Consider the following 124306-nt stretch of genomic DNA (forward strand, 5'->3'; position numbering starts at 1 on the left):
AACCCTGGCACTTGGGGACTTCCTGACTCACCACAAGGACAAGTTCTAGTGCAGTTCCTGGACTGCCATCCATGCTCTTCCTCTCTCAGATATACTTCCAGCTCTCCTCCCTCCTTGAGGGTTTGGGGAAGCATAGGAAAGGAGAGCCCCGTCATCCCAATAGATGAAGAGAGGAACTGAGGGGAGCTGTGTTAGAAAGGAGAAATTGATTTTTTAATAATAGCCTTATACTTTGCTTCTTCTTATCACTATGCCTTCTCATTAAGGCAGTTGGTAGCTCTGTTTACTTTCAATTTGCAAATTTATGGCACTGAATAAGATGAAAATTTCAGAAATAAGAAGGGAGCCTCAGGGGGACCCACATCCACACCACCAGCTGTGAGAATCAAGTGCCCCATACTATACTCCTTGGCAATGAGGGGGCAATCAACTCACTTTTTTTCATCCCAACTAAGGCTCAGACCTCCAAAGGTTCCAAAGGCTTCCCTGGCCCTGTGAATTGCAGGCACTGCTTCTCCTGAGAGAACAAGGTCATCATCCACAGGATTACAGGGGGAGATGCCCTCATACTAAGACAACTTGGACACTGTCCACAGTGAGTAAAAAGCTTCCTGTTGGCATTCCTCATGCTGAGAAGGGGCATTTGCCATGGTTTCTCTGAGATGGTATTTCTTAAATATCATGTCTGTGGTGATTTTTCTTAAATCACTTATTTTCTGCAATTTTCCCATATGTTTTATTCTTTGTCATGGGATTTTTTAGCAAAGCATGTGCAAATTTCTGATCAAGGCATATTGATCAAGGCATCTTTTCCTCATTCTGGATTGTTTCTAGTGAGAAATTTTGACAGATTCAGAGAGAGCAGGACTTTCCAGTTGGTAAGTTGGGTCAGTCTGGTCCTGGATATGCCATATTAAATCCCAGGGAGACAGAAAACATTGATGCCCCAATTACATGCTTTTATTCATTTTTAAGGGGTGATTTTTCTGTAACATTTTGATGAAAATTCAAAGAATAAGGTGTAATTTAAAATGAAATATTTTTTTTTAAATTAATTTTTTTTTATTGACTTTGTAATAATGTTACATTAAAAATATATATGTGAGGTCCCATTCATCCCCACCCCCCCCCCACCCCCCCTCTCCCCCCCCAACAACACTCGTTTCCATCATCATGACACATCCATTGGATTTGGTAAGTACATCTTTGGGCACCTCTGCACCTCATAGACAATGGTCCACATCATGGCCCCCACTCTCCTCCATTCCATCCAGTGGGCCCTATGAGGATTTACAATGTCCGGTGATTACCTCTGAGGCACCATCCAGGGCAGCTCCATGTCCCAAAGACGCCTCCATCTCTCATCTCCTCCTGCCCTTCCCCATACCCATCGTCCACCATGTCCACTTTTCCCAATTCCATGCCACCTCTTCTATGTGGACATTGGATTGGTTGTGTCCATTGCACCTCTATGTCAAGAGGAGGCTCAGATTCCACATGGATGCTGGATGCAGTCCTCCCATTTTCAGTTGTAATCACTCTAGGCTCCACGGTGTGGTGATTGTCCTTCTTCAACTCCATCTTAGCTGAGTGTGGTAAGTCCAATAAATCAGATTGTAGGTGCTGGAGTCTGTTGAGGCTCAGGACCTGGCTATCACATTGTCGGTCCAGAGATTCAAATCCCCTAAATATATCTTAAACCCCAACGTTAACTGCACCTCCGGCACATTAGCATGAAAGACTTATGAAGGGAGATCCCATCTGAGTCCAGATTCATCACACATACACACCATTTCCAAAGAGGGGCCATCTGCCCTGATAGTTAACCCCATCGGCCATGACCATAACTCTCATGGGTCTCTTTAGCCTTCAAAGGAACCATTATCTGGGGGTTGTATCTGCTTTATCTGTCTCTCTGACTCTGCTCAGTTGTGCATGAGGGCAATCCTTCTGCCAGCCTCCAGACTCTTTTTTAGAAACTCGTAGCCATATAAACTCATTTCTCCTTTCCATTTCCCCCTTACTTTAGGTCAAACAGCATTTTAAAGTCATGGTATTTTATGTAGACATGGATATTCTGCTGATCCGCATTGAACCTTCTGTATAAGGTCCTTTTCCAGTTGCATCATCAGTTGGTATTTGATAGTGGTCCCTCGTTGCCAGGGAGGCTCATCCCCGGGTGTCATGTCCCACGCTGGAGGGAAGGCATTGCATTTACATGCTGAGTTTGGCTTCGAGACTGGCCACATTTGAGTAACATGAAGGCTGACAGGAGGAAATTCCCAGGCACAATGTTGCTCTAGGCCTTGTTCTTATTTTAGGTTTATCAGCTCACAAGCATAGTCATTAGCATCAGTAAAATGAAATATTTTAATTATGAAATTTTATATAGGGAAGTGGATGTGGCTCAAGCGATAAGAGCTTCTGCCTACCATATGGGAGGACCTGGGTTCAATCTCTGGAAAAAGAAGAAAAGAAAGCATGTCTGTATGGTAAGCCAGTGGCCACACAAGCACTCACATGGTGAATCAGTGTCCCGCACAAGTGAGTCATACAGCAAGATGATGATGCATCAACAAGAGAGACAAAGAGAAGTGGATATGGCTCAACAGATACAGCTTCCACCTACCATATGGGAGTTCTAGGGTTTGATACCCAGGGCTTCCTGGCTCATGTGGTGAGCTGGCCCACATGGAGTGCTGCCATATGCAAGGAGTGTCACCCCACACAGGGGTGTCTCCCATGCAAGGAGTGGCCCCCCTGCACAATAAGTACAGCCCCATGCAGGAATGCAGACCACCCAGGAGTGGTGCCACCCACACAGAGCTGATGCAGCAAGATAATGCAACAAAAAAGAGACACAGAGAAGAGACAATATGAGACACACTGAACTAGGGAGCTGAGGTGGAGCAAGAGAGTGATTGCCTCTCTCCTACTCTGGAAGGTCCCAGGATGGTTTTCCAGAGCCACCTAATGAGAGTACAACAGACACAGAAGAACACACAGTGAATGGACACAGGGAGCAGACAGCAGGGGGGAGGGGGAGAAATAAGAAAAAAAAATAAAGTGGTTTAAAAACAATAAAGAGAGACAAGGTGAAGTGCAGCAGAAACCAGGAACTGAGTACCATTGACAGGGAGCCTCTCTCCCCATCAGAGATCTCCAGGATTGAATCCCAGAGGAGAGAAAATAAGAAGAGAAGACAACACAGATAGCAAAAACAGTAGGGCAGGAGGAGGGGAAGGGGGAAGATAAATAAATCTTTTAAAAATTTTATATATGGAAGCAGATTTGACTCAACTGATAGAGTGTCCACCTACCATATGGGAGGTCCAGGGTTCAAACCCGTGTGGTGAGCTGGCCCATGTGCAATGCTGATGCGCACAAGGAGTGCCATGCCACACGGGTGTCCCCCGCATAGGGGAGCCCCATGCATAAGAAGTGCGCCCTGCAAGGAGAGCCGCCCCATGTGATAAAAGCACAGTCTGCCCAGGAGTGGCACCGCATGCATGGAGAGCTGATGCAGCAAGATGATGCAACAAAAAGAGACACAGATTCCCAGTGCTGCTAACAAAAAATGCAAGCAGACACAGAAGAATACACAGCGAATGGACACAGAGAACAGATGAGGGGGGAGGAGAGAAAAGTAAATAAAGTATATAAAGTATATAAAATAAATGCTGTATTTATTTTAATTTCTTGAATTTAGTAAAAATGAACTTTTCAAAAATATTTTAAATTTTACTATTTTGCTCATCTGGTTTAGAATTATCATTATTGCAATCTTCACAATTTCTCATGAACAATAATGGTGTTAAATAATTTTCATTAATCTTTGCTTCCTAAAATGTCTTCTCCAGTCTCCCCTCCTTTACTATATTTCAGCAATGTTTCATAGTTCTTACATTACAAATCTTGCAACTCCTTGGATCAAATTCTTCCTAAGGACTTTGTTCTTTTGGAAAAGAAATTGTTTGTAATTTCCTTTTCATATTGTTAGTTGTTATGGTATAAAGATACAACAGACTATTATGCAACTTTGCTGACATTGTTTATTAGTGCTAACAGTATTTTTGTGGATTCTAGAGGACTTTTTATATATAAATTGTGTTATCTGCAAATAGATATTGTTTTCTTTTTTTCCTTTCCAATTTGGATGCCTTTTCATCTTTTTTTTTCTTTCCATAATTGCTCTGGCTAGGGCATCCAGATCAATGATGAAGAGTGCTGATGAAAACTGGAATCTTTGTTTTGCTCCTGATCCTATCAGAAAGGTTTTCAGTCTTAAAATTTATGATGCTAGCTATGTATTCCCAGTTTGTTTGTTTTTTTTTAAATTGTAGGCTCAAGAGCGGGCACTTCTGGTATCGTGAAGTTATTGAAGATGGATCCAAATGCTTTTTCTAGATAAAATTCCAGAGCTGAGTCCCTGCCATTACAGTAAAATGGTATAATGATTATCTTCACATATTAATGAGAAATATTTCCAGCAGCTCCAAATCAGCAAAGCTTCCCAGGGAAGAATTCCTCAGGGGTTCTGTTCTTCCACCACCACAGGGCTGCCTGTAGACGAGTACTGGAAATAGAGAATCTCAAGATCCTCCTCTCCCTAAATTCTGTGGTGCAGTCCAGACCCAAACCATGTTGTAGATGGCTCTGTGTTGGTCGTGACAGTGAAATATCGGGTACTGACTAGAAAGCACAGGCTATCAGGCATGGCAGCTTCCCAATAAAGCTTTGAATTCATATTACTTTCATCATTATTCCAGTTTTTATGGAAATAAAATTTTATTTGTCTATATGGCCATCCAGCTGCTCAGTTACCATTTGTTGAAAAGATTATGTTCCCTTGACAATATTTGCATGTGTCTACATGTGGACTCTCTCTATTCATTTCCACTTTTCTTTGTACCAGGTTTATGTTCTGTTAACTAATGAGGCTTTCAAATAAAGACTGGAATCAGGCAGTGAGGGCTTTCCAATTTTCTTTTTCTAAAGCCATTTGCATGCTATTCTAGGAATAAAAGCAGTTGTCAATATCTATCAAATATCTTGCTGGAATTTTGATTGAGATCTTAAAAATATTGAGTCTATCTGTATGAATAAGGAATATTTCTCCATTTATTTAACTAATTTTTTCTACATTTTCCATAGTTTATGAGATAAAGATATTTATATACTTTTAGGTTTGACCAAAGGAATTTACTACATTTTTTACTATTATAAATTCATTTTTTGTGTTTTTTTAAAGATTTATTTATTTTTCTTTATCACACCTTCCCCAGATGGTTCTCTCATCTGTCTGCTCATTGTTTGCTCACCTTCTCCAGTGGCACCAGGAACTGAACCTAGGACCTCCCACATGAGAGGTGAGTGCCCAATGGCCTGAGTCACATTTGCTGCCCATGGGCTGTGAGATCTGCTGGTCTGTGACAAATGCTTGCTGCAGCAGGGGTGGCATCTGGCTTAATGCTGCAGGAGGTGGCATCTGATTGCCTTCTTTCTGGAGGCAATGAGACCCAAACTCAGGACCTCCCATGTGGTAGGCAGGTGCCCAACTGGTTGAGCCACATCAGCTTCCCATTTTTTGGATTTTGATATATGATCTAATCTAAGATGGAAGATTTACCATTTAAAGTATTTACTGGCAGATATATTTGTTTTAGTTCCATACTTTCCTTATGTTGAAAGTATTTTCTTTTATTCCATAGCTGGTCTTTGTATTTTTTATATTACAATGGAAGACACAAGAAGGCAAGAATATTTGTTTGTTTAACTGTCCATTTATCTCTGTAACTCTTGGAATTGTGCCTACCTTATTATGGTGCTGGGATTTGTGAGGACACACTTAATATAATGTCTTTTCCCCAGTGCATTTCTGACTTAAATGTAGACTAAGGAGAGTTGAAAGGATATCTGACATATTTTTTTGACAGAAAATCTGGAGCACATAGTTTTGTTGTATGGAAATAAAGTAGTCCCTTATATTGTACCCCAGCACCAAGAATATGTAACCTTAAAATGCATTATATAGCCTTTTCTGACTAGCATCTTTTTCTTAGTAATATGAATTTTATTTCATCCATATCTTCATGTGTCAGGATAGTGCTTTCCTTTTTTATTGCTGAGTAGTAGTATCCCAGGGCATAGTTGTACCACAGTTTGATTATTCATTCACCTAGTGTAGGACATCTTGGTTTCTTCTAGCTTCTAGTTATTTCAATTAAAAGTTGCTATAAATATGTGGGTTTTTTATGTGGACATTAATTATCAAATGTGGGTACATACCTAGGTATGTGACTGAAAAGTCATATACTGAGATATCTTTAACTTTGTAAGATATGCAAAAATGTCTTCCAAAGCAGCTCTACCATTATGCATGCCCTCTAGCAATGAATGAGAGTTTCTGTTGTTACACATCAAGGCTAGCAATTGGTATTTTCTTTGCTTTGGATAGTTAGCCACTCCATTGGGGATGTAGTGTCTTTCAGGTTTTAAGTTGCTTTTCTATAATGACAAACAATGTTGAGTATCTTTATGTGTGCTTATTTGCCAATGGTATACCTAACAGAGTGAGGTGTCTGGTCAGCCATTTTTCAATTTTTAATTGTATGGTTTGTTTTCTTTTTATTGTGTTGTAGGTCTTTTGTATATTTTGGTACAACTCCTTTTTAGATATATGTGTTTTATAAAACTTTCTACCAGTTCAGGGTTGAGGTCTTTTCTCTTTTCACTCTGTTATGAGTATCTTTCACAAAGTAGTATTTTCATTTTAAAAATAAAGTCCCGTTACCGTATTTTTTTTCATTGCTTTTATTTAAAGGTTGCATATAAACACTCATCAGCAGACCTAACATCATGAAGATTTTCCTTTTGATGGATTCTAAAATTTTTTCATTTTGCATCTTACACACAAATCTTAAGAACTATTTTGGGTGAATTTCCGTAGAGAATGCAAAATTTATGGCTTCATTTTTCTAGATGGCATCCAGTTGTTACTATTTGTTGAAAGGATTATGTTCACTTGGCTATATTTTCATGGCTCTACATATGGACTCCATTCATTTCCTCTTTACTTTTTGCCAGGTTTATACCCTACTAATTAAGGGTAGCTTTCTAAAAAAGATTGAACTCAGGCAATGTGAGCTTTAAATTTTCTTTTTTAAAGCAATTTTTATGCTATTCCAGGAATAAAAAGTTTATCAATATCTGCTAAATATCTTGCTGGAATTTTGATTGAGATCTTAAAAAATATTGAGTCTACCTAATATGAACAAGGAATATTTCTCCATTTATATAACATTTTCCATAGTTTATGAGATAAAGATGTTAATATATTTTCAGGTTTGACCAAAGGAATTTACTGCATTTGTTTACTATTATAAATACATTTTTTTTGTTTTACACTTAATTTTTTTTCATTGTTGGGAAGGTGAAATCAGTTGATTTTTTATATTTAACTTATTCTTTGCTTCTTATTATCTCTATGCATTCTCATCAAGGAAGTTGATACCTCCATTTTCTTTGAACTTGCAAATTTAAGCCACTGGAGAATATGGAAATTTAATTTCAAAGATTCTGTGGGAGGTCTGAAGGGGGTGCATATCCACAGCTGAAGAGTGAGCACACTTCCTGTGCTGTGCCGTGGCAGCCAAGAGAGGACACTCAAACCAGTTTTTTGACCCAAGTGAACCTCAGAACAAGTGTCAAAGCCTCCCTGTTTGGCCCCAAGACTATGGCACTCTGCCTTCTGTGAAGACAAGATCTTTCTTGTACAGGACAGATGTGGGAGGCTCCAGTGGCTCTGGGAGAATTTGGGCCTTATCCATAGTGAGTAATATGTTTCCTGTTTCACACTTCTGATGATGATGAGATTTTGCCATGGGTTTTCATGACAGTTTTTTCTCATAACATTTTCTGTGTTTTTCCCATGGGGTTTATTCTTTCCCTTCTCACTGAATATTTTGGCAAGACTTAGACAAGTTCAAATCCTTGATGTCTTTGATGGCTAGAAGTCATGGCATGCTGTAGTATCTTTTATGAATTCAAGATTTTTTTTTGGTGAGAGACACCAGTAGATTCAGGGAGAGTGAGAAAACATATATGATATGAACATGCAAAATGTTGGTACCTTCTAGTTGGGTAAGTTGTAAACAGGTGCCAGTCCTGGATGAACCATATTGAATCCCATGGAGAAAGGGAATATGGGTGTCCCTGTTTACATGCTTTATTTAGCTTTTAATGGGCAATAATTTCTGGAATATTAAAGTATTGAAAACTAGTGAAAACTATTTAAAATTGAAACCTAGGTGTAACTTAAAATAAAAAATATTTTAAGTTAAAAATCATATATAACAAATCCAGAGTTTTTAACATATTTCTTGAATTTAGTGGAAATGAACTTTTCAAAAATATTTTCTAATTTTACTATGTTGTTCATCTCATTTAAAATTGGCATAATTGCAATGTTACAAATTTCTCATGAACCAGTAAGGGTGTAAAATAAGTTTTCATTAAGTTAATTTGCTAAAATGTCTTCCCCAGGCCCCCATCCTTTAATATATTTCAGAAGTGGTTTGTAGTTTTCAGATTACAAATCTTGTATCTCCTTGGATAAAATTCTTGCTAAATATTTTGCTCTTTTTGGTGCTCCTATAAAATAAATTGATTTATTAATTTTCAGTTTGTTACTGTGGTATAGAAATCCAACAGACTTTTGTGCAGCTTTCTGCCATTGTTTATTAGCTGTAACAATATTTTTGTGAATTTTAAAGGAATTGTTCCATCTAAATCATGTCATCTGTAAATATAGTTTTCCTTCTTCCTTTCAATTTGGGTGAATTTTCCTCCTTTTGCTTGCCTATTTTCTCAGGCTAGGATGACCTAGACGGTGATGGATAGCAATGGCAAAAACAGTATATTTGATTTGCTCCTCTTCCTATCAGGGAAAGCTTTCAGTCTTTCACCACTGAGTCTTAGTTTTGCTGACTTGTTTGTTTCTTTGTATTTCATTATGAAAGGTATCATATTTTGTCAAATAGTTTTTCTGCAGCAATTGGCATGATTACAATATATTTTTTCTTTGTTGAATTAATGTTGTGTGTTACTCTGCTTCTTAAATACATTTTATTTTTTAAAAATATTTTATTAGAGAAATTGTTGTTTACCAGAAAAATTATGCATTATCTATAGAGTTCCATATAGCCCTATTTCAGGAAGTTTTCACTATTAACTCATGCATTAATGTGGAATTTTGTTATAACTTATGAAACAGTATTATTAGAATTAAACTCTTTTTTATTTTTATTTTTATTTTTTGTCTTTATTTTTTTAATGTTACATTCAAAAAATATGAGGTCCCCATATACCTCCCACCTCCCTCACCCCACTCCTCCCCTCATAACAACAACCTCCTCCATCATCATGAGGCATTCATTGCATTTGGTGAATACCTCTCTGAGCACCACTGCACCTCATGGTCAGTGGTCCACATCATAGCCCACACTCTCCCACAGTCCACCCAGTGGGCCATGGGATGACATAAAATGTCCAGTAACTGCCCCTGCAGCACCACCCAGGACAACTCCAAGTCCCGAAAACACCCCCACATCACATCTCTTCCTCCCACTCCCTACCCCTAGCAGTCACCATGGCCACTTTCTCCACACCAATGCCACATTTTCTTCGATTACTAATCACAATAGTTCATGAATAGAATATCAGTAAGTCCACTCTAATCCATACTCTATTCCTCCATCCTGTGGACCTTAGAATGGTTGTGTCCACTCCACATCTATATCAAGAGGGGGCTTAGATTCCACATAGATGATGGATGCAATTCTCCTGCTTTCAGTTGTAGGCACTCTTGGCTCCCTGGTGTGGTGGTTGACCTTCTTCACCTCCATGTTAGCTGAGTGGGGTAAGTCCAATAAACCAGAGTGTAGGAGTTGCAAGTCTGTTGAGGCTCAGGGCCTGGCTATCACATGGTCAGTCCAGAGATTCAGGTCCCCTGGGTATACATGAAACCCCAGCAACAACTACAGTTAGAATTAAACTCCTAACTGCAGTCTATAGTTTACATGGCTCACTGTTTGTATTGTACAGTTCTATGATGTGTGAAATTTTTATTCTGGTAACATATATACAACCTAATATTTTTGTTAATTATATCTACAATATTATCACTGCCATTCGCTACCAAATTTTTCCACCACCCCATAGAGAAACTCTACCAATTAAGCCATAACTACCCATTCCTGACACCCACTTTAGCCCCTTCTAAATTGTATTCTAGTTTTTCGACAATAGGCTTTAATTTAGAGTTCTTTTAGGTTTACAGAAAAATTTACAGTAAGTACACTTACTTCCAATATCCCCTTCTATTCAGCATGTGCATACAATGTTCTTTTTATTAACATCTTGCATTACATTGGTGAATTTTTTATAATTGATTAATTTTTATCAACTAAAGTCTGTTTACATTATATTTTACTTTCTGTGTTGCATTGTTCAATGGGCTTTGACAAATGCTCAATATCATGTATCCATTATAGTATCATGCAGAATAGTTTCACAATAACGTTTACCCCAGGTGGATATGCCTAGTAAATGCCTTTATTTTCAACAACCACCATCTAGAAGGCCCCACCAACCTTGGGTGTGTTCTTAACTGACTGAAACAAAGATGAACCCCAAAACCAGACCAGTCATGTAGGGAGTCACAAGGCAGACTATAGTGCATAAACACAATATTTTGCAAACATGGCCAAACTTCCTCCTCTGGCCGTAGCACACCACATCAGCAACATGAGCTGCTGATCCCAAAGCCTCCTCCAATGTAGGGAATAGGGCACTTTAAGACAGCAAGACAAAGTGCGGTTCCATTTTCTTAATGGTAATTTGTGACTTTTTTTCCATTAACCACTTCCCTGTTGTTTTTCACATGGTCCCAGACTTTCGAAAAACTTGATTTGGGTGGTTTTCGCAAGTCACTCAGACCTAAAAGCAGAGGACTAAAGCCTTAATGACTCAGTATAGTTGATCACAATTTCTGTCTAATTATCTATTAATCTATACTGATAGAGGCACAATCCATAAAAAGCCAGCAAGGGTTATATGATATATTCTGTGTTAAGTATATTACATATGTGTATTTGTTTATGTATACATGTATATATGTGTGTGGGTGTATATATATACAAATACCAAGCTGAGACATCCACAGATATATAGTACAGGAGAAAGAAATTCATAGATTTAGCCCAAGCAAGTTTTCAAACAAATAAATAAATGATCTAAGAAATAAATATATCAACAGCAGCAACATTAAAAACCATCACACATTAAAAAATCAGAATCCAGAGATGCTAAAATATGTTATCTAAAGTGATCAGTTTTCAGAAATAGATAAGCGTCACATACGTAAGGGAAAAGGAACTGCCTAGACACCTGCTTTCTATCAAGATCTGATGTAACCCCTTCCCATGGGGAATCAAGTCTTGGGGGGTCCTGTAACCCTACCCAGCACAGTCTGAGCAGGGTGCAGACCCTCTCCCCTTCAGGAGCAGGTGGAACCCTAGGCTTGCATGTGACTGCCTGGGTCACCTGGGCTTTCTGGTTTGGTCAAGTAGAGATTCCCTGCCAAAGACAAGTGAGATGAACCCTTGCTGCAAATGTGGGCCTCTTCTGGGTGACCATACTGGACATTTGGCCAATGGTACCCTGAATATGCAATAATATATCCATCCTCTTCCAAATTGGCATGCATTAAACATATTAAATGTTTCCACATGCTGTCTTTGTCTCAGAATGCTTCCAGACCTACAGGAGAAATTCCTTGAATACAAGTACCTCCTTCCAGGCCCTGGACTAGCTTTGGGCCCTGGCACTTCTGTCTTTGAGAGAAGAGCATAGCCATATCTGTGGTTCATTCAACAAACAGTTCCCATAATGGCTGTGCCACAGAAGCAAGGGCCTAGGGCTTTCATATCCAAGGTCTGTGTTCAGCACCTTGGCTGCCCTGATAAGGCCTCTTAGGCAGAGTTGAGTCATTCTGTGTCTGGCTGACACTTGGAGCCATCAGGAAGAAGGGTGATGACTCACCATTGCCCTGAAAATGATCTTGCTTTTATGCAGGGTGTGATGTTCAAACCTTTAACAAGGTGCAGGCTGGGGGCTGGTATGTCATCCTGGAAGTGCAGTGCTGTGCCAGGTGTTAACACATTAGTTCTCAATTATGGGGAAGCTTGGGGAGGGCAAATGGGGAGCTCATGGCAGGGCTTGTCACCACTACCAGACTGGAAGTGTGCCAGTGTTTCCATGGGTGAGGCTATAGATCATTACTCTTGGTGGCATCTACTCTCCCCGTGTCCTAGCTTTCAACCTTCCCCAGGAAAACATTCTATTCCCTGGATATAACCAAAGCACAAGGCTTTGGGCAAGAAAATCTGCTAGCCCAAGTGCTATAAGCTCTAAGCTACTCTTTTAGTATAAACAGTAATGATATGACTGAATCTGTAAACTATTGATCATTGGCGATATTGGAAAAGAGAATTACACAGCTACAGATATCCCCTTGATCAGAGAGAGTATTGGGGGAGGGGGGTCCTTCCCTAGCAAGGAATAAAGACTCTTATCTTAGCAAACTCAAGTGCACTGGTCATTCAATTCACCAGGCCAAAGCCAGAGAGCAGTGGTCTTCAGAGAGGCTGGTGGCCTTCTAGTGAATTTGTAGGTTCAATAAAATTGAACAAGGGATGCTGGAAATACCAGTTAATAGACAGCCATAGTGCTTATGAAAGGAGGCCCAGCAGTAGCCTTTAGATATGTGCCATATGCAGGTTAGAGTGTGTAACCAATGTTTCACAACAATGCAATGTGTTGGAGGTGGACCAATGTATAGGAGAATTGTATAAAGATATGCATGTTTGTTTTGTAAGCTCACCACTTTTACTATACACTTACTGTTTATGTGTGTGCATGTATGTATGATACATTTAAGTAAAATTTTACTTTAAAAAAGCTGCAGCACAAATGTCTGCCCTGGTACAAATCAACCAGGGATAAAATTTCCCAGGATCCCAGAAGGATTAAACCTAAGAGATAGGGTTGACCACATCATCCCTTAAAGGGCAACTGAGGATGTACAGTCCTGCCTACATTTAGACCATTTGCTAGCGAACTTTAACTGGCCTTTTTCCTTTCCACATTGTAGGCTTTGATCTTTTTCCATATTCTCCCACTTAGTGCTGATGGAATTCCAGAGTTCTCCTTGAAAATTACAAATTCCTAAGCATAGGAAAAAGAAATCTCAGCACAAGAAGGTAAAAATGTCCCCTCTTCCTCAGAAGCTGTAGAAAGGAAGCCATTGTCCTGCATTTAGAAATGGTCCTTGTAAATGTGATTTTTAAGGATGATCACATTTCAGACATTGATGCTGTGCTCTGTGAACACCCCCTCAACCCTCATCTTGGAAGTTCTGATGGCTGCCTCAGCTCCCTCCCCAGTGTAATGATACTCAAATGCACACCTGCTCTGCAAAATGGGGGCTTGTGTGATTACTTCAGTAAGCCAGAGAAGGTGGGTGGACCTTTGAACTGTTCCCATGAATAGTAATTGATGATCCTCAAGAATCTTATTTCAATGAGGAATGATAGATTCTATATTTTATTTAAGTTAACACAGGAAATGAAGGAACAAAACCGAAATCCAGGCTATCATAGAAAGAGGAATTTAATGTAATATGCAGGTCAAGCACTTGCTATTTACAACAAAAATATATTGCCCCTACACAAATGGTTTCTTTTGCCTTTTTTATAGAAATTCAGTCACCCTTTCCCCCCCCCCCCCCCCAATCTTCCCTCCCCACTAATTCCTGTCTCTTCTGTTCCTAAAAGTCAGGAAGTAGTGGCCTTTGGCACTTGCGTAGGCCTAAGATTAGACATCAGTTGTCCCAAATGGGGCCCATCACTTACTGGAAGAGGGTTTCTCTCTCCTCTTTCAGGGGAAGGTTTGGGTTGGGAGAGGGAAAGGCTCCATACTCTCTAGCTCTTGAGCAACTCCAAGAGTAAGCACCAGAGCTGACTCTATAGATGCCTCTAAACTTTGAGCTGCCTCCAACCCAGGAACTGGATCTGGAGCTGGATCTGTTGACAGAGGTATTCTTGGCAGAGAAGTCAAGCTGAAGATCTGGTTGTAGGCCTGGCCCTGGAATTGGTGCTGAAATTGCAAGAGAAGAAATGTTCACTCACATGATTGACATCTCATTGCTTTTTCATAGACATGAAATATCCCACCGTCTTTGAAAAGCCGAAGTCCAAACACTGAACTCCAGGAACTCCTCCTGGACTGCACTCCACCAGATGTGTGGTTGAAGTTACTCTTTCTTTGCTCCTGTCCCAACACCAGCTTCTGAGACTCTTCGATGTGTCCTGCTTCCCACATCTCCCCTATCACTCTTCATGGGCACCCACCCCCACTCCTGCTCACCCTCTGCCTCTACCTGAATGTCCTTTACATGCTCATGCTGGGTAAGGAGATGCTGGGCAAACTGCTCCAGCTCTGATCCAGGCAAACTGAGCCATAGGTAGGCCACCAGCACATGGAGGACCATAAATTCTGGGCACTGACAGAAATATTCTGAGAATTCATATTAGATGCTCAGGATGAAGGAGATGGCACTGGGGGTAGTTAGGAGGGAAACAGAGTGAGAGGCCTGGCCTTCCACACTGCCCTCCCACAGCACCCCTGCTGGGACTGGACCCCAGTGCTGACCTTGACTTACCTCAGGCTAACCCTACCCCACACTCGACACCCCTCTCTGGCTGCCCTGGCAGTAGCAGGCCTGGTCACTGAGCAGAGTTCCAGCAAGGGTCATGACCTAAGGAGCTTTCAATCACTAGTCTGCTGAGCTCAGTACTTTTTAGGGAAGCCTGACATATTTCTCTGTCTCTCTCTTGTTGTGTTTCCCCACAGGAATGCCACTTTTATAAGGGCCAAGAGGACCTGTGTCTGCTCTGTTCATTGCACTGTGATCACAAATATCTTATAGATGTGAGATCAAGCAGAATATGTCCTCATGCCTAAACTTTCCCAGGGACCATCATTGCACCTTAACCTATAGTTCAAGATCCAGTGTACTCTGTTATTCTGAGTACCATCTGTGCGTATCTTCCTCTCACTGATAATATTCTCCTGATAGGTGGGAATCAAGCCTTACTCAACCTTAATCCAGTTGAATTCCCTTGACTGAGATTTGAGTGAATTGCTCACCTCCATTTCTGGGACAAAGATTATGGCATGGAGAGGACTGGGCGGGGCAAACATAGCTAGAAATTGGCTGTGGTAGGGATAGAGACTTCCAATGGCTAACACTGAGATCCCAGCCTTCCCTTTCCCCTGGGTGCCCCAAAGCCTTCAGAGCGCTCCTTGACACCTTTACACCTACACGGGGAAGTTCCTCTACCCTATTGGGAGAATCATCAGATGTGTGCAACCCAGGGTTCAGCTCAGCCCCTCCTGAGCCACAATCCCCCAATACACAATAATCTCCATGGTTCTGTGAAGATAACCATCCCTCTTATTGTCCCAAAGTCTACTCACTTTTCTTTTTCTAGGTACCAGGGCCAGGGATTGATCTTCAGGCCTCATATGTGGGAAGTAAGCACTCAATCACTGAGCCATATTGGCTCCCCTGAGTTGGTTTTTTCATTTGTTTGCTTGTTTTTTTGTTTTGTTTTGTTTTGTTTTCAAGAGGGACTGAAAGTGAACCTGGGGCCTCCCATTTGGGAAGCAGGTGCTCCACCACTTGAGCCACATCTGCTCCCTCTATTCATTCTTTTTCTTTTCCTTTATTTTTTTTTTTAATACTACATTAAAAAAATATGAGGTCCCCATATACCCGCCACCCTCTTCACCCCACTTCTCCCACATCAACAACCTCCTTCATCATCATGGGACATCCACTGAATTTGGTGAATACATTTTGGAGCACTGCTACACCACCTGGACAATGGTTTACATTGTAGTTTACACTCTCCCCCAGTCCACCCACTGGACCATGGCAGGACATACAATACCCAGCAACTGTCCCTGCAGTACCACCCAGGACAACTCCAAGTCCTGAAAATGCCCCCACATCTTATCTCTTCTTCCCTCTCTCTACCCTCAGCAGCTACCGTGGCCACTTTCTCCACATCAATGCTACAATTTCTTCCATTACTAATCACAGTAGTTCCATAGTAGAATATCAATGGTCTGCCATCCTCTTCAGTATCTGGGAGGATGCATCCATATCTAGAAGAGGCCAGGTAGCATTATATCTAATGTATTGTGTTCACTACCTGCTTATGATGGGTGTTATAACTGTCTGACTCCCCACTGGAATGGTAGCCCAGGGCACAGGAATTTGTGTCTCATTTGTTCATTAAATTATGTTAAATGCCTAGAGATGTGCATACAAATAACAGGCCCCAGTATATATTTGTTGAATGAATGTGCCCCAACCAGCATCTTCCCCAATAACAGGCACAGAGTCTCCTCTGCCAATCCCCAGGGACCCCTGTTCTATCTATCCAAAGGATGGGAACTCCAAGATAAACCTCAGGTCTTCCTTAGAAATGTGACAATAGGCCACAGAGCCAGAGAGGGATGAGTCAGAATGCTTCTGCGTAGGGAGAGGAAAACAATAAATATGAACAACCACAGCATTTTTCCCAAAGCCTGGCACCAAATGAATGCTTTCCATGGCTATCTCAGTTAATGCTCATATTAATCTTCAGAGTTTGTCCTCTCTCACCCCACCTGTCAGAGGAACCACCTGAGGATTGGGGAGGTGAAGTGATATTCCCAAGGCATACTGATAGTATGTGGCAACGTGGCAGCTGTGGAAGGGTGAGGTGTTCACTTTGTGAAGAGAAGGTTCAGGACCTTTTGGGTGGTGACCAAGGCTCTGGAGCAGTGTAGGAAGTTGGTGATTAAAGAGAAATATTGGACTTACCCGGCCACCTAACAGGGAGGTGAAGAAGGTCAGCCACCACACCAGGGAGCCAAGAGTGCCTACAACTGCAAGCAGGAAAATTGCATCCATCATACATGTGGAATCTAAGCCCCCTCTTGATATAAAGGTGTAGTGTACATAACCATCCCAGGGTCCACAGGATGGAGGAATAGAGTATGGATTAGAGTAGGCTTACTGATATTCTGCCATGGAACTATTGTGATTAGTGAAGGAAGAAATTGTAGCATTGATGTGGAGGAAGTGGCCATGGTAGCTGCTGAGGGTACGGAGAGGGAAGAAGAGATAAGATGTGGGGGCATTTTCAGGACTTGGAGTTGTCCTGAGTGGTACTGCAGGGACAGATAGATGCTGGACATTCTATGTCCTGCCATGGCCCACAGGGTGGACTGGGGGAGAGCGTAAACTACAGTGTAAACCATGGTCCATGTGCATGGTCCATGGTGCAGCAGTGCTCCAAAATGTATTCACCAAATGCAATGAATGTCCCACGATAATGAAAGCAGATTGACGTGGGAGGAGTGGGGTGAGGGAGGTGGGGGGTATATGGGGACCTCTTATATTTTTTGAATGTAACATTAAAAAAAAATAGAGAGAAAAAAAGAGAAATCCTTACATTGGAGAGCAGGCACCAGATATCCCACCAACTTCTCCAGCCTGCCTGATTTTATTTTCTTCACCATGTTAGTCCTGGCTCTGAATTCAAAGCTGACATATTTTCACACTGAGGTCAGGACAAAGGAGGGAAATGTGTTTCCATTTGTTGCTCTGGAACCAGACTGACGAAAGTTAAAAGAATGATAACACCTATGACTGACAGGATGTAGGGAAACCTTCACCTTCATAGACTGCTGTTGGAAACCTAACTGAGATGGTTGATTTTCAAAGTTACCTGACTCTAGTTAGTAAGTTTTAAGTACATACATACTTCAAGCCAGCAACCCCATTCCTGGGGGTATAAACTGATTGTGTGAAGAGCATCAGAATAATAAAAGACATACAGGATTTTTCTTGCAGCACTGTTGAAATACAACAGGAAGGAATCACATCAAGTTCTATCAGCAGTTAGAGGTAGAATCCTTGTGGTAACAGGCCTCCCTTCTCAAACATTCTGCATCCCAGTCATCTGGAGGGGTCACAATGAACTGTCCCTCAGGATAGCAAGTTACAGAGACAGGGGTTTAATATTATTCCCTCATCCTTATTTGGTAAAAACAGTCTTGCTAAGTGTGATGATTATTAATATTGGAGAAGCTGTGGAAAGATAGTCAAGCAGAGTGCTGCACAGGATACCTCAGGTTAGCTAGTAAAAGTGACAAAACCAAAAAAGAATGCTAAGAATCTCATGGTTCAGCATGAAGTGAAAACACTATAAAAGTCTCTTTTGTGTATTGCTACAAATATAGGGAAAGTGGCTGCACATGACCAAGGCAGGGGCTGGGCAGTGGGTCTGGAAAGACTCCTTGTATTTGGGTGTGGCTATTGCTATGTACCCTCTCTCACCTCTGGCCTCCACCTGCCCTTGTTGGTGGGAAGTGCACTTGTTCCTTGCCTAGCAATGTGGTGTAGGTGACTCTCTTGTCCAGCTCAGTTTTCTGGGTGGGGCTCTGCAAAGAGAGTGCCCAGCAGCCAGATCAGGAGGCATCCGGGCCCTGCCAGGCCATCACCATAGGGGGAGCTCCCACATGATGTTCATCTTACCAGATCAGAAACAAAACCCTGTCTGCACAGACTTCCAGCCCAAGAGAAGATGTCAGCTGTTAATTACTCTCTGGGCAAATGATCACCTTCCCTCCCTGCTAGCCATGATCTAGGTGTGAATATAGAAGGTCCATCAGGATCCCATCCCACCAAGAACCTGATCCTGCCCAGTACTTGACCACCTGATACCCCTCCCCACCACCATATGCTTGGAGTGGGAATTGCTGAGGTTTCCCAGACTGGATCACAATTATTCATGTGGACTTCATTCCCCTGCCCTGTGTCACCCTGTGTTACCTTTCAGTGTCTCTTGCTAAATGGCCAGGGTCTTTAGCAGTGAGGGTTTAGCCAATGCCTGCAGCATCAGAAAGAGCCCTCACTTCAAGTTTTACTGAGGTAAGAGCCCTGAAAAATAGACAAACAAGAAAACACCTTGTTCTCTTGAGCATCTCTGCTCAAGTGAGCCGAGTAGGGGGCTATTGCTACAATGTTGGTACCTGGTTATGAGGGTTCAAATTTCTGTTCAGTTATATCTCCAAGGAAGTGAGGTCACTTCCTGGAGTCTCTTTACTTGTGCCCCCACCTTGGATAAAACCTGACCTAAAGCTCAGCTATTTGGGATGCTAACTATGGTTACATCAACAGAGTTATCCTTGTAGACGCTGGGAAGTCCTGGGAAATTCAAGACCCCAGTATATAGAAGGTACAGCTAGGTTCAGACCTTATTCCTTATTCTACCAGTTCTGTAACTGGAAAAGTCATTGTGTCTTTGGCCCTCCCCATATCTCCACAGAATGAGGATCATTCCAGCCTGTACTGTGCTAGGGGTTTTAGCAGATGTATATGCAATTTTTTTCTATAAAACTTATAGGACAGTGTCACAGGTACTTAATACATGAATTAGAGATGGAAGAATTACCAGGACTGGGAGTTAGCAACCAAAAAGAAGACTGGTTCCTGTTGATGTAGCCTTGGGAAAGAAAGTTACCTTCTTGGCTTCATTTCCCAGTCCACAACACGATGGTCTTGAAATTCAATAAAAATCACGTATCATCTTCTGGTTTAAAATGCTTCAATGGCTACCCATTATATTTAAAATCAGATTAAAGCCTAATTTTAGTTTTTGTGGTGGGCAGCCTGTAAATGACTTTCAAGGATCTCTGTCTCCTGGTATACACACACTTGACTGCAATTAGTGACTCTTCTAATCAATAGAATATGGATAAAAAGATGATATTTATGAACAAACCATCTGTGACTTCTGTCCTTCTCTCTTTTAATCTTTCTCACTGTACCATGTATGTATGTTTTGCATCAGTCTCTCCTACATATAGATGCTAAGCTTGGCTGTGAGAACAAGCACCTCAGCCCACACTACCATTGCCCCTCCCAGAAGAGATCAAAGCAAACAGCAGCACTGCAGTTAGCCTGGGCTCTCCCACCCCAAGGGAAGGAATTCCTGGGGTGTGGCCAGATAAAGTGGAGGTCAAAGGCCTTGGATGGTGGGCTAGTGGAGGTATTGGGTAACCATAGGACAAGGAAAGGAGCTCCTGACTGAGAGGCACAGGCCAACCAGGAGCTGGTGCCTGGGCCAGGTCCAGAGAGGAAGGCACTGGCCTGGGAACAGGGATCAGCACAGATGGTCCAAGAAACAGCCTCTGCCGTCAGCAGTCTCTACTGATGACTTGGGATCCTAATTCTGCCAGCCTGTGTGGTAGGGCCAATTGCTCCCATGGATGAGTCTGTGTCTCTGTGTCTGTTTCGTGGGCTGTTGGTTGTGTCTCCTTCATAAGCAGAGGGGGACCACACTGGATGAAAGTGCCAGCTGGGTGCCTGAGCAGTGGGCATGAATGGTGCCCAAATGGTCATGGGGTGTGTGTGTATCTTGTCACCTAGGCACAGGAGGGCAAGGGAAGTCTCTAGGATGGGGCCCAGATGCATAGGCAATAGAAGTTCCCTTGGCTGATCCCTGTTGTGCAAGGGAAGGGAGCAAAAGCCTAGGGTGGCCAGGCCCAGCTGGCAGCCCCTGGTGTGCACCATTTGAGGGCAGGTGTGCAGGGTAGGAGCCAATGGCCCAGAAGAGGTCTGGTGAGTCAGGGGTCTTTGCTGCCAGCCTCAACTGGTGTTGTCCCAGGTCACCCTGCCAGGCCTGCATATGTACGGGGCCGAGAGATGGACAAAAGTTCTGAGATGCCGCCACCTGCCTCCCGTGCCATGGAGGGCAGGGCTCACAGTTGTGGAGATGAAGGTGTGGGCATGGGGCATGGCATGGTCAGAGCTGAAAGGGTGGGAAGTGTTAGCTGCAGGGAGAGAAGTTCTGGGCAGCTTTGTGCAGGCTAAAGAAGAGAGAGATCCTGCTGAGATATGCATAAGCACAACCCATCTGATGACTTCCCAACACATTTTGAAGTCTCTTAGCCATACAAACTCATTTGTCTTTACCATTTCCCCCTTTTATTCAAGGTCTTTTTCTAGTTGTATCACCAGCCAGAGCGTAATCCCACGTAGTGATCCCGCGACACCAGGGAGGCTCATCCCCAGGAATTATGTCCCACACTGGGTGGAAGATCATGCATTTACATGCTGAGTTTGACTTAGAGACTGGCCACATTTTAGCAACATGGAGACTCAGGCGGTAACTCTTAGGCACCCTGCAGCTCTAGGCCTATTCAAAATTTTAGGCACACAGGCTCATAAGCATAGTCATCAGTATCAAGGGCCCATCATTGGATCATCCTTCTTCACTGGTCTTTGCCCTTGCACATGGGGGATTGTCGTTGTTCCATTGGGTAATGTGACACAGCTGCCCAGGATGGAAAGCCAGCACTCCCTCAAAAGTCATGTATAACTCTAACCACTATGACAATATCCAACGAATATCTGAAATTATCTATAAACCCTGTATGCATGCCCAGGAGAACTCCCACACATCCATGCATCCCCCATCAATGACACCCCATATCAGTGCTCCTCCCCTGCCATAGTTGAAGCCCTGTGTAATACAAAACTTCTTCAAAAATGAATCCTAATATATTGACAAATTCAATTAGTAGGGAAATAAGATAGTAATGATAGGTTTAAAGATTAGAAATAGAATACATAATAATTTAGAAAAACTAAAATAAAGTAAAAAACAAATTATGGTATTAAAAATGAAAAATAACATAAAAATTTCTTTTGATGTTTTGCCTTTCGTCATGTAGAAGATGTGGCCGTGTATGTACAGTGGCAAGGCAATCTCTTCCATTCCTTTCTCAGTGTCTACATCCTTTTTAAAAAAATTTTATTATGTCTTCAAAAATGTTTTAGATCACAGTAAAGTCACATATACAATAAGGGGACTCCCATATACCCAACATCCTCCCCATTTTCCCTTGCATCCAGCAGTGATCTTTTCTTTTTTTATCCACCCCCCCCACTGTAGCTTTTTGCATGCTGTCTGCTTTCTGTGTCCATTTGCTGTGCATTCTTCTGTGTCTGTATTTATTTTTATTTATTTCCATCCCCCCCCCACCCCTTTGTGGCTTGCTTGCTGTCTGCTCTCTGTGTCTATTCACTTTGCACTCTTCTGCATTTGCTTGTCTCCCTTTTTGTTGCATCACCTTGCTAAATCAGCTCTCTGTGGCGCTTGCAGGCTGGTGGCACTCCGTGGGGCCCAGGCCTGTGGCTCTCTGTAATGTGCGGGTGAGCCTGCTGTCACAAGGAGGCCCTGAGATACAACAGGGCCTCCCATATGGTAGACAGGAGCCCAACTGATTGAGCCACAGCTGCTTCCCCAATCATTGATCATTTTACATGTAGATGTTACCTTTGCTACAACTGATGAACAGCTATTGAAACATAGCTACTAACCATGGTTCCATTATGGTTTACCTTATGGTTTATATTTTAGACAGTACACTTGTCTAAATTTTTGGCTACATTATGGTTTACATTATGTTTTACATTTTAGACTATATACTTTTATAAATTTTTGGTGAAATTTTACATGGCCTGTATTCATCATTGCACAATCCTCTGGAACACATCCATTGCCCCCCAGTTACACTGTCTTCCATCTATTCTATTCCTCATTCCCCCTCCCCTCAGGACCCACAGTGAACAATCAAGCTTCACTCCTTGAAGGACAAGATTCATAGATACTTGCATCAATGATGAGGTCTTGACACACCAGTCTCTCCACCCCTGTTGGGAGCCACCCATGCTCTCAAGAGACACCCTCCCCTCTGTTTGAGAACATCAGGCCTCCCTAGGAAGGATATACAACACATTCCCACTCATTGTATGGGTATCCACCCCCTGATAAAACACACTATGACAAGATGAGCACTCACACACTCCCTAGAATCCTATCCCAGGTGCAACCTGTGCCAGATGCCCCCATCAAACACCTTAAAACAGTAGCCCTTATTATATTTTCTGAAGAGTTTTATAAACATTATAGTTTCAACCACATACCTGACAATGTCCCATATCCACCTGCTCCCCTCCAACCCAACCCCCAGTTCCATTGACCATCTGACCCACCCTCCCAATCTTAGTGCCCCTCAAGCCTGCAAAGCCCAACCCAATAGTATCCCTATGACCCTGTCTTATCCCATCACTGTGCAACTAATTACCTCTTTGGGAAGCGGACTTGGCCCAGTGGTTAGGGTGTCTGTCTACCACATGGGAGGTCCACAGTTCAAACCCCGGGCCTCCTTGACCCATGTGGAGCTGGCCCATGCGCAGTGCTGATGCGTGCAAGGAGTGCCGTGCCACACGGGGTGTCCCCTGTGTAGGGGAGCCCCATACGCAAGGAGTGTGCCCTGTAAGGAGAGCCACCCAGTGCAAAAGAAAGTGCAATCTGCCTAAGAATGGTACCGCCCACATGGAGAGCTGACACAACAAGATGATTCAACAAAAAGAAACACAGATTTCCATGCTGCTGACAACAACAGAAGCGGACAAAGAAGACGACGCAGCAAATAGACACAGAGAACAGACAACTGGGGTGGGGGGGAGGGGAGAGAAATAAATAAATAAATAAATCTTTTTAAAAAATTACCTCTTTATCACAGAATTTGCACTTTAAGACATTGGCTCACAACATTCCTCTCCCCACTATTTCCTGTAAGCATATCTTCCAGACTTTAGCTCTCTGAGACAGCTTGATTTGTTTAATTCATATCAGAGAGGTCATGTAGTGTTTGTTCTTCAATGCCTGGTTTGCTTCACTCAACATAAGGTCCTCAAGATTCACCCATGTTATCCCATGTGTTATTACTGTATTCCTTCTTAAAGCTGAGTAGTATTCCATTGTACATATATATGACATTTAGTATATCCATTCATCTGTTGATGGGCATTTGGGTTGATTCCAACTTTTGGCAATAGTGAATAGTGCTACTATGAACACTGGTGTGCATACATCAGTTTGTGTCCTTGTTTTCAGTTCTTCTGGGTATATATCCAGCAGTGGAATTGCTGGGTCATATGGCAAATCTATAGCTAGTTTTTTGAGGAGACACCAGACTGACCTTCACAATGGTTGGATCTGTCTACATTACCACCAACAAAGGATGATGGGTCCCATTCCTCCACATCCTCTCCAATGTTTGTAGTCCTCTGTTTTTTAATAGCCACCAGTCTAATGGGTGTAAGATGGCATCTCACTGTAGTTTAGATTTGCATTTCCCTAATAGCTAATGATGTTGAGTACCTTTTATGTGCTTTTTGGCCCTTTGTATTTCTTCCTTGGAGAAGCATCTATTCAAATATCTTGCCCATTTTTCAAATGGGTTGTTTGACTTTAATTTTGAGATATAGGATTTCTTTATATATGTTGGATATTAGGTTCCTATCAGATATATAGTTACAAAATATTTCCTCCCATTGGGTAGGCTGTCTTTTCACTTTCTTGATAAACTCCTTCAAGGAGCAAATGCTTCGCTTTTGAGGAAGACCCATTTATCTATTTTTTCTTTTACTCATGTTTTGGATGTGGAGTTCATGAGATATTTCCTGTTACAATTTCCTATAGATAATTCCCTACATTATCTTCCAAGGTCTTTATGGTCTTGGCACTTATATTTGGATCTTTGAACAATCTTCAGTTGATTTTTGTATAAGGTGTGAGATGTTATTCCTCTCTCATTCTTTTGCATATGGATATCCAGTTCTCCAAGCACCATTTGTTGAAGAGGCCATTCTCTCCTAGTTGAGTGACCTTGGTGGCCTTGTGGAGTATCAGAAGACTGTATATGAAAGTAATCTATCAGAACTCTCAGTTAGCTTCCATTGGTCAATATATCTATCCTTGTGCCAATACCATACCATTTTGACCACTATAGTTTTGTAGTATGTTTTAAAGTCAGGTAGTTTGATTCCTCTGATTTCATTTTTCTTTTTTCAATATGTCTTTGGCTATTCAAGGTCTCTTTCCCTTCCAAATACATTTCATAGTTAGTTTTTCCAATTCATTAAAAAATGTTGTGCTGATTTTTATTGGGATGGCATTAAATCTATAGATCAGTTTGAGTAGGATAGATATCTTAATGGTGGACATCTTCTTATCCATGAACAGGGAATACTATTCCATTTATTTAAGACTTCTTTGAATTCCTTTAATAGTATTATGTAGTTTTCTGTGTATAAGTCTTTTACACCTTTAGTTAAATTTATTCCTAGGTATTTGATTTTTTAATTTATTATTGTAAATCATATTTTTTTCTTGATTTCCTCATCAAATCGCTCATTATTGGTGCAGAAATACTACTGAGTTTTGCACTTTGATCTTATAACCTCTGACCTTATTGAACTCATTTATAAGTTCTAGAAGCTTTGTTATAGATTTCTCAGTGCTTTCTATATATACATCATGTCCTGCAAATAGTATAATTTTGACTTCTTCCTTTCCAATTTGAATGCCTTTTTAATCTATTCCTTGCCTCAGTTCTTGAGCAAGTACTTCTAACACAATATTAAATAGAAAGGGTGAAAGTTAGCATCATTTTCTTGTTCCTGATCTTTGAATGATTTTAGGATTTCATCATTGTAAATGATGTTAGCTGCGGGTTTTTCAAATATACCTTTTCATGTTCAGAAAGTTTCCCTCTATTCCTATCGTTTGCAATTTTTTTAAACAGGAAAGTGTGCTGTAAATTGTCAAATGTTTTTTCTGCATATACAGATATGATCATGTGATTTTTTTTCTCTTTGACCTATTTATGTGACATATTACATTGATTGATTTTCTTGTGCTGAAACATCCCTGAACACCAGGGAGAAACCCTGGTCACTTGGTCACTGTGTATAATTCGTTTGATGTGTTGTTGAATATGATTAGCAAATATTCTGTTGAGGATTTTAGCATCTAGGTTCATTAGAGAGATTGGTCTGTAATATTACTTTCTTGTGGTGTCTTTGTTTGGCTTTGGTATTAGGGTAATGTTGGGATCATAGAATGATTTAGGCAATGTTCCTTCTATTTTGATTTTTTGGAAGAGTTTAGGCAAGATAGGTGTTAGTTCTTTCAGGGATATTTGTTAGAATTCACCTTTAAAGCCATCTGTCCTGGGGCTCTTCTTAGTTGGGAGGATTTAATGACTGTTTCTATCTCTTTACTTGTGATTGGTTGTTGAGATCGTCAATTTCTTCAGTCATCAATACAGGCTGCTTATGTGTTTCTAGGAATTTGTACATTTCCTCTAAATTGTCCTTCTTGTTGGCATATAGTTTTTCAAAGTATCCTCTTATGATAGACTTTATTTCTGTGAGTCAGTTGTGATACTCACTTTCTCATTTTTCGTTTTGTGTATTTGCATCTTCTCTTTTTTTGTTATTCTAACGAAGGTTTTGTTTGTGAATTTTATTAATCTTATCAAAGAACACGCTGTTTTATTTTTCTAGTGCTTTCTAATTTTCTATTTCATTTAGTTCTGCTCTAATCTTTGTTCTTTCTTTCTTTCTTTTTCCTCTGGGGTTAATTGTTTTTCTGTTTGTTTGTTTGTTGTGGTTTTTTTTGTTTGTTTGTTTTTACTAATTCCTCCAGGTGTGCAGTTAGGTCTTCTATTTTACCTCTTTCTTCTTTTTTGATGTATGAATTTATGGTTATTAATTTCCCTATCAGTACTTCTTTTGCTGCATCCCATAAGTTTTGATATGTTGTATTGTGATTTTCATTAGTTTCAAGGTAGTTACTGATTTCTTTTTAAGATTTTGTCTTTGACCCACTGTCAAAGATTTTGTCTTTGACACACTGTCAAGAGTGTGTTGCTTAACTTCCATATATTTGTTCCTAATCTGGTTCTCTGGTCCTTGCCAATTTCCAGCTTCATTCTACTGTGGTTAGAGAAATTATTTTGTATGATTTCAATCTTTCTGAATTCATTGAGACTTTCTCTGTATCTTAGCATGTGGTCTATCTTGGAGAATGAACTATGTGTGCTAGAGAAGAATGTATATGCCGCTGTATTTGGATGTAGTGTTCAGTGTGTGTATACTAGGTCGAGATCCTCTAAATTATTCAGTCTGTTTCTTTTTTCTCTCTCTCTCTTTTTAAAATGTTACATTAAAAGAATATGTGGTCCCCATATACCCCCACCCCCCCTCACCCCACTCCTCCCACATCAACAACCTCCTTCATCATCGTGGGAAATCCACTGCATTTGGTGAATACATTTTGGAGCACTGCTGCCCCGCATGGGCAATGGTTTACACTGTAGTTTACACTTTTCCCCAGTCCACCCAGTGGGCCATGGCAGGACATACAATGTCCAGCAACTGTCCCTGCAGTACCACCCAGGACAACTCCAAGTCCTGAAAATGCCCCCACATCATATCTCTTCTTCCCTCTCCCTACCCTCAGCAGCTACCGTGGCCACTTTCTCCACATCCATGCTACGTTTTCTTCCATTACTTAAGCACAACAGTTCCATAGTAGAATATCAGTAAGTGCACTCTAATCCATACTCTATTCCTCCATTTTGTGAACCCTGGGATGGTTATGTCCACTCCACCTTTATATCGAGAGGGGGCTTAGATTCCACATGGATGATGGATGCAATTCTCCTACTTGCAGTTGTAGGCACCCTTGGCTCCTTGGTGGGGTGGTTGACCTTCTTCACCTCCCTGTTAGCTGGCCAGGGTAAGTCCAATAAACCAGAGGGTAGGAGTAGCAAGTCTGCTGAGGCTCAGGGCCTGGCTGTCACATTGTTTCTCTGTTGATTGGTTCTGTCTAATGGTGTATTGAAGTCCCCCACTATAATTGTAGAGGCATCTATTCCTCTATTTACTTTTTCCAGTGTTTGCCTCACATTTTTGAGTTGCCCTGGTTAGGTGCATAAATATTCATGATTGTTCTTTCTTCTTGAAAGATTGCCTCTTACACTAATATGTAGTGTCCATATTTGTCTCTCACTATAGTTTTGTATTTAAAGTCTATTTTCTTTAATATTAATATATCTACTCCTCTCTTCTTTTGGTTATTCTTTGCTTATAAGATAGTTTTCCAGACATTCACTTTCAACCTCCTTGAATCCCTGGGTCTAAGGTGGGTTTTTTGTAGATAGCATATAGTTGGCCATATTTCCTTATCCATTTTGCAATTTTCTGTATCTTTTGACTGGTGAGTTCAATCCATTAACATTCAGTGCTTTTTCTCTTAAGGAATTACTTACATTAGCCATATTTTCTTGGAATTTGTATATGTCATATGTTGTTTTTATTTCTCTTTTTGTCTTTTTAGTTGTTCTTACACTCTCCTCCAACTCTGCCTCCTGTTTTGTTTTTTTTTTTTCTTTTAACATGCAGAACTCCCTTTCGTATTTCTCGAAGGGCAGGTTTCTTATTGGCATACTCTCCTAGTTTCTGTTTATCTGTGAATATTGTGAACGCTCCATCAATTTTGAATTCCAGCTTGGCTAGATAGAGTATTCTTGGATGGAAATTTTTTCTTTTACTACCTTGACTATGTCATACCACACTGCCTTCTTGCCTCCATGGTTTCAGATGAGAAATCAGTCCTTAATATTATTGGACTTCCCTTGTATATGATGGTTCTTTTCCTCTTGCTGCCTTCAGTATTTTCTCTTTGTCTTAAGTATTGGATAATTTCATAAGTATGTCTTGGAGTAGGCCTGTTGCGATTTATACTGTTTGGGGTGTACTTCACTTCCTGGAAATGTACATCTATCCCCCTCAATAGGTTTGTGAAGTTTTCAGCCATTATTCTCTCCAACACCCCTTCTCTGGACTTTCCCCTCTCTTCTCCTTCTGGGATGCCTCTTATGCATATATTTGTGCATTTTGCGTTGTCATTCAAATCCCTAAGTCCCTTCTGTATTTTTTCTATTTTTTTAATCTATCAATTCTACTGTTTGATTTCAGATATACTGTCTTCCACATCACTAGTTCCTTCCTCTGCCTCTACAAATCTGCTGTTATTTTCTGAGAGTGTATTTTTCATTCCTTGGATTGTGCCATTCATCACCATATCTGTTATCTTTTTGTGTATGTTTACAATTTCTTCAGTATGCTCTCCAAGTGTTTTCTTAATATCCTTAATCTCTTTCTTCACTTCATTAAGTTGGTCCATGATATTTGTTTGGAGAGCTTTAATTTGTTGCTCAATGATCTCTTCATCTTCTTGGTTTTTAGTTTGTTCACTGGACTGAGTCATGTCTTCCTGATTATTGGTATGGTTTGTAATTTTTTGTTGTTGTTTGGTCATTATTTTATCTTGATGGGTTCATTCAGTTTTTTAGCTTCTCCCTCCAGTCTCAGGTTTTATTTATTTCCTGTTCTGTGTGCATGTCAAGTGTTCTCTCTTTGACACTTTTTTCTTCTTGTTCTATTTCCTTATTATTGTCTAAGCTCCCCTGAAGGAAAAAGATTTGGTCCAGTGAAAGCAAAAGAGCTAAGAAATGAAAAAGTATAATAGTAATATTTATTGTAAAAGTTATCAGTAGAACCACAGAAGACCTAGGAGAATGAATATTAAACTCATTTAAGTAGTGGAGAGTTATAAGAATAAAAAGTGGAGTACCTACAATGAATATGGAGAAGAATACAGTATGAATTAAAAGTCCAGCATGATGAGGAGAGAGGGAAAGAGAAAAGAATGGACATAACAGAAAGAGTTAATATAAGGTAGTAAACAGAATAAGTGTTAGAAATAAAAAGCCAGAAAAATTAGGTGCTAAAGAAAGAGAGGTGAAAGGTAAGAAGGACAATAGAAGGTTGAAGACAGAAAGGTTTTGGAAGGAGAAGAGGTAGTTTTGGTAGCCAAAATCATTACACAGAGAAAAGAGTAAATTGAGGAAAATGAAACACAGCAAACAGGAAACAAGCCAACAGCACCTAATTTAAAAAATTGGTTGGGGATAAAGAGGAAGGAAAGACAAGAAAAAACAAACAAACAAAACAGTCAAACCCAAAGGCAAGGAGTCAACCAAACATTAAGAAAAACCAGACTTCCTTCTTAAGCTCCTATGGAGCTTTCAGGCTCCTAGTCTTTATCAATTACCCTGCAGCTTTCTTGCTGCAGATTTGAAGTGGGATTTAGTGAGTAAACTAAGTTAGACTATGTAATAAAAGTAATTTTTTATGAAAAATAAGAGACCCAAGGGACGGTAATACAAGGAAAATGTCTATGTTTTCCCTGTCCTAAAGTATCAACTGGATGTTTAATATCCCAGCGGGTCACTATTCTAAGAGGATCTGGGAATTGAACTAGAGACCTTGCACATTCAAAGCTCTAACTCCTCCAGTGATCTAACTTTCTTTCTGGATTGATTTGCTCTTCAAAGAATCCCTTTCCCTGGGGACAGGATCAACTCTTTGCAATTGGATAAACTGCTGATTAGGAATCTGGTCTCCCCACTTCTTTTTTCTAACTTCTTTGTCTCCCAGCGCAGCCCAAAGCCTGTGTGTGAGTTCCCTTTTGAAAATCAAATGGGACCTGGTGAATTAACTCACCACAGAAAATATTGACTCTGTCTCTTTGAGAGAGAGAGAGACCCCACACCTTGCCAGGAACCCTAACTATGCTCTTGGAAGCTTTTTAAGTACTTCCTACTGTCCCCCTCCATTAGGTGTGTTGCATAGGACTAGTTGATTGCCTGACATAACTTTATCCAAGACCAATTTTCCCTATCCCAAGGCAGTTAGGCAAATCTGCTGCCTCATCATATTCACCTCCCCTCATTCCTGGTTTCTCCTCAAGTCAGCTGGTATGCTCCTCAAAACTCAAAAAAGGGGTCCAGACAATTGAACTTACACTCATTGGAACCCTCTCCTCCCTTCACCAGAACCCTCCCACTCTCAGAATTTGTCCCCCGCTGGCTGCATGACCAGCAATGCTCCAAGAACTCTGTGGCTTCCTGACCCGAGGGAGGGGTTCAGCCATCCCACAGCTCCAGCTCCAAGCACCAGAAACTCATGGCTTCAACCAAAAGGAACCACTCTCTTTGTGACACTCTCTCCAGATCAATGTCCTGAAGCCTCTGGCTCCATGGGCTCCCAAAACAGCTCATTCAGGCAGGATCCTGTCCCCACTCAGCCATTCCCTTGCAGGAGAGATAATGTGGGTACACTTACTCTGATATCATCTTGCCCCTTCCCCTTCTCTAACTTCTTCTATTTTCTAGAAACCCATATTCAGGTATTTAACTCCATGAGACTACACAATATAGTTAGTTCATAGTAATGCAATCATACAGTATATGTCCTTTTGTGTCTTTCTTGCTTCACAAAACATAATGTCCTCCAAATTCATCTGTGTTGTCACATTCTCTTTATGACTTCATTTCTTCTTATGCTGCATAATATTCTATCATGTGTATACAACACTGTTTATCCATTCATCAGTTGGTGGACACCTGGCTTGGTTCTATCTTTGGCAATCACAAATAATGTTGCTATGAACATGTCTGTTTATGTTACTACTCTCAGTTCTTCTGGGTATATACCTAGTAGTGGTATTTCTAGGTCACATAGCATGTCTTTATTTGACTTCCTTAGGAACTGCCAAAAAGTCCTCTATACAGGCTATAAAATTCTACATTCCCACCAACAGTGAATAAATATTTCTATCCCTCCAATCTTCACCAGCACTTGTAGTTCTTTGTCATTTTGATTTTATTTGTCATTATGATTTTATTTTATTTTATTTCTCTCCCCTTCCCCCCCCCCCCACAGTTGTCTCTTCTCTGTGTCTATTTGCTGCGTGTCCTTCTTTGTCTGCTTCTGTTATCAGTGGTACAGGAATCTGTGTTTCTTTTTGTTGCGTCATCTTGTGTCAGCTCTCTATGTGTGTGGCACCATTCTTGAGCAGGCTGAACTTTCTTATGTGCTGGGCGGCTCTCCTTATGGGGCGCACTCCTTGCATGTGGGGCTCCCCTACATGGGGACACCCCTGTGTGGCAGAGCACTCCTTGCGCACATCAGCACTGCACATGGGCCAGCTCCACACGGGTCAAGGAGGCCCGGGGTTTGAACTACGGACCTCCCATGTGGTAGGGGGATGCCCTAACCACTGGGCCAAGTCCGCTTCCTGTCTGTCATTTTAATAGTGGCCATTCTAATAGGTGTGAAATGTTTTCTCATTGTAGTTTTGATTTGCTTTCTCTAATTGATGTTGACAATGAACATTTTTGTATGTTTTTTTCTCCATTTGTATTTTTCTTTTGGAAAAAGAAAATGTTTTTTGGACGAATGTTTATTCAAATCTTTTGACCATTTTTAAAATTGGGTTATTTGACTTTTTATTGTTGAGTTGTAGCATCTATCTATATATCAATCTATATATTAAACCCTTATCAGATATGTGATTTCCAAATATTTTCTCCCACTGTGTTGGTTGCCTTTTCACCCTTTTGACAAAGTCCTTTGAGGTGCTAAAGTGTTAAATTTTGAGGAGACATCATTTATCTATTTTTTCTTTTGTTGCTCATACTTGGGGTGTAAGGTCCAAGAAACCATCACCTAAAAAAAGTCCCTAAGATCTTTCCCTACATTTTCTTCTAGTAGTTCTGTGGTCCTGGCTTTTATATTTATATTTATGTATTTTTTATTGCCTCTTTTTAAAAAGATAAATAGATCACACAAAACGTTAGTTTAAAAACCATAAGAGGTTCCCATATACCCTACTTCCCACCCCACCCCCACTCCTCCTGCATCACCTTCCCCTTTCATCAGTAAGGCACATTCATTGCATTTGGTGAATACACCTAGAGCACTGACACACTGCATGGACCATAGTTTACCTTATAGTTCACACTCTCTCCCAATCCGTCCAGTGGGTTGTGGCAGGATATATAATGTCCTGCATCTGTTCCTGCAGTATCATTCAGGACAACTCCAAGTTTCAAAATGCCCAATATCACACCTCTTCCTCCCTCTCCCTGCCCTCAACAACTTCTGTGGCCACCGTCTCCACATCAATTATACAATTTCTTCCATTGCTAGAGTCACAACAGTTCTATAGTAGAATACCAGCAAGTCCAGTCCAATCCATGTTATATTCCTCCATCCTGTGGATCCTCATCATCCCAGGGTCCACAGGATGGAGAAATATAATATTGACTGCAGTGGACTTCTTGGCTTTTAAATTTAGGTTTTTTATCCATTTTAAGTTGATTTGTTTACAAGGAGTGAGATAACCATTCTATTGGTTATGGATATCCATTTCTCCCAGCAACATTTGTTGAAGAGAGTTTTGTCCTGTTAACATGGCTTTGGTAGCTTTATAAAAAATGAGTTGGCCATAGAGTTAAGGGTTTATTTTTGGAATCTCAATTCTATTCCACTGATCAGTGTGTCTGTATTTATACAAATACCATGATGTTGTGAACACTGTAGCATTGTTCTATGTTTTAAGTTTTGGGCTGTGAAATTCCTCCCACATCATTCTTCTTTTTTAAGAATGATTTTGGTTATTCAGTTGTACTTTCCCTTGGTAATTATTACCTTTTCTATTTCTGTAAAGTAGGCTCTTGGAATTTTGATTGGTATTTTATTGAATCTATACATCAGTTTGGGTAGGATTGATATCTTAATGATAGTTAGTCTTCCATTCCATGAACGCAGAATGTCTTTCCATGTTTTTAGGTAATCACTGATTTATTTTAGCATTGTTGTAGTTTTCTGCATATAGGTCCTGTACTTTGGTTAAACTAATTCCTAGGTATTTGCATCTTTTAGTTACTATTGTAAATGGAATTCCCCCTGAATTCCTCCTCAGATTTTTCAGCACTAGTGTACAGAAACATTACTGATTTGTGTGTGTTGATCTTTATCCTGCCACTTTGCTGAACTCATTAATTAGCTCAAGTAGCTTTGTTATAGACTTTTAGAATTGTCTAAATTTAGGATCGTGTTATCCATAACTAGTGAGAGTTTTACTTCTATTCCAATTTGGATGCCTTTTATTACTTTTTCTTGTCTAATTGCTCTAGCTAGAACTTCTGTAACAATGTAGAATAACAATGGTGACTGTGGGCACCCTTGTCTTGTTCCTGATCTCAGAGGGAAAGATTTCAGCCTTTCCTCAATGAGTATGATGTTGGCTGTCAGTTTTTCATATATGCCTTTTATCATATTGAGGAATTTCCCTTCTATTCTTTTCTTTCAAAGGGTTTTATCAAGAAAGGATGCTCAATTTTGTTGAATGCCTTTTCTTCATTGATCAAAATGATCATGTATTTTTTTGTCTTTTTTTTAAAGATACATAGATCACATAAAATGTTACATTAAAAAATATGAGGTTCCCATATACCCCACACCCCACACCTCCACTCCTCCCACATCAACAACCTCTTTCATCAATGTGGCACATTCATTGCATTTGGTGAATACATTTTGGAGCACTGCTGCACTGTATGGATTATAGTTTACATTGTGGGTTTGGTGGCACAAGCCTGTAGTCCCAGCTACTCAGGAGGCTGAGGCAGGAGGATCACTTGAGTCCAGGAGTTCTGGGCTACAGTTTGCTTTGCGATTGGCTATCTGCACTAAGTTTGGCATCAATATGGTGACCTCCCAGGAACGGGGGACCACCTGGTTGCTAAGAAGGGTGAACAGGCCCAGGTTAGAAATGGAGCAAGTCGAAACTGCCATGCTGATCACGTGGTTTTTATCCTTCAATTTGTTAATGTGTTGTATTATGTTAATTGATTTTATGCTGAACCAGCCTTATATACCAGGAATAAACCACACTTGTTCATGATTTATAAGTCTTTTTATAAGCTGTTGGATTCTATTTGCAAGTATTTTTTTAGAATTTTTGTATCCATGTTCGTTGGAGAGATCGGTCTTTTCTTGTACTATCTTTATCTGGCTTTGGTATTATAAAGTATGTTGGGTCATTTCCCTCCTCTTCCAGTGTTTGGAAAAGTTTAAGAGGATTGATGTCAATTCTTCTTGAAATGTTTGGTGGAATTAATCTTTGAAGCCACCTGGTCCTGGACTTTTTTTCAATGAGACTATTTTCTTTTTTTTTTAAGATATCAGGATTGGGGATTTTACCTGGGACCTCATTTGTGGGAAGCTGGCACTCAACCACTGAGCTACATCAGCTCCCCTGAATTGGTATTTTCATTTGTTTGTTGTATGTTTATTTTAGGAGGCACTGGGGATTGAACCCAGGACCTCATATGTGGGAAGCAGATGCTCAATTGCTTGAGCTACATCTACTCCACACATTGCAAAAATTTTGATGACTGATTCAATCTGTATAAATGTGATTGCTTTGTTAAGTTCTTGTATTTCTTGTAGTGTCAAAGTAGCTCCCTTGTGCATGTAGCAGTTCGATAGTTTATGAATTCTAAAAATAGATACTGGATTGTTTGGTAAACTGGCCTGTTCTGTTGGGCATATTAGATTCTATTAAATTCAGAGGACTCACTTTTATTTGCAATTACCTCTCAGTCTTGCTGAGTTGCTCCATTGCCCCAAACCAGGAATGAAATTGCTCATCAGGCACCAGGTGGTCATAGATGCAGCTTGACTGCAGGATATGGATCTGTGAAAGGACTTGATATTCCTGGGATGAGAGGGAAGGAGCAGATGGAGAGGCCTGGACTGGTCTGCTGGGCAGGACACAGGCTGCTGACAGTGTTGGGGTTGCAGGTTATCAGATTAATGCGCAAAAATCAGTAGCATTTCTGTACACCAATAATGATCAATCTGAGGAGGAAATCAAATTTCATAGTTTTTCTAGTTCATTAAAAAATTATGTGTTATTATGTGTTAATTTTACTGTGTTAATTTTTACTGGGACTACATGGACTCTGTAGACCAGTTTAGGTAGAATAGATATCTTAATGATATTTAGTCTTCTGATCCATAAGCAGGGAATATTCTTCCATTTATTTGTCTTCTTTGATTTCCCAGAACAGTGTTGTGTGGTTTCCAGTATATAAGTCTTTTACATCTTTACTTAAATTTATTCCTATATATTTGATTTTTTATTGACTATTGTAGATGGTATTTGTGAATCAATGCCTGGCTGTGCCATTTAAACTTGCTGAAGAGAAACCACACTCAGCCCTCTGCAACACCCTCCTTCTTCCCAGGGAGGCATATGTCTTTCTCCTCTCTTTTGGCTGCTTAGCTCCTGGTTTTACAGAAGCTGTTCACCTCAAGGGTAGAGGATGTGTAGCATTCCCAGCTGAGGGCTAGTCCTTCCCAGTTTTCCTTCTGACCTCTCAGTCTCTCTGTCCATAATCCCTTCTAGACAATCCACATCACACTCTTTGGGTCTGCAGATCCCAAAGTAGGTCCTTTAGACAAATTCTTCCTTTTCTTCCCTGCTTATAAGAGTGGTGCACCTTGCCTGATCTACTCTGACTAAAAAATATAACCTATATTTCTGATGAACATGAAATGTTTGAGTTTCTTGGTTACAAGTTATCATACCTTTCTTTTATTTTCTTTTTTCTCTTTTCAAAAGAGTCAAAATCCCATCTGCACAGAGTCTTTATTCTACATTAAAAAAATTTAAATTAGAGGACTTCATGGCAATAATACTTAAAATAATATCAGTAAAATGGATCTTAATTCAGAAAGCAATGATTTTTCAAAAAATATATACAATCGCATACAGAGATATAGCTAGTGATAAATTATCAAGTGCCCATTGGAATATCTGTAATGCTAGCATTAAAGTGTCTTGATATTAACTCTATAATTTAGACATTGATTTGCTAACCTCTCAGTTTTCCTGGTCTGTTTCCACTCTGTTTTACCTTTGATTTTCCTCCTTCTTATAGGAGTATTAGAACACTAGAAGAATGATAAAATAATAGTTAAGAAAACTTGAAGTTTTCAATTTCAGTAGTTGTTTGCAATTCCGATTCAAATAGCTGAATTTAAAATCTTGATAGATTTGGGACTCTTTTTATGCACTTTATGTATATCATTCTTGGTCGGTTTCCATTTTGTATGAACAATATATAATTTCTTGCACAAGTATAAACAAGTAAAATACACCAATGCTCTATTTTTTTCAAAACCCAAATCAAACCAACACTGATGGAAAATCTAGTATCAGTCATTATTGGGACTGATGCTCTCTTTCTCACAATCTTCTCTCACTGTAAGCCAGTGGGTCGTACACAGAGCAGAACATGTGTGGGGGCTCCCTGCTCTGTGGCCCACTTATGTACCACTGAGATCATCATCATTGGAAGTTTCATGTGTTTTGGGAGCAGTTCAATAGCACTGGGCAGAGCCTGGCCACCAGAACTCTTTGGAGGTCCTGTGCCCTCCCTCATTTGTTGTTAAAAATTAATATTTAACTATTGTTTCCTTTTTGTCTGGATTGATCATCTCCTCTTGTCCCTCCTCTCTACTTCAGCCCTAAACTGAGTTTGTCTCTCTCTTTTAGCTTTATCAATCCCCCTAAATTATCTTACATTTCAAAACTAAAAGCCAGAAAGAGACAGAGGTTGTCTTCAGGAAAGTTCTATTTGATAATGAAACACAAACTTCCCTGAGGAAGGAAAATGCCAAAATTCATCTCTACCCTCCCTGCATAATGGGTGAATTTTCATAGCTACAGCCACCCACAAGCTCATGAGCCAAACATGACTCAGTCAATGCCAACTATTCTTTCATTCACTGGCCAGTTAAACATTTCCATCTCAGGACTTCCACCCTCCTCTCAGGTCCTTCCATATCACCCTCTTGCTGTCTCTCCTAACTTCAGAGGCACCTGCTATATCCATTCCTATGAGGGTACTGAGTGCCAAGGGAGTTGTTTACCTGACTGGCCCCTGACTGGCTTTGGTTGTCTTTCATGGCTCTGTTTATTGCCAAAAGCAACATTGTGTCATATTCACCCTATGGGTAAATTTTTGCATCCTGGAAAAAAAAAAAACAAATTACCCGTGGAATTCTTATCTTAATTTTGTCCAGATTGTCTGATTTACTTTGGGCTACATACTAGGTGAAATTCTCCTCTAGTCCCTCACCAGGAGGTGCTACAGCTCTTTGTTTCCCATGTTTCTCTCACTTCTGAGGGCTCACCTTTACTCTGTACCCCATTTCTCAATGGCTTGCTCCACTGATATTTAGGGTTACTTGTTAGTTAAAGGTGTAAGCCTATATAACAACTCTTGCAAATTCTGGTCCAAGTGTTTGAAATTCAGTGGGCTAGGATTACAGTGACCTTCCAAATAACCCAAGTTGTAACTTGGATTGTTTGGGCATTGTCTTAGTTTCTTACAGATGCAATAACAAAATGACACACCTGGGAGGCTTGAAACTACAAAACTGACTGTCTCTGATCTGGAGGTTAGAAGTCCAAAATCCCAAGTGTCAGCAGGGCCATTCCTATCTGAAGCATATAGGGGAGACTTTCTTCCATGCCTGACTTGTCTTCTTGTGGTGGCTCATCAGCAATCCATGGAGTTCAGTACTTTAGTCATCCTATAACATTTTCTCCAATTCTGTGTCTCCTCTCTTTTCATAAGGATACCAGTCTTATTAGATGTTGGGACAACAAGGGTCAAACAGGACTATCCTGGGCAAACTGAAACAGATGACCACCTTCATGAGGACAGGCACTGCTTTTCTTCCAATTTCCTATGACTGATCTCAACTTTCCCTTAGTATCTGTTTCTGCTGATGGTTGAAAATACTTAATTATGTCATTTAAGATGTATTCACCAAATGCAATGAATGTCTCATGATGATGGAGGAGATTGTTGTTATGGGGGGAGAAGTGGGGTGAGGGAGGTGGGGGTATATGGGGACCTCATATTTTTTGAATGTAATATTAAAAAATAAATAAAGACAAAAAAAAAAAGAATGAATTAATCCATTCAGATTTTAAACTTAGTCCTGTCTTTCTTGGAAAATTGCTCAGGCTCTCAGAGACTCACACCCTTCTCTCTTCCTTCCTTTCTCCTGGAATATCTGGGTGCTGCAGGAATTTTCCTGGAGACTGCATTTGGGAGGGGATCCCCTGGTAAAAGGGCTGATAAGCAGCTAGCCTTTGGTTGCTAGGCAGCTCATCCCTCTAGGACACAAGGCAAGGAGTTTGACCTCATTGGATATGGAGAGTCTTTCATGGTTTGCTTTCAGCATTCTCAACTCCCAGAGGTACCAACTCTGCTGACTGGCCCACCCTGGCCTTTCAACAGAACTTCCGTGAGACCCACCTCTATTTAGCAACTGTCAGCCCCAGAGATTTCATTACTCAGCTTGATTTCCTCTGGAGCACTTCTTGTCAAATTCAAGTCCAGGAAAATTCAGCTTCTCTGTCTTGTTCTCCAGGCACCCCATGCAAGCTCTGGGTAGAAAGGGCAGGCAGGGTGGGTTCCCCTAGTTGTTGCATCCATGATATAGTACTATTCTCTTTTTGCCCACGTTCACTGTTTTCAGGGATTTAACTACATTAACTTTTTAAATCTTTTTTTTAAATTTTTTTTTTAAAGATTTACTTTTATTTATTTAATTCCCCTCCCTTCCCCTGGTTGTCTGTTTTCTGTGTCTTTTTGCTGCATCTTGTTTTCTTTTGTCCGCTTCTGTTGTCGTCAGCGGCACGGGAAGTGTGGGCGGCGCCATTCCTCAGCAGGCTGCTCCCTCCTTCGCGCTGGGCAGCTCTCCTTGCGCATGGGGCTCCCCTACAGGGGGGACACCCCTGTGTAGCACGGCACTCCTTGCGCGCATCAGCACTGCGCATGGGCCAGCTCCACACGGGTCAAGGAAGCCCGGGGCTTGAACCGCGGACCTCCCATGTGGTAGACGGACGCCCTAACCACTGGGCCAAAGTCCGTTTCCCAACTTTTTTTTTTTTTTTTTTTTAATTTTTTAATTTTTTATTGACTTTGTAATAATATTACATTAAAAATATATATGTGAGGTCCCATTCAACCCCACCCCCCCACCCCCCCTCTCCCCCCCCCCCCAACAACACTCGTTCCCATCATCCTGACACATCCATTGGATTTGGTAAGTACATCTTTGGGCACCTCTGCACCTCATATACATTGGTTCACATCATGGCCCATACTCTCCTCTATTCCATCATGTAGGCCCTGTGAGGATTTACAATGTCCGGTGATTACCTCTGAAGCACCATCCAGGGCAGCTCCATGTCCCGAAGACGCCTCCACCTCTCATCTCTTCCTGCCTTTCCCCATACCCTTTGTCCATTATGTCCACTTTTCCCAATCCAATGCCACCTCTTCTATGTGGACACTGGATTGGTTGTGTCCATTGCACCTTTATGTCAAGAGGAGGCTCAGATTCCACCTGGATGCTGGATGCAATCCTCCCATTTTCAGTTGTAATCACTCTAGGCTCCATGGTGTGGTGGTTGTCCTTCTTCACCTCCATCTTAGCTGAGTGTGGTAAGTCCAATAAATCAGATTGTAGGTGCTGGAGTCTGTTGAGGCTCAGGATCTGGCTATCACATTGTCAGTCCAGAGATTCAAATCCCCTAAATATATCTTAAACCCCAACATTAACTGCACCTCCAGCACATTAGCATGAAAGTCTTATGAAGGGAGATCCCATCTGAGTCCAGATTCATCACACATAAACACCATTTCCAAAGAGGGGCCATCTGCCCTGGTAGTTAACCCCATCGGCCATGACCATAACTCCCATGGGTCTCTTTAGCCCTCAAAGGAACCAATATCTGGGGGTTGTATCTGCTTTATCTGTCTCTCTGACTCTGCTCAGTTGTGCATGAGGGCAAACCTTCTGCCAGCCTCCAGACTCTTTTTTAGAAACTCGTAGCCATATAAACTCATTTCTCCTTTCCATTTCCCCCTTACTTTAGGTCAAACAGCATTTTAAAGTCATGGTATTTTATGTAGACATGGATATTCTGCTGATCCGCATTGAACCTTCCGTATAAGGTCATTTTCCAGTTGCATCATCAGTTGGTAGTTGATAGTGGTCCCTCGTTGCCAGGGAGGCTCATCCCCGGGTGTCATGTCCCACGCTGGGGGGAAGGCATTGCATTTACGTTTCCCAACTTTTTAAATCTTTACAACGGCTGTTCAGAGTTGGTATTATAACACTCCCAGGTTATGGATGAAAACAACAGGTGGAGTGAATAGGTAATTTTCTAAGGTCACCCAGAAAATAAGGGACAGAGCCAGGTTTTGAGTACAGGTTTCCTGCCACTTCCACTGCCGGAAGAAATTTCTTAAGCTTTGGGTCTGGCCTGATAAAAGGGATTTACACAAGAAGTTTCTTTTCTACATAAATGTAAAAATTCTATTGATATGAACCCAAACATTTTTGAAGAAATCTAAATCAGCCACTTTACTCTGTTACCTAGTTGTTCATTAAAAGCAGCATCAGAGGGGGGCAAGATGGTATCTGAGTGAGTACACCCTCATCATCTCTACAGCAAATAACCAGCTGAGTGGGAACAGAATCTTGCTCAAGTGAGAAGTTTTGGGAACCCACAAAGCAGGAAGTTTCTGAACATCAGTCTGGAGAGAGTATGACAAAAGGAGTGCTTGCTCAAGGTAAAACCATGGGTTTCTGGCACTTGAGCTGGAAGCTGTGGGAAAGCTAAACCCTTCCCTAGGGCTGTTAGACACAGCATTCCCTGAACATCACTGGTCACATAACAGTGTTCCAGAGCCCCTTGTTCCCCAAACATGTGATCCCCAAACCTGCATCCCCTGAACCTCATGTTCCCTGAACCCTGTGTTCCCTGTAACCTGCATTACCCAAAAACACATTTCCTGAGCCTGCGTTCCTGGAACCCAGGACTCCCCGAACCCTGGCATTCCCTGAGCCTGCTGGCCTCACACAAACTCCAAGAGGAGGGTTCTTTTGAGGGGTGCAGAGGTGCCTGAGGAGTACAGGTTCAATTGTCTGGTCCCCCCTTTTATTGAGCTTGGAGGAGCAAGCCAGGTGGCTTGGGGAGAGACTAGGAAGAAAGGCAAGGTGAATCTGCTTAGAGCCTGATTTACCTAAACACCCTGGGATAGGGAAAATTGGTCTGGGAGAAGGTGGAGTCAAGCAATTAGCTAGTCCTGTGCAATACACCTAAAGGTGAGGGACAGTAGGACATGCTTGGTAGGCTTTCAAAAGTATATTAAGGGTTCCAAGCAAGGTGTGGTTGCTCTCTCTCAAAGAGACTAAGAGTCATTATTTTCTGTGGTGAGTTGGTTCACCAGGGTCCCATTTGAATCTCAGAGGGGAGCTCTCACATTGCCTTCCTGCTGCTCTGGGAGAGAAGGAAATAAGTGAGAAAGTGGGAAGGATAGACTCCTAAGCAGTTCATTCAATTCTAAAGAGGACTCCTTGCTTGAGGTTTTATCTGGTCTTTTTTGTTTGTTTGTTTTTTTGTCTTTCCTTCCTCTTTATCCCCTCAGGGCCCCCCCTTTTTTCCCCTCTTTTTCCTTTTTACTGTTTTTTTCTATTTGGTGCTGCAGGCAGTATTTCTTGTCTGCTATGCTTCCTTATCTTCAATTTCCTCTTTTCTGTGTGTACAGATTTTGGCTACCAATGCTATCACCTTTCCTTTACACTTTTCTATCTTCCATTTTCTACTGTTTCTCTTACATTCCACCTCTCTTTGTTTAGACCCCAATTTTTCTGACTTTTTATTTCTAACACCTCCATTCTGTTTTCTATCCTTTATTCACTCATTATGTTATTGGCCTTTCTTTTCTCATTTCCTCTCTCCTGACCAAACCGGCCTCTTAATTCATACTATATTTTTCTCCATATTCAGTTTACCCTCTCATTGTAGGTACTTCACTTTTTTACTGTTATAACTCTAAAAAGCTTACATGAGCTTAATATTCATTCTCCTAGATCTTACATGGTTTTTCTGCTAACATTTACTATCAATATTGTTATACTTTTTATGTTATACCTCTTTTGCTTTCCCTGGTCCTAATATTTTCCTTCAAGGGAACTTAGACAACAACAAGGAAATAGAATAAGAAGAACAAAGTGTCAAAGAAAAGACAACACACACACACAAAAGGCACCTAAATAAACCCCAAGACTAGACAGAGAAGCTAATCAACTGAACAACCCATCAAGATAAAATGATGACCAGAAAGCCAGAAAAAATTACAACCATAGCAAAAAATCAGGAAAACATGGCCTAATCCAATGAATGAACTAAAAACCAGAAGAGGAGCAGAACATCAAACAACTAATCAAAGTTCTCAAAACAAGTATCACGGACCAATTGAATGAAGTAAAAGAAGAGATTAAGGATATTAAGAAAACACTTGGAGAGCATACAGAAGAAATTGTAAACATACAAGAAAGATAATGGATATGATGGTGGTGAACAGCACAATCCAAGAAATCAAAAATATACTCTCAGCAAATGAATTCAGATTTGAAGAGGCAAAGGAAAGAATTAGTGATATGGATGACAGTACATCTGAAATTAAAGAGATAGTAGAATTGATAGATAAAAAGATAGAAAAAATCCAGAAGGGACTTAGAGACCTGAATGATAACACAGAATGCACAAAAACACATATTATAGGCATTATAAAGAAGAGAAGGGAAAGGGGACAGAATGGGTGTTGGAGTAAATAATGGCTAACAACTTCCCAAACCTTTTGAGGGAGAAGGATGTACTTGTTCAGGAAGCACAATGCACCCCAAACAGCATAAATTGCAAGATGCCTACCCCAAGACATATACTTAGTAAATTACCCAATGCTCAAGACAAAGAGAAAATACTGAAGACAGCAAAAGAAAAGAGAACCATCACATACAAGGGAAGCTCAATAATATTAAGTGCTGATTTCTCATCAGAAACCATGGAGGCAAGATGGCAGTGGTATGACATAGTCAAGGTAGTAAAAGAAAAAATTTCCAGCCAAGAATACTCTATCCAGCAAAGCTGGCTTTCAAAAATGATGGAGAAGTCAAAATATTCACAGATACACAAAAACTAAGAGAGTTTGCCAACAAGAAACCTGCCCTTCAAGAAATACTAAAGGGAGTTCTGCAGGAGGAAAGAAAAAAACAGAGACAGAGTTGGAGGAGACTGTAAGAACAACTAAAAAGAGAAAAAACAATCATATGACATACACAAATCCAAAGAAAATATGGCTAATGTAAGTAATTCCTTGAGAGTAGTAACACTGAATGTCAATGGATTAAATGCACCTGTGAAAAGACAAAGATTGGAAAAATGGATAAGGAAATATGACCCATCTATAAGCTGTTTACAAGAAACATATCTTAGACCCAGGATTAAAGGAGTTTGAAAAGGAAAGGTTGGAAAACAATCTTACAAGCAAACAATAACCAAAAAAGGGCAGGAGTAGCTATATTAATACTAGACAAAATAGACTTTAAATGCAATACTATTGTGAAAGACAAAGATAGACACTAAGTGTGGGAAACAAAGGCATGTTGTTTCCATGGAAGCAAGTTACTTCCTTGGCCACTGAGTCAGGCTGTTCCCTATGATTATTGGTGCGGATCATAATCATGGCTGGGTAAAGCACACCTGCAGGTGGAACAAGAACATATAGGACAGAACGACCTGAGTAACAGGATTTATGAGTATAGTTACTGATTTTTATAATAATAGTTCCAGTAAAGTTTGTTGGTGTTCATCAATCACTAGTTAATATAGAATGAGGTAAGGGTCATAGGTAACTTGATTTCCTGATGAATGGCACGTGTGTTAGGGGTATATATACTAGCCCCTTGACTCAATAAAGTTGTCTGACGAGCTTGAGAAATCAATGCTCTCAGATCCCCTGAACCCAATCTTTCTTTGTCTTTCATTCCTGATACCCTCAGGTCTCTGACTCTGACAAGTAAGTATTAGTAAAAGGGGTAATCTTTCAAGAAGAAAGAACAATTATAATCATTTATGCACCTAAATAGGGTGCCTCAAAATACATGAGGCAAACACTGGACAAACTAAGTGAAGGAACAGATGCCTCTACAATTATAGTGGGGCACTTTAATATACCACTATCACAATTAGAAATAACATCTCAACAGAGAATCAATAAAGAAACAAAGATTTTGAACAATATATTAGAGGAGCTGGACCTAATAGACATATACAGAATATTGCACCCAAATACAGCAGGATATACATTCTTCTCAAAGCACTCATGGATCATTCTCCAATATAGACCACATGGTAGGCCACAGAAAAAGTCTCAATGAATTCAGAAAGATTGAAATAATATAAAATAATTTTTATGACCACCATGGATTGAGCTGGAAATCTGCAAGGGGCAGAGAACCAGATTAGGCTCAAATAAATGGAAGTTGAGCAACACACTTTTAGACAAACAGTGGGTCAAGGAGGAAATCACAAAAGAAAAGAGTAACTGCCTTGAAACAAATGAAAATGACAACATAACATACCAAAACTTATTGAAAAGCTGTACTGAGAGGGGAATTCATACATCAAAAAAGAAGGAAGAGTTAAAATTGAAGACCTACCTGCACACTTGGAGGAATTAGTAAAAAAAACAACAGCAAACTAACCCCAAAGGAAGAAGGAAGAAAGAAATAACAAAGAGCAGAACTAAATGAAATAGAAAAAAATAAAAGAAAGAACTGGTTCTTTGAGAAGATGAATAAAATTGACAAACCCTAGCTAGAATAACAAAGAAAAAAAGAGAAAAGATGCAAATACACAAAATAAGAAATGAGGAAGTAGATATCACCACTGACCACACAGAAGTAAAGACTAGCATAAGAGGATATTTTAAAAACTATATGCCAATAAGAAGGACAATTTAGAGAAAATGGACAAATTCCTAGAAACACATATGCAGCCTACATTGAGGGTAGAAGAAATTGATGATCTCAACAAATCTATCCCAAGGAAAGAGATAGAATCTGTCATTAAAACCATCCAAATAAGAAGAGCCCTGGGACAGATAGCTTCACAGGTGAATTCTACAAACATTCTGGAAAGAATAAACACCAGTCTTGCTTAAACTGTTTCAAAAAATCAAAATAGAAGGATCATTGCCTAACTCATTCTATGATGCCAACATTACCCTAATACCAAAGCCAAAGGCTCCAGAAGAAAGGAAAATTACAGCCCAATGTCGCTAATGAACTTTGATGCGAAAATCCTCAACAAAATACTTGCTAATCATATTCACCAACACATTAAACAAATTACACACCACGACCAAGTGGGGTTCATCCCTGTATGCAAGGATGGTTCAACATAAGAAAATCAGTCAATGTAATACTCCTCATAAACAGATCAAAGGGAAAACTCACATGCTCATGTCAATATATTCAGGAGAAGCATTTGACAAAATACAGCACTCTTTCTTGATAAATAACACTGCAAAAGATAAGAAAAGAAGGAAACTTTCTGAATATGATAAAGGGTATATATGAAAAACCCACAACTAACATCATTTACACTGGTGACATTCTAAAATCTTTCCCTCTAAGATCGGAACAAGACAAGGATGCTCACTATCACCCTTCTATTTAACATTGGTTAGAAGTACTTGCTCAAACACTGAGCAAGATCCAGATATAAAAGGCATCCAAATTGGAAAGGAAGAAGTCAGTTTCACTATTTGCAGATGACATGATTGTATACATATAAAGCCCTGAGAAATCTACAACAAAGCTTCTAGAAATTATAAATCAGTTCAGTAAAGTTGCAGGTTATAAGATCAATGTACAAAAATCTGTAACATTTCTGTACACCAATAATGAGCAATCTGAGGAGGAAATCAAGAAACAAATACCATTTACAATAGTAAATAAAAAAATCAAATACCTAGGAATAAATTTAACTAAAGATATAAAAGATTTATACACAGAAAACTATACAACACTTATAAAGGAAATCAAAGAAGACTTAAATAAACGGAAGAATATTCCCTGTTCAAAGATCATTAAGATGGCTATCCTACCCAAACTGATCTACAGATTTATTGCAATCCCAATATAAATCAACAGCATTTTAAAAATATCTACAAAAATGAACTATGGAATTTTTGGAAAGGAAGGAGGCCCCAAATAGCCAAAGACATATTGAAAATGAAATATGAAATTGGATTAATCAAACGACCTGACTTTAAATCATACTATAAATCTATAGTGGTCAAAATGGCATGGTATTGTCACAAGGATAGAAATACTGAACAATGGAACCAAATTGAGAGTTCTGATATAGATCCTCACATATACAGTCATCTGATATTCAACAAGGCCACCAAGCCCACTCAACTGGGAGAGAATGGCCTCTTCAACAAATGGTGCTTGGGGAACTGGATATCCATGTGAAAAGACTGAAAGAGGATTACATTCTCACACCTTATACAAAAATCAACTCAAGATGGATCAAAGATGTAAATATAAAAGCCAAGACCATAAAGACCTTGGAAAACAATGTAGGGAAGCATCTTCAGGACCTTGTAATAGGAAATGGCTTCATGAACTACACACCCAAAGCATGAGCAGCAAAAGAACAAGTAGAAAAATGGGACCTCCTCAAAATAAAGCCTTTTACACTTCAAAGGAGGTTGTCAAGAAAGTGAAAAGAGGGAAACGGACTTGGCCCAGTGGTTAGGGCGTCCATCTACCACATGGGAGGTCCGCGGTTCAAACCCGGGGCCTCCTTGACCCATGTGGAGCTGGCCCAGGTGCAGTGCTGATGCACGTAAGGAGTGCCCTGCCACGCAGGGGTGTCCCCCACGTAGGGGAGCCCCACGCGCAAGGAGTGCGCCCTGTAAGGAGAGCCGCACAGTGAGAAAAGAAAGTGCAGCCTGCCCAGGAATGGCACCACACACACGGAGAGCTGACACAACAAGATGACACAACAAGATGACGCAACAAAAAGAAACACAGATTCCAGTGCCACTGATAACAACAGAAGCAGAAAAAGAAACAAGACTCAGCAAATAGACACAGAGAACAGACAACCAAGGTCGGGGAGAGGGGAGAGAAATGAATAAATAAATAAATCTTAAAAAAAAAAAAAAGAAAATCATTCCTATTAAAAAAAAAAAAAACAGAAAGTGAAAAGACAGCCTACCCAATGGGAGAAAATATTTGGTAACCATATATCTGGTAAAGGATTAATATCCTGTATGTACAAAGAAATCCTATATCACTCTCATTTAAAAATATAATTTTTAATTTTTAAAAAAGGATACATTACATAAATATTACATAAATAATTTGGGGGATTCCCAAATTCTCCACTCCCTACCTCTCCCATGTTTCCCCACATTAACAACATCCTTAATTAGTTTGGCACATTTGTTACAATTGATGAACACATTTTGAGCATTGCCATTAAGCAAGGATTATAGTTTACATTGTAGTTTACATTCTCTCCCACACAAATATTTAAGTTATGGCAAGATATATTATAATGGCTTATATCTGTCATTGCTATGTCAATCAGGACAATTCCCAATTCCAAAAAATGCCCCTATATTACATCTGTTTTCCCCTTTCCTCTCAGTACCTCCAGCGGCCACTGTCACCATGTCAATGATATGTTTTTCCACTGCTAGAATCACAAGTCGATAGTAGAATATTGTAAATAGATATTGTAGAATATAGTAGGTCTAGTCCATCATTCTTTTCCCAATCCTAAGGATTCTGGGATGGCGATGCCTGTTCCACCTCTAACTGAGAGAGTCATTCTCACTTTTGAAGGACAGCTTTGCCAGATACAGAATTCTTTGCTGGCAGATTTTCTCTTTCAGCACCTTAAATACATCATACCACTTTCTTCTCTCCTCCATGGTTTCTGATGAGATGTCAGTACTTGATCTTATCAAGTTTCCCTTGTATGTGATGCTTTTCTTTTCTTTTGCTGCTTTCAGTATCCTTTATCTGTGATATTTATCATTCTGAATAATAGGTGTCTTGGGATAGTTCTACTCTGGCTTATTGTTTGGGGTGCATTGTCCTCCTTGGATATTGATATTTATGTCCTTCACAAGGTTTCGGAATTTCTCAGTCATTATTTCCTCAAATATTCTTTCTGCTCCTTTTCCATTCTGTTCTCCTTCTGGGACACCAATAATTTGAATGTTTGTGCATTTTGCATTGTGATTCAATTCCCTAAGACTCCATTCCATTTTTCCCACTCTTCTGTCTTTTCCAGTTCAGATGTTCTGTCTTTGAAATCACTAATTCTGTCTTCAAGCAATTCAAATCTGCTCTTACGTGCTTCTAATGTATTTTTAATCTCATCCTTCATGTCTTTCATTCACATAAGGTCTGTTACTTTTCCTTGTAGGCTTTCACATTGTTCTTTATGCTCTTCCTGTATCTTCTTAATATCCTCTCTCTTTAGTAATATTTTCTTTATTTGAAGTGGTTTAGGAGAGTTGTGTGATTATCACTGATTAATTGTATTAGATCCTGTATCTCTTTAGAATATTGGGTTTGTTCCTTTGGCTGGGTCATCTCTTCCTGTTTCCTAGTATAGCTTGTATATTTTTGCTGATGTCTAGGCATCTGAATATGTTCGTGTATTTACTCTGATGGTTAATTTTGCCTATTGTTTTTCCCCCACAGCTCTCCTTTGGTATTTGGCTCAAATTATTGTTTTAAATTGTCCTGGTTAAATTTTCAAAATTGGGCCATGGTCTCACTAATGTGGTGCAGATTTTCTCCCAGGGGTTGGATAAAGAGAGCACAAGCAGTTTTTGAGCTTGGCATTTCCAGACCAGCCAGCAGATGGCATGCACACAGCATTCCATAGAGGTCTTTCAGTCTGGGCTTTCCTGTATTCCCATGTTGAATCTCCAGATTGGAGATTCAAAGCAGGTTCTGCTGGCAGAGTTTACTGAAGGAGAAGTAACCTGGCCCTGTCTCCTTTTTCCCTTGAAACAGCTGACAAGAAGGAAGATGTCTGTTCTCCTTTCAGTCAGCTACAGTGAGACAGGAGTTTTACCCCAGCTTAAAATCTTGGTGATGAGGGAGGAGAGCCCTACCTGGCTGCTGCAGGGTTTAGTAACTCATGTTTGTCTTTCAGCTTGTCTGTCTTCCTTCACCCTCCTGGGAGTTGTCTGGTACTGTCCTGGGTCTCCTGATCCCAAAACAGTCCCCTCAGACAGTTTTTGGCTCTTTCTTCCTCGTTTCTGTGAGAGCATTCAGCTTTATGAGTCCATTGCCATCTTCCCATCCACTGAGGGTGACTTTTTAAAAAATGGGTTACTTGTCCTTTTCTTTCATGGCCCTTAGAATGCTCGTTGTTTTTGCCTTGTAGTTATAATTTTTCTTCTCTGATAAGTGAATATATTTTTTCTCTGTGGCTGCTTATTTTCCTACCTGTATTTTTTTGGTTCAATTTCCTAGAAAATACTTATTTTTCTAGTATTTTTTATGTGGGTAGCCTCCCTTTTCAGTTTTCATGTGTTTAATGCGAAACCTTCCCTTTTGTCCAAAAGCTTATATGTTCAAATAGCTATGTTTCTTGCCTCACACTTTTTCACTCAAACTGCAATTATTAAATCACTGCTGGCCTGCTTACCCCATATGTTGCAGCACATTTTATGTAAGGCATCAGGGGCAACTATTAGCTTTTAAGTATTTTGTGGCCTTAGGCTTAAACAGTGCAGCTTTTTAAAAGGAAAGGAAGTAAAACTCCCAATCAAGCCAGAAATGTCCTATTATCAGCAAGAGCAGAAAGAAAACCTTCCTGGAAGTCATCCTGTCCTTTGAAATGGTCTCCAGATAGTTGCCAATAAATATCTATTTCTTTGCCATCATTTAAAATCAAGCAAAGTAGCTTTCAGAAGATTTCACTTCATGGGATAATGCTAGACTGGAGAGATTTATATTCAGAAAATAAGCAACATTCTGTAACAGAATTCTTCTCAATAAAATTGCCTTCAAAATACTTTGCAACAAAAAATAAAGAGTGTCTGCCTGAAAAATAAATGATTTCTATTATTCCAAGGTCAGTGACAGTGCACTGTATATAGTACAGTTTCTTTTGTGCAAAAGTAAGAACATGCATACAAAGGGAATGACAGGACTAGACCCCATTCCTAGACCCCATAACAGTCACAACTTGCAAAAGCTGCAAATTTATTATTTGTAGAAGTGTGGCCAGCCATTTACCCAGAAGGAACCATATCCCATGACATAGAACAGTCCTCCATCTTGAGCCTATGTGTCTGGATACGGTTCATTTCCTCACATGAACAGACAAGGAAGCCACATGACCCCACCAACCCCTCTTGTACCTATAGAATTCACTGCCCCTAGCCACCATCTGCTAGCCATCCTATAGGCCCTCGGGTCTTACCCAAGGCCCAACCCGCTCCCACTGACTAAGCATGTTCCCACCTATAGATGTACTGTATAAATTCACAACTGTCTCTTCCAGAAGCAGGTTGAAGTTTCTCTTTAGACCCCCACCATGCTAGCAAGGGGAGCTGAAGTTTATTTTTCATATGCCTCCATTTGGAGAGCTTCCCAATAAATCTTTCCCTGCAATCACTGGTCTCCACGTCCCAATTGTCTTACCCTGCCATCTAACATTTGGGGCTGGAAACCTGGGATCTAGGAAGAGGAGACCCCCTCCATCATACCTTGCAACCTGGGAAGCAATGAGCAGTGGCAGCTTGCTCAGGCTTACTCCCAGATCCTGGTTGGTGAGCTTGTTGCCTGATCTTAGAGGAAGCAATTGGCAGCAGCAGCTTGCCCAGGCTTACTCCTCAATCCTGATCATGCAGCTCTGGGTCTTTTCCACCCTTTCCCAGAATTCCACAGAGTGAGCCCCAGAGACACTTGGGATTGCGTTCAGACCAGCAGATTGGTGAGAGACCTACCCTGGCTGCTGCTATAACTCCATCCAACACTGGACTCCAATTACCAGCTGGGTGAGTTAAGGGAATTCTCCTCTGGAGGATCCTGTTTTTCTCCCATTGTTTCATACAACTCCACAAATCCTAGCTAGGTCAGTGATCCTCTCCATTTTTGGGGACCATAACAGGTGCCTGACCTGCATCTCCAGAAGCCCCTCAGGAATCAGAGACATCTGATACTGGGTGTGGACTTCCTGCTGATAAGGTTCTTTGACTAACTTGGGGACACCTGACTTGCTCAGTTAACCATTGGGAGAGCCTGATCTCATTCCAGCTTCCAAAAATGGGAAACACTCCTTTGGCTCCTCTGAAAACTACACCACTGGGATGCCTCCTTAAGAACCTTAAAACCTTATATCCTGAAGGAGATATCAGACCCAAGAAACTTATCTACTACTCCACTACAATTTGGCCTCAATACAAATTGGAACATGAAAATCAATGGCCAGAACATGGTACCTTTGGCATACAGATCCTTAGAGATCTAGAAAACTTCATCTAACACAATGGCAAGTGGCTAGAGGTCCCATATGTTCAGGCTTTCCTATTTCTCTCAAATCACCCTTCTCTCTGTCCATCATGTTCCTCTTACCAAATCCTATTGCTTAATCAGAAACCTTCTCATAAGACACCCCCACCTAATGACTCTTCTGATTTTGATCCATCTGAACACACTCTCCCTCCTCCGTATAATCTGTCAGCATCTCCTTCCAAGCCTCGGACCTCACCCAACTCAGGTTCTCCACCTCCATCCCTCCCTCTGCTTCTACCTCCTTTTCTCCCCCTCATACTCATTCCCATGGAATGCCTCCCTCCACTCCACAAACTGAGCCACTCTCAGCCCCCCTACTTTCCCTTAGGGAAGTGGCAGGAGCTGAAGGAACCACCTGAGTACATGTTCCTTTCTTACTCTCAGATCTCGGATAGAATGATTAGGCTCCTTCTCAGAAAACCCTGCTACATACATTAAAGGATTCCAACACCTCACTTGCTCCTATGACCTCACCTGTCAGGATGTCTATGTCATAATAACTTCTACCACCCCTGAGGAAAAAAGCCACACTTGGGCTGCAGCCACTGCCTTTGCTGATTCCCTACACACACAGGACCCTCACTGATATGCCCCTGGCACTCACACAGTTCCCGCAGCCTCCCCTCCATGAGAATATCAGGCAGGCTCTAGAGATTTAGATTGCATGGCACATTTTCTAACATACATAATAGAAGGATGAAAAAGGCATCTCTCAAAGCAGCAAATTATGACAAGATCAAAGAAATTTCCCAAAAATCAGATGAAAACCCTGCCGCCTTTATGAATAGATTAACTGAATCACTCCTCAAATACACTAATTTAGACCCAGATTCTGAATCCGGATGCCTATACTTACACACCCACTTTATCACTCAGGCATACCCAGATATCAGGGGAAAAAAACCTGTAGAAATTAGAGGGCCCTCAAACCCCTCAGAAAAATCTAATTAAAGAAGCCTTCAAGGTCTTTAAGAATAGAAAGGAAGAAGTGAAATTAGAAAAACACAAAGGAGGGAAACGGACTTGGTCCAGTGGTTAGGGCGTCAGCCTACCACATGGGAGGTCCGCGGTTCAAACCCCGGGCCTCCTTGATCCGTGTGGAGCTGGCCCATGCGCAGTGCTGATGGGCGCAAGGAGTGCCGCACCATGCAGGGGTGTCCCCCATGTAGAGGAGCCCCACGCGCAAGGAGTGCACCCATAAGGAGAGCTGCCCAGCGCGAAAGAAAGTGCAGCCTGCCCAGGAATGGCACCGCCCACACTTCCCTTGCCGCTGACAACAGAAGCGGACAAAGAAACAAGACGCGGCAAATAGACACAGAGAACAGACAACCGGGGGAGGGGGGAATTAAATAAATAAATAAATCTTTAAAAAAAAAAGAAAAACACAAAGGAGATCAAGTTAAAGCTTCCCTCCTTGCTGCTGCCCTCAGAGTCAATTTCTGAAAACCCCATCATCTTCCTCCCTGTGGCCGCCACCTGAACCCTGCTTTAAATGTGGGAAGGAAGGACATTGGGTAAGTGCATGCCCCAATCCAAGACCCCTGCTGGGGCCTTGTCTGGTGTGCCTTTAGGCCACTGGAAGTCAGATTGTCCCAAAAATTCAGTTTCTGGGAAAATTCCTCCAACACACCTTACAGTCCTAGAACCTAAATCATCTTCCCTTCCTAATGTACTCAGAATAACAGCAGAAGACTGATGGGTCCCGGGTTTGGAGAGGCCCTGCATCTTCATCATTAAGTCTGAACTGAAAGTTATCATCAGGGTTGGAGGTAAGCCAATCTCCTTTTTAATTGACAGAGACCACTTAGTCATTCCTTTCAGAACATTCAGAACCTTTAACATCTTCCTCAATCTCTATTGTGGGAGTTGATGGTATTCCTTCCTCTCCATAATTACAGTTTCTCCTGTGCACAATAGAAAATCTCACATTCTCACACCAATTCCTAGTTATACGATGATGCCCCTCCCTACTCTTAGGATAAGACATTTTATCCAAACTGCACTCTTCTATCTCCTTTTCACTACCCTCCCCTTCTCCTTCTCCTTTTGTCCCCAGCCCCAGGCTTAACTCCTATTTCCCCTCCTACCAATATCCCTCCTATCTTACAACAGGAAGTAAACCCCCAAGTTTGGAACACTGACTCCCTCAATAACCTCACAACTTTCCCCTGTAAAAATCACACTAAAAGACAGCTCTTCTTACATCAATATTCTCCAATATCCTCTCTCCTTCAGTGACAAGCATGGACTTAAACCCACCATTGACAAACTTTGTATCATGGGGCTGTTATGCTCCACCAACTCTCCATTCAATACACTATCCCAGCTGTTAAAAAAACTTAAGGCAGTTATTGTCTAGTAGAAGACCTAAGAGCTATTAACCAGACCACCCAGCCTATAGTCCCCTTAGTCCTCAACCCCTATAGCCTCTTATCATATATCCCTCCCCAAACCACACATTAAACAGTAATAAACCCCAAAGATGCCTTTTTCACAATCCCCCTAGATGAAAGCTCTCCAAACATTTTTGCTTTTACATGGCTCTCATATTTTCCTTCACCTCTAAAAGCTATACTAATACCCCTAATAACCCCACTAATAATTATTTTTCTCTTTCTCATATGTAGGCCTTGCCTCTTATAGCTCCTTACCTGATTCACCCACTGAGTTATTCAAACAACCACCCAAGAATATATAAATGGAGCCTTCCTGTTATGAGAAAAACAATCAATAACCACCTCAGAATGCAAAACCCCACCAGCAGAGCTGCACAAGAAGAAAGCTCCCTATGTTCCCTGACAGCAGGAAGCATCCAGAATGTTTGATTTCCCCTTTTCCTTCACCCTTCACATATGATCCTGGCTGTCCACTCTCAGACCTACTTTTTTTATTATTATAATCAAAACCTGGGAATGAAAGGACTAGGCCCCATCCCTAGACCCCATAACAGCTACAACTTGCAGAAGCTGCAATTTTATTATTAACCTTCCCCATTGTGGAAGTGCAGCCAGCCATATATTTGGAAGGAACCATGACCCATGACATAGAAAAGCCCCCCCCATCATGAGCCTCCGTGTCCACAAGAATAGACAAAGAAGCCACATGACCCCACCAACCCATCTTGCACCTACAGAATTCACTGTCCCTAGCCCACCACCCCTTAGCCAACCCGATAGGCCCTCGGGTCTTACCCAAGGCCCAACCCACTCCCACTGACTAAGCATGTTCCCACCTATAGATGTACTGTATAAATTCACACCTGCCTCTGCCAGGAGTAGGCTGAAGTTTCTCTTCAGAACCCTGACATGCTGGTGGGGTGGGCTGAAGATTATTCATCAGACCCCCTCCATAGGGAGAGCTTCCAAATAAATCCTTACCTGCAATTGCTGGTCTCTGCGTCCCAATTGTCCCACCCAACATCTAACAGGGTCAATAGGATTAATTCAGGAAAATAGCAGCTAAAAACTGCTGTCCATTTTTTTGTCTAGAAAGTCAATGGAAAGGTGAGGAAAGATGGTATCAGAGTAAGTGCACCGTCATCATCTATCCTACAAAAAACCAGTTGATTGGGGACAAAATCCTGCCTGAGTGAGTGGTCTTGGGAACCTGCAAAGCAGGAAGCTTCTGGGCATCATTTGGGAGAGAGTGCAACAAAAAGAGTGATTGCTCAAGGTAAAACCATGGGTTTCTGGCACTTCTGACTAAATTATGGGAAGGCTAAACCCTTCCCATAGTGCTTGTAGCTGCAGCATTCCTGAACACTGCTGGTCACAAGGCAGTGTACTCTGAAACACACATTCCCCAAAACCCATGATCTCTGAACCCACAATCCCAGAACCCAGCCCTCCCCAAACCCCAGCATTCTCTGAGCCTGCTGGTCTCAGATAAATTCTGAGAGTGGGAGGGTTCTCTGGTGAAGGGTGCAGAGAGACCTTAGGAGTGTGGGTTCAGCTGTCTGGTTCCCACTTTTTGAGCTTTGAGGAGCATACCAGCTGACTTGAGGAGAAACTAGGAAGATGTGAGAGGCTAATCTGCTGAGGCAGCCCAATTTACCTAAAAGCCCTGGGATAGGGAAAATCGGTCTGGGAGAAGGTGAAGCCAGGCAATTAACTAGTCCTGTGCAACACACCTAAGGGAGTGGGACAGTAGGAAGTGCTTGGTAGGCTTCCAATAGCATATTTAGGGAAGAGACTGAGAGTCATTATTTTCTGTGGTGAGTTGATTCACCAGAGTCCCATTTGAACTTCAGAGGGAAATTCTCACCTGGGTTTCCTGCTACCCTGGGAGAGAGGGAAGTGAGGAAGGGAGAAAGGGGAAAGGACAGAACCCTAATCAGTTTATTCAATTGCAAAGAGAACTCCCTCCTTGAGGGCTTGTCTGGTTTTTATTTCTTGTTTGTTTGTTTTCTTGACTTTCTTCCTCATTATCCCACCACCCTTTTTTTCTTTTTTTTCCTATTAGGTGCTGCTGGTGGTGTTTCTTGTTTGCTGTGCTTCCTCATCCTTGATATCTTATTTTCTGTATGTACTTATTTTGACAACCAATGCTATCTCCTTTCCATTACATCTTTCTATCTTTTTTTTTTCTCCTTTACCTTTTTTTAAATTTATTTTTTATTGACTTTGTAATAATATTACATTAAAAATATATATGTGAGGTCCCATTCAACCCCACCTCCCCACCCCCCCTCTCCCCACCCCCAACAACACTTGTTCCCATCATCATGACACATCCATTGGATTTGGTAAGTACATCTTTGGGCACCTCTGCACCTCATAGACAATGGTTCACATCATGACCCATACTCTCCTCCATTCCATCCAGTGGGCCCTGTGAGGATTTACAATGTCCGGTGATTACCTCTGAAGCACCATCCAGGGCAGCTCCATGTCCCAAAGACGCCTCCACCTCTCATCTCTTCCTGCCTTTCCCCATACCCATCAGCCACCATTTCCACTTTTCCCAATCCAATGCCACCTCTTCTATGTGGACATTGGATTGGTTGTGTCCATTGCACCTCTATGTCAAGAGGAGGCTCAGATTCCACATGGATGCTGGATGCAATCCTCCCATTTTCAGTTGTAATCACTCTAGGCTCCATGGTGTGGTGGTTGTCCTTCTTCAACTCCATCTTAGCTGAGTGTGGTAAGTCCAATAGATCAGATTGTAGGTGCTGGAGTCTGTTGAGGCTCAGGACCTGGCTATCACATTGTCAGTCCAGAGATTCAAATCCCCTAAATATATCTTAAATCCCAACATTAACTGCACCTCCAGCACATTAGCATGAAAGTCTTATGAAGGGAGATCCCATCTGAGTCCAGATTCATCACACATAAACACCATTTCCAAAGAGGGGCCATCTGCCCTGGTAGTTAACCCCATCGGCCATGACCATAACTCCCATGGGTCTCTTTAGCCCTCAAAGGAACCAATATCTGGGGGTTGTATCTGCTTTATCTGTCTCTCTGACTCTGCTCAGTTGTACATGAGGGCAATCCTTCTGCCAGCCTCCAGACTCTTTTTTAGAAACTCGTAGCCATATAAACTCATTTCTCCTTTCCATTTCCCCCTTACTTTAGGTCAAACAGCATTTTAAAGTCATGTTATTTTATGTAGACATGGATATTCTGCTGATCCGCATTGAACCTTCTGTATAAGGTCATTTTCCAGTTGCATCATCAGTTGGTAGTTGATAGTGGTCCCTCGTTGCCAGGGAGGCTCACCCCCGGGTGTCATGTCCCACGCTGGGGGGAAGGCATTGCATTTACATGCTGAGTTTGGCTTCGAGACTGGCCACATTTGAGTAACATGAAGGCTGACAGGAGGAAATTCCCAGGCACAATGTTGCTCTAGGCCTTGTTCTTATTTAGGTTTATCAGCTCACAATCATAGTCATTAGCATCAGGGGCTCACTGTTGAACCCTCACTCCCTCCCGGTCCCCGCCACTGTACCTGGGAGACTCTTGCTGCTCCCCTAGGGACCACGACAGAGCACCACTGGCCAGGAACCCAGTACCCCCCCTGCTGTGGTTTTTAATTGTTGCCACTATGAGTATATCCAAACATTACCATGCACCCTGGACATATGTTCTGTACAGCTCCCTGTCAGCCATATATCACCTGTCATTGGTATCCCATACCAGTATCCCTCCATTGCCATTGTTGAAACACTCTAAGATCCAGAACTCCCCGAAATTTGAAGCCCAATATAATGTCATGGTCCCTTACTAGGGAATGGCATATAGCGATGGGTAAAGGATAGATAAAGAACTTGGATAAAGTTAGATAAAGAACTTAGATAAAGAATGTTGACTTGAAAAAATTCCACATCCTATCTTTTTCTTTTTTTTTTTTTTTCCCCCCCTAATTATTCAGCTTTTCTTCACAGGAGTCCTAGACCACAGCAATGTATATATATAATATACAGCACTCCCACACATCCACCAGAAAACCTTTTCCCTTCCACAGTGATGCTCTTACGCCCTATTCATATCATATTTACTTAAAGTACATCTTTCTATCTTCCATCCTCTTTTGTTGATCTTATATTCCACCTCTCTTTGTTTAGCCCCCAATTTTTCTGGCTTTTTTTTTTTTCTTCTAACACCTCTATTCAGTTTTCTATCTTTTATTCACTTTTTTTAAAAAGATTTATTTATTTATTTCTCTCCCCTTCCCGCCCCCCTCCCCCCACCCCGGTTGTCTGTTCTCTGTGTCTATTTGCTGCATCTTCTTTGTCTGCTTCTATTGTTGTCAGAGGCATGGGAATCTGTGTTTCTTTTTGTTGCATCATCTTGTAGTGTCAGCTCTCCATGTGTGCGGCACCATTCTTGGGCAGGCTGCACTTTCTTTTGCGCTGGGCGTCTCTCCTTATGGGGCGCACTCTTTGTGCATGGGGCTCCCCTATGCGGGGGACACCGCTGTGTGGCAGGGCACTCCCTGCACGCATCAGCACTGCACATGGGCCAGTTCCACACAGGTCAAGGAGGCCCGGGGTTTGAACTGTGGACCTCCCATGTGGCAGACGGATGCCCTAACTACTGGGCCAAGTCCACTTCCCTCTTTTATTCACTCTTTATGTTATTGTCCTTTCTTTTCTCTTTCCCTCTCTCCTGATCAAACTGGCCTTTTAATTCTTCTATATACTTCTCCTTATTCAGTTTCACATCTCATTGTAAATACCCCACTTTTTTATTCCAGTAACTCTACACACGTGTTTAATATTACATGAGTTTAATATTCATTCTCCTAGGTCATATATGGTTATTCTGCTAACATTTACTATCAATATTACTATTATACTTATTCTTTTCTTACCTCTTTTGCTTTCCCTGGTTCTAATCATTTTCCTTCAAGGGAAATTAGACAACAACAAGGAGAGAAGATAAGAAGACCAAAGTGTCAAAGAGAAGATTTAACATACACACATAAACAGCACCTAAATAAAACCTGAGATGAGATAGAGAAGCTAATCAACTGAACAAACTCATCAAGATAAAATGATGGCCAGAGAACAACAAAAAATTACAAACCATACCAATAATCAGGAAGATGTGGCCCAGTCCAGTGAACAAATTAAAAACCAGGAAGAAGAGCAGAACACCAAACAACTAATCAAAACTCTCCAAACAAATATCATGAGCCAACTTAATGAAGTAAAGGAAGAAATTATGGATATTAAGAAAACACTTGGAGAGTATACTGAAGAAATTGTAAACATATGCAAAAAGATAACAGAAATGATGGTGATGAATGGCACAATTCAGGAAATCAAAAATACACTCTAACAGGAGATTTGAAGAGGCAGAGGAAAGAATTAGTGATGTGGAAGACAGTACATCTGAAATCAAACAGATAGTAGAATTGATTGATAAAAAGATAGAAAAAATCCAGCAGGGACTTAGGTACCCAAATGACAACATAAAATGCACAAACATATGCATTATAGGTATCCCAGAAGAAGAGAAGGAAAAGGGGACAGAAGAGTTTTTGGAGGAAATAATGGCAGGAAACTTCCCAAATGTATTGAGGGAAATGGATGCATATGTCCAGGAAGGGGAAAGCAATCAAAACAGCATAAATCCCAACAGGCCTACTCCAAGACATACTTGTCAAATTATCCAAAGCTCAAGACAAAGAGAAAATACTGAATGCAGCAAGAGAAAAGAGAACCATAACATACAAGGGAAGCTCAATAAGATTAAGTGCTACCTTCTCATCTGAAACCATGAAGACAAGAAGGCAGTGGTATGACATGGTCAAGGTACAAAAGGAAACAAATTTCCAGTCAAGAATACTCTATCCAGCAAAGTTAGCATTCAAAAATGGCAGAGAGTTCAAAATATTCAAAGAAAAACAGAAACTTAGAGAGTATGTCAATAAAAAACCTGCCCTTCAAGAAATACTAAAGGGAGTTCTGCAGGAGGAAAGAAAAATACAGGGAAACAGATGTGGTTGAACTGATAGAGCATCTGCTTACCATATGGAGGGTCCAGGGTTTGATACCCAGGGCCTCCTGACCTGTGTGGTAAGCTGGCCCAAGTGCAATGCTGCCATGCACAATGAGTGCTGTGCCATGCAGGGGTGTCCCACACGCAAAGAGTGTGCCCTGCAAGAAGAGTTGCCCCACGTGAAAAAGTACAGCCTATATAGGAGTGGGGCGACACACACGGAGAGCTGACGCAGCAAGATGATGCAACACAAAAGAGACACAGTTTCCTGGTGCTGCCTGACAAATGAAAGCAGACACAGAATAACACACAGCAAATGGACACAGAGAGCAGACAACAGAGGGGAAAGGGAGAGAAATAAATAAAATAAATCTTTAAAAAAATACAGGAAGACAGAGTTGGAGGGGAGTGTAAGAACTAAAAAGACAAAAAGAGAAATAAAAACAACATATGACATACACAACTCCAAAGAAAATATGGCTAATGAAAATAATTCCTCATGAGTAATAACACTGAATGTTAATGTATTAAACTCACCAGTCAAGAGACACAGATTGGCAGAATATATAAGGAAATATGACCCATCTATATGCTGTCTTCAGGAAACCCATCTTCGACCCCGGGATTCAAAGAGGTTGAAAGTGAATGTCTGGGCGGTGGACTAGGCCCAGTGGTTAGGGCATCCGTCTACCACATGGGAGGTCCGCGGTTCAAACCCCGGGCCTCCTTGACCCATGTGGAGCTGGCCTATGCGCAGTGCTGATGTGCGCAAGGAGTGCCCTGCCACGTAGGGGTGTCCCCCGCATAGGGGAGCCCCACGCGCAAAGAGTGCGCCCCATAAGGAGAGCTGCCCAGGCGAAAGAAAGTGCAGCCTGCCCAGGAATGGCGCCGCACAGACGGAGAGCTGACACAACAAGATGACACAACTAAAAGAGACACAGATTCCCATGCCGCTGAGAACAACAGAAGCGGACAAAGAAGAACACACAGCAAATGGACATAGAGAACAGACAACTGGGGCATGGGGAGGGGAGGAGGGAAAGGGAGAGAAAAATAAATAAATCATTAAAAAAAAAAAAAAGAAAGTGAATGTCTGGAAAACAATCTTACAGGCAAACAAGAGCCAAAAAAGGGCAGGAGTAGCTAGACTAACATCAGACAAATTAGACTTTAAGTGCAAAACTATTGTGAGAGACAAAGATGGATACTACATTTTAGTAAAATGGGTAATCATTCAAGAAGATAGAATAATCATAAACATTTGTGCACCAACCACTGAGCCTCCAAATACATGAGGCAAACACTGGAAAAAACAAGTGGAGAAATAGATGCCTCTGCAATTATACTAGGGGACTTTAATACACCATTATCAACATTAGACATCTCAACAGAGAATCAATAAAGAAACAAAGTCTTTGAATAAAATATTAGAGGGTCTGGACGTAATAGATACATACAGAACATTACACCCAAATACAGCAGATATACATTCTTCTCAAGTGCACATGGATCATTCTCCAAGACAGACCACATGCTAGGCCACAGAGAAAGTCTCAATGAATTCAGAAAGATTGCAATCATACTAAATAATTTCTCTGACCACAGTGGAATGAAGCTAGAAGACTGCAAGGGTAAGAGAACCAGATTAGGCACAAAGATATGGAAGATAAGCAACACACTTTTGGACAAACTGTGGGTCAAGGAAGAAATCTCAAAAGAAATCAGTAGCTACCTGAAAGCAATGAAAGTGACAACAAAAAGATAACAAAACATATGGTACGCAGCAAAAGCTGTACTGAGAGGGAAATTCATAGCCATAAATCCATACATCAAAAAAGAAGAGCTAAAATCGAAGACATAACAGCATACTTGGAGGAATTAGTAAGAAAACAATAACCCAAATCCAAAGGAAGAAGAAAGAAAGAAATAATAAAGATCAGAGCAGAAGTAAATGAAATAGAAAATAAGAAAGCACTAGAAAAAATAAACAAAACTAAGAGCTAGTTCTTTGAGAAGATGAATAAAATTGGCAAATCCTTAGCTAGACTAACAAAGATAATAAGAGAGAAAAAGCAAATACACAAAATAAGAAATGAGAAAGGAGATATCACCACTGATCCCACAGAAATAAAGACTATCATAAGAAGATACTTTGAAAAACTATATTCCAACAAGAAGGACAATTTAGAGAAAATGGACACATTCCTGGAAACACATAAGCAGCCTACATTGATGAAAGAAAAAAATGATGATCTCAACAGACCAATCACAAGTAAATCAGTCACTAAAAACCTCCCAACTAAGATAAGCCCTGGGCCAGGTGGCATCACATGTGAATTCTACCAAATTCTACCAATGTTTGGTAGAATTCACATGTGAAAAACTAACACTAATCTTGTCAGTGTTGAAAGACTAAGACTAATCTTGTTTAAACTCTTTCAAAAAATTGAAAAATAAGGAACATTGCCTACCTCATTCTATGAGGCCAATATTACCCTAATACCAAAGCCAAACAAAGACACCACAAGAAAGGAAAATTACAGACTAATCACTCCAAAGAACCTAGAGGCTAAAATCCTCAACAAAATACTTGCTAATTATAGTCAACAGCACACCAAATGAATTACATGGCATGACCAATGGGTTTCATTCCTGGTATGCAAGCATGGTTAAATATCAAGAAAATCAATAAATGTAATATACCACATAAACAGATTTAAGGGGAAAAAAATCACATAATCACATCTATAGATGCAGAAAAAGCATTTGAAAAAATACAGCACCCTTTCCTGATAAAAACACTGCAAAACATAGGAATAGAAGGAAACTTTCTGAACATGATGAAGGGCATATATGAAAAACCCACAGCTAACATCATTTAAAATGGTGAAATCCTTAAATCTTTCCCTCTAAGATCAGGGAAAAAGACAAGGATGCCCACTATCACCCCTCCTATTTAACATTGTGTTAGAAGTACTTGCTCAAGTACTGAGGCAAGAACTAGATATAAAAGGCATCCAAATTGGAAAGGTAGAAGTAAACATTTCACTATTTGGAGACAACATGATTCTATACATAGAAACCCCTGAGAAATATACAACAAAGCTTTTAGAATTTATAAATGAGTTCAGTAAAGTCACAGGTGATAAGATTATTGTGCAAAAATCAGTAGCATTTCTGTACACCAATAATGAGCAATCCGAGAAGGAATTCAAGAAAAAATACCATTAAAATAGTAAATAAAAAACCAATTACCTAGGAATAAATTTAAAGATGTTAAAGACTTATACACAGAAAACTACACTACACTGATAAAGGAAATCAAAGAACACTTAAATAAATGGAAGAATATTCCGTGTTCATGGACAGGAAGACTAAATATCATTAAGATGTCTATCCTACCCAAATGATCTACAGATTTAATGGAATACCAATAAAAATCAAAACAGCATTTTTTAATGTACTGGAAAAACTAACTATGAAATTAATTTGGAAGGGAAAGAGGCCAAGAATAGCTAGACATATTAAAAAGAAAATGTAATCAGAAGAATCACACTACCTGAACTTATTTATTTATTTTAACCAGCACAGCTTTCAGTAACTTTAATTATTTTATAACATATGTCTTACTATCCATGGTGACCATATATCCTGAGACAGTCCTGCTTATCCTGTTTATACAATGAGTTGCATCATAATTATTATTATTTAAAATTTTTATTGTTTTTTCGAAGATACATAGGTCACAAAAATCGTTACCTTAAAAATATAAGTTCCCATATACTGCCCCCCAACTACTCCCACATCAATAGTCATCATTGTGGCACATTCATTGCATTTGGTGAATACATTTGGGGCACTCTGTACCGAAAGTTTTATAGTTTACATTGTAGCATACGCTCTTCCCCAATATATTCAGTGGGTTATGGCAGGATATATAATATCCAGGTTCAGTCCCTGCAATATAATTTAGGACTACTCCAAGTCCTGAAAATGCCCCCACATCACATCTTTTCTTCCCTCTCCCTGCCCTCAGCAACTACCGTGGCCACTGTTTCTATATAAATGATAAAATTTTGGAGGAGACAAGATGGTCACAAGAGTAAACTTGCCTTTGTGGTCTGTCCTGGGAAGAGACGGCTGGGCGTGGCGGCAGGTTCTCCAAGGCGAGGCTTTTTCGGGATTTTTGCAGGGCAGAAGTGCCGGGACATCGATCGGGTGGAAAGGTAACGGAGAGGATTGGTCTAGTAGATATAATTTGGGTTCTATTGCCCGCAGGTGAGACCTGCGCACGGGCTCCTCCCTGTTGGGGGTGGGGGGAACCGAGGTCCTGTCCTGGGGTTCCGCTTTTGGATGGCTCTGAAGGGCTAAGGAGTTCGGGAGCTCTGGGTGAGCTGTTGACAGGTTGATGTGACAGATCGCCTTTGTGGATCGATTTCGGAAGATAGACGGTGTTTTGTTATGAAGCGGGAGAAACTTTTGAGTGCGAATATAAACAATAGCGCTTCCGCCTGAAGCCCCACCCCCAAAAGCCCGGCAACCGTTCTCCAACCCAAATAGGCTGTAGGCAATAAAGAGAAGTAATTGGAAAATTGATCTAGGCTGCGGCAAGAGGGGGGGACACGTCTGGAAGCAGATTAAGGAATATTCTGCGAAGCTTGAGAATTCTGGTATTGGAATCCGTTTTCCGTGTCACTGGCCGGGCTTCGGATCTGTACTAGTAAAGTGGCTGCGGTGTAGAGGCGCCCTCTAGTGGCAGTGGTTTGGAATCACAGGACAGGAGCTGTCCAAAAGCTCAAATGAAAGATAACGTACCTATGATCCCAGCAAAGTGAATTGCAGGGTTCAGTCACAATATAGAGTTTGCGGATCTGACTTCCCCCATAGGGTTGGCACCCAGCTGTGGCGATCCCGGAGGGCTCTGTTACACTGCGGGGCTCCCAGGCTTCCTGTTGACGAGATTGGAGGCTGCCAGGTCTGAATTCCCTAAATTCTGGTGGCCCACACTACAGAGACTCACACCTCTTGAGTCCTCAATATCTCAGACTTTCCATCCCTGAATCCATCACTCACTGAGGTCCATCTGAGGTCCTTAAATGCCCTAGCCTTCAACGTTGGCGTTTTTTCTTTATCGTTTCATTTTGTTTTGTTTTTATTTTCATTTTGACTTATTCTTTACTTTTTTCAATTTCCTGATTGCTAACACCGCATTATCCCCTAGTCTTCTCTCACAGTGTATCCCCCAAAGTCTTTTTTTACTCAGTTATTTAAGGGTTTTTTTTTGTGTGTGTGTGTGGTAGGTGCTGTGTAGTGGGTGTTTTAATTCTGGTTCGTGTATATCTGTTTTTTTTAAATTTTTTTTTCTTTCCCCTACCTGTTCCCCACCCCTGGCCACACTCTTTTCCTTTCTTCCTCTCGTCCCTTCCTCCCCCCGCCTTTTTTTTTCTTTCTTTTTTTTTTCCCCCTTTTTATTCTGTTGTCTCTCTCCCTCTTGTCCCTCATATTCTACTTAGTTTATTTTAACTCAATTATACAATAGGTGCGGCAGGAAACACCTCACAATCGCTGGGTTTTCTCATCCTTCACTGCCTCATTTCTGTGTGAACTGATTTAGGCTACCTACACTATCCTCTTTCCCCTACATCTTGATATCTGCCACCATCTACTGGCTCTCCTATATTCCACCTCCCACCTCCTTTTCTTCAATCCACAAAGGGTCTAAGTCTTAATTACTAATACCTATGTTTTGTTTTCTGTCTGTTATCCACTCTTGAAACTATTACCTTTCTTTTCTCTTTCCCTCTCTCACGAAATCAATAGCTTTTTAGCTCATACCATATTCCTACCATATTCAATCATCTACCTTATAATAAGTACTCTACCTACTGCTATAACTCTACACAATTTACATGAATCTAACCTCCATCCTCCCAGATCTCATATTCTTGCTTTGTTAACATATATCACCAATACTACTTTACACTTTTCCCTTGCTTACACAATTGCCTTTCCCCAACACTAATACTTTCCTTTAAAGTGAACTTAACCAACAACAAGTAACTAGAATAAGAAGAAAAAAGTGACAAAGAGAAGATATAACACCTATGCAAAAATAACAGCTAATTAACCTCAAAGAGCAGACAAAGAAGCTAAGGAACTGATTAAATCCGTCAAAATAAAGAGATGACCAGAAAGCAACAAAAATCTACAAACCAAACCAGTAATCAGGAAAACATGGCTGAATCCAATCAACAAACCAATAATCATGAAGGGGAGCAAAACTTGGCACAAGCAATGAAAGATCTCAGAACATTAATCACCGACAAATTTGACGAAGTAATGAAAGAGGTTAACAACATGAAGACATCACTTGGAGGGGAAATTGCAGACATACGCAAAAACATAACAGATATGATGGGAATGAACACCACAGTTCAAGAAATCAAAAATACACTTGCAGCAAATATCAGCAGACCAGAAGAGACAGAGCAGTGAATTAGTGATGTGGAAGACAGTACATCAGAAATCAAACAGATAGTAGAAGGGGTCAATAAGAAGATAGAAAAAATCCAGTTAGGATTTAGGGACCTGAATGACAATGCAAAACGCTCAAACATACGTATTATAGGCATTCCAGAAGGTGAAGAGAAGGGAAAGGGGTCAGAAGGAGTGTTGCAGGAAATAATGGCTGAAAACTTCCCAAATCTACTGAAAGAGACAAATGTGCATATCCAAGAAGCACAGCGTACTCCACAAGTCATAAACCCCAACAGGCCCACCCCAAGACATATACTTGTCAAATTATCCAATGCTCAAGACAAAGAGAAAATCCTAAAAGCAGCAAGAGAAAAGAAAACCATCACATACAAGGGAAGCTCAATTAGATTAAGTGCTGATTTCTCTTCTGAAACCATGGAGGCAAGAAGGCAGTGGTATGATATAGTCAAGGTACTAAAGGAAAAAAATTTCCAACCAAGAATACTCTATCCAGCTAAACTAGCATTCAAACATGATGGAGAGTTCAAAATATTCGCAGACAAACAGAAACTGAAAGAGTATACCAACAAGAAACCTCCCCTTCAAGAAATTCTAAAGGGAGTTCTGCAGGAAGAAAGGAAAAAACAGGAAAGGCAGAGTTGGAGGAGAGTATAAGACCAACAACAACAACAAAAAAGACAAAAAAAAATATACAAACAAAATATGACAAACACAAATCCAATCAAAATATGGCTAACACAAATAATTCCTTGATAGTAATAACACTGAATGTCAACGGATTAAACTCACCTATCAAAAGATTCAGACTGGGACAATGGATAAGGAAATATGACCCATCCATATGCTGTCTACAAGAGACACATCTTAGACCCAGAGACGCATGGAGATTGAAAGTGAATGGCTGGAAAACAATCATACAAGCTAACAATAACCAAAAAAAGGCAGGAGTAGCTATATTAATATCAGACAAAATAGACTTTAAATGTGAAACAATTGTGAGAGACAAAGAAGGATACTACATTTTAGTGAAAGGGAAAATCTGTCAAGAAGATCGAACAATCATAAATATCTATGCCCCTAACAAGGGTGCCTCTAAATACGTCAGGCGAACGCTGGAAAAACTAAGTGAAAGAATAGATACATCTACAATTATAGTGGGGGATTTTAATACACCACTATCAACTCTGGACAGAACATCTCAAAAGAGAATCACCAAAGAAACAAAACATCTGAATAGTATATTAGAGGAGCTCGATCTAATAGACATATATAGATCGCTACACCCAAACACAGCAGGATATACATTTTTCTCAAGCGCACATGGATCATTCTCCAAGATAGATCATATGCTAGGCCACAAAGAAAGGCTGAACGAATTCAGAAAGATTGAAATCATACAAAACATTATCTCTGACCACAGTGGAGTCAAGCTGGAGATTTGCAAGGGACAGAAGCCCAGATTTCACACCACGATTTGGAAATTAAACAGCACACTCTTAGAAAAACAGTGGGTCAAAGAGGAAATCTCAAAAGAAATCACTGACTACCTTGAAACAAATGATAATGATAACACAACATACCAAAATTTATGGGATGCAGCAAAAGCAGTACTGAGAGGGAAGTTTATAGACATAAATTCATATATCAAAAAAGAAGAAAGAGCAAAAATTGAAGAACTAACTGCACATTTGAAGGAATTAGAAAAACAACAACAAAGTAACCCAACAGGAAGAAGGAAGGAAATAACAAAGATAAGAGCAGAACTAAATGAAATAGAAAATAAGAAAGCACTTGAACAGATAAACAAGACCAAGAGCTGGTTCTTTGAGAAGATTAACAAAATTGACAAACCTTTAGCAACACTAACAAAGAAAAAAAGAGAGAAGATGCAAATACACAAAATAAGAAATGAGAAAGGCGATATCACCACTGACCCCACAGAAATAAAGACTATCATAAGAGGATATTTTGAAAAACTATATTCCAACAAAAATGACAATCTAGAGGAAATGGACAAATTCCTAGAAACACATAAGCAGCCCATATTGACGAAAGAAGAAATTGATGATCTTAACAAACCAATCACAAGCAGAGAGATAGAATCAGTTATTAAAAATCTCCCAACTAAGAAGAGCCCAGAGCCAGATGGCTTCACAGGTGAATTCTACAAAACATTCCGGAAAGAACTGACACCAATCCTGCTGAAACTATTCCAAAACATCGAAACAGAAAGAACATTACCTAACTCCTTCTATGATGCCAACATTACCCTAGTACCAAAGCCAAACAAAGACATCACAAGAAAGGAAAATTACAGACCAATTTCTCTAATGAACCTAGACGCAAAAATACTTAACAAAATACTTGCTAATCGTATTCAACAACACATTAAACGTATTATACACCACGACCAAGTGGGATTCATCCCAGGTATGCAAGGATGGTTCAACATAAGAAAATCAATCAACGTAATACACCATATAAACAGATTGAAGGAAAAAAATCACATGATTATATCTATTGATGCAGAAAAAGCATTTGACAAAATACAGCACCCTTTCTTGATAAAAACACTCCAAAAGATTGGAATACAAGGAAATTTTTTGAACATGATAAAGAGTATATATGAAAAACCTAAAGCCAATATTGTTTACAATGGAGAAATCCTAGACTCCTTCCCTCTAAACTCAGGAACAAGACAAGGATGCCCACTGTCTCCGCTCCTATTTAACATTGTCTTAGAAGTACTTGCTCGAGCACTGAGGCAAGAACCAGAAATAAAAGGCATTCAAATTGGAAAGGAAGAAGTAAAAATTTCATTATTTGCAGATGACATGATCCTATACATAAAAAACCCTGAGGGATCTACAACGAAGATTCTAGAACTCATAAATGAGTTTAGTAAAGTCGCAGGTTATAAGATCAATGCGCAAAAATCAGTAGCATTTCTGTACACCAATAAGGAACAAGATCAGGAGGAAATCAAGAAACAAATACCATTCACAATAGTAAATAAAAAAATCAAATACTTAGGAATAAATTTAACTAAAGAGGTAAAGAACTTATATACCGAGAACTATACAAGATTGTTCAAGGAAATCAAAGAAGATCTGAATAAATGGAAGACTATTCCTTGTTCATGGATAGGAAGACTGAACATTATTAAGATGTCTATCCTACCAAAACTGATCTACACATTCAATGCAATCCCAATAAAAATCAACGCAGCCTTCTTTAAAGAACTAGAAAAACTAACTATGAAATTTATTTGGAAAGGAAAGAGACCCCGAATAGCCAAAGACATACTGAAAAAGAAAAACGAAATTGGAGGAATCACACTACCTGACTTCAAAACATACTACAAAGCTACGGTGGTGAAAACAGCATGGTATTGGCATAAGGAGAGACACATAGACCAATGGAATCGAATTGAAAGCTCTGATATAGAACCTCACATATACAGCCACATAATATTCGATAAAGCCACCAAACCCTCTCAACTGGGAGAGAGTGGCCTATTCAACAAATGGTGTCTGGAGAACTGGATAGCCATATGTAGAAGAATGAAAGAGGATTACCATCTCACACCTTATACAAAGATCAACTCAAGATGGATCAAAGACCTAAATGTAAGAGCCAAGACCATAAAAACCTTAGAAAGCAGCGTAGGGAAACATCTACAGGACCTTGTAATAGGAAAGGGATTTATGAATATCTCACCAAAAGCACGAGCAGCAAAAGAACTAATAGATAAATGGGACTTCCTCAAAATTAAAGCCTTCTGCACCTCAAAGGAGTTTGTCAAGAAAGTAAAAAGGGAGCCCACACAGTGGGAGAAAATATTTGGCAATCATATATCTGATAAGAAACTTATAACTTGCATATATAAAGAACTCCTATATCTTGAAAATAAAAAGATAAACAACCCATTTAAAAAATGGGAAAAAGACTTAAACAGACACTTCTCCGAAGAAGAAATACAAATGGCAAGAAAGCACATGAAAAAATGTTCCAAATCTCTAGCTATCAGGGAAATGCAAATCAAAACTACAATGAGATACCATCTTACACCCATAAGATTGGCCGCTATGAAAAAAACAGAAGAATACAAGTGCTGGAGAGGATGTGAAGGAAGGGGAACACTCATCCACTGCTGGTGGGAATGCAGAAGAATCCAACCATTCTGGAGGACAGTATGGCGGTTTCTCAAAAAACTAACCATAGATTTGCCATATGACCCAGCAATACCACTGCTGGGTATATACCCAGCAGAACTGAAAACAAGGACACAAACCGATATATGTACACCAATGTTCATAGCAGCATTGTTCACTATTGCCAAAAGTTGGAATCAACCCAAATGCCCATCAACAGATGTGTGGATCAATAAAATGTGGTATATACACACAATGGAATACTACTCGGCTCTAAGAACAAACACACTACAAACACATGTGATAACATGGATGAATCTTGAGAACCTTATGTTGAGTGAAGCAACCCAGACATTGAAGGACAAATACTACATGACCTCAATGATATGAAATAAACAAGCTGCCCTAGATAGCAAGAGACTGAACGATAGGCTTACAGGAAATCGGAGGGTGGAGGAAGGATGTGAGCCGATGTCTGCAGGGGTGGAATTTAAGACGAGATGGTGGTAAGTATGAACACAAAGAAGAGATAAAAGGGGGGCAAGGGGTTGCCTTTGGTTGGGGCTTTGCGGGTTTGAGGGTGGCTGGGGAGGGACGGATGGGTAACATGGCCCAAAAGTGGGGGGAGGGAGGGGTAGCATACGAACACAGGAGAGGGTCAGGTGTTGGTGGAGAGTAAAATGCCGAGAAAATCATATCAAAATATAATAAAGAGGGTTACCTGTTTAGAATGCTCGGAGGGGAGGGTCTGATGCAGGACGGGCTCCTGGGGAATGTCTAAATGCTCATTCTGCCAGAGTGGGTGTCACCATGGGGTAGAAACCCAAGTAGTGAGAGTGGGGGTAGACCCACATCCTGGGGAGGACTAATGCCACCAAATAGAGGGAACTGTATCCCTCGAGAGAAAGGGTGGCTCCCAGGGCATTGGGGCAGTTGAGCAAGTTAGGCCCTGAACACTATTCCATCTATCTCTGGAAGTGGCTCCTCAGGAAACGGAGGTTGGCTGTCACTGTGGGCACCAAGGTGGAAGGGAAAATGAACGTTAAATGTGTGGAACGAAGGTAAATGGGGGGTAAGAGAGGAGTTTCTTGAGAGTACACAAGGATGGATATAAAACATGTAATATTACACCATAACATATAGGAGATGACAGACTGACAATGTAAACCATAATGTAAAACATAGGATAACTAAGAATGTAAAGAACTGTGTATCCTAAAGTATGCACCATAATGTAAGCACAGATATCACCTTGTTAGAAAGCTAATGTCTCAGACTCTGTACAACACGTTAAGTAAATATGATGTGAATAGGGTGTAAGAGTATCGCTGTGGAAGGAAAAAGGATTTGTGGTGGATGTATGGGAGTGCTGTATATTATATATATGCATTGCTGTGGTCTAGGACTCCTGTGAAGAGAAGCTGAATAATTAGGGAGAAAAAAAAGAAAAAAAGAAAAAGATAGGATGTAGAATTTTTTCAAGTCAACATTCTTTATCTAAGTTCTTTATCTAACTTTATCCAAGTTCTTTATCTAACCTTTAAACCCATCGCTATAAGCCATTCCCTAGTAAGGGACCATGACATCATATTGGGCTTCAAATTTCGGGGAGTTCTGGATCACAGAGTGTTTCAACAATGGCAATGGAGGGATACTGGTATGGGATACCAATGACAGGTGATATATGGCTGACAGGGAGCTGTACAGAACATATGTCCAGGGTGCATGGTAATGTTTGGATATACTCATAGTGGCAACAATTAAAAACCACAGCAGGGGGGGTACTGGGTTCCTGGCCAGTGGTGCTCTGTCGTGGTCCCTAGGGGAGCAGCGACAGTCTCCCAGGTACAGCAGCGGGGACCGGGAGGGAGTGAGGGTTCAACAGTGAGCCCCTGATGCTAATGACTATGCTTGTGAGCTGATAAGCCTAAAATAAGAACAAGGCCTAGAGCAACATTGTGCCTGGGAATTTCCTCCTGTCAGCCTTCATGTTACTCAAATGTGGCCAGTCTCGAAGCCAAACTCAGCATGTAAATGCAATGCCTTCCCCCCAGCGTGGGACATGACACCCGGGGATGAGCCTCCCTGGCACCAAGGGACCACTATCAACTACCAACTGATGATGCAACTGGAAAATGACCTTATACGGAAGGTTCAATGCGGATCAGCAGAATATCCATGTCTACATAAAATAACATGACTTTAAAATGCTGTTTGACCTAAAGTAAGGGGGAAATGGAAAGGAGAAATGAGTTTATATGGCTACAAGTTTCTAAAAAAGAGTCTGGAGGCTGGCAGAAGGATTGCCCTCATGTACAACTGAGCAGAGTCAGAGAGACAGATAAAGCAGATGCAACCCCCAGATATTGGTTCCTTTGAGGGCTAAAGAGACCCATGGGAGTTATGGTCATGGCCGGTGGGGTTAACTACCAGGTCAGATGGCCCCTCTTTGGAAAGGGTGTTTATGTGTGATGAATCTGGACTCAGATGGGATCTTCCTTCATAAGACTTTCATGCTAATGTGCTGGAGGTGCAGTTAATGTTGGGGTTTAAGATATACTTAGGGGATTTGAATCTCTGGACTGACAATGTGATAGCCAGGTCCTGAGCCTCAACAGACTCCAGCACCTACAATCTGATTTATTGGACTTACCACACTCAGCTAAGATGGAGTTGAAGAAGGACAACCACCACACCATGGAGCCTAGAGTGATTACAACTGAAAGTGGGAGGATTGCATCCAGCATCCATGTGGAATCTGAGCCTCCTCGTGACATAGAGATGCAATGGACACAACCAATCCAATGTCCACATAGAAGGATTGGGAAAAGTGAACATGGTGGCTGATGGGTATGGGGAAAGGCAGGAAGAGATGAGAGGTGGAGGCGTCTTTGGGACATGGAGCTGCCCTGGATGGCGCTTCAGAGGCAATCACCGGACATTGTAAATCCTCACAGGGCCCACTGGATGGAATGGAGGAGAGTATGGGCCATGATGTGGACCATTGACTATGAGGTGCAGAGGTGCCCAAAGATGTACTTACCAAATCCAATGGATGTGTCATGATGATGGGAATGAGTGTTGCTGGGGGGGGAGAGGTGGGGTGGGGGGGTGGGGTTGAATGGGACCTCACATATATATTTTTAATGTAATATTATTACAAAGTCAATAAAAAAAAAAAAAAGCGCAAAGACAGACCAGACAATGGGAGAAAATATTTGCAGATACATACCTGATTAAATGTCTACTAATCACAGTATATTAAAAAACCTCTTACAGCTGAGTAATAAAAGACAAATTACCCCAATAAAAATGGCTGCATATTTGCAAAAAAAAAAAAAAAAAATTTCATCCATTGCTAGAATCACAATAGTTCTATAGTAGAATATGAGTAAGTCCACCCTAATCCACATTTTATTCCTCCATTCTGTGGACCCTGGGATGGTGATGTCCACTCTACCTCCAAATCAAGAGGGGCTTAGATCCCACATAGCTGATGGATGCAAATCTCCTGCTGGCAGTTCTAGGCACTCTTGATTCCCTGGTGTGGTGGTTGACCATATTCACCCTCCCTGTTAGCTGACCTGGGAAAGTCCAATGAACCAAAGAATAGGAGTTGCAACTCTGTTGAGGCTCAGGGCCCAGCTGACACATGGCCAGTCCAGAGATTCAGGTCTTCTGTGTATACACCAACCCCAGCACCAACCACAGGTTCAGTATAAAGGACAGAAGAGGCATGTGTAGAAAGGTCATATCTGAGTCCAGCTCCATCACAATCAGGAGCACAGATTCCAAAGTAGGGCCCACTGACAAGGCACTTGTAGAAGACTACAAGTGTTGAAGAGGATGTGGAGAAACGGGAACCCTCATCCACTGCTGGTGGAATACAGAAGGATCCAGCCATTCTGAGGACAGTCTGGCATTTACTCAAAAAACTAGCTATAGATTTGCCATATGACCCAGCAATTCCACTGCTGGGCATATACCCAGAAGAACTGAAAACAAGGACACCAGCCGATATATGCACACCCATGTTCATCACAGCATTATTCACTACTGCCAAAAGTTGGAACCAACCCAAATGCCCATCAACAGATAAGTGGATAAACAAAATGTGGTATATAAATACAATGGAATACTACTCAGCTGTAAGAAGGAATATAGTACTAACACATGGGATAACATGAAAGAACCTTGAAGACCTTATGTTGAGTGAAGCAAGCTGGGTATTGAAGGACAAATACTATGTGACCTCTCAGATATGACTTAAGCAAATCAAGCTGTCTCAGAAAGCTAGAGACTAGAAGATAGACTTACAGAAACAGGGGAGAGAAGAAGGTTGAGGGCCAATGCCCACATGGGTAATATCTATGATAAGGTGGAGGTAAGGAACGTGCAGTGAAGGGCTAAAATGGGGGAATAGGGATAATACTGGGTGGGGCTTTGCAGGCCTAAGAGCAGCTAGGGTTGGGAGGACTGTCAGATGATCCATGGAATTTGGGGATTTCTTGGGGGTACACCCCCCAAAACAAGGGAGATTGTCAGGTATGTGGTTAAAACTATAATGCTGAGAAAATTCTTTACAAAATAAAATAAGGAAAGGTTACTTGTTTAAGGTGCTTGATGGGGGGCTTCTGGCACAGGGTGCACCTGGGGCGGGCTTCGAGGGATTGCATGAGTGCTCATCTTGTCGTAACATTGTATATCAGTGGGTAGAGACCCACAAGTGAGTTGAAACATTTTGTGTGATCTATATATCTTTAAATAAAAAGACAATAACATTTTCATTTTCAAAAAAAAAAAAGAAGGAAAGAAAACCAATGAACCATAACCATCTAGTAAAATGGTCAGTTCTTCACAGGTTCCAGGGTCTACAAAAGCTGTAATATTATATTTTGTAAATCATTGCTGTCTCACAGAGAATTTATTACAGTAAGTTCCACTGATTAAAATGTCAGTATAAATGTTTTTCATTCAAAACTGATGCTACAGTCCTACCCTCTGTAATGATGGAATGTATTAATAATAATGAAATAGTGAGCAGAGCCCACATATTAGCATACAACATTAAAAAATACTACTCAAAGGAAGTTAAGAGTAGGTGTGATTCAGTTGGCGGTCTCAGGTTTGCCACCCCAAAGAAAACCCTTGGAACAGCTTCTTTTGTGTGTTTCCACGATGATGCCAAGGACCTGCCTTGGAATAATCACCAGCGTTGCAATTTCTCAATGTGGTATGGTGTAAATGAATTGAATCTCATCCTTCTATCACCATGCAAATTAGGAGCAAAGGAAGATAACATTGAGAGATAGAATATGCAGTGGTTAGTAGAGTGGGCTTGAGAGACAAACAGATTTGAGTTCGGCTCCCAAGCCAACTTCGACTACTTCTGCGACTTTAGGGAAGCCACTTGAGCCTCCTGTTACATAGCAATAAATCATTCTTACTTAAAGGGTGGCGATGAGAGCTGCCCTTCTGTGCCTCAGACAAATGCAGGGGCTTCTTTGTGCAGCCTCCTTTCTGGTCAGGAGGGTCCTGCTCAGTTTCAGGAGCTCCTTTTAAAGCACCTCTAGGGGAGATAGGAGAAGCATGACTGGTCAGAGGGTTCTCTCCCCTCTTTCTTCCTGCTAGAGGAAAGACCTTCTTCAGTTCAATTGCCACCCATTGCCACCCTAGTGCCTGGGGCTGAGTTGCTGGGGCCCCCGAGAGGACGAGAACCTCCGTGATGGGGAGGTGAATTCTTAGTCCATTTCAATTAAGTCTCAAACCTATATTCAAGTACCTTGTAGGCCTTGTGTAAGCGCTCACCTGGGATAAGAAAGGAGAATCAAGTCTCCGAAGGCGAAAAAACGGCGAAATAAGTGGTGCTTCTTCGCCCGGTGAAGTCAGCAGGCCCCAAGAGGTCGCTGGTGGTTCAGGAACCTTGGCCAGATGCATGAGGACGGGCAGAGGGAAAGCAAGAACAGAAACTTTCTCCCTTGTTGCCAGTGCCCCCTCCCGCCTCCCTCCGCAGAGGCAGTAATGTGACAGCACAGGAGCGAACCTGGAGACTCCGGGAGAGCGCGAGGCGGGCGAGGGGGGGCTGCGGAGGGGAGGAGGAGTGCCGGCGCGGGAGGACGGGCGAGGCCCGTGCCCGCCTCCTGCTCCTCTCCACGGCCTTTAGAGGAGCCCGAGCTTGGACAAAACACGCTAAAAGCCTCAGGCTCAGATGCTGGGGATCCCCGCGGGCGTCAGCGGCGGGCGGCGCCAAAGGCAAGTCAAGTCCCCTGAACCACTGCCGGTCTCCAGCCTCCCCACCCCCTCACCTGGGCGGCCCCGCTCCCGGCGCGGGGAGGGTGGCTCTGATCCCGCGCCGCAGGGGGTGCGCGGCGGCGGCGCCCGCGATAGGCGGCAGCATTTTGGCGGCTGGGGCGCGGCGCGGGCCTCCTCCGGGGGGCTCGGGCCTAGGCCTTGGCGGCTGGAAGCGCCGGGGCTTCCCGCTGCCCAACGGCGCTTCTCCCGCTGGGACTACGACCTTGCACGGCCGCCCTGGGGCTCTTCCGCGTGGGCGGGCTCTGCTACCAGCTCCGCGGGGACCCCCACACTTTCTGCTCAACCTGCGCCAGGAACTAGGAAAGGAGGGTCCCAAGCCCGGCGGGGTGGCGGGGGGTGTGGCCTCCTGGGTGCCTCGCGAGTGCGCCCGCCGCCGCCGGAGCTCCCGCCCTCGCAGGCGCGCGCCTGCCCCGCACCCTACCGTTGCCTGCGGCGGGGCGCGGACTCCAGGGCCCGGCAGGACCCGGTAGAGGACAGTGGGCAGGTGGGGGACGAGCCTGTGCCTCGTCAGGCCGGGAGCGCGCGAAGAGGCGAAGGGAAGGGCCGGAGCCCTCCGTGACACTGCGGTAACCCTGACGCGGGAGGCCACACTCGATGCGACTCGGAGTTCGCCCGGTAGTCCCGGCTTGGGCTCTGCAGGCACCTCTTCTCCTGAGAGCCCTCGGCGCCTCTTGTCACAACTCTGCGGGATCGGGTCGGTAGGTCAGGGGCACCGTCTGGGGTGACTGCAGCAGGGGAGAGAGGAGCCCCTTCCGTGCGGGGGAGGCCTCGCGGCCACGTGTTCAGACCCCGGAGCACCCACCAGGTCCCCGCCGGGTCCTAGGCGCCCGGCCCAGGGGGAAGCAAGCCTGATTCGTGTGGCCACCAGGCCATGCTGGGTGCCGTGGGTGAGGCAGAGGCCGAGAGCTGCAGCTTCTTGCCAATATGCGAGGCGAGCAGCCGGAGCGAACTGCAGACATGGCATCCCGATGACCTGGCTGGCGCGAGGCAGGGGGCCACCGAGGCGCCGGACACTGCGCGGGCCAGAGGCCCCACCGCGGAGGCCGCCAACCTCATTCCAAATGACCCTTCCTTGCAGAAGCCCCTCAACAAAGTTGCAAATGTGTTAGTATTTTGCATTGAAAAGGTAGACAAAATAAGAATGCTTTTTCCACATAGAGAAGGTCAGATTTTTGAAAGTTCCTCTTTCATTTTAGTAAAAAATTGAAGTGAGTTGGAAACTATGGTTTTGCAGGAAGCTTTAGGGAAAATTAAAGGAAAATATTGCCCAAATAGCCTTTCAAAGTACCAGCATTAGCATTTTTAACCTATTATTTATTTTAAAATTCTTTTTTTTTCATCTTTAGCATTTGGATATATATTGGGTTGGGGGTAATGGCCTCTTACTAGGGAGTCAAATCTCGTTTCCTGTGTTCCATATTTTGGAGTCTCATAGCTTCTTTGATAGGCTCACAGACCCTTGCTGGTGCTTCAAGGATAACTTTATTTTCACCATCAATAACAACTACTGTCACTTGGCCAATGAAATAAAAGATGTCACTAAAACCTTTGAGGCTCCTGAGCACATTTTGCTGATATAGCTTGTGGGTCTTGAGGAGACTGCATGTATTCTTAGTTTTGTTTTTCTGCATCCTTAAAACTGCTGCAGGTGGGCAAAAAAAGTTTAGCCCCTTAGGGGAAGTGAGCACTCCTCTGCCCAGAGGAAGTGTGGCGCTTTTAACCACGCCTAGGAGGCCTTCTGTGCCCTGGGAGGTCAGGCACTTGCTGCTGCTTTTCCTGGGGGCCAAACACAATTCTACCATAAAAAGATACACCTTTCACCTTCTCTCACTGCTATTACCTGGAGGGCTAATTTTGGTAGACACGTCCCCCTGGAGACAATCTTCCCAGCTCCGATTTGCAAGTCAGAATAGCCTCAGGGGATCTATGAGGGGAATGTAGTTGGATTCCAATAGGTCTGGAGAAGTGACCCTAAAGGCCTCTCATCTTCTCTTTGTTGCCTGTCCCAATCTAGGCTTTCTTAAGGTACCCAAAAGGTAGCACTCTTCATCGAGTTTCCAGCTGCCCTAATGTAATCTATGCCTTTAAGTCTCAGTCGACTTAGCTCAAGGTGGGGGCTTGGTTGAGGCTGAGGTTGCCAGCCTACGGAGATAAAACTATTGCGTGGCTTCCAGTCCCTGAGATCAGAGTTCTCTAATCAGCTGCCACTCCCACTGCTGGGACCTGCCACGTGGATGGGGTGACTGCCTGCACTGTCTTGAGAGTGATCAGACAGCTCTTGGTACCTCTTCTTCTTGGTACACCTCAGTGATGACAGTAAAGTAGCTCTTTACTGTGGGCACCTGCACTGCCTAGAGAGAGTGCATGCTTCCCTTGCTTCCAGAGGCATTGGGATCCTGTGTGCAGCAGCCTTTTAAAGCAGATGGGGTGAATCTGCCTGCTCTGTCTGAAGAAAGTTATCAAACTGCACACAATTTCCACTTTTGCTGGGTGTGGGGGCCTAAGCAATGGTTTTCCAAACTGGGTTGGCTGAATCTAATCCCCACTGTTCAGAGACCACTGTGTTTTTCAATCAACCCTGCTACCATTCCTACCAGGAGTGGGGACAGCATGGAGGCTGCCGGGCAGGTTTAAACCTCAGTTGTGATCAAGATTGGAATCCGGTTAGCTGAGTTTTCATATTGCAGTTGGTGCCAAGCCACTTCCCCTCCCCTGTTTCTGGGAAAGAGAACTTCTGCTTCTAGCCAGGGAGTGGGTCCTGAGGCAGCCAGCCTTGCCAGTGGGCAATGGAGGAATCTACTCAGGAATCTTTACCACAGATCGTCAGTCTCCTCTTCCCATTCTTCCCTGGACAGTGCACTGTGTTCTGGTCTCAGGAGTCCTCCAACAGTTGATCTGGACAGATCCTCTGATTACTAGTGACCCTGTAGGATAAAATGATTGTTAAATCTTCCTAGTCTGTTGCCATTTGGGGCCCTATTTTGTCCCTTAAGTTTTTGACTTAAATTCTGCTATATATGATATTAGTATAGCATCCTGAGCTTTCCTTTTTGTTACTACGTGTATAGGATTCTTTACCCATCCTTTCACTTTCAACCTACTCATGTCTTTAAATTTAAGATCAGTCTCTTGTAAACACCATATAGTTGGGTCATGCTTTTCTATCCATTTTGCCGTTCTCGGCCTTTTGCCTATAGAGTTTTACCCATTTACATTTAAGAAACTAATTATGCAGGACTTCTGCCATTTTGCTATTTTTGTCTTTGTATGTCTTATTCCATTTTTGACCCTCATTTGGTCTGCTAATGCCTATGTGCATATTGATTTGGTTATTTGTATTGAGTCCCTTATTTGTTTTTGAATATATTTTTCATATATTTTCTTTCTGGTTATCATGGGTTAAAGTTTAACACCCTAAGTATATAAAAATCATATTTAATTTGACACGAAGTAAACTTTAATACACCATTCCTATAATCTTCCTCCCAGCTTTTCTGTATCTGTTATAAATTTTATCTTTGAACTCTATACATCACAGACCATAGATTTATCATTACTTTTTATGTATTTGCATTTCAGAACCTGTAAGAAGTAAGTAGTAGGGTTACATACTAAAAATACAATTCAATAGTGCTCGTATTTAAAATTACCCAAATGGTTACCTTTGTCAGAGGTCTTTCTTTCTGTTGCTTCCATACACTGTCTAGTGTCCTTTCATTTCAGTCTGGAGGATTCTCTTTAGGTTTGGTTATAGGGCAAGTCTAATGATGATGAATTCCCTTAGCTCTTGTTTATCTGTAATTGTCTTAATCTCCCTCTTTTTTCATTTTTGAAAGGAAGTCTTGCCAGATATAAAATTTTGCTTGATGAATGCTTCCTTTCAGCACTTTTTACCACTTTCTTACTTCCATCGTACCATGTGAGATTTAGAACTTAATCTTTTTCAGATTCTCATCTGCGTAACTTATTGCTTTTCACTTGCAACTTTCACAAGTCTTTCCTTGTCCATAACATTGAACAGTTTGATCACTATGTGTCTGGGCATGGTTCTTTTTCTTTCTGGTCCTCAACCTGACTCATTTAAATTGTCTTGTATTCAAGCTCACTGATATATTTTTTTATGTCAGCTCCAATCTGCTGTTGAAACTCTCTGAGGAATTTTTCATTTCAGTTATTGTGGTTTACTGAAACTTTTTGTTTGGTTCATATTGAGAATCTCAAACATATTTCCATATTGATCAGTCTTTGTTTTCTTCATACTCTTTATTCTTCCTCTGTGTTTTCCTTCATTTCCTTGAGCATAATGATAATGTTTTTTAAATGTATTAACTCTTATGTCCAAAGCCTGGCCCTCTTCATTGATAATTTCTGAATTTTAATCTTGTTCCTTTGGATTGGCCATCATTTCCTGTTTCTTTGTCTTGGAATCTTTTGTTGCACACTGTACATTTTAATATTTTTAAGTGTTCACTTTGGGATTTGTCCTTGAGCTGTTGTTCCTCAATTTTGTATCCAGCTAGTGATATGACAGAACTTCCTGAGTGCCAGGAGCTAGCCAAAATAAACCAAAGCAAAAACACCTCTGCAGTCTGCAAATTGTTTTGACTCATGGTCACCTTCATTGCTTAGCCCTTCTATCAAGATCAACCTGAGGTGAATGCAAAGTGTGGTCCTCTTACCTGAGCTGAGTGGAGCCTGGAGACTGCTCCTTATCCTCGTCTTGTGCTTGCTTGCAGCCCTAAGAATTCTGTTCACAGTTTACAAGACTTCTACTTCTTCCTGTATTCCCTGTGAAACAGACTTTCACCACCCCCAGGTGACCCATCAAACACAGGCTAGCACCACAGTGCTGGGGAGGGGTTGGTGCAGCAAGGGTGCCAGGAGCTTCTCTTATGGCTTTGAATGTGCATTCTCACCCAGTTATAACAACCCTTTAACTATTCTCTGTATTTTTGTAGAAGAACACTGTCATAGCATTACTCCATGACTTTTGCCTGAGATCCAGACTCCAGAGATCTGAAGAAGCTACTCAAAAGCAGTGATTGGCAATCAGAGCACTCACACCTGCAAGTTGGAGGACTAGGTCTTTATTTCCTTCCCTAGCACCAAAAGCTGCAGCAGGGATCTAAGCTCAATCTCCATTGCTGCCAGCAGTGAGGCTGGGTAATGGGAACTGGTACGTGCTGCACAGAGGGTGAAATTTACCAGTATTTACTATAATTCACCAGTCTCTCCCCAAATATTTTTCCTTGGATTACTATAATCCATGCTGTGTAGCAGTGCTCCAAAATGTATTCATCAAATGCAATGAATGTACCTCACTAATGAAAGAAGTTGTTGATGTGGGAGGAGCTGGGGGTGTGGGGAGTAGGGTATATGGGAACCTTTTATATTCTTTAATGTAATATTTGTGTGATCTATGTATCTTTAAAAAATAAATAAAATGGTAGAAAGAAAAAAAATAATTGCTGATGAAAAAACAGATTCATTTACCAGGTGGCTTTCATTTTTTAAATTCAAATGTAAAAAGTACAATAGCAATGCTGTATGTTTAATTTCTTAACCCTGTAAATGGTTGTGACATATTCTGAAACAGTTCACAACATAGCTAAACAGATTTGTTTCCTTTCTTTTTTCTCTTGTTGCCATTAGTCCATCAGCTTTTTATGGTCATTTTCAGTAGTAACATGATTGTCAGTAAAGTTCTTATTCATTTTAAATTAAAGATTTTTAGTTAAGTCAAATTTAATTTTCTTAGTTGCCATGGCTTTATATAATGTCTTCATTTCTGGAAGCCAACGGCTTTTATCCTTTTGCCTATGGTAGCCATTTTTCTTTTGCTTGGGAACATGTAATTTTATGATGTATTTCCTCTAAATATGGTTAAATTTACTTTGAAATACCACCTGCAGTTTGTAAAGACACCTCCCTAGTACATTCAAGGTAAATTTGTATTTGTTTATCCACTGTGTGTGATAGTTGTGAGATTGTTAAAATGTCTTCCTAATTGAATTGGGAAATTACTCATTGAAGATACTGTGCAATGTTTTACTTCATAAAATGTTGGCATTATATAAATGAAGGGAATTTGTTTTAAGTTTTATAATTAAAAGTAAATATTTGCAGAAACCTATGAATAATGCAAGAATGAATTAGTAAACCATTGGAAAGGCAGATTGTGTGTTTAGGTATGTATTTAAAGAGAGAAAGAGGAAGTATGAGAGAAATCAGAATTATTTTTGTTTTTGCCTGCCTAGTTTGTGATGATGGTGAAATTGACATTCTACCTAAAAACTGAAACCAAGTAGTTTTTTGTTTCATTTTTAAATTATTTCCTTATATAATATAATGATAGATATATTGACTTTCATTCACAATAAGTTTTTTTTTTAATTACAGAATTTTTTTTAAAAAATCAAAATACCAAGTTTTGGAGAGACTTTTACCACTCTCCATCCTGTGACTTGTACTTTGTTAGTATAAGGTATAAGATCTCATCACTATTTATTCTCTTCTTTCCACTCCCAAAAAACGAATTTTTTTCTTAAATTTCTTTTGTATATTTTTTATTTAAATAATTTGTTTTAAAAATAATTCAAAGGGAAATATGGTTACTGTAAAAACCTTAGAAGTAAGGGAAGAGCAAAAAAAGCATAGGGCCTACATATGGATGCATTTTATTTATAAGTAGGGTCATAATATACTAATAGATTTTAATACCAAGTCCGCTTCCCGAGTTTTGCTTTTTAGAGTAATGAAATAGTTCTAACATTTTTATGGTGATGAATATACAACATAGTGATTATACAAAGCCATTGATTATTATAAACTTTAGATAGATCATATGGTATGTGAATATATCTCAATAAAACGGCTTAATAAATAATTGTTCAAGAATAGCGAGAGATAGCAACTATGTACAGTAGGGGAAATATAGAGAGATTGAGAGGTGAAGAATTTTGTTTGTTTTTTATTATTATTGAAATGAAAATGCTCTAATAATGATTGAAGTGATGAATGTACAACTATGTGATTATACCAAATACCATTGTTTGTGCACTTTGTTTGAATTGTCATGTTTATTAATATGTATCAATAAATTGATTTTTTTAAAAAAAGAAAGCCAGGTTAGCCCTAAAAATACATACATATATACATATTTATATTTACTGTTAAAAATATCTATGGTAGTTATAAGTTCCAGGGTTAAACCAGGAGATACTACTGGGAAATATGCAAGCCTGTTTAACATAGACCATTTGCCATAGTTTCTTAGACAAAATACTGTTCAGATTTTCTTTTTATTTCCCAAATTTGTTCTCCATATTTATAGTTGAATATTGGCCTTCTCTTTGCAAGTTGGTTTACATTTTCTGTTTGAACTTTAAAATAAAGAATTATTAGGTTATTTTTATAATCCTGTGGGATATCTTCAGGCATTCAGCATACATCGAAGGCCTTTTGTATGTTTTTCTATTGTGCTATGTTGGAAAATTATAAGAATTTTACATGTTCTGAGGTAAAAAGAGTGATGCAAGAAAATTTAGGCCAGAGACTTCTGAGAATATAGAGGATTAGAAAGGCAGAGAGATCACTTCTTTCCCAAGAAAAATACCTGGATGAACAGTGGAGACTGTCTGGAGGGTTGCTTAGGGGACAGGAGACCAGTGGCAGGTGAGCGAGCACCCAGAGGAGATAGGGGTAAGGAAAGGAGTCTCAGCTGGCGGAAAAAATCCCGTCAGTAAAGCTGCAGCAGCAGCACCTGATGCCCATCACCCCATCTCTGAGCAAATAGCATTCTGCAGACTGCAGTGGCTCTGGACTGCAGTGGCTGTGGACTGAGAGGAAATAAGATGGGACAAAATCTACAGCCAGTTCAGATTTTGGCAAGCTAAATTGGTCTGCTGCAATGGTGGGGGGGGCCGGTCACACACTTCCAGGATAGGTAGGACCACAAAATTGTTTTGACTGACAGTGAACAGGAAACTAAAGATAATTTGCCATCTGAAATACCCTCTCTACTGCCCTGGGCTGGTTGCTGAGGAGGCAATGGGAAGAATGGTATGACCAGCCAAGGGAGAAGAACAACTTCTCAACAGTTTTTTGTGAGGCATGGTCAGCCCTGTGAACATTGCTTCTACACCACCCACTGTGGAGTTACTCGGTGTTCCTTCTTGCATCACCAGGGGACTGAACTGTGAGGCCTGCCAAAGTGCGCCACCTGCTGGCAGGCCAGAAATTTCCACAAAAAAAAGAAAGTAATAAATCAAAGAGGCACTAAGGAGCCTTTACTACATTCCTCTTAAAGGCCCTTGGTACTATTACTTACCTTGAAGGTAAGCAGGCGCTAATGTATTCGTATTTTTTATTGTAAGCGCAATAAAATATTAAAGTATTTAAACAAGAAAAGTTATAGAAGATTATTTAAGGCCTTGAAATGAATTAAGAATCTAATTAGTCTAATTTAAAGTTGAAGAATTAAGCAGAAATTATCCAACTGAAAAGCAAGCAATATGTTTTTTCATCTTCCATTCTGAGGAATTTATAACAAAAAATATTTTTGCTCATGGTTTGTGTATTAGAATCCTACTGGACCTTGAGAAGTAAAGTCAATTCCTCTGATATTAACAGTATATAGTGTTTACATTTGTTCAACTTCAAAGACAAATTATCTTATATATGCAATTCTATCCATATTCATATTTCACATAATGTATTTATATTTCACATAATATATTTAGTTCATATTAGGGCAATAATACCATATTAGTCCTTGTTTGACTGGCTTGCTTCACTCAATATAATGTCCTCCAGGTTCATCCACGTTTTCATATGTTACATGACTTCATTTCTTCTTACCACTGCATAATATTCCATCATGTGTATACTCCACTATTTGTTTATCCATTCATCAGTTGATGGACACCTAGGTTTACAACTTTTGGCTGCTTTGAATAACACTGCTATGGACATCAGTGTGCAGGTATCTATTCACATCACTGCTCTTGGTTCTTCTGTGTATATACCAAGCAATGGCATTGCTGGATCCCATGGAAAATCTATATTCAACTTTCTTAGGGACCACTAAATGGTCCTCCACAGTGTCTGTACCATTCTACATTCCTACCAACAGTGAGTAATCGTTACTATCTCTCCACATCTTCTCCAACCTTTACGGTTTTCTAATTAAGGAGACCAGACACAGAGTACTACATATTGTATGATTCCATTTATATGAAATGTAATATAAATCAATTTATAAAGATGAAATGAGATTAATGGTTATGTAAATATGAGGAAGGAATGCCAAGGGGTGTGGAGCCTTTCTTTTTGAGGTAATGAATTTTTTCTAAAATTTTTGAAATAATAAATGTACAACATTTTGATTTTACTAAAAGCCATTAATTATACATGTTTGATTAAATAGCCAGAAAAAAGTTATGTACAGTAGGGGGAGCATACAGAGATTAAGAGGTGAGGAATTTTCTTGTTTGTCTGGCTTTTGTTTACTATTATTATTGAAATAAGAAAAATGCTCTAATAATGACTGAAGTGATGTATGCACATATATGTGATTATACCAAATACTAATGATTGTACACTTTGGATGAATTGTATGCTTCATTAATATGTATCAATAAAATTGATTTGTGAAAATGTCAAATCCTCAATTCCATTGTTTTACAGTTCATGGAAGTTTTAGGACTGTCTTAGTTGTTTGGGTAGAATGCCAAACTGTGGACTCTGCAGATGCTAGTGCTCAGCAGGCTTCAGCTACTACTTGAGGGTGAGATTGAATCATGGACTTCCACCCTGATATTTCTATTATTCTGCTGCTTGAATGGTGTTCCATTTTTTCCCATCCTTACGCCCAAGTTGTGAAAGTACACTGCAACTATTATTAAAGTATATGGCTTCTGCCTTTACCTGCTCCAAGCTAGGCAAATCTACAAAGACATGGGTAACAGCAAAATTTTCTACAGTGAGGTTACTACACAAAACTTCTTCACACATGACCTTTGGCAGTTCCAGGGCATATTTGTCTGCAATTGCCAACAAGTTTTTGTTAAATGTCTGAGTGAGACAGTTGGGATGTGGAGACCAGCGATTACAGGCAAGGATTTGTTGAGAAAATCTAACTGGAAGGGATCTGCAGATAGAAACTTCGGCCTGCCTCTAGCAGATGCAGTCATGAATTTATACTGTACCTCTATAGGTGAGTACATGCTTCGTCAGTAGGAGTGGGTTAGGGTTTGTATAAGACCCAAGGGCCTCTAGGGGTGGCTGTGGAGTGGTGGGCTAGGGTTAGTGAATTCTAGGGATGCCAGAGGGGTCAGTGGTGGTGTGGCTTCTTGTCTATTCTTGTGAGGACATGAACTGTATCTGGACACATAGACTCTGGATGGGGCCTGTTCTATGTCATGGGATGTAGCTTCTTCTGAGGAAATGGCTGGTTGCACCTCCACAATGGGGCAGGTTAATAACAAACTTGCAACTTCTGCAAGCGGTGGCTGTTATTCAGGTCAGGCTAGGGGTGGGGCCTAGTCCTGTCAGTTATTGGCCATTTTATCAAGGATTGATGCTTTCCCTGTATACAATGAATCTCATCATTTCCCTAAAATCCTGAGGGACTACATCTTTTCTTTCCACCTGATTCATTTTGCTTTCTTCCATTTCATGTTCAAAAATTGCATTAAAAACTGGGAAACTAGCTCACAAAATAAAGTAAGCTTGACATCTGGTAAAGACCATTAGCTTTATCAAGAAAAAATCACTTCTAATGGATTTTTTTTAAACCCCAGACTTTCCCCTGTACAAGTTGATATGCTCTTTGGCTTACATTACATTTTTTTCACTGGGGCCAGATGAAAATGTTGAACTTTTTTGACACTTCACCCATGTCTTCTCAAGAAAAACTGAAGTTATTAATGGTTCATATGTAGGAAAAGTTGACTACTCTAACCTGTGTATAACACCAGCTATAGGACCAGCAGCCATCTCTCCAGGTAGAGGTGATGTGGGTTTCCGAGACATTGCCACTGTGCAGCAGACTTTTAGGATTTGCGCAGTTTCCCACACAGTTGAGTACTTTACCTGGATAAGTGGGGGTGGGAAGCCCTGGTGGTGACTCCTCCACAAGCCTAGACTGTGGTGGCCACTTTGATGGCAGAGCTGTTGCCTCCACCAAGCCACATGCCTACCTCCTTCCTAGCTCACCCTTCCCCAGGACAAACAAAACTGCCACCAGGGGCCAGTGACTTCACAGCTTCCACTACTGTGCAAACTCCAACTCCCTCCTTCCAGTCTCAGACCCTTCCAGGCTCCAGCTTTCAAGGTGCCTCTCTCTGTTCTTTTTAATTTGCCATTTTTATTTTATTTTTCTCTGAATATGTGCTCATTTTGATACAAAAAAGAGACATAAGAAAATTAATTTTTAAAAAATTTAACTATTAATGTTTACATTTACACATATATTAAAATGTATATGTTTGAGGACTACATAATAGTGAAACCTCATGAGAATTATAATTAGGATAATGTTGCATACATAGAATGTTTTTACAAAATGTAAATACAAATCAACTAGAAAGAAGGAAATAAAATAGCAGCTATATATGCTAGAGGAAGTATAGAGAGATTGAGAGGTAATGAGGTATTTTTTGTTCATGTGTTTTTTTGTTTTTATCGTTATTGGTATAATGAAAATGCTCTAATAATGATTCAAGTGATGAATGCACAACTACGTGATTATACCAAATACCATTGGTTCTACACTTTGGATGAATTTATGCTTTATTAATATGTATTAATTAATTGGCTAAAAGTGTATTTGATTTATATTCCAAAGAAAATTTGATTTTTTGAATAAAACATGTCATTACCATGCATTTGCATATCTATACTTTTTAATGTTGTAAAATTTGCATAAAATAAAATGAACCATTTTAGAGCATACTGTCAGTGGTATTTAGTAAACAGTGTATATCAGCTTTATCTAGTTCCAGAGCATTTTCATCACCTCCAAAGGAAAGCCCATTCCCACAAAAGGAGCCACTCCCCTTTCCACACTCCCCTCAACCTCTCTCAGCCATTAATCTACTTTCTGTCTCTCTGGATTAATCTATTCTGGATATTGCATATAAACAGAGCCTTTAACAATGACACCTTTTAATCTGACTTCTTTCACTTATCATGTTTTTGAGATTTGCCAATATTATAGCTTGTGCCATTATTTCATTCCTTTTAATGATTGAACAGTATTCCAATATATGGATATAAGGTATTTTGAACATACACTCATTCGATGATAGATATTTGGGTTGTTCCCACATGTGGTAGTTGTGAATACTGCTACTATGAACATTTGTTTACAACTATTTGAATATCTATTTTTGGTTATGGGATAAATAAATCAAGTAGTAGGATTACTGGATCACATGTTAACTTTGCCTATAACTTATTGAGGAACTTTCCAAATATTTTCCACAGTACTTGCCCCATTGGGTATTCCCACTTTTAGTTTTCAAGGATCCCAATTTGTGTACATCCTCACCAACAGTTATTAGATTTTCAAAACAATTATAACCATCATAGGAGATGTGAAGTTGTGTCTCGATGTAATTTTTTTCCTCATTCACAGGATGGTTTCATTTTTATTATTTGAAGAGCTGAGTTATAAATCCAGCTAGTGTGCAGTAATTTCATAATTGTAATTTGCATATCTTCAATTACAGTGTGAGATTCCCTCACTGTGGATTGATGCACAATACTTAGAACAGCCTTATTATATTTGGTCTTCAAATAAGAAATGTTTTAAGATTCCCAAAATATGCCATTTTGAACCATTTCATTCCACCAAGAAAATGCAGGATTTTTCTCTCTTTAAAAATAAAATAAAATACCAAAATAACTATATTTAAATAAAAAACATTATGATGATGACATTTAAAAGTTCTCATGGCCTCCCTGATATGAAATAAACAAACCAAGGCTGTCTCAGAGAGCTAGAGACTGGGTGATAGGCTTATAGGAAATTAGGGGGGAGAGGAAGGTGGTGGGCTGATGCCTACATGGGTGAAATCTATGATAAAGTGAAGGTAAGTATTTATACAGAGGAGGGATGAGACAGGGGCATAGAGATACTATTGGGTGGGGTTTTGCAGGCTTGAAGGGGCTAGGGTTGGGAGAATGGGCCGATGGCCCAAGGAATTGGGGGGAAGGGTGGAGGGAGCAGATGAACATGAGAGATGGTCAGGTACATGGTTGAAACTACAATGTTGAGAAAACTCTTTAGAAAATATGCTAAGGAAGGGTTACTTGTTTAAGGTGCTTAATGGGGGGCATCTGGCACAGGGGCAGGCTGCTAGGGAGTGTGTGAGTGCTCATCTTGTCATAATGTGTTATACCATTGGATGGAGATCCATATGATGAGTGAGAAGGTGTACCCCCATTCCGGAGAGGCCTGATGTTCTCAGACATAGGGAAGGGTGCCTCTCGAGAGAATTGGTGGCTCCCAGTGGGTGAAGGCAGTCTAGTTTGACAAGCACTCAGCATTGTTGCAAGTATCTGTGAATCTGGCCCTTCAAGCAGTGAAGGTTGGTTGTCACTGTGGGCTCTAAGGGGAAGCTGAGAGAGGAATAGAATAGATGGAAGCAGGGGTAACTGGGGGGGTGGCAATGGAAAGGTTCCACAAGATTCCACAATGATGATATAAGATATGTTAAATTTCACCAAAAATTTATAAAAGTGTATAGTCTAAAATGTAAACCATAATGTAAATAAAAATTTAGAAAAGTGTACAGTCTAAAATATAAAACAAAATGTAAAACAAAATGAAACCATGCTTAGTAGCTTTGTTTCAATATCTGTACATAAGCTGCAGCAAATATAATATGAACCAGTAAAAAGATCTTCGTTGGGGAAGGGAGAAAAGGGTTTGATGTTCAATTATGGGAGCCCCCTATATTATATATATGACTTTATTGTGATCTAAAACTTTTTTGAAAACAAAACTAAAAATTTTTTAAAAAGCCATGTAGACACTGAGGAAGGAATGAAAGAAATTGCCTTGCCCCTGTACATACAGGGCAACACCTATTACAGTGATGAAAGGCAAAAAGATATATTTTTCATTTTTTAACACCCCGATTTATTTTTTACTTTATTTTAGTTTTTCTAAATTAGTACGTATTCTATTTCTAATCTTTAATCCTATCATTACTATTTTATTTTCCTGCTAATTCAATCTGGCAATATATTAGGCTTCATTTTGAAGATTTGGACCACAAAGGGGTTCAACTATGGCGGGGGAGGAACACCGGTGTGGGATGTTATTGATAAGGGACACATGTTTGGGAGAAATTTCTCCATGGCATGTACATCAGGTATATAAAAAAGTTCAGATATTGTTGGGTATTTTCATAGTAGTAAGAGTTACAAATGACAACTGAGGTAGTGCTGAGTTGCTAGCCAGGGGTTCTCTGCCACATTCCCCAATGGAACAATAACAATCCCCCAAGTGTACAGGCAAATACCATTGAAGAAGGATGGCCCAATGATGAGCCCTTGATACTGATGACTATGCTTATGAGCATGTGTGCCTGAAATTTCAGCTAGGCCTAGAACTGTAGTTTGCCTAAGTGTTCCCTCCTGAGAGGAACATGTTGCTCAAACGTGGCCACTCTCTAAGCCAAACTCAGCATGTAAATGCATTACCTTCCCCCTAACATGGGACACGGCTCCCAGAGATGAGCCAAGGGATTACTACCAGTCATCAGCTGCTCGTGTAACTACAAAATGAGTTTATATGGCTAAAAGTCTTCAAAGTGAGTTGGGAGGTCATTAGAGGGGTTGCACTTAAGCACATCTCAGCAGGATCCCAGAGACAGCCAAAGCAGATACAACCCCAGGTAGGGGTGCTCCTGAGGACTATGGAGACACCCAGGTCTTATAATCATGGCAGATCACTCTGGAGTTCAGTGCCTTGTCAGTGGGCCCTACTTTAGAATTTGTGCTCCTGAGTATGATGGAATGGGACTCAGATGTGGCCTTTCTATGCATACCTCTTCTGTCACTTTTATGGAACCAGTGGTTGACACTTGGTTTGTTGTATACTCAGGAGACTTGAATCTCTGGACTCATCATGTGCAGCTGGGCCCTGAGCCTCAGCAGAGTTGCAACTCCTACTCTCCAGTTCATTGGACTTACCCAGGTCAGCTAACAGGGAGGTGAGGATGGTCAACCACTAAACCAGTAAACCGAGAATGCCTACAACTGCAAGCAGGAGAATTGCCTCCATCAACCATGTGGAATCTCAGCCCCCTCTCGATTTAGAGGTGGAGTTGACATCACCATCCCAAGGTCCACAGGATGGAGGAATAAGATATGGATTAGAGTAGACTTACTGGTATTCTACTATAGACTACTGTGACTAGCAATGGAAGAGATTTTATCATTGGTGTTGAGACAGTGGCCACAGTATTTGCTGAGGGCAGGGAGTGAAAAGAGACATGATGTGGGGCATTGTTGGGACTTGGAGTTGTCCTAAATGATATTGCAGTGACAGGTGCTGGACATTATATATCCTGTCATAACCCATTGAATGGACTGAGGGAGAGTACAAATTACAATGTAAACTATTATCCATGCAGTGCAGCGGTGCTCCAAAATGTATTCACCAAATGCAACGAATGTGCCACAATGATGAAAGAGATTGTTGACGTGGGAAGAGTAAGGGGGGTATAATGAAACATCTTATATTTTTTTAATGTAACACTTTCTGTGATCTATGTATCCTTAAAAAAATGACAATTATAAAAATTTTTAAAAAGAGAAAAAAGTTCACCATAAGGCCAAAGCCCTCTTCCTAATGTCATGGCTGCTCAGCCCTAACCCCCCAGAACAGTCAGGAAAAGTGAATGCTTTTCCTCCTGAGGCATGAGGGCTGAAACCAGGCTGTGCCTTCCATTTCCCAGTCATTTTGATTTACTTTCCTCTCACTTTTATTTTCTGGAGGAGAGAAGTCAGCCTTTGCATCAAATTCCATTTGGGGAGGTGTGGGAAGATTTCCTATTGCAAATCAGAAGACAACCTAGATGTTTCAAATGCTCAACTGGAGGGCTCTTGGTTCCAAGGACCATCATTGACATGCAGCTTCTGCTCCACTGTCCAGCAGTGGCTCTTGTTAGAAGAAGTGATGAGGGGCAATAGGTGGGACTCCAGACACCCTCATGTGGGTGAGCCCCTGGATGACCCTGTGATTTGGATGATTACACCTAAAATAACCAAAGACCATGGCGAGGGCTTGGATCTATGTTTGAAAAAGGTGTGTGAGAAAAGACTGAATCTTTTTTCTAAATGAAGTAGTAATAGTTGTGTCACTTTAAACTTATACAATGTTTAGTGAGACTTGTTTTACTTAAGAGTGGAGAATTACGGCAGGGATAAAGTCAACATAGAGAAATAGCAAAAAGTAGTAAAAAAGAGAACTGGTTAAGTGCAGATCTGTGAGTTCCCACCGTTCCTTCCTGTGGCCCCACTTTGGTCCTCAGCATGCAAGCAGTGAGGACACAGGAACTAGAGCAGACAAAGGAGAGGAAATTCATCAGGGAACTGCTCCACCACAACCCACTGTGGGAGTCAAAGGAACTTCATCTGAACCTTAACAGGTCAGAAAAAAGTCAACCTTTCATAGGCTGAAAACAAAAACTACATTTTTTTTTTTTTGTCAAATGAAAGTTTGCATGAGAAGTACTGTGTGATTCCAAAATCCAGAGAAGTAATGGAGTGATTTGAAATGTTAGACCTCATTTTTCTGTAAAGAAAGAAAAGTATAAACCAAAATATTCTAAGTCCACATGTGAACAACAAAATACTGTCTGCCTCCCAGGGCCTGCTGTGGTGCGTCCCAGAAGGCAGTGTGTGCAGTGGTTCCAGCCTGCTCCCTGTGAGGTTCCCTCGCTCCAGTCATGGGTGCCTTTCAGGAGATAGTTGGTCTCAAGAAAGGAGCTGGAGCTTTACTGTTATTTCAAAGTTGAGCCCTCAAAAGTGGCAGCTGGGAAGTGCCTGATGGAAGCAGACCACAGCCTGGGAACGAGGTTTGTTGTATATTTTTCAAGGGTGATTTCTACTTTTAATTTAAGAAGTTTTAAGACCATCTGTGTTTTGTGTGTTCAGAGTTGAGAGGTGAAATCCAATCACAGGTCCACCCTCCAGGTGAGAACTTGCTCTGTGCATCAAGTGAGAGCAAATGCCTCCCTTTGGCACCACAATGTTATTTCTTAAAGCAGGTGTCTCCCAAGGTCTAGTTTTGGGTGCCCTTTCCCCTAGCTGCTGCAGGTGACATATCCACCTTCACAGCAATGATGATGCTCTCACTGTCATCTCTTTAGACCCACTTCAGTTCTGGCTGCCCTGAATGGCTTGGGTTCTGATGCTTTGGGGTCAAGGATGCCCAAGGCATGGTCACCAGATGCAAGGGGCTTGCAGCTGCCATTGTTCCCCTGACCCTGACCCTGGCCCATGGAGATGACAGGCAAAATGTGAGCCCCATTCTGAGTTGCAGTTATCTTGGAGATCTGGTGCTGGCCATGATCACCTGGTATACTGTGGTGACCATCTGGAGAGGGATGTCCTGTGATCTCTGAATCACCTAGTCAGTGGGTCCCAGGTAGGCCTGGACAATCACAGGGATAGGCTCTACTTTCTCTTTGACTTCCCTGTGTTCTCCATTCCCTTGCATCTCTGCCTCCAGAGCGGGGACCACAGCTGTGTGGTTGACCACAGCCTACCCAGCCACAGCATACATGTTTGTCAGGCCAGCTCAGCCATGCTGGGAACCAGCACCACTGACACCTGGTGGACCATGTGGACTATCTGCACCTGGGCTGCTAGGAGGCACAGCCACCACCAAGCAGGTGAAAAGCTTTAGGGCTGGTGGCAGCTGCCACTGTTCTGTTATCAAAACTGGCTGACCACAGAGCAAGAACCTGGGACCTGTGGGAGAACTGTGCCCCTTGGATGACAGTAAGTTTGGGCTGTGGGGCACCAGGCTTGGGCTACAGGGTGGCTGGTGAGCCTGCCCATGAGAGAATATCAGGGATCTGCATGCTACTTGAGAGGGTAGGCAGTGTTCCAGTGTGATTGGGAGAGGCTGGGGCACTTCTAGAAGACAGTAGTCCCAGAGGGGTCCAAAAGCAAAGCCACCTCTAGGCTATCTCTTCCCGTAAGTCTGCTCTATTAGTTTGCTCTCAGAGACAGGGTCTATCCACCAGAACAAGGCTTTGCCTGGTTCTTTCTGGGAGCTTGGTGCTTTGATGAAATAAAAATTAGAGATTGTGGCGAATTGAAATATGCCAGCCTCTGCCCAAAGTCCTGTAGTAGGGTAATTTGTAGTGATGGTTTTATAAATTCCATGTAGAGTGAGCTGTTTATGTGGAGCCATCATAATTGCTTATACTATTAATTGTTGCATAGGAATAAGGTGGTATTGAATCATCCTTTGGACTGTCTCTTCTGAATCTACCTTTTCATTTTCTGGCTGCAAGTTGTCAGCCATTAAATTGAGGTCAGATGGTATAATATGGTCCATTTTGTACCCAGAAGACCCCACTCAATGGGGGGCTGGGTGACTGGGTGACTGGGTGAGCAGGAGTTTTCAACACTGTTCCTGTGGGGGAGGCACGGGGCTTCTCAGGTGGGCCATGGTGTCTGAAATATGAATGGTCAGGGGGTGAAATCTGGGTCTGCATGGCTGCACCAAGGCCTTGGGTGGCTCTAACCCTTCCCTCCGCTCCTGGATAGTGCAGGTGAACATGATCTTGAAGTTTGTGTTGGGAAACCTGAACATGCACATGCATGGCAGCTGCAGCAGTGGTGCCTGGCACTATGGAACACACCATCCATGAATACACCTTTCTTGTGAGGCAGCACAGGTAGAAGTCACCACTGATTACCCTAGGGTATGAAGATATCAAGTTAGTGCCTGGATTTGAACCTCCCGTGGCCCATGCTCACATTCAACAAGCCTTGCAAGGAGTTGCACTTGATGGTCACTGAGTGATTCTTCTCCAGGTACATGAACTCCTGGCCCTCAAGCTGCACTATGACCCAGCTGTCCAGCTGGGATCCACCACTGCTGCAGCCTAGGGGCTGGGTCCCAAGCCCAAAAGCACCACTGTGCACCAAGGAGAGGGCACCTCAATATACTTTTCCTATTGCATATTTTTATATACTTTATTTTCTTTAAAGATACTAAGATTAAATAATATTACATAAAAATATAGGGGACTTCCATATGCCCTGCTCCCTACCCCTCCCACATTTTCCCACATTAACAGCCTTAAAGATTTATTTATTTTTTATTATGTCCCCCCAGTTGTCTGCTCTCTGTATCCATTCACTGTGTGTTCTGTGTTCGTTTGTATTCTTGTCAGTGGCACCCGGAATCTGTCTCATTTTTGTTGCATGATCTTGCTGAGTCAGCTCTCCATGTGTGCAGTGCCATTCCTGGCTGCACTTTATTCATGCTGGGCAGCTCTCCTTACGGGGTGCACTCCTTGAGTGTGGGGCTCCCCTATGTGGGGGACACCCCTATGTGGCACGGCACTCCTTGCATGCATCAGCACTGCACATGGGCCAGCTCATCACACGGGTCAGGAGGCCCTGGGTTTAAACCTTGGACCTCCCATGTGGTAGGCAGATGCCCTATCTATTGGGCCAAATCCACTTCCCCATTTTTTACAATTGATGAACAACACATTTTGGAGCATTGCAACTAAGCATGGATTATAGATTATATTGTAGACTACACTCTCTCCCACACAATTTTGTAAGTTATAGCAAGATATACAATGGCCTGTACCTGTTAATGCAATGTCATTCAGGACAGATTCCAAGTCCCCAAAATGCCCCCATATTATAATTCTTTTTCCCACTCCCTCCTCTCAGAACTTCCAGTGGCCACTGTCTCCACATCAATTATATAAGTTCCTCCATTGCTAGAATCACAATAATTCTATACTATTCCTTTCTTCATTCCCAAATCCTGAGGATTGTGAGTTGGTGATGCCCACTCCACATCTAATTGAGAGGGGGTTTAGATGTCATGGGGCAGATGAATAGGACTATCCTTGCAGTTGCAGACTTTGTCCCTTGGGATGGACATTTTCCATCATCATCTCCTTGTTAGTTGTCCTGGGTGAGTTGAATGAATTGGAGAGTAGGTGTTAGAACTCTGTTGAGGTTCAGAGCCCAGCTGGCACATGAACACCCCAAATATTAAAGTCTCTTGGACATACACCTATAAACTCTAGTATTAAGTAAGGGTTCAGATAGAAGAGATAGAAGAGCCATATGTAGGGAAACTGTAACAGATTCCAGTTCTGTCACACTGGGAAATATAATTTTCAAAGTAGGATGCACTGGCAGGGCACCAAACTCCTGAGCTGTCTGCTCTACCTGTAATATCTAGATGTCCTTAGAGCCCTCAGGAGCCCTATTATGTGAGCCAATATTTGCTTTGGCAGTCAATGAAGTCCCTTTGAGACATGCATAAGCATAACCTATGGAATGACCTTCTGATTCACTTTGAAGTCTCTTAGCCATATAAATTCATTTGTCTTTACTTTTCCCCCTTTTGGCTAACATCCTTTTCCTGTTTCATTGCTAGTTGGTGCTTGGTAGTAATTCTTCAGCCAGGGAGGCTCATCCCTGGGAGTCATAGCCCACAATGGGGGGAAGGAAATTTCTATGCTGTGTTTGGGCTTAGAGAGAAGTCACATTTGAGCAAAAAGGATACCCTCAGGAGGTAATGCTTAGGCACACTATAATACTAGGCTAAGTTTCAATTTCAAAAGTAAAGATTCATAAGTACAGTCATCAATAGCAAGGGCCCATCAATGAACCATGCTCCTTCACTAGTCAGTGCCCCTGTTCTTGGGAAATTCTTGCTGTAACATTAGAGAATGTGGCAGAATCCTGAGGATGGGAATTTGATGTTCTTTTGGTTATTGTGTGAATCTTCACCCACTATGAAAATACCCATGAACATTTGAACACATTTATATGCCCTACAGGTATGCCCCAGGTGAACCTCCTCAGATGCATCACCCATAATGGACACCCTGACCACAATGATCCTACCCTCTCACATTTGTAAGTCTTCTGTGATCCAAAACTTCTTAAAAAATGAAGCCAACAAAATAACCAAATGTAATTAATAAGAAAATGAAATTATAGTTTTAAAAAATAAGAAATAACACATAAAAATTAAATCTTGGAATAATAAAGGATGAGAAAACTATGTATTTTTAAAATTTTGGCATTATGTCTTTCATCACTGTAAGATCTGTTGTAAGTACAATGACATTTGCTTCCATTTATTCCCCAATATCTTTTTTTTTTTTTTTCATTTTCTCTTCAAAGAAGCTTTAGAATACAGAAAAGTGACATAAAGAACACAGGGGCCTCCCATAAACTAGACGTCCTTCCCATTTTCCCCTTTCCCCTATTAATAACATTCTACATGTGGATGGTACATTAGTTACAATTGATATACAAATATTGAAACATTTCTACTAACTATGGTCAATGATTTACATTATGGATTAAATTTTGGGCCATATAATTTTATCAATTTTGATTAAATTTAACTTGGCCTATATCCATCATTACAAGATCATGTAATACTATTCCATTGCCCCCAAAATGGTCCATGTTCCATTTATTCAGCAACTCCCTCGCCTTCCCTCAGGACCCATGGCAAACACCAAACTTAACTCCTTGAAGAACAAGATTCATAGTTACTTACAACAACATTGAGAACTTGGGATACTGGCCTATATTCCCCTATTAGGCACTGCCTATGCTCTGGAGAGTCTCCCACCCCTCTATTTGAGAACATAACAGGACTCCCCAGGGTGGGATTCCAACACCTTCCCACTCATTATTTGGGTCTCCACCCACTGATACAACACACTGTGAAAAGATGAACACTCATACACTCTCTGGAGGCCTGCTCCAGGTATGCCTTCTCCTGCGTGCCCCCCACATTGATCCCTAAACCAGTAACCCTCCCCTACCATATTTGCCAAAAGGACATTCCCAGTGTTGTAGCTTCATCCACAAACCCACAAAACCCCAGAGTTTGCCTACCCTCTCCCCAAACCCTCCCTCCAGTTCCATGAACAGCCCAACCAACCTGCCCTACCTTACCGCCTTACAACCAGCACTGCCCAGCCCAATAGCATCATTGCACCACCGCTGTCATGCCTATCCACTGCACAACCACACCCTGACACCTTATCATAGATTTTGCCCAAATGGGCATTGGCTCACAAACTTCTTTTCTGTTTCTGTCTCCTGTAAACCTGTCTTCCATCTCTAGCTCTGTGAGCCTGCTCAGGTAATAATTGTCCTTCAGTGCCTAGCTTGCTTCACTCAACATAAGGTCTTCAAGATTCATCCATGTTACCCTGTGTGTTAATACTGCATTCCTTCTTGTACCTGAGTAATTGTCTACTGTATGTATATACCACACTTTGTTTATCCGTTCATCTGTTGATGGTCATTTGGGTTGTTTCCAACTTTCGGCAATCGTGAATAATGCCACTGTGAACATTGGTATGCATATATCTGTTCATGTTCATGCTTTCATCTCTTCTGGGTATATACCCAGTACTGGGATTGCTGGATCATATAACAGTTCTATAGTTAGCTACCTGAAGAACTGCCAAACTGTCCTCCACAATGGCTTTCTACTCTAAAGTTTTATTTTTTTATTTGTGTATGATAAGGTTAATTTTGATACTTGGTTCCTCTTATTCAACACCTTTGCAGTTGTCTGTGTTCCCCACCCAACATTTTCAGCTACAGTTGCAAGCAACTCAGAGATTTCCCTTGGGCTCTTAATCTCTTTGTCCAGCTCCCTGCAGATCAATGCCCTGAAGCCTCCTACATTGCAGATTCCCAAAATAGCTCAGATAGGATTTTGACCTTTCTCTGTCATTTTTTTTGCAAAAGAGCTGGGAAGTGCCTACCTACATCAATGCCATTTCCAAGAACTCCCTCAATGTAGTTTTGATTTACATAAACCTAATGAATAAAGATATTCAGTAGCTTTACATTGGGCTGTTGGTCAACTGCATGTATTCCCTGAAGGAAAGTCTATTCAAATACTTAACACTTAGTAATTAGATTGGTTTTTTTCATTAAGGGGTAAGGAGTATGTATATAATATATATCAACTTTATGATGCAACAAAAAGAGACACAGATTCCCAGTGCCACTGACAAGAATGCAAGCAGACACAGAACAGTGAATGGACACCGAGAGCAGACAACAGGGGAGGGGGGAAGGGGAGAGAAATAAATAAAAAATAAATCTTTAAATAAACTTATTAAGGCTTACAAAGCGTATGCTTCTACATTTGCAAAACTTAAAAAAATATATCTAAAAATCCTCCATACCTCCTTTGGGAAAAAAAAATACTTTCAAAAAACATATATTTTATATTTTTAAAAGATACTTAGATTATACAAAATGTTACACAAAATAACAGAAAGTGTTTCCATATGCCCCACTCCCCACAGCTCCCACACTTCCCCACATTAACAACTTCTTTCATTAGTGTGGTACTTTCGTTGCAATTGATGAACACATTTGGAGCATTGCCACTAAGCATGGATTATAGTTTACATTTTAGTTTACATTCTCCCACACTCAATTCTGTGGGCTATGACAGGATATATAATGGCTTGTATCTGTCATTGCAATGTCAATCAGGACAACTGCAAGTCCCAAAAATGTCCATGTATTACACATCTTTTTCCATCTTCCTGCCTTCAGTACCTGTAGTGGCCGCTGTCTCCACATCAATGATATAATTTCTTTCATTGCTAGAGTCTTAAGTCTATACTAGAATACCAGTAAGTCTACTCTAGCCCATATTTTATTCCCATCATGGGATGGTGATTCCCCCTCCACCTCTAATTTAAATGGGGCCTCAGTCTCATATGGCTGATGGATGGGACTCTCTTGCTTACAGTTGTAGACTCTCTTTGTTCCTTGGTATGTTGATTGTCCATCCTCACCCTTTTAGTTGTCTTGGGTGAGTCCAAAGAACTGGACAGTAGGTGTTGCAGCTCCACTGAGGCTCAGATCCCAGCTGGCACATGAACAGCTCAAAGATTTGAGTCTCTTGGATGTACACCTATCAACTCCAGCACCAACTATAGGTTCAAATAGAAGGCACAGAAGAGGCATGCATAGAGAAGTCATAACTGAGTCCAACTCTGTCACACTTGGGAGCACAAACCCCAAAGAAGGGCCCTCTGGCAAGGCACCAAACTCTGAAGCAATCTGCCATGACCATAGGATGCGGGTGTCTCCAGAGCCCTCAGGAGCCCCACTATTTGGGGTAGTATCTACTTTGGCAGTCTATGAGATTCTGCTGAGATGTGCATGAGCATTACCACTGGGATGAAATTCTGACTCACTTTGAATTCTCCTAGCCATATAAACTCATTTGTCTTTACCTTTTCTTGCTTTTACTCAAGATATTTTTCCAGTTGCATTGCTAATTGGTGTTTGCTGGTAATCCCTTTGTGCGAGAGAGGCAAATCCTGGTAGTCATGTCATATCACATGCTGAGGGGAAAGTAATGCATTTATGTGCTGAGTTTGGCTTTGAGAGAGGCCACATTTGAGCAGCAGGGAGGCTCTCAGAAGGTAACTCTTAGGCACCCCACAGGCCTAGGCTGAGTTGCAATTTCAAGAGCAAAGGCTCATAAGCATAGTTAATATCAAGGGCCCGTCAATGGACCAGCCTTCTTCAGTACTCCTTGCCTCTGCACTTGGGGAATTGTTGCTGTTCCACTAGAGAATGTGGCAGAGCTCCCCTGGATGGAAATTCAATATTCTTTGTTATTTTGTGAATCTCCACCCACTGTGACAATGCCCCATGAATCTTTGAATACCTTTTTTACTTTATATTTATGCCCAGGTGAACGTCCTCCCATGTATTCCCCAACACTGACACCCCACACCAATGGTCCTCCCCTGCCACAGTTGTAAACCTTCTGTGATCCAAAACTTCTTAAAAAATGAAGCCAAGAATATTGCCAAATACAATTAAGAGGAAAAGTCCAACTGCTGTCACCACATCTGATGACCTGGGCCTACTGCCCCACACTGCTCCCCAGCTGCACATGGCCAAGCAAATCAATCTTCCTCTTTGCCCAGACACAATCAGACTGGAATTTTTCAAAGAAACTTTCATTGTGAAACCAGGCTCCAGTCTTCCCTGGCCACAACCCTTGCCCCCACTTTACCTGGATCAGCAGGCCCCTGTTCAGTAAGGTGTTCTTCATAGTTTGGAATTCACAAGTGTCCTTGGGAAGAAGGATGGGAAAGTTGGAGAATGGTCTTGAGGGGTGAGAGAATAAATCTGTGTGATTTGGGACCCAAAGGATTCTAAGTGACTGGATGAATTGATAAGAATCTAGGCAACTGACCACACCAGGGTGACAGGGTACTGAAGGGTGAGCTCTCAGGTGACAAACCTGACATTTCCCTGCCATGGTACTTGAACAGATGGTTTTGCCAATTTTGATTTCAATTGGACAAAGTAGTGTGGGACCTTTTAGCAAACACTTGAAAAGCTCCATTTGGGTCAGCTCTGTACCTGACCTGTAAGGCAACCAACTTGTCCTGAGGAAGAACTGCTGCTGTAAAGTCATATGGAAAGTGAAAATCCCATCCCAGAGTAAGTCCTGGCCACAGAACATGCTGCCTCCCAGCAGAGCCCAGGCCACTTTGGCATAACGGGTAGATATCTTGTCCCCCTGGGCCTACTGTGGATAGAGGCCAGCCTACCTGGAAACTTCTTTCCAGGTCTCCTTCAGGTAGTGACTTAAGTTGCTCTGAAGAACAGAGATGATGGCATGGAGGGAAGAGTAGTTCCTGAGTATTTGGCACTCTTGGGGAAGAACAAGGTAACAAACAGTAAGAGGAAGCAGCGCTCCCTCCTGTTTCAGCATCATTTCCAATCAAATGGCCTCTCACAGGCTGGAAGATGCCAATGCCAAGGGAACACTGAAGGGCATACCTTGGAACTAGCAGGTGACACTCACAGAGAGGAGGATTTGATCTCAACCTAAGGATGGAACATAGGTAGGAAGTTAGTACAGTGTTCTGGTATATAACAGGAAAGGACAGTGCCACTAGACAGGGAGAGCCTGGGAACAGTGAACGTGTGGCAGTTTGATATGGCTAAGAATTCCAAAAATAGATAATTGGATTATGTTTGTAATCTGGTCTGTACCTGGGCATGATTAAGTTATGATTAGGGCTTTGATTGGGCCATGTCATTAGGGTCTTAAGTCCCCACCCAGCAAGGGGTCTCATGGCTTGGACCCCTGCTTCCTGCATGGTAAACCAACAAAATTTTTGAGAAAGCTGTATGAACGAAACCACTGTCAGCCTGGGAAAGGTATGGCAAAGGACAGAGTTGGAGGGTTTCTGATGTTGGAGTTTTGATGTTGGAGTTTGATGCTGAGGTCTTAAGCTGGAGCCCCAGGAAGTAAGCACACAGAAGAAAGAGAAGCAAGTCCTTGGAAGAGAGGACCTGAGCCAGGAGAAGAACACAGAAGAATAGAGATGGCTCCTTAGACACAGCAGAAACTCCAGGGAGAGAGACAGAGCCATTCACCTGATAGTCTACAGCTGACTTTGTGGAGAAAACAGAGGAGCTGAATCCATAGGAACCCAGGAAGCCTGAACTCTCACAGACTTCAGCAGCCATCTTGCTCCAACACAGGGAAATAGACTTAGGTGAGGGAAGTAACTTATGCTTTATAGTCTGGTAACTGTAAGCTCCTACCCCAAATAAATGCCCTTTATAAAAGCAGCAGTGTCCCAAAATGTGTTCACTGAGTGCGAATAATGTGCCACAATGATGAGGGAGGTTGTTGTTGTGGGAGGAGTGAGGTGTGGGTGTGGGGGTATATGGGAACCTCTTATATTTTTTAATGATACATGGATCACAAAAGCTGTTACATTAACAAACATGAGGTTCTTATATATCCCACCCCCAGCTCCCACACCTTTCACATCAACAAACTCTTTCATCATTGTGGCACATACATTTCATTTGGTGAGTACATTTTGGAGCACTGCTGCACTGCATGGATTATAGTTTACATTGTAGTTTACACTTTCCTCCAGTACATTCAGGGGGTTATGGCAGGATATATAATGTCCAGCATCTGACTCTGCAATATTGAAGCAGGCTAGTAAGATAGGGAATTAATAGATGGATCTGGAACCTGGCAGAGAGTCCACATGGACGTCAGCAACCCCAAGATGGCTGCTGGAAGACCCTCCCCCAAGATTCTGCCATTCAGAAGAAGACTTCCTCCAGAACTAGGAGTAGCTCTGGATAATTTCCCAAGGATTTTATCATTGGACTCTCCTGGGAGATTGGTGGGGGAGATAAGCAATCAAACTGGTGAATATCAGGAACTCCTCCCATGCCATTAGCAAAGGGGTGGAATAATTAGCAGTTTAAAAAGTGGCACGGGGCCTGGGCTCTCTCTCTCTCTTGCTCTCTTGCGTCTGGACCTGGGCTCCTGTTCCTTATCCCCCACTTGAATCACCATGCAAGCAAAAACTGGGTATTTATATCCTATAATGGGGAATTATAGCCTGTAAATCAGTCCTCTTTATCACTATTCATCCCCTTCTTCTCTACCTGGGACCCCTGCTCTGTTATTTTCTCCCATTCACAAAGTTGTTACTAATAAGATTCTGTGACTTAGTTAATAAAGGTACCCAACTCACTGTAAGGTAAAACTTTACTAGAAAGTGTAACTCAGAGTTAAGGCTATTTATAAATGTCTTTATATCATAAAACAGCAAAAAGATAATAACTAAAATTATATTTGGGTGGATTTAGCCTAAACATACTATTGTAAGTGTAAATTCTAAACTGACCTTACCTTCCTTTATGGTCCCTTCAAAATTAGCCTCACCCCTTGCCTTTGCTTATGGTTACTTCATAACAGTTTCTACCCCTATGGCCAAGGGGAAAGCAAAGTTGAGACATCCCTGACTCCTATCCTACTGGTATTAGTGACCCTGCTTTCTCTCATGGTTCCAAATGTGGACTAAATTGCTGCCTGGTGGAATTATTGACCCTCAGGGTTATAAGTCCCCTCTTCCAGTCTAGTGGCTGCTGGAGTCCTGTTATCTCTGAGGACTGGGAAATGAAGGAGGCCTCCTGCCTTGGCTATTAAGCACAAGCAAGAAATCCTAGAATTAACTGTTACCTCAGGAAATAGCAGTTATGCATTGTCCAGGGCATCAGAAAACAGGCACTGCTATAGCAAAGGAAAATGCTCAAGCTGATGCAGCTGCTAAAGCAGCAGCACAAACCCAGGTTTCCCTCCTACCCCTTATTCCAGCATCTGTACCAGTACTTAAAGTTCACTGATAGTTCCACAGTATACCCAGGATGAACCAACCAGGGCAGTTAGCCTGAGGTTCACCCTGGAGGCTGATGGGTGGCTTGTTAAGGATACTCAAGTGTACCTGCTAGGAGCAGCACAGTGGAAAGCACTTCATGGACTTCACCAAGTGACTCATCTGGGGAAGAATACCCTATCCAGCTCAGCCAAATGGGTTTTCTGAAAGGCAAAGCCTGGTGAAGAGAGTCAAAGAAATTACCAGGAGTTGCCCCTGTGCACAGTTAATAACTCAGAAAATGGGAGGTTTACTATCCTCCTCCCTTTAACCCCCTCTATCCAGAGGTGGGGATCACACCCTGGAGAGGACTGGCAAATCCACATGCCATCCTACCAGGGTTAGGTGTTTTTCCACCAGAAGGGAAACAGCAAATGATGTAGCTAAGACCCACTTCGGCTGAGCCCCTTTGAAACAGTCCATGAGCAATCTTTCCTCACCCAGGACCTGCAAACCAGGTTCTGATCAAAACTTAGCAAGAAAATGAGCCTCATTTTCAATTAGAGCCAAAATGTAAAGAACTTTACTCTGTAGTTCTGATCATTCCCACAGCTATTAAGGTTAAAGGAATTTCCAGCTTGGTGCACTAGTCCTGAGTTAAGCCAGCTGCCCAAGAAAGTGTCAGTTCACCAAAAGCACCTGGTGGGACACATAAGTGCCAGTCATTGGACGGCCTGAAATAACTCTTCAAGAAAAAACTAAGTAGTATCAAAGTCAGCTATTCCCTCTAACTCTAGCCCAAATGCCTATTGCTAGGGAGAAAACAAACCAGACTTTCCTTTAAAAAACCTTGTCTGTTTTCATCTCCTTTAACTTAACTAAAAGGGCAATGCCTCTCTCCTACCATGGGAACTAAAATTAACAATTATACCTGACCCCATTGTCTTTTGTAATTTCTCTTTAGAATTAACCAACAGTATAAAATAACTGAAGAAAAATCCTGTTTACCACCAACTTTGGAGAAATGCAGCCTTTGCATGCACCTGGACTTTTCTACTTCTGTGGTCCTGTGGGAGCATATATTCTCAAAATTCTAATTAAGTTTATTTCTTCCAGCATCAACATCTTGTTAGCCATATAGGAACTTCATCCAACTTGGCCCAGGATGCCAGATCCATCATTCTCTGAGATAGAATAGCAAGAGAATTCTACACCTCATCAGGTAGAGCCTACAGCCCCTAACCAGCAGGAAGTAGCTACAGAAAAAAGATAACCTCCCTTCAGCACCCCTTTAAGATTAAAGGTGTAAAACTCTCTGAGGGGGGAATGAAGCAGGCTAGTAAGATAGGGAATTAATAGATGGATCTGGAACCTGGCAGGGAGTCCATCAGCAACCCCAAGATGGCTGCTGGAAGACCCCCCCCCTAAGATTCTTCCACTCAGAGACTTCCTTCAGAATCAGGAGTGGCCCTGGATATTCCCGCAAGGACTTTATCATTGGGCCCTCCTGGAAGATTGATGGGGGAAGTAAGCAATCAAAGTGGTGAAAATCTGGAACTCCTCCCCTGCCATTAGCAAAGGGGTGGAAAAATTAATTTAAAAAATGGCGCTGGGCCTGAGTTCTCTCTCTCTTGCTCTCTTGCCTCTAGACCTGGGCTCCCACTGCTTCGCCCCCACTTGGATCACTATGCAAGTAAAACCTGGGCATTTATATCCTATAATGGTGCAATTGTAGCCTGTAAATCAATCCTCTTTATCACTTTTCATCCTCTTCCTCTCTACGTGGGACACCTGTTTTGTTATTTTCTTCCATTTCTCTTCCCTCCCTACCTGAATAAATTACTGGCCTAACACACCTGATTTGCTCTTGAAATTCATTTCTCCAGCATAGTCAAAGAATCTAAATGAAACCCAGTAACATTATCATTTAGGACAACTCCAAGTCCTGAAAATTCCCCCACATCTCATCTCTTCTTCCCTCTCCCTGCCTTCAGCAACTATCATGGCCACTTTCTCCAGATCAAATCTACAGCTTCTTCCATTACTAGTCACAGTAATTCTATAGTAGAATACCAGTAAATTCACTCTAATCCATATTTTCTCTGTTCTGTGGACCCTGGGTTTGTGATGTCCACTTCACCTCTATATCAATTGTGATATGATTTTGTACTTGCATTGTCACTGATTTAAGGTTTTGGTTTTTTTTTTATTTGATTTTGTAAAAATATTACATTAAAAAAATATGAGGTCCCATTCAACCCTACCACCCCCACCCCACCACTCCCCCCCCAGCAACCCTCACTCCCATCATCATGACACATCCATTGCATCTGGTAAGTACATCTCTGGGCATCTCTGCACCCCATGGTCAATGGTCCACATCATGGCCCATACTCTCCCACATTCCATCCAGTGGGCCCTGGGAGGATTTACAATGTCCGGTGATTGCCCCTGAAGCACCATCCAGGGCAACTCTAAGTCCCAAAGGCACCTCCACCTCTCATCTCTTCCTGCCATTCCCCATACCCATCAGCCATAAGGTTTTTTTTGAATACTGTAATATCTTTTTGGAATTCAAAGGGTGGAGTGTAGCATTTTGATATGATTATGAATTCCAAAAATAGATAATTGGATTATGTTTGTAATCTGGTCTGTAATCTGGATTAAGTTATGATTATGGCTTTGATTGGGCCACATCACAGATAAAAGGCATGGCAAAGGACAGAGTTGGAGGGTTTCTGATGTTGGAGTTTTATTGTTGGAGTTTGATGCTGAGGTCTTAAGCTGGAGCCCCAGGAAGTAAGCACACAGAGGAAAGAGAAGCAAGTCCTTGGAAGAGAGGACCTAAGCCAGGAGAAGAACACAGAGGAATAGAGATGGCTCCTTAGACATGGCAGAAACCCCAGGGAGAGAGACAAAGTCATTCACCTGATAGTCTACAGCTGACCTTGTGGAGAAAACAGAGGAGCTGAATTCATAGGAACCCAGGAAGCCTGAACCCTCACAGACTTCAGAGACATTTCCTCCAACATATGGAAATAGACTTTGGTGAGGGAAGTATCTTATGCATTATGGCCTGGTACTGTAAGCTCCTACCCCAAATAAATATCTTTATAAAAGCCAACAGGCTTCTGGTATTTTGTATCAGCACCCCCTTGACTGACTAATACAAGAGGGCACATGGGCACAGATTCCAATCCTAAAGACTGATTAAAAAAGAAGATTGAGATTCAGAACCCAGGATGGGGATTGCCCTTGGGTGGCATTCTATAGTCACCTCAATCCAATGCTCCACAACCTTGGCCCTATCTTTGAACTTCAGGCTCTGGTCCTCAAGGTAGGTAGTGATAATGCAGTTGACCACATGATTGAACTGAGTGACAGTAGCGTGGGTGGGGGGGGTCCTGGTGCTCCTTGCCCTCTTTGTAGGGGTGGAACTGGATGGGGCCCAGACAAAGACACCACATTCTTGAACAGTTCCTTGGGAGGATGGGAATGTTACCCAGTCATGTACCATCCAGATGCAGATTGCAACCCCCAAGCCATGGAACAGTGTTCTCATTGGCAGCTCTGCAGAATGAGGGTGTGGCTTTAGCTGGGTGGGGTTTCCTAAGTTTGGTTCTATACCCCTCAAGTTGACCATTACATGTAAGAACCAGGATACTTTGTTGGCAGTCTTCCTCAAGTTCATTGTCATTCCTTCCATGCACCAGAGAGGGTCCATATCCCACATGAGGAGGCAGTAGCTTCTGCCCCTCCTGATATTTCCTCTTGTGCCACACTATTGATCAGCTATCCAAGGGCTGATCTTGGGGCTATAACCAAGGGCTTCATTTGTATGCCTGCCCTCATTTCCAGTATCCATCAGTGTCTAATACATTTTGAGGCTCTGGAGGTCTCCTGAATGGATGCATGGGTGAGTCATGGACCAGGCTGTAGCTCTGAAAGCTCCCCTCTTGTGAGGGGCTAGGCCCCTCACAAGCCTTCATTTGTTCTATCTTTTATTAGTTTCCTATGATCTACTCCAAAAAAATAGGGAACATGAAGACTTCAGAATTAGAAACTTGCCACTTTCATCAGGATGGAGAATGGTGGATCTGTGATTTAGACTCAGGTCACTGGACACCCTTCAGGGAATGGCAAGTCTGGGAGAGTAGATTCCAGAGAAGATCCCCTCACCTCCACCCTGCTGAGCCCAGTTGTTCACCACATCCATCAGTGTCATCTGTTCTTCACCAGCTCCACCAGCTTGGGAGGGAATGTCAGGAAGCAACACTCACCTAGCTCAATCCAATCTCCAGAGTCTCAGTTGAGGAGCAGGAAGGCTCTTGAAGTGAATGCAGATCTGGCATAGATTTCAGATCAACAGATGACAGTGGAGGTGGCATCATATTTACCAACATCTCTGGCACTGGTACTACTGCTAGTGATTTCACTGACTCCAACAAAGTAGTTGCCAATGACACAACTTCTGGAGTAGACAATGAAGGTGACAATGGAGCTGTCTCTATCCCTGGACATAGTGCATCTGCTGGTGAAGTGGATGGCTCCAAATTAGAAGCCATCAATAACTGTACCTCTAGAGGTGGTAGTAGAGCATCTGAGCATCTGCCTGTTTTGTAAATGACATTATAGCTGGTGATGTCACAGGCTCCAAGTGGGGAGCCAGCAATGGTGCAATCTCTGGAGGTAGCACTTCAGTCAGTGCCAGAGGTGCCTGCAGCCCTAGAGTAGGCATGATGTCTGGTTTCCCTGATGGAAATAGCTCTGGAGGTGGCATTGAAGTGGTTGTAAACCTGGGTCTGACATGAAGCAGGAAAAGGAAGAAGATGCAACAACAGGACTGGCTTTCAATGGGCCTTCCCAAATATAGGAATGATTGCACTCTCACTACACTGGGTGACGCATACCTCCCCCAGGAAGTCTTCCCAGATTTCAGGCCCCTGTTTAGTAATCTGAGTTACTCTTTATTGTGGGCACAAAGACAACTTCTGGAGGTTTCTTCTTTTGTGACCCAGACTCATCCTTTCCCAACACGTTCATGTGATAGCCTCAGGGATCCTCACCCTCTGTCTCTATCTCATTGAGCTTCATGGGTTCCAGCTGAGAAAGGAAAACTTGAGCATGACTCCCCAGGGCAGACACAGGCAGGCTGTCCTGCACAAAGGCCACCAGCTGCTTGAGGCAGGAAACGTCTAGGGGCTGGAAGAAATCCTCTGGGTACTCATCCAGCAAGGTGCGTAGGATTCAGGATATGGTGCCACATGTGGGCAAGCAGCAGAATGAAAGTAATGGCCATTTGTGCATAGTACCCTCTGATAACCACCCTCCCATGGCAGGGCCCTATATCAGAAAAGACAGACATACTTCTCTGTCTCCCTTGAGCCTTCTCCAACTGAAACATAACCTCCATGAGGTCATGGAAATAATATGTTTGCTATAATTGCACAGCACTTGTACACAGTTTGAGGTTCACAAAAATCTGACCCATGAGGGAAAATAGCCTGTCCTGCCACAGCCTGTTCTGGTCTTTTGCGGCCCTTCAATCTGTTGTTTGTGCACTGAGGTCATGCCTCTTCCATTGCAATCCATGTTTTGGGCTCTTCTTGCCCCTGACAAGAATAAGGGTGCAGCCCACCCTAGGCCCCCAGTGTCTAGGTTCACAGAATTGAGTATTGAGTACTGCTATCTCACCACACCTCCAGAACTGGGATCCTACTGTGTGGTGGGGTGGAGAGGCAAGCAGTTCTGAGTTGGGACAGGGGTGGGCTTGGAACCTCCAAGACAAACCCTGGAAGGCTGACCTGTACAAAGGCCACCAGGTGCTTGTAGCAGAGAAAGTCTGGGAGCTTTAAGAAATCCTCTGGTTATCTATCCAACCAGGTGCACAGGGTGTAGGAGATAGTGCTGGCAGTGGGTGAAAAGCAGAGTGAAAGAAATGGCCATTGTTGCCACATGGATCTCTGATGACCACCTTCCTGTGGCAGGGTCCTATGTCAGAGACATCAGACATAATTCTGTCCCTCCTAAGCCCCCACCGACTGGAACTTAACCTCCATGAAGATAGGGCAGCATTCTCTCTGCTCTGCTAATTACACCAGCTTCATAAAAATGTGACCCATGAGGGACAAGAGCCTGTCCTGCCATAGCCTGCCCTGGTCCCTCACTGCCCTTCAAACCATTGTTTGTACAATGAGATCATGCTTCTTCCTCTTCAGTCAATGTTTGGAACTCTTCTTGCCCCTGACACTGGTCTCCCACAGGGCATGGGCACGGCCCACACCAGACTCCAGCAGCGAGGTTCCCAGAACTGAGTACCGAGAAAGATTTGTGAACTGCTATCTCAGCACAGCTCCAGAACTGTGTCGCTGGTATGTGGTGGGGTGGAGAGACAAGCAGATCTGAGTTGGGCCTGGAGCCTCCAGGGTGCCCTCTGCAACCTGTGCACTAGAATCCTTCCACAATTATCCTTCTATCTTATCCTACTGCAGGGAATTGTCCCCGGGGCTTTGTTCTCCAGGGGGAATCACGGGAGTCAGGGTTCAACTCAGTGCCTCCTGCCACCAGACCCAAACTATGCATTCTCCCTGGGAAGAAGGAGGCCCTCACTCCTCAACAAGCTCACAGACTTTTACAGATATTACTGGCATTCTCCAACCCCATCACAAAAAGGGTGGTCGTCTCTGTATTTGGAGGAGACATGAGGGTGCCACCTATAAATACCAGGTGCATCTCCTCATGCTATTGTCTAGTATTGCTGCCGGACTCCCTGACCAGAAGGGAATCCCAAATGTGCAGGACTATTCCAGCTTTGTTTGGTGATGTTAGCTAAGGGCCTTAGAAACTGTCTTCTTACAGGGATACATCCTAGGTATTTCCTGAATGAAGGAGACCTGGACTGCACTATTCATGACAAGTAATGGTGCAGCCAGCTCCTCTACCACTCGTCAGTGATCCTGGCTCAGGCTACATCAAGTAGTTAACTGACATATATGGACTCTCAAACTTATATTCAATGGTAATTCAGGATCCCAAAGGGCACTTTAAGGCAGAAATTCTTCAAGTGGAGAAGAAATTATTACTCACAGACAAGGCCTTCCTGTGAACCAGCCTCTCTTCAAAGGAAGCACCTTCAATGGCTCAATCCACTTAGTTTTGATGAGGACCCCAGGAGGTTGTTTTTGCTACCAGCCCATTTTTCAGAGAAGCAAACTGAGGCTAGAGGCTTCAGTGCACCCACAGCTAGTGGGTGGAAGAACCATCACTATGGAGGAAAGACAGGTGCTCACCTTATAATCAGCTGGCCTATCACACAATTGATAGAGTTGAAGTCCTGGTAATTTGCCAGGAAGGTGTTTAGGTAGACTAGGTCATCCTCCAGGTTGGCAGGTACCAGGGGCTACATGAGCATCTTCCAATTGCCCATCTTGTCTGTGTGCATATTGCTGTTCTGGGCCCTCTTCAGTGCTAACTTGTTTCCACACTGGGAAAGGGAAGAGCAGGAGCACATGGTCAGCATTTGCCCCATGTATCCTAGGAGCATGGAGCAGTGCAGACCTGTGTTGCCCAGGCCCTCTGTACCTTGAGGCAAGAAGTGGGGCAGGAGTCCCTCAAGCAAAACAAGTTCCTGGCTTCAAAAATGCATTGACATGATGGAATAATTAAATTATTGGACATTCCCATCATTCTGGTAGCTGATAAGCAGCAGGATCTCCCTGTTTCATTGCCTGGAAAGACCACTGATCTCCAGAGACCTCATAAATCATCCCCTTCCTGAGAAAAGGAATGCTCAAGTGGCTGCTCAGGGTCATGAAAATCAGAACTCAGAGCCATTCATGTTGGGGCCACATGATATTCCCTCAGTCCTATGGGAAGCATGGTCTGCTCCAGATGTGGATGGAAAGGGTCTGCTCACATTTCATCCTTCCCACTTTGGAAGCAGTGCATGGAGAAGTCAGGATTATGAGAAAACCTTGGATTTCCAAACAACCCAGTGATTTTTGTCTTTTGAATTAAAGGGACTTCTGAGAATTTGTAGCCATGGTGAACCCTGCACCAACAAATTGGCAAATGCCAGGGATTTACAGGTGGGAGAAAGACCTCCACAGGGCAGAGGATCTGAACAGAAGCGTCAGAAAAGAGCAAAGTCAAATGGCTGTTTGGTGAGCTCTACCTCTAAATGGACAATTGCAATGCAAAGCAGTCAAGTGGTGCCATTTCTTCCCAGACACCAGATTGGCCAGAATGAAAGAGAATGTTAACAGTCACTTTGGGTTTGCTGGGAATAGAACCTCTGAACTTTTTTTCAAGCTTGTTTGGCTCAAGCTGTTATATGTTCCTATGCAGGTGTGTGGCTCAGCCATCACATTCCTGACATTCTATCCTGGCAAGCAGGGAGGGGAAAATGTTCATTAAGACACATGAAGATGATCCCTGCATCACTGAGGAAATGATCCGAGAAAAGAATGCCTTCAAGATCTGAGAGCAGGGAGAGGGCTGAACTGTTGCTATATGCAGCATCCCTTATGGAATATTATTCAGCAGAACGAGATTCCTGGACTGAAAAGCTCAAGGAGATGTGTTATGTGAGAGTGCATTTTACACAGGCACATACCATAAAGTGAGTTTCTTTATTATCATAAAAAGCTCCCTTTTCCTTAAGAGTCAAGATCACCCTTGAGACATGAAGATCTTTGTGGCTTAGAAAAGGTGTGAAGTATAGTCCAGTCAACTCCTCCAGGTGATACCTGGGTTCAAGGTATGATCTATGTGTCTTCAAAAAAAAATACAATTTTTTTTTTAAAGCACAGGTAACCTTGACTTCAGTGACAGTTAAAACAATATTGGCATCTCTTTTCAGATATTCCTACAAATGTGTGTTAAGTGACTTTCCTACCTGACTAAGAACAGAAGCTTCCCAGAGTGGTTGGGTAGGTGAGGTCGAAGGCTCTGAAGTCTTTGGTAGTGGGATCGTGGGCCACACAGATGGCAAATCCATTGGAGGGTTTCAGAGGAAGGCATTAGGTATCATACAGGTCCTCCAACCACCCCCAGGTGTTTTAGGACCTTGGTGTGGAGATGACACCCCATGTGCTCTCACCTGAATGCAGTGCTGGCAGGGACCCTTGAGCTTCTCCTTGTTGACCTTCTGTGTGGAGCCCTGTAAACACAGTGTCCAGTAGCCAGGAAAGAGTCGTCAGGAGGCTGCCTGGTGATTGCTGCAGGGTATGCACACAATACTACATCTGCAAACCAGATCAGACAGAGAAGGGTGTCTGAATTCACTACTAGCCCACTTGGATTGGGCACCAGTCCAACATTAATATTGACCATTGCCTCCTCAAACACCACTTGCTTTCCCATCAGTCATCCATGACCTGAGTTATGAACCTGAAAGGTCCACCATGTTTCCAAACCCTGAAGACCCTGGCTCCTGATCAAGATGGACCTGTTCCTCATGCTTCCCACATACTGAAAGAAGGGGGGATTTGGAACTGCCCAGGTAGAGTGAAAGTGGTGGCATAACTAGAGTTGGATGATGCTAGGCCATGTTATGTTACCTTTGTGAACATCCTGGCTAATGACCAGTGTCTTCACGGTTAGGAACTGAGCCAATGTGTATATCAATGAGAAAAGTCATATTCCCAGTATTCCTGAGGCTAGTACTTCTGGACCTAGGAATGCAGAATGAGTATATCTTGCTCTCTTGAGTTTCTCTAAGTGATCTGGGTAGGGGGCTGTCTGTGGAATCTCAGTGCCTGCTTACCAGGGTTCCAAGTTCTGTTGTGCTGTATCTCCAAGGGAGTGATGTCACCCCCAAAGAAGTGAGGTCATCACCCTTACCTGACAGCCCTCATTGGATAAAACGTCTATAAATTTCCCTCAGGACTGCTGGCTCCTCATTCTCCTCAACCATGCCATCCTGTATACGGGGCAGAACTTCATCTGCATATCCCTCCCCACAGTAAGAAGTGCTGGATGCAGATAGGATTCCTTTTATGAATAGATAACAGGTGGATTCAAATCTGGCTAGTACTTCTTATCAATTTTGTGGTCCTGTTCTTGTCATTTTACCTCTCAGTGCCTACCCAGTCTCCCCACCTACACAATGGGGAACATTCTAGGTTTTAATTCCTTGACCATCAGTGTATGTGAGATACTTACTGTAAAAGTCATGGACTGATGGCTCAATAAGTAAAAGAAATTCATAGGTGTAAGAATTTTAAGAAGGGGTGCTTAATAATGTGGAATACCACACACAACATGGCTGGGTGCTGGCTATATGATCCATTCATGCCTATGTCTTTCATTCCCATGAGCACTGTTATTTTTCTATTCAGATTTCCAAATTCTTTATGCTCATTCAGTGTCTTCTAAATGTCCTTTATCTCTTTATTCATACTGATTTTCAACTCATTTGATTTTGGGAATTTGTATGCATCTCTGATTATTTGTTTCAAATCCTGTGTCTCATTTGGTTTTTATTATATTCCTTTGTTTGGGCCATTCTTCCATTTATTTGGTATGGCTTGTAATTTTTGGCTGCTATCTAGACATCTGGTTATAACATTGAGTTTGCTTTGATGTCAATTTCCCTCTGTTTCATAGAGTCTTAATGGCAGGAGGCTCTGTGTTACTGCTGTTTTTTGATTCTTGGTTCAATATGTTCTGGGTCTTTAGGATTGTTCCTGTTTTTTCATCAAATCTAGACCCTGAAACCAGTAATGGCTTGCAGACTCTCTTTCAAGTGCCTTGGAAAGGGAGACTGTAAAGGCCAGAAAAAGACTCTCATTTACTTTTTTTTTTTAAGATTTTATTTATCTATTTCTCTCCCCTGTCCTCCTCCCCCCACCCTGGTTGTCTGTTCTCTGTGTCTATTTGCTGTGTCTTCTTCTTTGTCCGTTTCTGTTGTTGTCAGTGGCACAGGAATCTGTGTTTCTTTTTGTTGCATCATCTTGTTGTATCAGCTCTCTGTGTGTGCAGCACCATTCTTGGGCAGGCTGCACTTTCTTTCGTGCTGGGTGGCTCTCCTTACAGGGCGCACTCCTTGTGCATGGGGCTCCCCTACGCAGGGGTGTGTGGCACTGCACTCCTTGTGTTCATCAGCACTGCATGTGGGCCAGTGCCACATGGGTAAAGGAGGCCCGGGGTTTGAACCGCGGACCTCCCATGTGGTAGACAGATGCCCTAACCACTGGCCAAGTCTGCTTTTTTCATTTACTTTTATTTAATCTCATACACTTCCTTGGTGGGCAAGCAAAAGATGCTCCTCAGCAGCCCTCTCATTTTAAAGAGTGGTTGGAGTGTGTTCTCTGCAACACAGGCTGGATCAGTGTGATAGAGGATCCTGCCTGGAAGCTAAAAGCCTTGTAATTCAAACTTACTAAGAAGTTATTCTCAAACTTTCGCTCACAGCCCCCTCTCTTTTCCTGGTTAGGAAATAACTCCACTCCTCTCTGCCTCCTCAACAACCAGTCCTGGTCAATAGGGAGGGTGAATGACAGGGATGGATCTCTTTCATCCCCTGCTGGGTCCCAAAACAAACAATTGTGTGTTCCCTCCCAGCCTGGAAGGAGTCCTGGAACATAGCAGACCAAATTTATGGTTCAAAAGCTGAGTCAGACTTAGGCTACATCACACTCTTTCCCATTTCCTGGGGAGGTTGTTCCCTGTGGCCCCCTTTTTCTGTAGCCCTGGCCTGAGGCCTAAGAATTCAAAATTGTCTCTACAGTGGGGAGGGCACTGGCAGCTGCAGCTGCAGCTTTATCTGACACTTTTGCCATCAAGGTCCTTTTCCTTTGCCCCTCTATATTCTTGGCAGTGTCCAGCCTTCCCCTGGTGTCCTAAACCCTAGAATATTTTTTCCAGACAGTTTCTATCTGTCCTTTAGCTATTTTTCTGGGAGAGAAGAATGTCTCCTGTCTATCTAGTCTGCCATATTCCCACAAGTCTCTTAGGTCTATATTTTTATCCAATGATGCTTTTGTCAATGGAATGTTTGACACAGATGAAGAAGTATGTATTACAATGTAATTTCACCATGGATATGATATGAGAATGAAAAAAAATCCACATATGGAAAAAAAATGCTTCAAAAAAGTATCAGTTTTACATTGTTCTCATTAAGGTTGTGTTTCCACCCATGACATTATCAGTAATAGTGAAAATAAGCATCATTACTATCTAAGCATTAATTTCTATCAAATATATTCATAAAAATGACTTTGTGAAATGAGATCTAATTTGGCCTCCATTAAACAGATAATACAATGAAGCCTAGATAAATTGCTGAAGATCATTCATGAAAGTGATATAATTGCTCTCTTTAAATCAGTCTGCTTCTGGAGACTGAGACCTTATCTTCATGGAGTTACAAACTGGTACACATTCTGGGCATAGTTGAATATAGCAATTTGACAGTAAGAGATAAAACTGAAACAGTTGAAATCAAAATTAGGAATAGGGCAACTACCCCTGCTGGGCCCTCAGCCACAACTCAAGTATAACAGTGCATCCCCCAAACACCCACCTGCTTGAGACCTAGGTTTCCATCTCTGCCCCTACACTAGTGGTAGGTTTGCCCCAACATAGCTTTCCTTCCCCAGGCTAAGGAATATTTTTTCTTTAACCCTGTAATCTAATCTCTCACCAATATAAGCTTAACTTTGGATAACTTGGTCCAAAATCATTGATTTTTGAGTTAATATCATCAGTCCTTATCTTTTCAGGAGAGTTTCTCCTAGGATTAATGTCCCCACCCAATTTTCTCCTAGCTTTAGAACTATCTAAAAAGCAAGAATAGCATAAAAAGACACTTACTGATAGCTTCTGAATCCCATAATCTGTGTGTGTCTCCTGGTCCAAAGCAGAGGTGGTGGAGCAGAATTTTTCCCATTGTGAAGAGCAGGCCTGGGATTCTTCAGAAGAGGCACCAGGGCTTAAGAAGATGCCAGCCCTAAACTCCGAAGACTCTGGGTCATAGCTATTCCCTTTCTTACTTCAAGCTGGCTGGGTTAGCTCTCTTGGGACAGCTTTTGTTCTCTTAACATTGTGTATCTACATAATGAAATTTCATTTACCAATACAGACATACAATTTGGGGACTTGAACTTGCTTATTTCTAAGATTATGTTGTTGAGCATTTCCCAAAGTCTAAGTTTTAGCAATAATCATCCTCAACTTGCGCAAGTTTGGTTTCTGTGGGTGGAATACACTGTCAAGTTTTAAAGTTTTGGGTTCTAAGAATATGTGCATTAAACGTTAATTCACATATTTCTATTGTTCTCTAAATTATTGTACAAATGCAGTTTCTTCTGAAAATTGGTCATCATATAAGGAGTGGAATAGGGATTAAACCCAGCTTTGTTTCATTTTAATGCCTTTGCCCTGAATTGTTACAGTATCTTCTGCCAAATTTCCCATTGCACAATAGCTCCATTCCCTTATTTTCTACTGGTCTGTACAAAATTTTGGGGGAAAATATTATAAAAAGTTGACAGAGACTTTTTATGAGTTCTGATTTAATTTTTAAATTGGGTCACATAATCCTCAATTCATGACTGTAGTGTGTTCACCTTTGAAATTTTAAGAGCTGATTAAGACATTTGATCATTAACTTGCACTAACATGCAAAATTTTTTATGATACTTGAACAGGCTGCTACAGCAGGGCAATTCTTTCCAACACCTGACCTTCCAGATGCTGCAAGAACCATCAGAAAGGGAAGAGGGCAATGGGAATGAAGACATAGCCCTCAAAGCAATGTTTCAGAACCAGCACAATGGGATGTCTCAGGGTCAGAGATTTCCTAGGCACAGAACTTATAACAACAGGCTGGTGTTTCCACAGCTTTTCCAGTCAATGAAAGACATTTTTGGCCTGCATGGACTGGACTGTTGGATGTCTGTAGATCCAACCCCATGCCCTAATAGAATAGGAGAGGGCTGGTGTTTCCTCATTCTCCCTAAGCTATGACAGGTATTCTCAGTCTAAAGGGACTGAACTGTTGGGCACAGGTAGAACCACACTCACCACCCAGTGGAATAGGAGGATGTACTTCCTCAGCATCTCTGGGCAACAGTGGGTACTTTCAGCTTACAGGGACTGAACTTTTGGGTGTTGATGGTTCCATTCTCACCCCCTAAAGGACAGAAGGGACAGTATTCCCTCAGCCTCTCAGGGCAACTGCAGGCACATTCATATTCAACCCACACAGATTAGATTGTTGGGCACTCCAGGGGATCCATTTTCAACCCCAGCAGGGAGGGGTTCTGATGCTATATCTGTTTACCTGGGAAAATGTGGTCATTTTGGACCAATACAGCATAGATTTCTGCCCATAACTATAGCTCCATACCTGCCCAAGTTAGGGGAGGAAGACCTGTAAAGCTTCATCAGTCCCTTCAGGCAACTACAGATAGTCTTGTCCTTCCCAACTTGGAATATTAAATATGGTTGCAGCTCTGCCCCTACCCCTGACAGGCAAGAAATGTGGGAGAGGTTTCATCAATTCCTGGGGCAACATGGGCAGTATCTGCCTCCATAGATTACAACACCAACTGCATTCTCATCTCCTACTACAACTACACAATGAACAAGGGAGAAAAGACAAGAAAGCCCTAAACTAAAGGGAGAAACTGCAATCAGAATAAATACATCTAGCAAGTCAGATGTGAAAACACCAACCAAAAATAACATCCATATCAAGAAACAGGAAGATACAGCACAGTTAAAGAAACAAGATAAGCCTGTAGATGGCATAAATGAGTTGAGGCAACTAATCATAGATGTTCAAACAACTCTCCTTAATAAATTCAATAACACGGTTAAAAAGATTAAGGATATTAAGAGGACACTGGGGGAGCACAAAGAAGAAATTGAATGCATACATAGAAAATAGCAGATTTTATGGAAATGAAAAGTGCAAAATATGAAATAAAAAATACACTGGGTTATGACTGATATATAATGTCCAGCATCTGTCCCTGCAATATTATTTAGGACAAATCCAAGTCACGAAAATGCCTCCATATCACATCTCTTCCCTCACCCTGCCCTCAGCAACTACTGTGGCCACTTTCTCCACATTAATGCTACAATTTCTTCCACTATTAGTCACAATAGTTCTACAGTAGAATACCAATAAGTTCATTCTAATCCATACTTTATTCCTCCATCCTGTGGACCCTGGGATGGTGGTGTCCACTCCACCTCTATATCAAGAGGGGGCTTAGCTCACACATGGTTGATGGATGCAATTCTACTTGAGGTTGTAGGCACTCTTGGTTCCCTGGTGTGGTGGTTGACCATCTTCACCCCCCTGTTAGCTGACCTGGGTAAGTCCAATGAACCAGAGAGTAGGAGTTGTAACTCTGCTGAGGCTCAGGGCCTAGCTGGCACATGGCCAGTCTAGAGTTTCAAGTCTCCTGAGTATACACAAACCCCAGCACCAACCACAGGTTTAGTAAAAGTGACAGAAGAGGCATGTGTAGGAAGATCATATATGAGTCCAACTCCATCACACTCAGGAACACAAATTCCAAAGTAGGGCCCACTGATACAGCACTGAACTCCAGAGCCATCTGTCATTACCCTAGAATGTGTGTGTCTCCATAGCCCTCAGGACCACCAGTACCTGGGGTTGTATATACTTTGGCTGTCTCTGGGATCCTGCTGAGATGTATGTAAGTGCAACCCCTCTGATGACCTCCCCACTTTTTTTGAAGACTCTTAGCCATATAAACTATTTGTCTTTACCATTTTGCCCTTTTATTCAAGGTCTTTTTCTAGTTGCATCACTGGTCAGTGATTGGTAGTAATTCCTCAGTGCCAGGGAGGTTCATCCCCAGGACTCATCCTGCCATGGGGGGAAAGTAATAATGCATCTACATTTTGAGTTTGGCTTACAGAGTGACCACATTTGAGCAAAATGGAGGCTCTCAGGAGGTAACTCTTAGGCACCCTGAAACTCTAGGCCTAGTTGAAATTTCAGACACACAGGCTTTTCTAAAAAAAGATTTTTATCTATCTATCTGTCTATCTATCTATCTATCTATCTATCTATCTATCTATCTATCTATCTATCTATCTATTTCTCTCCCCTTCCCCCCCACCCCAGTTGTCTGTTCTCTGTGTCTATTTGCTGTGTGTTCTTTTTTGTCTGCTTCTGTTGTTGTCAGTGGCACGGGAATCTGTGTTTCTATTTTGTTGTTGTTGCGTCATCTTGTGTCAGCTCCCCGTGTGTGTGGTGCCATTTCTGGACAGGCTGCACTTTCCTTTGTGCTGGGCAGCTCTCCCCAGTGGGTGCACTCCCTGCGCATGGGGGTCCCCTATGCAGGGGACACCCCTGCATGGCACGGCACTCCCTGCATGCATCAGCACTGTGCATGGGCCAGCTCCACACGGGTCAAGGAGGCCCAGGGTTTGAACCACAGACCTCCCATGTGGTAGACAGACACCCTAACCACTGGGCCAAGTCTGCCTCTCCCACACAGGTTTTTAAGCAGTCATCAATATCAAGGGCTCATCATTGGACCATCCTTCTTCACTGGTCTTTGCCCTCGCATTTAGGGGATTGTTGCTGTTCCTTTGGGGAATGCGACAGAACTCCACTGGGTAGGAATTCAGTACTTCCTCAGCTGTCATTTGTAACTGTAACTACACTGAAAATATCCAATGAATATCTGAACATTTTCATATACACTATATACATGCCTGGGAGATCTCCCTCCCAAGCATGTGTCCCTTATCAATAACAGCCCACACCATTGTTCCTCCCCTGCCATAGGTGAAGCCCTATCTTGTTCAACTTCTTAAAAAATGAAGCCTAATATATTTCCAAATTCAAGTAGTAGGAAAATGAAATAGTAATGATAGGTTTAAAGATGAGAAATAGAGTGCACACTAATGTAGAAAAACTAAAATAAAGTAAAAATAAATTAGGGTATTAAAAATGAAAAATATCATAAAACTTTGGTTTAGACATTTTGCCTTTCATCACTGTAATAGGTGTTGCTCTGTATACACAGTGGCAAGGTAATTTCTTTCACTCCTTCCTCAGTGTCCACATCCTTTTCTTTTCAATTTTTAATTTTGTCTTCAAAAAACTTTAGATCACAGTAAAGTAACATATACAATATAGAGGGCTCCCATAGGATTTCTTTATATATGCAGGATATTAGTCTCCTATTAGATATATGGTTATCAAATATTTTCTCCCATTGAGTAGGCTGTCTTTTAACTTTTTGACAAACTCCTTTGAGGTGGAAAAGGCTTTAATTTTGAGGCGGTCCCATTCATCTGTTAGTTCTTTTGCTGCTCATGCTTTGGGTGTGAAGCTCATGAAGCCATTTCCTATTACAAGGTCCTGTAGATGCTTTCCTACTTTGTTTTCCAAGGTCTTTATGGTCTTGACTCTTATATTTAGGTCTTTGATCCATCTTGAGTTGATTTTTGTACTAGGCATGAGATGGTAATCCTCTTTCTTTCCTTTGCATATGGATATCCAGTTATCCAAGCACCATTTGTTGAAGAGGCCATTCTCTCCCAGTTCAGTGAGCTTGGTGGCCTTGTTGAATATCAGATGACTGTATATATGAGGATCTATATCAGAACTCTCAATTCAGTTTCATTGGTCAGTATGTCTATACTTGTGCCAATACCATATCATTTTCACCACTGTAGCTTTGTAGTATGTTTTGAAGTCTGGTTGTGTGGTTCCTCCAATTTCATTTTTCTTTTTCTATATGTCTTTGGCTATTCAGGGCTTCTAACCTTTCCAAATAAATTTCATTGCTAATTTTTCTAGTTCATTTAAAAATGCGATGTTGATTTTTATTGGGATCACATTAAATCTGTAGGTCACTTTGGGTAGGATAGCCATCTTAATAATATTTAGTCTTCTTA

At 41.7% G+C, this 124306-nt stretch overlaps 1 protein-coding gene, 1 long non-coding RNA gene and 2 pseudogenes across 2 annotated transcripts; all 4 read right to left on the reverse strand.

Annotated features, from left to right (window-relative positions):
• Positions 1–13715: 13715 nt before the first annotated feature.
• Positions 13716–78909, reverse strand: LOC131273373 (uncharacterized). The gene is made up of 4 exons (XM_058276302.1): positions 78748–78909; positions 78367–78627; positions 77442–77555; positions 13716–14217 (listed from the first exon to the last, which is right to left on the reverse strand). The coding sequence occupies exons 1-4, from the start codon at positions 78907–78909 to the stop codon at positions 13999–14001; spliced, it is 756 nt and encodes a 251-aa protein (XP_058132285.1). The 3' UTR covers positions 13716–13998.
• An 8735-nt stretch (positions 78910–87644) lies between these two features.
• Positions 87645–88979, reverse strand: LOC131273374 (speckle-type POZ protein-like; annotated as a pseudogene).
• Positions 88980–95595: 6616 nt separating this feature from the next.
• Positions 95596–110923, reverse strand: LOC101414169 (forkhead box protein K2 pseudogene; annotated as a pseudogene).
• A 2774-nt stretch (positions 110924–113697) lies between these two features.
• LOC139436368 (uncharacterized) lies at positions 113698–116045 on the reverse strand. The gene is made up of 3 exons (XR_011645581.1): positions 115963–116045; positions 115503–115647; positions 113698–113885 (listed from the first exon to the last, which is right to left on the reverse strand). It is a non-coding gene; the product is annotated as an uncharacterized lncRNA (long non-coding RNA).
• Positions 116046–124306: the final 8261 nt, after the last annotated feature.

Source organism: Dasypus novemcinctus, chromosome 14 (assembly GCF_030445035.2).
Source record: "Dasypus novemcinctus isolate mDasNov1 chromosome 14, mDasNov1.1.hap2, whole genome shotgun sequence".
Taxonomy (NCBI): Eukaryota; Metazoa; Chordata; class Mammalia; order Cingulata; family Dasypodidae; genus Dasypus; species Dasypus novemcinctus.

Bases quoted from the DNA above. Each gene is read 5' to 3' on its own strand.
- LOC131273373 (XM_058276302.1), bottom strand. From the start codon at position 78,909: ATGCCATGTCTGCAGTTCGCTCCGGCTGCTCGCCTCGCATATTGGCAA. The intron at 78,628-78,747 runs GTGGGTGCTCCG...CCGATCCCGCAG, and splicing joins TAGGACCCGGCGGGGACCTG to AGTTGTGACAAGAGGCGCCG. The intron at 14,218-77,441 runs GTGAGCGCTTAC...TTGCAATTTCAG, and splicing joins ATTCTCCTTTCTTATCCCAG to CACCAATTCCAGGGCCAGGC.